This window comes from Myotis myotis, unplaced genomic scaffold (genome assembly GCF_014108235.1).
Source record: "Myotis myotis isolate mMyoMyo1 unplaced genomic scaffold, mMyoMyo1.p scaffold_m19_p_15, whole genome shotgun sequence".
Lineage (NCBI taxonomy): Eukaryota > Metazoa > Chordata > Mammalia > Chiroptera > Vespertilionidae > Myotis > Myotis myotis.
Window position 1 is genome coordinate 41,089,851 of NW_023416319.1, and position 140,448 is coordinate 41,230,298.

At 53.2% G+C, this 140,448-nt stretch overlaps 3 protein-coding genes across 10 annotated transcripts in view; 1 reads left to right on the forward strand and 2 right to left on the reverse strand.

Moving 5' to 3' along the window:
- NODAL (nodal growth differentiation factor) overlaps window positions 1-5,375 on the reverse strand; it is a 7,459-nt gene extending 2,084 nt beyond the window's left edge. The window contains exons 1-2 of the mRNA XM_036336980.1: window positions 5,183-5,375; window positions 380-1,077 (exon numbers count right to left, since the gene is read on the reverse strand). Coding sequence (XP_036192873.1) covers window positions 380-1,077; window positions 5,183-5,375 — 891 coding nt within the window. The remainder of the gene's footprint in view (window positions 1-379; window positions 1,078-5,182) is intronic.
- A 27,536-nt stretch (window positions 5,376-32,911) lies between these two features.
- PALD1 (phosphatase domain containing paladin 1) lies at window positions 32,912-104,211 on the forward strand. 8 transcript variants are annotated; one of them, XM_036336981.1, is made up of 20 exons: window positions 32,912-33,058; window positions 73,111-73,323; window positions 76,038-76,140; window positions 77,347-77,526; window positions 78,907-79,071; window positions 79,819-79,979; window positions 80,152-80,227; window positions 81,685-81,836; window positions 82,133-82,232; window positions 82,435-82,539; window positions 84,526-84,621; window positions 85,036-85,164; window positions 85,559-85,675; window positions 85,762-85,917; window positions 86,248-86,430; window positions 87,570-87,710; window positions 87,943-88,014; window positions 91,820-91,960; window positions 100,340-100,495; window positions 102,422-104,211. In XM_036336981.1, the coding sequence occupies exons 2-20, from the start codon at window positions 73,139-73,141 to the stop codon at window positions 102,572-102,574; spliced, it is 2,571 nt and encodes an 856-aa protein (XP_036192874.1). In that variant the 5' UTR covers window positions 32,912-33,058; window positions 73,111-73,138; the 3' UTR covers window positions 102,575-104,211. The 8 variants fall into 8 exon arrangements, with proteins under 8 accessions (XP_036192874.1, XP_036192880.1, XP_036192879.1 ...); XM_036336982.1 differs by lacking the exon at window positions 32,912-33,058 and adding an exon at window positions 33,179-33,440; XM_036336985.1 differs by lacking the exon at window positions 32,912-33,058 and adding an exon at window positions 55,194-55,214.
- An 11,491-nt stretch (window positions 104,212-115,702) lies between these two features.
- On the reverse strand, window positions 115,703-120,321 carry PRF1 (perforin 1). The gene is made up of 3 exons (XM_036336990.1): window positions 120,213-120,321; window positions 118,269-118,811; window positions 115,703-117,361 (listed from the first exon to the last, which is right to left on the reverse strand). The coding sequence occupies exons 1-3, from the start codon at window positions 120,224-120,226 to the stop codon at window positions 116,233-116,235; spliced, it is 1,686 nt and encodes a 561-aa protein (XP_036192883.1). The 5' UTR covers window positions 120,227-120,321; the 3' UTR covers window positions 115,703-116,232.
- Window positions 120,322-140,448: the final 20,127 nt, after the last annotated feature.

Genomic DNA, 140,448 nt, shown 5'->3' on the forward strand with positions numbered 1-140,448 from the left:
AGAGCAAGAGAACCCTCCGCTCTTTCGGCTCCGCGGGCCGGATAGAACAGCCGAACGGGCCGGATCCGGCCCGTGGGCCGTAGTTTGCCCACGGCTGCTCTAGTGTGTACCCTCCAACCCTAATTTTATGAAAGACAAGGGAAAAGTCCTAGGGAAAGCAATGACTCCACCCATGTAGGCTTTCTGAGGATGTTGAGCGTGGTCATCTCCATATCCTTAGGACCTGGCACAGGGTAGGTGCTTGAATAACTGTGCAGGGACGAATAAACACAGCGCTATGAAATAATAGCAGCGCTGGAGTCTTGTGCCCCGGATCTGGCAGTACGGCCACTTCCCCACAGACTGCCTGCCCTCCACCCCCCATGCCCTGGCATCACACCTGGATGTATGCGTGGTTGGTGGGATGGAACTCCTCCCCCACAGGGTTGGGACACTCGCCCTCACAGCGATAGGCATTGTACTGCTTGGGGTAGATGATCCAGGCGCCCCATCCAATCAGGTTGAAGTCCACCTGGAACTTGACCTTCCGACACAGTTGGCTTCTGTCCGGCAAGTGATGTCTCGGGTGCCTCTTGCCCTTTTCCTGGAAGAGCTGTCCCTCCTGGGCCCGCCAGGAGCTCTCAGCTTCCCACAGCAAGGTGGAGCCACCCAGCCTCCTCTGCTCAGGAGGGAGGTTGGAGTAGAGCAGGAGGAGCACATTGGCGACAGGCGGTGTGGGAGGCCGCGGCCAGCATTCTCTGGCCAAACTGGACATCTGCTCCCCCAGCTTCCCAGGGTGCTTCAGCCACTTGGAGAGTGGCCTGGTCACCTCCAGGACCATGCTGCCAGAAGAAAAGGTAACCTGGGACAGAGAAACAGTCAACAGTTCCAGCCGAAGACGTTCTGGGCAGCGGGCTGGGTCCCGATCGGCCTCCGGCTTTGGCTGGTGAAAAATCTCGATGGAGAGTGGGACGCCAGGGGGAAGGTCCACTGGGCTGGCCAGCTGCAGCCGGAGCTCGGCCCACTCCAGGTCCTCCTTTTGGCTCAGGAAGGAGAAGTCAAAAGCAAAGGTCCAGTTCTGCCCATCCACCTCCACATCTGAATGGGGAAAAACAGGAAGGAGGCAGTGTCAGTGGGGACCTCCCGCAGTGTAACAGCCATAGCTCAAGTCTGAGCTCTCACCTCATATGCATCACTTCTCTTAATCCTCACCTTGACCCTGTGAGATGGACATGTTGTTGAACCCATTTTAGAGATGAGGAAAATTGAGACTCAGAGAAGTTAAATTATCTGCCCAAGGTGTCATTCGTGGAAAGTGGCAGAGCCAAGAATAAACCTGGGTTTGCCTCACTGAAAAGCCCAAACTCCAAATCACTGTTCTGCCACTCCCCCTGAAGACACTCCAAAGTCAGAGAACTGGTAACAATGCGATGTTACCAATGGGTTTCCACCCCCTTCGAGAGAGAGAGAGAGAGAGAGAGAGAGAGAGAGAGGGAGAGAATCTAAGGCTGAGCTTTAGATCGAAACCCTGAGCTTTCTGACCGAAACCCTGGGCTTCCAACTTGCCCAGTGACCCTGGAGCAATTCACTTCCCAGGCCCTGTTTTCTCGCTGGGAAGGGCGGTCTGTCGCACAGGCCCCGTGAAGTTGGTAAGCATATCACAGAAAGGCTCGGAGCTCTCGGGGAGGCACAGGCAACAGAAACCAAAGGCTGGCTGCCCCCTTCCTGGCCAGTTCCTCCAGATGGAGGCAGAGATTTCAGGAGGTTTTGGCAACCTTACAAATAGGCTTCTCAAGGCATTCTAAGCCTTGCACTGACCTTGCACTTTCCACCCAGCGGCTTCTCCTCTCTACCTGCAGGACACTCACTCTCTCCTGCCCCAGTTCATCCACAGGCCCAGGGCAGACACGGCCAGCACACACAGCCCTGTCCCACCCACCCAAGACAACTAAGCCCAAAGCGGATGAGAAGGAACGGGAAGCACATTCCATTTATTTTGGTCCTGAACTAATTTGGTCTGATGTCTCAGAATGCACGGGTTTATAAATTTCCAGCCCAGTTGCTTCTTTGTAATAGGAATGCCTTACCCACCTCTGCATCCTCAGACCCAGGAAAATTAAGACATTTGAGGGTTTATTGCTAAATAAGAGTCAAAGGTTATTATTCATTAGAAGTAAAAACTTTTTTGTGCATAGATCCGGGAGGTAGTGATGATCCCATTTATGTCCTTCTGGGCAGACCACATAACAGTTTATTTATTAATATATTTTTATTGATTTCAGAGAGGCAGGGAGAGGGAGAGAGAGCTAGAAACATCAACGATGAGAGAGAATCATTGATCGGCTGCCCCCTGCACACCCCCAACTGGGGATCGGCCCACAACCTAGGCAAGTGCCCTTGACCAGAACTGAACCAGTGACCCTTTAGTCCACAGGCCAACACTCTATCCACTGAGCCAAACCAGCTAGGGCAACAGTTGGTTTTTTTATTGTCTCACAGAGTACGCTGAGGCAGACAGTAAGTGAATTTCTCTGGGAAATCCAGCCTGCGGTAAGGGACAGTTCCGAGGCTCGCCCTCAGGCAGCTCTCCCAGCCCATCCCTAGTCGCTCCGTTTCACTTTATTCCCACTTCCCTCCTCATTAGCACCCGCAGGGGGCAATAACCGGCCCTGGACTGGCAACTCTCCTCAGAGCTGTGGGGAGGAGGCTGACCTTACCCACTGCCCATTGGAGCACCTCCTGGCCACCTGGGGACTAGGTGGGGCATGTAGCAACTCCAGGCCACAAGCTCCACTATGATCTCAAGTATCTACAAATGGCCTTTTAGGGGAAGGCATTCCAGCTCAGTGGTTAAGAGCAGGGGCCCTGCTTTCTCCAGTGATGGTTCCAATTCTGCCATTTGCTGTTTAACGTTGGGCAGGTTACTATTGGAGGCCTTCTGGGGTCTCAGTTCCCCTCTTCGTAAAAGGGAAGTGGTGACAGTACCCACCGGGATGTTGCGATGACTGAGATCATGTAAAGTCTTTATCTAGCACAACCACCCAAGTGCAACATAGACACTGGCTGTCATCAGCCGCCTTTGCCCAGGTCCACAGTTACAATGAAGGTAGAGAGGGATCTGGACCGGGGACGAAGTCGTCTGTCACCGGGATGGGCGGTGTGTACGGTGTGTACGGAGGGAAGGCAGGAAATTACTCCTTCCTGCTAGAGGAGCCTGAGACTCCACAACCCCACAGCCAGCCAAGAGCTCCCTTAGATCTGGCTCTGGTTCATCTTAGAATAGGGGTGTCTAATCCTTTGGGGGTCATGGATGCCTGATGAAAGCTCAGTGGGTAGAGTGCCAGGCTGTGGACTGAAGGGTTTGATGGCAGTCAAGGGCATGTGCCTCGGTTGCAGGCTCAATCCTGGCCCTGATTGGGGCGCATGTGGAGGTAACCAATTGATGTGTCTCTCTCACATTGATGTTCTCTCTCTAAAAATCGGGAGGAAAATATCCTGGGGTGACGATTAACAATAAATAAACAAACAAACAAACAAACAAACAAATAAAATGTAAAGAAAAAAAAGTTAAGAATGCTTTTCTCAGAAAAAAAACCTGAATCTCCCACTTATGTAATAAGTGAGATTTGGGCTGCCCGCATGCCAAGTGTTTTATAAACACTGTCTCCTTTAACTCAGTGACACACAGATGCACAGCCTATTTGGTAAGACTGCACCGGACACCCATTTCAGCCATCCCGGTGTAGCTGACAAAGAAACCCAGACAACCTTCTCCTCAGTCTCCCTCCAGACCGGCTGTCCTCACAGCTTTAAAAAATGAAGCGATTCACAACAATGTGCATGTGCTTAACGCCACTGTACACTTAAAAGCGGGTAAGACGGCCCGTTTTTGTTATGTATATTTACCATACACACACAAATGAGGCGGAAGGAAAGCCAGCTCCCCGCTTTACAAAAAGGAAACTGGAGAAATCAACTAAAGCGCCAGGGACACCTTGGGAATCGGGAAGCAGGGTTTGAGGGGCAAAAACTCAGTTCTCCAGACGCCCAGACTAACAAATTTCCAAACTTCGGGGGAAAGGGGACTGGAAAAGCGCAGCCCGCCCCACCCCAAACCCCCCAGTTTCCCGGCGGAGGAGCCGAGCACTCCAGTAACTTTCAAATTGTCCTGCTCCCCGGGTGTCCCTCGTCTGGCTGGTCCCCAGATGACCCCTCCGGAGAGGGTCACCAGCTGTCTGACCCGAGACTGGGCAGGCCAGGGACCGCAAGGGGCCAGCGGGTGGCCAGTCAGATCAGATTGTCGGATGTGGATTTCGCGGCGGCCCCGGGAGGGCCGTCTAGCCCCGGCCGGCGGCGGGAGGGCCGGTGGCGGGAGGCGCGGGCGGCGAGAGTCCCGCACACTCCAGGCGCCAAGATGTGGATTGCGCGGGGTGAGGGGACTCGCGGGAAGGGCTCCCTCTGCTCAACACCCACCTGCCCCCCTCCGCCCCCGCCCCCCCGCGCCCAGTCCTGGAGGGAGAAACTCCCAGGTCACCATGGTCACCGACTCCCCCCTGCCCCCTCCCCCCTCCCAGTCTCCGCTCTGAACCCGTGTTACCCGGGATGCTGACACCTCCCCAGCCTGGCCTCGAGTGCCCAAACCTGTCTCCCTCCTCGACTTGGGGTGTCCCATCTCTAACCCCAAATCTCTGGGTCCTGATGCCCGTTGCTACATGTTGGAGACCCGTGTCGAAGCCTGCTCCCATCCGGAGACTCTCAGCGCCGGGCCGGTACCTACTCACCCTCGCTCTCGAAAAGAAAAAAGTCCGACAAAACGACCACTTACTGCTTTCCCTGGTTCTGTGCTAAGGGTTTCTGCGCGCTGTCACCCAGCCCTCCCCACGCACTTGCCGGGGAAGTGCTCCAAGCCCCCTCGACAGGTGCGCAAACGGGGGCGCCAGAGACTGTATTTCACAAAACAGATGAGAAGTGCACAGTCGGGCTCCCCCTTACGGTGCCGCGCTTGACCCACATAGATCAAGACCCGGAACCCAGAGGTGACTGTGGGGGACCCACCCCGAGCGCCACAATCCCGCCACCCACCAGCCCTGCGCCCTGGCCAGTGCAGACGTCCAGACACCCCCAGGCCCAGACCCACGCCTCGGGTCGGTCCCCAACCGCGGCAGCCCCCCTTAATCCCCTCCCCGGAGGTGGGGCAGCCTACCTTGCGCCTGCAGGCTGCGGATGATGTCCGCCTGCGGCGGGTCGCGGTAGAGGCTCAGCATGTACGCCAGAGGGGACGGCGACGAGGGCTGCCCGCGCGAATGCAGGGGCACCGAGGCTACCGTGGCGGCGCCGGCCAGGAGCAGGGCCCTCCAGACGTGCAGGAGGAGGGAGGGGAGCCGGGGGGCGTACATGGTGGGCTGGCCGGGCGGGAAGCGGAGCCTGGCCCTTATATCCTGGGTCTTCCTAGCCGCCCAGCCCCGCCCTACCTCCCTGGGCGAAGCTTTAAGATCTTATACACGCCCCCCACACACACCCTGGGGGGTGTCCCCCAGAGAGATCCCCTACTCGGGAGGGCGGGGCCTGAGCCTGGTAGGGAGGAGGCCCACCAAGCCCCCCCCCCCCCCCCAGGAACCTAAAGGTCCATGGACCATCTAGTTTGCCAGGTCTGGGCACCCTGGCATTCTAAGTGTTACTTCCTAGACAGAGCAGGCTTGTCGCCTGCAAACTCCCAGGTCAGAATTGTGGTTTCCCTGCTCTACTCACCTGGGATCCCTGCCCTTTCCTGTCGCTCCAGCCTCCAGATGTTATGTCTGGCTCAACAAGGAGCAGGTAGGGAATGGCGGTGGACCCTGATCCACTAAAGGATGTGGACCCACAGGGGTCTGTGATGTTCAGCCCAGCCTGGTCCACGCAGCCTTCCCGGACGCTGTCCAGATGGCCTCTGGGAGCACCCCTGGCCTTATCTAGCAGGGCCCATCCGGAGGGTCAGCCTGGGATAAACTACTGGGTCCTCAGAGTTGCTGGAACAAAGAAGGTGAGCTCCAGACCAAGACCCACGGGGTCCTGCTTCGAATTTGTAAGTGCTCTCCTGGGAAAGGCAGAGGGCAGGAGCCACCAGCATGAAGACCGACTTCTCCATCGGAAAAAGGAATGTGTTCAGCTGAAGCTGGACCCGAGCCCAGCTGACGGGTGATCCTGGCCCCTCCGTGCCTGTGGTGGCATCCGGTTCTCCCCTTCACAGGCACACATCGCCGGGTGACCTCAGGGAACGGTGATGGCCAGGCCTGCCGTCGCTGTCTGCCCTGGCAGATCCCTCAAGAGACCTGGGTTTTAGCTCGGCACCTCTCACTTCTGGCTCTCGGGGCCCTGCTTTCCTCATCAGCTCAAGTGAGATCCTTGCCTGGCTCCCCTCCAGGTGCTAAATCAGATCCCGGCTGGAACTGCCTTTAAAGAAATGTAAATCCCTACCCCAGGTCAGGTTTGAACTGCCTTCCTCCACCCAGGAGGGGCCCCCTCCCCCATGTCCTTTTCTAGCCAACAAGCACATTAGCAGTTGGTTAGCATTTACTGAAACACTGTGTGCCACACACACCTTGGTGTCTCTCACAGGTTGCCTCCAGCTCCCTAGAACCACAGGCTCAGCCCCGCGCAAGTGTTAGACAGTGGAAGGGGGCCCAGCAGGCTCCAGCCCTGTGTGGGGCGGAAGCCAGTCCCACCCAGCAGGAAGGGACCTGGCCTAGGGCAGACCTGGGTGGCAGACCTGCGCAGACCTGGACCCGGACAATCTGCTCAGCCAGCCGACAGCTAGCTCCTTAAGGCTGGGGACTGGCGTGTTCATGTGCTCTCCCCACAGTGCGGACCCCAGCTGGTACCCAATAAACCTTTGCTACGGAAACAAGTCAATGAATCGCACTGTGTCTGGACTTGCCTGAAGACAAGTCTCACCGGGAGTGTTTGTCAAACTATCGATTCCTGAAGCCCAGTCCAGAGCTTGAGAATTATAATTGGAAGAGGGGGCTTTTTCTACATTTTAGCAAGCACTCCCGTAATAATTTTTTAAAAAAATACATTTTATTGATTTTAGAGAGGAAGAGGGAGGGATAGAGAGATAGAAACATCCATGATGAGAGAGAATCATGGATCAGGTGCCTCCTGCACACCCCCCAAGGCATGTGCCCTCATGGGGAATCAAACCTCCTGTTTCAAAGGTCAACCCTCAACCACTGAGCCACACTGGCCAGGCACCCCTTTGATTCTTATCAGACAACTTTGAGAATCTGGGTGAGCTGGGGTTCTAGTTGTGGTTTGGAAACCACCTCTCCCTGTTCAGTCTCCTCGCGTGTAAAGCATGATTGGGGATACCTCCTTTCTTGGAGAATAAATGAAACAAGTCCTAAAATGCTTTGCAGGCTCCAAAACCTGGTGTATTTGTAAAGCTTTATGCATTTGGATATTAGTGTGGTTGTCACCCAACTTCTCCAGCCTGGAGGCTTGCTGGCTGGGTGCTGTCAGCCCCAGTCCTCTACATCAGACCCTTCCTCAGAGGCAGAAGGCAACCTAACCCAGGTTATGAATATACCAATAAAAAAGAATGATGGATTGTGGTTAGTGCTGTGGGAGCCCCTGACAAGGACATGGGAACCAAGAATGACAACACAGGGGAGGGGCGCATAGCAAGACAGAGGTATGCCTCCCAAGAACCCAGATCTCCCAAATCCCCTCATGTCCTAGAATCCAGGTGGTCCCTGTTTAAATAGGGACATCAGCACAGAGCAGTTTACCCACCAAGATTGGGGAAGGAAGGAAAAGGATAATATATCTACTTCCCATGCTCGACCAGAAGATTCTTGAAATTAAGGCTAAAGCTGTGTTCATCCTGTGTCCTTTGCACTATGTAGCACATAGTAGATGCTCAATAAATGTTTTGGTTAAAATAAATGCTAATCACAAAAGTTATTACCTTACTGAGAGAAAATATTTTAATATACAAATAAATAAAGCAAACATATTAGAATATATATAGAATCCCTAAACACACATTGGACTTCCATTTTCAACTCTGTAAGAGCTTGTAAATTATCACTCTTATCGTCACAAGAAAAAGCTGGACAATCTGAAAATCAACAATTTTTTTGACCCATCAGAGAACAAGAGTTAATATTTATTGAGCCCCTAATGCAATAGATACTTCACTAATCGTTGCATTGATTTTATCATTGTCCCCACTTCAGAGATGAGTAAACAGAGGTTCAGAGGGAACCAGGGTACCTTGTTCAAGGTCACAAACTTACAACAGGAAACAGAAGGGAAGGACCACTTGTTAACCAAACCTGTGCTTTTAGCCCTATCCCTTCCCCACAGATGGAAGGAAGACATGTGCCTTGTACTAGGGCTTAAAGAAACAACTCTCAAATAACAGTCCCGCCTTCCCCAGGGTCCAGGAGCCGCAGACAGAGCTCACTCTGATGTGTATTGGCCCAGAGCCACGCTGAGGCCTGGAATTACTCTTTGACCAGCAAGAGTAACTCTGTCGAAGCTCATCTGTCTCTGAACTTTCTCCTGGAAGAACCGGAGTCTCTGTCGCCTCCTCAGGACAGAGGCGAACAGTCATCCTTCTAATTTTTTTTTAACGCGTTTACTCATCCAGAATGTGTTTCCTACAAGCAGGACCAGAAGTGCCTTCTTCCCAGGAAGAGAATGATGCCTTCTCACTTCCCTGCCCCAGACAGACTGACCCACAGACTCCCTGACCTGGGAGATAACCCTGAGGGCCATCCCAGCTGGCTGGAGGGAGGGGGGCAAAGTCCCTCAGACTTCTCAAATGCTTTCCACCAGGCCATCCGGACCCTCTCTTGACATGAGCAACAATATGTGACCTGTTTAAGTGCTGGGGCTCTGAGGTCAGGCCGCCAGGAAGCAGAACCTGGAACCTCCTCTATTGCTACCTGGGCATATGAGACCAGTCTCTTAGCATCCTGCAGCCTCTGCTTCCCCCACTGTGAAACGGAGATAAAGAATAGTATCTAGTTGACGGGCATGCTGGAAGTAAAAAGTGTGTGTATTCCTTCATTGAATGAACCTGCTTGTCTATTGCGTCTATGACAGGTTAACTCCAAGAGCTAAATTATCAGAGAGTCAAGAAGCCATTTCAGTCCTGCAAATATTTAATGAGCATTTCCTATTTACCAGTGTGACCCCAGCTGTTTTCACAAATATGTTAGCCACGTGATCCTCTTCACCCTCAATAAAGTTCTGTGAGGCACGTAAAGCATTTCAGAGATGGGGAAACTGAGGTGCAGAGAAATTAAATAGCATAAGCTTTGTGAGGGCAGAGAGTCTCTGCTTTATTGAGCCCTCCAGTGCCTAGCACAGCCCCTGGCACACAGAAGCTCAAGTGTTTGTCGAGTGAGTGAATGAACTCCATATTCCTGACGCAGGTTCCCAACACACCTGTGCATTTCACAGGCTTATTCTTCTGCACACAGCCTCCTGCCGGTTCCACTTTATCCCTCTGGGAAACTCCTACTCACCTATCAAGACACAGCTTAAAAGTCATCTCTTCCACAAACCTGTCACTAGCTCCCCAGCAATTTGGTAGAGCCCTCTTTTAAATAAAGCCTGGTAGAGTATTTGCCCAAACTGTCTTCAGTGGCCATCATCAGACTGTAGCTCCCCAGAGGCAGGGAGTACTCCTGACTTGTTCCTCTCCAACGCCCAAGCCCCTGGTTCATACCTGACCATCGCTTGCTGTGAGTCATGGAGGCTGACACCCAGAGCTAAGAGGTACTGGCTAGGCTGGGCACACACTCTCTGTGATCTACAACCTCCCCTCACAATCCCGCTGTACCCCAAGTGCACTCTAGCCCCATGGGAACACCTACCCTTCCCCAAAGTTCAAAGCTGTTCTTCCTTTGCCCAGAATGATTTTCCTCCCTCTTCATTCACACAATCCAGCTCAAGGGTCTCCTCTTCCATGAAGCTTCCTCACGTGGCCTCCCTCCTCCTTCTCCCCTCCCCATTCAGGCTCTGGTCCCTGCCATTCTTTGTTAATCGGTGGAGGTCCTTGAGCCCCTAGGAGTTTTCCACCAGCAGGCCTGCTGCTGGGCTCCAGTGCTGGCCTTGGTGAATGGAGGTTGCAAAACCGTGCCCCCAGCAGTAGTTTGAAAAGTTTTTATGTAAGTTGCCAATACTGAAAATGCTTAAGATTTTGCATAAAATCGTTCCCTGCTTATCATTTGAGAAACGGAGAGGTCTAGGCCCTCATTTCAACATGGCCAACGGTCCCTATGGCTGAGCAGTAGCTGCTTCCTTTAGGCAGGGTCTGTTCTCTAAAGTGTGCCACAGTCCCCACCACTCCTTAACTTGTGCTCCTTTGCCTGGCCCTAAAGACACATGAGTGGGAGACCCTGCTACATGTGAGAGAAAGATACTCTGGACTGTTTGGAAACCCAGACTGGGGAGAGTTTGGGTTGGGTCCACCCTGTTGTCCTTCTCCACAGGGACTAACCCCATGGCTTGTGGGTACCTGGCCCAGGCTGGACGAGATAGAAATAATCTATTACTTAATAAGTGCTTACCATAATGTGCTTGCTTTATCTAATGTACCCATCCTACCTATCCTCTGCAGCAGATTGTATATTTACTCCCATTTTACAGGTGAGGAAACTGAGGCTCAGAGGGGTTAACCAGCTTGCCAAGATGGAACACCTAGCAAGTGGCAAAACTGTGCTGGACCCTAAGTCATTCCGCCTTTGGAACCCAGACTGATACTCCCATGTCCCAACACAGTCATCTATCACCTCCCTGCACAGAGGTGCCTTTCCCCACGTCCCCAGCTACATTGATCCCTGCACTCGGTCACATCACCCTGCTCGTTTCTTCCACGGCACTTCCACAGTCAGATGTTAACTTGTTTTGTTTAGTATATTTGGGGGTTTTTTTTGCCTGTCCCCCTTCCCCAGCACCGGGCTATAAGCCAGATTCTCTGTCTGTTCATTCACCACTGAACCCCGGGTGCTTGGCACAGTTTTTGATACACGTGCGCAGTACATATTTGTTGAATGAATGAATACATTTAACCCTGTTCCTGAACTAGGGGGTCCTGGGGCAGGGGGGCGGGGCCACAGAGGTAAGAAGGCAAGGACAGAGGAAGTGCTTCTTGTTTCAGTGGCCACCAAAGGGATGTAGACCCTGCAAGTCACCAGCTTCCTGCATTTTCAAGTTCTCCACTTCACTCTTCTGAGCACATGGGTACATAGTAGGCGCTTCATAAATGCTCAGTACACCTGGTTTGGCATGCTGATGTCGTGACATAAACAGAGAATGTTTTCCAAGTGCTCCTGGCTACATACGAACACGATTCATGTTATTGAGTCTCCTATGCACTTTGCTTATGCCACCCTGTCACCTCCCTTCTCTCTCCTGATCCTTGCAGGGGCTGTGTGACCTGCGCAGGGCCGGTATCACCTTGGAGAGAGTGACTGGCCTGAGATGGTAAGCTGGTAGGGCCCCGTCTGACTGAATCTCATGCTCTCTCCAGCTCCTGTGGCCAGACTGCCCTGCCCGGCCCCTCCCGGGTGGAGCCCAGGCCCGTCGTGCGCTTCCCACAGGGTCAGGAGGTGAAAGCCCAGCCTGGCCTGGGAAACAAACAAAGAGACCACCGGGAGGATGCCCTCTCCTCCCACCCCAGAAGCTTCTCAGAGATTCCCACAGCCCAGCCAGCCACCCTGTCCCCCACCTCTTGCCTCCCATCGTTCTCCACCGAGAGTCACCGAGGCTGAAATTGAGCTGGAGTTTGATGACCCAACTGAGCCTGGGACAGTTGTTGTGTGTCAACTGTACCTTATACCTTACTCAAGTTGTAAAAATGCATGTAAACAGAATAAACTTATCAAGATGTAAAAATTATTCAAAATTCATAAAACTAATAAGCATTCAAGAAATTTAGATAATTAAACTTTGATGTTCTTTGTAAGTTCGTAGCATTTATTCTTGTGAATAGAAGCAACTCGATAGAATATACCGCTACTTAAAAGCGCACTAAGGCCCTGACTGGTTTGGCTCAGTGGATAGAGCGTCGGCCTGCGGACTGAAGGGTCTCAGGTTCAATTCCGGTCAAGGGCATGTACCTTGGTTGTGGGCATGTCCCCAGTAGGGGGTGTGCAGGAGGCAGCTGATCGATGTTTCTAACTCTCTATCCCTCTCCCTTCCTCTCTGTAAAAAATCAATAAATATATATTTTTAAAAAGCGCACTAAGACCTTTGGGACACGAAAGTCTTAGAGTCTATAGATTCGGGGGGCTAGGGGGGGACCCAAAAGTCCCTGCCCTTCCAGGGCGTCTTTTCTCTTTTATTCTCTCTCTCTCTGGCTTTCCACAAGCCCACGAGGTAGGTGCTTCTGTTGGCTTCTAGGATGAGATGTCTGAGACTCCGAGAGGCTGGTGACTTGCTCAGGGTCATGCAGTCAGTTAACAGCAATGCTGAGATTTGGGCCCAGGGAGTCTGACTCCAAAGCCTGCCCTTGGGGTGACTCAGGCAGGGTGGGTGGGGCTTATATCTCCAAACTCCTCAAGCCCTGTGCCCTGTTAGCCACTGACTGGTAGGGTTGGCAGGAGCCCAGACTGGTTCACCCCCCCACTCACATCAAAGGGCCCCAGACTTCAAAGGCAGCTTGGGGGGTTGGTGGGGAGGAGATGCACAGACCTGGTGGGTATGCAGGAAGCCCTGCAGAGTTAATATGATTAACCAGAGACCCAGTGGGGCCGGAGGAGTCTTCAGGGAGCAGATCATTCAATGGGAGCTGCTTGAATACATTCCCACCCAACACCTACCCTCAGAGCCTTTCATTCTATGGCTGCTAAGAAAACCTATGGACACATGGGAAGTAGGGGTGAGGTAGGGGCTGTGCCAAATGTGTGTCCATTTCATAGATGGAGAAACATGCTGGAGGCCAGCTGATACCAATTTTACGCCCGGCATAATGCCGAGTGCTTCGGACACCTGCCCATGCACAATTCCAAGGGGCTCCTTTCACATCGTGTTCTATACATATAATTGTTCCCATTTTACTGACGAGAAAACTGAGGCTTGAACTGCATAAATACTTGCCCAAGGTCAAGTCGGCATTAAGCAGCTGAGCTAGAATTGGAGCCCAGGTCTCTTGGGACTCTAACCCTCATTCTCCACCCCATCATTCAGGAAGGGACAAACAGAGAAGAAGACCCCAGGTAATGTGGTCTTCTCTTCAGACTTTGGTATGAGGGCAACCTCCAGGTTCAGGAAGTAGCACTGTACCTGCTTCCCACTTACCATGCTCACATCTTTGGGGAACAGGGACTGGGGAATCCAATGCTGAGATAATGTCCTCATGATTCGAGACGCTATAAAATCACAAGTCATCTCCCCACCCCCACTGCCCCCATATCCTATGGCTTTCACTTCCATCCCCCATATACCAATCAATCTTTTTAAAAGTATTTTATTTTGGAAAAGATGTTTTTATTGATTGGGGCGGTGGCGGGGGGGGGGGGGGTTAATCCTCACCCAAGGATATTTTTTCCATTGATTTTTAGGGCGAGTAGAAGAGAGAGGAAAAGACAGAGAGAAACATCGATGTGAGAGAAATACATCAATTGGTTGCCTCCTGCACGAGCCCTGACCAGGCCTGGGCCGAAAGGAGCCTGCAACTAAGGTACATGCCCTTGACTGGAATCGAACCCTGAGCCCTTTGGTTTGCAGGCTGACTCTCTATCCACTGAGCAAAATCGGCTAGAGCTGTTTTTATTGATTTGAGAGAGAGAGAGAGAAAAAAAAAAACGGCAGATGAAGAGAGAGAGAGAGAGAGAGAGAGAGAGAGAGAGAGAGAGAGAGAGAGAGAGAAACATGGATGAGAGAGATATACGGATTGGCTGTCCACATGCTCCCCACTGGGGATCAAGCCAGCAAGTCAAGCCCACAGCCAGCGGGGATATGAGCCCTGACCAAGAATTAGGCCCGAGACCTCTCCATGCAGAGGCTTACGCTCAACCAACTGAGCCACACCGGCCAGGGCACACATCAATCATCCTTCCCCTGTCTCTTGCCCCAATCACTTCCCCCTGACAACTGACACCCCTCTGACAACCCCAACCCCGTCTGCTGTTTTGGAGCCAGGGGACAAGGGCTATGAGGTCTGAAGGAGGCTCTGCACCTCCAGCTTCAGTCTTTTTTTTTTTTTTTTTTTAAATATATTTTATCGATTTTTTACAGAGAGGAAGGGAGAGGGATAGAGAGTTAGAAACATCGATGAGAGAGAAACATCGGTCAGCTGCCTCCTGCACACCCCCCACTGGGGATGTGCCCACAACCCAGGTACATGCCTTGACCGGAATCGAACCTGGGACCCCTCGGTCCAAAGGCCGACGCTCTATCCACCAAGCCAAACGGGCCAGGGCTCCAGCTTCAGTCTTGACCACATTAACTTCCCTCTCAGGGGAGACCCCAGCCCAGCTCCCTTCCCAGCCTACTTCTGGCTGCCAGCACCCTTGCCTTCCCCACTCCCACCCCCGCCCTCAGCTCCCCTTTTCTGTCCTCCCTGTGGACTGCATCCCTCAGAACCCTGTTCCTATCCCACGGGTCAGATCTGAGATCACATGACCCTTTTTCTTCCTGGACCTGCCTCAGGTCCTGAGCGGCCCTGGGAAGACCTGGAGGGACTCGGGACAGATTTAGGGGGGAGCTCGGTTGGGGAGCCCGGCAGAGGAAACTCCCCCAGGGCAGAGAGGGCAGGGTGTTGGTTTAAGTTAGTACCAGTTAGGCCTGTGGGTGCGGGGTGGGCAGGAAGCCAGCCTGGATTTCTCCAGCCCAATCGGCCGTTCTCACAGGGCTCTTACATCTCGCCCCGATCACCCACCTCCCCCAAGACCATGCGCTTCGGGGGCCGAAGTCTCCTCTGGACCTGCGCGCAGGCCCGGGTACAACAGGTGCTAACAATGGGGCCGAAAGGGTGCTTTTCTGATCACAGAGCTGGCTTGCCTCGGGAAGGCTGGCGGTCCCCTCGCAGGGGGCCGAGGCAAAGGAAGGGAGTACTGGGCCCGGAGTCAACGTCGTGCCCTTCAGCCTGCCCCTGGCTTTGCTTCCTCGTCTGCGGAGAAGGATCCTAACTGGATGTGGGGGGAGAGGGGGCCGGGGCAGTCCCGCCTGCCACCGGCGCTTCGCGGCACAGCATGGGAGGCTTGCAGAATGGCGGGAGGACGCCGGCTGGGAGGTGAGCTCGCCTGGCAGTTGCGCAGGGCCCTGGCCAGGCCCAGGCTCCCGCCCCCGTGGGAAAGCGCGGCCCGCGGCCAGGCGACTCCGCCAGCCACAGAGCAGACGCGGCGGGAGGACCGGGCGGAGAGGACCAAAGCAGAGAGGACGGGCGGCGAGAGGCGGTGAGTGTCTCCGGCCGGGGCGCGGGGCGTGGTCCCAGACCCCAGCGCGGCGGGTCGCCCTTCCCAGGCCCGCTGAGCGCCCCGTGGGGGTGTCCACGTGTCTGCCGCGCACACCCCTGGGCGCAGCCTCGCGGGCAGCTCCCTGGCCCAGCGGTCCCGTCACTGGTCCCGGGCGTGAACCCCGGCACAACAAGGGGTGAGCCCCCGCCTGGGTCGGGTGGTCAGGGCTCTGGGGTCAGCTGGATGTGCCCCCTCCTTCCTATCCCGGCTCCTCTGGGCGTCTCTCTGTCCAAGAGCCTAATTTCCTGCTGTCGGTGGGGAGGGGTGGACTGTGTGGTCTGTGGGGGATGGAGGATGAAGTTATAGCTCAGGGCCATCTACCCCACCCCACCCCACCCCACCCCACTCCACCCCCACCCCCACTCCATCTCCACTCCACCCCCACCCCCACTCCACCCCCACCCCACCCCCACCCACCCCACTCCACCCCCACCCACCCCACTCCACCCCCACCCCCACCCCACTCCACCCCCACCCCCACTCCACTCCCACCCCCCTTGGTGCCCGGCTGGCTCTGGGGTGGGCCACACCCCCCACTGCAGCCTTTTTGTCCTCAAAGGTGCTTTGCATACCCAGGGCCCTGGGCTCAGGGAGAGCAGAGTTCCTTTCCCTCCACCCCAGGGGAGCCGGGTCTACAATGACCGGCCAGTGTGTCAGAGCTCACCCGGGACAGGGGCCACACACACTTTGCAGTTATCTCACATACTGCAGGCAGCTCCACAGGTGGGTACGGGTGATGCCGTGACAACCACAGCTGGAGTTACCTGCGGCTAATGAAGCATCGGTTCCGTTCAGACACTTCCAAGGCCCCGGCCAAATTCCTATTTGTATTTTTGTATTCTTTCCTTTAAAAGCCCTGTCCCGCCCTGGCCGGTTTTGCTGGGTGGATAGAGCGTTGGCCTGCCGACCGACGGGTCCCAGGTTGGATTCCGGTCAAGGGCACACGCCCAAGCTTCAGGCTCGATCCCCAGTGGGGAGCGTGCAGGAGGCAGCAGATCAATGATTCTCTCTCATCATAGATGTTTCTCTCTCTCTCCCTCTTCCTTCCTCTCTGAAATCAATGAGATCAATGCAAATACATTTTAAAAAATAAAAGCCCTGTCCCCCACTGAGGCTCAGGTCCCATAATAAGCTATCTCCTGAGGACCTGGCCTGCCTGCTGGGCCCCACCACAGCCTGGGTGGGTGCAGGTGGGGGAACGCAGGGGGCCGGGCTGGGTAGGCCTGGCAGGGAGAGAAGGGCATCCAGACCAGGTCAAGGGGCCCAATGACCTCAGCAGGATTCTCGGCTTCCGGAGGCTCCAGACCGCCTGGCACGCCCCAGACAGCCTGGCACGCCCCGCCCTTTGCCTGCCGTGGAAGGAGGCAGCTTGGGCCGAGCTCTTGTGTGACCCCCGCTCCTCTCTGGGGCTGTTTCCCTCCTGAGAGTGTTGTTACTGGGCTGACGGCAGAAACCGGGGTGAAAGTGGAAGGAACAGAAGAAACAGGCTCTGGAAAGCTGACAGGTCCTGGAGCCCTGCCCGTGTTTCCCATCCCTCCCCATGTCCCTGTCCCCATCAAGGCTCACTGTTATGCCCAGATTTCAAGATCCCCAAGAAACCACGCCAGGGAGCCAGTCCGATGCAAACGCAGAGGGTCTCTTATACAAGCTCGCTTGCCCCCCCCCCCCCTTGCCTCCATTACTGGGTGCAAGAGAGAGCCCCGAATCCCAAGAGAACAAAGAATTTATAGGGCTTGGGGTCGGGGGCAGGGTGCAGCTAGGGTCTGGTTACACAAAGACAGGGGGGGTGGCCAGCGTACTTTTGGCCTTGGGCTAGTTTCCCCCGCTCCCCCATTGGCTGAGATAAGGGCAGGCTGAGTAACTGATACACCCTGCGGCTTTTTCTTGGAAGAGGGGTTAAGGACACAGCCATCAGTCCTGCTCTGTCCTTTCACTCACCACTGTGCCCTGATACCTGTCCATACAGCCACCCCCCACCCCCTTCTAGTGCAGCATCTTCTCACAGCCAGATTGCCACGGCGATGCCTCCCCACACTCCCTGACTCCCAGCCACTCTTCCCGCCGTGAACCTGCCCCAGCTTGGGCTGTGGGACACTCCGAGTTGCCAAATTGGTTCTAGCCCTAATTGACCTCCCAGCAGCCTTTGGCACAGTTTTAACGCTCTCCTACCTCTTGGCTTCTGAGCTACCAAGCTTTCCTCCCACCTCCCTGGCAGCTCCTGCTCCGAGCTCTGTTCTCTCAGCCTCCTCCCCGCTCCCCTGTGCCCCACCCCTGCTCCGTCATCTCTCCTTCCCTCCCCGCTCCCACTGAGAGCTTCTCCTGGAAGGTCTCACCCCGATGAGGCTTCAAAATGGTGCCTGCCTTTCTCTACCCAAGACCATTCCTCTGAGCCGGGGCCCCCTAATCAACCGCCCCCTGTGCATCTCCCTTGTGCTCCCTCTGGGGCATCTTGAGCTCCTCCCACCCCAGACTGAGCTCTGTATGTGTTCCTTGCCCAGCGCTCCCACTTCACGCAGGCTGCTCCCTCTGCCCAGTTACGCCAACCTGACATCCTGATTTCTTCTTCCCCACAACACCCCAACATCCAATCCAGTACTCGCCCTGTGGATTCTGCTTCCAAAGTTGTTCTCTGGAACGCATCTGCTCCTCTCCATCTGCTGGCCTCCCAGCCACCATTGTTTCACCTGGACAACTACGTGGTCTCCCTGCTGGTCTTCCTGCCTCCACCCTGCTCCCCTCCCATGTCCGCTCCCACCCACAGGAGCTGCTGCCCTCGATGGTCCTGCAGCACGTCCCCCGGTAAAGCCCTCAGAGCCGCCATTGCCATTAGGGTTGAGTACAGGCTCCAGGAGCCCTGGCCTGGCCTCGGTGCCGCCCAGGTACAGCAGCCTTCTTTCTGTTCCTGAGACGTGGTGAGCTTGTTTCCACTCATGGCCTTTGTCCCCACCATCCCCTCTGTCTGGAATGCCCTTTCTCCCACTCTGCCTCGCACACCCCTGTTCAGCCTTTAATCTTCACTTAAGTCTGACCTCCTTGGAGAGGAGTCTCCCGCACCGCCCCCTCTAAAGATGACCTGTTTGCACACACCCTCAGAGCACCCTGTATTTTTCCTTCAGAGCACTTATCCTCAGCCAGTTACATCTTTACCTGTGAGCTATTGGTTCATGCCTGCCTCCTCCACCAGGCTGTCAGTGCAACGGGCGTGCCGGGTTTAGCATTTACCTCCTGTGTTGCTCTGCATCCCTGCCCTGAGCACAGAGCGGGCACCCGAGAAATACCTGCTGTGGGAAGAGGCTGTCCTCCTACATCTGTCCAGCAGGTGGACCCCGAGGGCAGAACTTCATCAATCCTCAGATACCAGGACAGCTCCCACCTCCATCCCAGAGCCCCAGTTGGAGGTCCAAAGGGCAGGGCGGAGCCAGGCTGGCCTCTTTGCCTCCCTGTCCCACAGGACCAACGTACTTCTCTCCGTTGAAACGTGTGGTTCCGCATCATGGTTATTTTTACCAGCATTGCCTGCAGGGGCTAGTGGCCACTTGAAACCATTCCTGCGTGAAATGGGATCTAATCCATTTCTTTTTCCTTGGTGCCTGTTCAGAGTTCAGAACCAAATCACTCGTGGGAAAATGAAGTGACTCCCTTCTGGTGGTTGGTGTTGAGGTCTGGAGCCCCATCGCTCAGGTTCTAATCCTGGCTCTATTGCTTACTAGTTGTGAGGCTTTGGGCAAGTGACTTAACCACCTGTGCCTCCTTTATCTCCTCTGTAAAGGCGAGAGCAGGGCCTGCCTACTAGGGTTATGAGACTGGAATGAGGAAATACATGAAAAGTATTTAGAATGGTACCTGGCGTGTAGTAAAGGGTCAGTGAATGACAGCTTTTATTATTGAACAATTCTTAACCCTCTGGAACCCTGAGCCCCAGATGTGGGAGAGACACCCACTGTTGCCCTGGCTTGAGCCTGGTGTGCACATGCACACCCAGAGGAAAACGGCAGGAACAGCACACAGCTCACTCAGCTGCAGCTCAGGCAGGCAAGGTGCCTCCCTCACCAGGACAGGAGAGTCTGGCACAGGCCCTGTCACCTTCCTGGCGCTGCGTTTCCTGCCCTCAGTGCCACTGGCTTGGCAGGACAGGTTTCCATGGCAGCAGGTGACCAGGCCTGCAGGCAGGAACAGTGGTTGCTCTTGGCTGAGCTCTCTGGCTTTTTAGAAGGGGTGGCTTCCTGCCCAGGCCCAGGGCCTTCTGCTGCCCAGACATTCAGCTGGCTTGGGGTTATGGCCACACCCAGAGCCAAATGCAGTCTCCCTGCCCTAGGAACTGGGAGGCTGTGCCAGCCGCTCACTTCTGGGTGTTCCCCTGGCTCTGGGCACATGCCCCTTTTGCCTATTCCTCACATTCTACTAGAAAAATCTGGCATGAGCCTTTCTCCTCTGCCCACAGTGAACCTCTCAAGGTTGTGCTTAGCACATAGTAGGCCTTGCATGTTTATAAGGTGAATGAATAAATAAAAGGGATTTCCCTCTCACCACCTTTAAGAGAGTAAAGTTTCCTGACATAATCTCATCTGCTCTGCTCTAGAGATGGCTTATTCATCCACAAACATTTTATTTGCTACCTACTGTATGTCAGCCATAGCTCTAGGTGCAGCCAAGATTTCAACCCAGATAGACACATTCCTGCTTTCACGAGCTGACATCCAAGTAGGGGAGAAAGACAAGAAACAGACAAGCAAACAGAGCAAGGACAACATCAGATAATGATGAGTACTGTGCTGAGAATTATAACAGGGTGATGCAATAGCGAGAGAAGGGCTGGCTGTGTCATATGGGGGTGGCCAGGAAGGCCTCTCTAAAGAGGTGACATTTGAGCAAAAACCTCAAAGGAAGGAAGATGTGGAGGAAGAGCATTTTAGGAAGAGGGACAAGCAAGAGCAAGGACGCTGAGGAGGGACCCCAGTTGGCCAGTTTGAAGAACTGAAAGGAGTTAGGCTGGAACATAGTGGGTGAAGGGGATGCTGATACATACAATAAAGTGCACTAATCTTAAGGTCACGACTTGATGAATTCTCACAGGTATCTATGTCCGAGTAACTCTACCCAGATCAAGAGATAGACCATCCCCAGCACCCCAGAAGGTTCCCTCACCCAGGGGTGACCACTCCTGTGACCTTGATCATCACAGGCCTAGGACTTCATCCAAATGATGGAATCTTATCCTATGTTCTGACTTGCATCTGGCTTTTCCCACTGATCAGTCTGTGATATTTATCCATGGCCTTGCCTATATGGGTAGTTCACTCATTTTAGTTGCTGGGACGTGTTCCGTTGTGGCACCAAACCACAGTTTCTTTGTCCACTCTTCTCTTGGTGGACATTTGAGTTATCTCCAAGTTTTTGGCTGTTCTGAATCATGCAGCTAAGAACATCCTTGCCCATGGCCTCTATCCTGCCTCACGAAGTACATATGCACTTCTATGTTATATGTGCTGGTGGAGAGTCAGCTAGCTCTATCCTTTCATTTATCCGGTGGGGAAACAGGCCCAGAGAAGGGAATGGACGGACCCCCCAGTTACCCAGGCCACCAGGGACTGAGGGGGCACACTGTGTGAGGCAGAGGAAAAGGAGAGAGAACACTCTTTGAGAACCTACTGCATTTCAGGCCCTCCATGGGTACTTTGTCATTTGCTATAATCCTCAAAAGAATCCCACAAATTAGCTATTATTATGGCCCTTTTACAGGTGAGAGGCCTCGTCTAAGAAACATATTTATGGAGGTGGAGTCAGGACTCAGACAGGCCTGTCTGATTCTAAAGCCCGACCCCACCATGCCATGCTGCCCCAGGGACGGGTGAAGCCTCCACGTGCCAGGGCTGCAAAGGGCAGAACCTGTGGGGAATGAGACATTTGAGGGGCCCCCGGCAGGATAGGAGGCAGCAGGGAGGAACAGTGGTTTCGAACCCCTGCCACGCCCCCGCCAACTGGCCTATTTCTCCTCTGGCGCAGTTCAGGGTTGGGCCAGTTCCCTGTGCCTGAAGCCCCAGCTTCGTGGTTAACTGGCTCTGTGACCTTGGGCCAGACGCTGCCTCTCTGTGCTTCTGGTACCTTCTAGCTCTGAAGGGGTTCGAACTGGGGGTCTCCTGGCCTCTTTTGGGGTTTCTGCCTTCCACACACTGGTCTTGTAATCAGAACTGGACCTTGGCCCACCTGGGGCTTCTTGGGGCGGCTTGTGTGTGTGTGTGTGTGTATGTGTGTGCGTGTGTGTGTGTGTGGGGGGGGGGGCAATTATTTTCTCAATTCTGTGGGTTGTCTTATTTTTTTAATTGTGGTAAAATACACATAACATAAAACTGACCATTTTAACCACTTTTCAATTTACAGTCAGCGGCATTGAGCACATTCACATTGTTGTGCAATCCTTACCACCATCCATCTCCAATTCTTCATCTTTCCCAGATGAAACTCAGAAAACACTCACTGTGGAGGCTTTTTGAATAGTGGTGTGGGGAGGGGCATGTGGGGCAGCCTCCCTGAGGGACCTGGGGGAGCTGTGGGAGGAGGTGAGAGCATGTGGAACAGCGTGAGAAAAGGAGAAGCTGCTCCCGGTGAGGGGACCTGGCCTTGGGCCGGCCGGCTGTGTGTGGGTTCTTGACTTGGTGCAGGAGAACTTCCACAACACGAGTCCAGGTGACTACAAGGGATCGGGAACGTTGATTAAAGCTGGGGACAGTGGGACAAGAGGGCTTAGCGTAGAAGAAGCCACAGGAGAGCCTAGGCTGGGCTGCCCTAGCTCTCGGGGAAGACAGACAAAAGGGGGCCTTGGGGACACTGCCCTTGCTCCCCTGGTTGCAAGTCTCGTGAGGTCCTTTAGGGTTTAGGAGACGCAGGCCTGAGGGGGAAGAAGAGAGGAAAGGGAATGGCAGGGCCTGCTCCCCAGAGAGAAGGCACTCGCTGGCCCCTTGTCTTGAGGCTTTATCTCTTTCTCACAGGCAGGCATCTTAGGGGAGGCCCAGGGGAGGGTTTCAGCAGAACATTCATCCGTTTCCAGGTGTGCTCCTCCAGGGCTTTGGTCTCCCCAATTGGCTGGTGCCAGGCCGGGCTTTCTTAGTCGCTGCAGCTGGTCCTGGCGTCGCCCACCTGGTTTTGCGCCCACCTGGTTTTGCGGCTGTTCTGGGCCTGGAGCTGGAATGCCACTGAGGCCTAGATATTATCTAGGAAGGCGACCTTCTGTGTCTGCTGTAAATTGCTCTGTCAGTTTGGTCAGCTGCCTGCCTCGGTTTCCCTGTTCCACTTGTCCTGGCCTGTCTCAGAACCAGGGCCCCTGAGCAGGAGAATTAGCATGCTCACCTCCAAGACCCTTCGGGCCTTTCTGATCCCCTGCACAGGGGTAGGCTTCCTTCCTGACACCCCCACCCTGGCCTCTCCTTGTCTCCCTACAAAACAGTGGGCATCTTCAATGCTTCACTGTCTCCTGTCAGCACCAGCTTGCTGCACCCCCTTCAGAGATTTGAAGTAGAGGAGGTGACAGGTTTGGAGGTGAGTGGTGGGGGGGGGGGGGGCGGGCGGTGGGAGGCCAGGTCCTAGGAGACTTATCTACAGCTTTCTAATTGTCAAATGTCAGCTAGGTGTGAAGTCAGAGCCAAGGGACCAGCTTCCTGGGGGGTAGGCAGGGTGCTGAGTGAGGAGAGAAAAAAGGCCTTCATTCTCTTCTTGACCCCCTTGGGAAAAGGACCCCCGGGGTGTCTGCTGGCAGAATAATAGTGAAGGCCTCTGTTGGTCCTGGAGGTTCCCACAGTCCTTGAAAGCCCTGGGGATATTGAGTTGGAGAGGCCTGGGGGTGGGGTATGAGATGGCACTTCCCAAATATTTGAAAGGGAGCACACATGCATACATGTGCCCTGGTGGTCCCATGGCTGGGGGAGCAGGGCCAGCTGGGGACTGAGGAGAGTGACTGGGAAGTGGGTGTCAGGGCCACGTCAGGAGGAGTAAGGACATCCTAACACCCAGCAGTTCTGCAGGGAAGTCTCCCTTGGGAGTGAGCTCCTGTCCCTGGGCGGATTGGAATATGCCATCAATGCCAGGGTAACAAATCCCACTGTGCAGAGGATAGTGAGTGGGAAGCAAGCCGGCTTCCCTCCCCCCCATCCCCTTCCCAGTGTCTTCCATGGCCTTCTAGAGACTGGCCATGTGCAAGTTAATTACTAAAAAAATAGATCACACATCCACCGGGAACAAATTCGCATGCCCAAGAAGGGACACTGTGAAAAGTTTCCCTCTGCCTGAGCCCCAGCCACCCGCTCCCTGGAGACAACTAAGGTTCCTGGTTTCTTACCTGTCCTTTAGAGACAGTCACTGTGGTGTGTGTGTAAAATACATAGATACTCCCTTTTCACAGCTCCTAAAGCGCTAGAAGTTTAGAGACTCTGTGCTGCCATCTCCTCTCTTGGCTCCTCCCTGCTTTCCTCAGCTGCAGAGCTGAGTAAATAATGTTCCTTAGTCCATAGCACATCCTTATCATCATTATCACCGATACATGAGAGGCCTTTCTCTAGGGTTTTTCTCTTTGTTTTATTTTGCTTCATCTCACTTTTTTCTTATAGACACCATGGCGTGTGTTTGATAAATGCTTGTACATACTGTACATATCCTCAGTTTAAAAAGCGATGCCACTTTTTTGTGCATAGTGTTGCTGCTGGACATCGGTGCTATTATATGGCGAATCTAGCTCTATGGATGACTTTTATCCCAGGACACTGTGTTTCCACGCTCCCTCCGTTTCTCTGTGCACCTCTCGATTGTTGGGTGTCACTGGACAAGAGTCCATCACTAATCCATTTCCCTAGAGACCAGTGGATGGCGCTGCCCTGACAGTCCTTGTCCCTGTCCAGCTCTCCAGTTCATTTTCCATCAGCCCACTCACCTCTGCCTCGTGTTGTAAGATAGCCGCATGGTATTTCCAGTTTCTGGGTGTTTCATAGCTTATCTGGCCAACCATCTCTCCACTGACAGATCTTCCAGTTGTTTCCAATTGAAAATGGTTCCCGCCCTCATGCACTGTTAGTGGGAATGCAGATTGGTGCAGCTACTAAGGAAAACAGTATGGAGGTTCCTCAAAAAACTAAAAATGGAACTGCCTTATGACCCAGCGATGCCACTTCTGGATATTTACCCAAAGAAACCCAAAACACTAATTCAAAAGGATATATGCACCCCTATGTCCATTGCAGCATTATTTACAACAGCCAAGATATGGAAGCAACCCAACTGCCCATCAGTAGACAAATGGATAAAAAGAGCTGCCATATATATAAAATGGAACATTATTTGGCCATAAAAAGAATGAAACCTTACCATTTGTGACAGCATGGATGGACCTAGAGGGTATTAAGCTCATTGAAATAAGTCAGTCAGAGAAAGACAAATACCGTATGATTTCAGTTATATGTGGAATCTAAAGAACAAAATAAACGAACAAACAAAATTGAAACAGACTCATAGACCCACAGATCCGACTGGTGATTGCCAGAGGGAAGGGAGATTGGGGATTGGGTAAAAGAGGGGAAGGGATTAAGACGTACAAATTGGCGGCTACACAATAGTCATGGGGACGTAAAGTACAGTGTAGGGAATAGGGCCAGTAATATTGTAGTAAGTTTGTGTGGCAGCAGGTGGTACTGGGAATATCCGGGAACACTTTTTAAAGTATATGATTGTCTAGCCACTATTCTGTACACCTGAAACCAGTACAAAATAATATTGAATGTAAACTGTAATTGAAAAAAAAAAGGAAAAAGAAAACGAGTTCCCAGTCCCAGTTCCAGCCTGTGTGTGGAGACTTCCTCACACCAATGAACAAGTCTCAATACCAGGAGGGTGTCCGAAAACTCAACTCCATGTAGACGCACCACTACCACCTCCCAGAGACAGTCAGATTCCACAGGCACAGGGCTCAGTCCCTCAAGACCACCCCCCACTTTACATGCCAGTCGCAAGCCTGGCTTGTTGCCTGTGCTTCTGACTGGCCGGCCAGCTACAAATCAGAGGTTCGATGAATTTGCTAGAACAGAAGTCAGGAAAACCCATTTGCTCTGGATTACCGAGATTGATACAGGAACCCACAGGCAGACGGAGAGACCCGCAGGGCGAGGTCCAGCCTGCAGGAGCTCGTCTTCTTGGAGCTTGGGGCCGGCTTGGTGGAAGCTTTCTGCTTCCCCAGCATAGAAGCTCTGAAATCTGCTGTTGTTTTGGGGCTTATGGAAGCTTCCTTACCTACTCATGATTAAGTCAATCATTGGCTACTGATTCAACCTCCAGCCCCGCTCCCCTCCCTGGAAATCAGGGGGTGGGACTGAACATTCCAATCCTCTCACCACTGGGCTGGCTCCTCTCAGCAAGGATCCCCACTCAAATGTCACTTCATTAACATAGCAAAAGGCACCACTTGAAATTCTTGCTGCTCTCAGCACCTTGAAATTCCTAGGGGTTTGGGAGCCCTGAGCCTGGAACTGTGGATCTGATAAGTCGCACTATTGAGCCAATCTCTCACCAATGGAAACCAGGAATAATCTGGTGCATTTGTCCATTTGTGCCTGGGCAAGTATGTGTCTAGGCTTCTTTCCTAGAGACGGGATTGCTGAGGCCAACAGTCTGTGCGTGTGCCACTTGGATGGAAACTGTCAGAGTGCCCGGGTGTCCCTCTCCTCACCGAGGCTATCTGCTAGCACCGACGTTCTTTGAAGTTCAGCGAGGGTGGGTGACTTGGCTGGGACAAAACGACCCCTGGGCCAGTGAGTCTGGCTGAGCCTGGGCCAGCAATCTTTCCAAGTCACTTGGCTGGCTCCTGTGTGTTCCAAGCTTCATGAAGTCTGGGACTTCTCTGTAAGCCAAGCTCCACCCCCCACCTCTCTTGGAATGTTTCTGGTAATAAAGCACCGCCCCCCTGCCCACCGGTCCGGTGCAGGGTCGGCCTCGAGCGCTGGTCCCGGGGACCAGGAGCTTGCCACAGGAAGGCCTCTGCAGCTCCCTCGACCCCTGCCCCGCCCCCACCTCCCCTGCAGCATCTGCATAAAAGGCTCTGTCACAGTGAGACATCCTTGGGAGCCTGAGTGGTGTTGCTTGGAGACAACTGGGCAACAGATCTACGTTATTTAAAGGAGACAGGGTGGGAGGGAGAGGGGTGACAGCCTGTTTATGCAGCGATGGATGGTCTCCCTGCTGCAGGGTTTGGCAGACCCCCTCTCACCTCCCCCCTCCCTCCGCCTCATTATTCCCAATGTCCAGGCCTGGGATTCTGCAGTGAGACCCAGCGGAAGGCCACTTGAGCTCCTTTCTGATAGCAGTGGGGGCAGGGGATTCTCTGCTGCTCTAAGGAGGAGCCGTGCAAGTGCTGGCCAGGGGCGGGAGGGGCGAGAGGAGGGGAAGGCCAGGGACAAAGCCTCAGAGGGCTCTTCCCATGACGGCAGAAGCCACACTACTATTACGTATTGAGCTAACTGTCCAACAGCTATTGGTTAAGGGTTCATTTAATCTCAAAAGTCTGTCAAGGTAGGTATGACTATCCCCACTTTATAGATGTGGAAACAGGCTCAGAGACTTGCCCTCGGTCACACAGATACCAGTGGCAGAGCTGAATTAAAACTCACGTCTGTCTGGTGCCAAAGCGGGAACGTGTCACTGTGATTGCTAGAGTCGGCGGGTCCCCCACAGGACATCCACTTGCCCCCTGAGCCCACCTGGAAGGTCAGGCTGAGTGCGCCCCCACCCTCCCAACCCCAGCGAACTCCCCTAGTACCCTGGTCTCACTTCCTACCGCTCCCCTCCCCCAGGAAACACATCACTCTAAAACAGTTCACTTATCTGCCTCTCCCACAGGACTGTGAGCACCTAGGGCAGGTGGGTTCTTGCTCATCTTGGCCCTGAGCTCAGGGTCAGGCACATAGTCGGTGCTTAAAGAATGTCCCTTGGAGCTCGGACACTTAAGCAGCTCTCCCTGAAACAGGGGTACTCACTCTCTCCCTGACAGCCCTGTGAGACCGGAAGACAGTGTCCTGCCCTGGAGACTTCTGGGCTCCAGCTGGACAGACCCGGGCGTCTCAGCCTTTCCCTGGGGCTGGGCTCCAGAGCTCTAGCCCCTTGCTGTCTGGCTGGAATTCAGCACCCATGTTCCTGGGCAGGCATGGTCTCATCAACTGGGGGGTGGGGGGTGTTCACCATGGCCTGGCTGGGGTGCTGAAGGCTGCTGGGTGTGGAGGCATCTGTCTCTGGGTGGTCTAGGACACCCCACTAGAAGGAGGACATCCCTTTAGTGCCCTGGCTTTTAAAGAAAGGACAGCTCAAACTGGGCTGGGCGAATTGTGGGGTGGAGTGGGAATAGGGAGTTGGGGGCCGGACTGGGAGGGACAAGCCAGGAGAATGGGCACGGGGACAAGTCATACGTGCGTGGGTCCTGGGTTCGTCATGTCGGCAGCGTTGTCCCCTCACCCTCTTCTGAGCCCCAATGCAATCTTATGCTTTGTGGGACTTATCTCGGCCTATCTCCAATGGTACTTATTTATCTAATAACGATGACAATAAAGGGTGGTGCTGCGTTTTGAACCCATTGCCCCATGTAAGCCCCATAGCCACATGCTCCAGTAAATGCCATTGTTGCCCTTTTATAGATGGGGTAGCTGCGGCTCAGCGACCTCCATCATTTCTAAAGTAGCCCCACCAGTACACTATTCTAGATCATCCTGTTGTATTATCTTCTTCATAGCATGAATCACTCAGAAATTATGTTTTTGTTTACCTGTTTATTATATCCCTCACCCACACCCAATTAAATGTCAGCTCTATGAAAGCCGGACCTCATCTGCCTGTTCACCACGCAGGGCCTAGAACAGGGCTCTGTTAATGTTTGTTGACTGACTGACTGATGCATGAATTAACTATTTGTTGAATGAAGAATGAGTCAGGATTCCTTCTCCCCTTAAAAAAATATTTATTTTTATTTTTATTGATTCCAGAGAGGAAGGGAGAGGGAGAGAGAGGTAGACACATCAATGATGAGAGAGAATCATTGATTTGCTGCCTCCTGCACGCCTCACACCGTTATGCCAGTGAGCTCACACTGGGGATCGAGTCTGAAACCCAGGTATGTGTCCTGACCGGCAATTGAACTGTGATCTCCTGGTTCATAGGTCGATGCTCAACCACTGAGCCATGCCAGCCAGGGCCTTCTCCCTTTTTTCTCTTCTTCTGATGAAGCATTCTCCTGGGCACTCTTGAGTCAGGGACTGAGTGGTGCTGGGGATGGGAGGGTGGTCCCCCTGCTCTCGGGCACCTCATCATTCGTGGAGCATTTTCAAACTGCAGGTCACAGGTGAAATCAGTTTTGTGCAACGCAATCAGCAAGAACAAAAAGAAATAGGATAGGACAGAATCAGGACGCATCACACAGTAAGGCTAAGCATGTGTGTGTGTGTGTGTGTGTGTGTGTGTGTGTGTGTAAAACACACACACATTTTTTTCTCTGTGGACCTGGTGGTCCAATGTAAAATGTATTGTTTACTTTGACTCTTGGTCAAAAATATTTGAAAGCAATGTGTGACTTTGGGAGGTGGCAGATGTCATCCTTGGGCCTGAGGGCACAACCGATGATAAAAGGAATAATCTTGCTTTTAATTATAATACCAATTACTGAACAGACTCTGTGCCCGGCAGGGGTGCTCAGGTCCCAGACCCCTGCTCAGAGGTAATGGGGGAAGGAGTCCAGGCGCAGACAGACCCTGTGAGCCAGGAAAACTACCCAGCGGAGGTGGAACCTGAACTCAGCCTCAAAGAACCCTCTGCCCTGGCAGGTTCAGGGCTGGGTCAGAGTGTGAGTTCAGGTGGCAACAACAGTAACAATAGCAAGAGCTTTGTGCCAGTGAGCTCTGGCTGAGTGCCAGGCCCCTTTAGTCCCCCAGACATTCCCAGGAGGCAGGATCTGCTCGTCACACAATTTTACAAATGAAAATAATGAGACTTGGAGAAATGTAATGTTTTTAGGGGTGGGGGTCACATAGTGGTTAAGTTGCTGAGGCGAGATCACGGGCAGCCCTGCCCTCCTCCAAGCCCGTGTCTTCAAGCAGCTGGACTGCACACAGAAGGGGCCTGAATAAACGAGGGGTGCTGGGTCCCGGGGACTGGGCAGCGGGCCTGGAAGGACCCCTGGAAGGACAGCCACAGCAGGACCCGAGGCAGCCAGGGCAGGTGGAGGTGGTCTCGGTGGGGACTTGGGCAGCAGGCTTGCACACCTGAGGCTCAGAGATCATCTGCCTCAGGGGAAGCCTGCAGGCTCCAAGACACCCACCTGGAGGGCCTATGTGGGCCCCAGTTCTTGGCAATACCGTGGCTGTGGGCAGCAAGGCTAGGTTGGCTCCCTGCCCTGACACTGTCCATTCCTCGGACCCAGTGTCCCCAGCTGGGGCGGGCTTGGTGGGGAACAAGGAGCGGAAGAGAGCAGTAGGGTCTGTTTCTCGTCTTTTGTCAAGTCTCATCTTTGCTGGTTTGAACCCAGCTCCTCTGCCTTCCAGCGAGTCATTTGTGCCTGTCAGGAAATACTTCTTGGCTTGAGCATTGCCACGAGGGAACCGGGGGTTCCCTACAGCTTATTTTCCTGTGCAGGGACCAAACTTGGGAGCTCTCCCCCAGGAGCACCAGCACCTTGCTTGCTGGGGCAGAGGGGGCTGTGGACGGCCACAGCAGTTCTTCTGGAAGCATGAGTAATGGGCTTATTCACTCTTCCTTGCAGCAGCAGCCTGGCTTTGGACTGTAGTACGTTGGTTTCTGTGTGTGAGGCACATCATCACATATACACACATGCTCATTTGTACGTCCACTTTCACATCTATTGGACACTTGCACAAACATGCACTCCCTTATTCACATCTTTGCAAACGTGAGTTCACACATGAGCACCGCAAGCACATATGTGTGCACACATAAGCAGGCTTTTATACACAGGACCCTGGCATTCAGTGGACAATAAGGTGGTCTCTTAGGTGCTTGTGCATGTGGGGTGTGGGGTGGTGGTTAAGCTGGTAGGGTGCTGGCTGAGTGGATGGAGGTCCTATTCTGGGACCATGGCTCCTCTCTCAGGGACTTTGGGCTTCTGCTCTGAGTGTCTGGGCCTCAGTGAGCTTCTGTGACAGTTTGGGTGAGAGAATTGGCCCAGCTGTTCTTCCCTCTGCCTGGGGCTGGGGAGAAGGCCTTCTCTTGGGTATACCTAGGGCTGCTCTGTGACCCTCTTTCTTCTCTCCCTCAATATGCAGCTCCCTCCCCCTCCCAGGACATGGTGGGGCAAATCTGGTCCTGAAGGCTTTCTTATTGTTGGGGGCACCCCCAGCTCCACGGCCAGCAGGCAGCCAGGGACACAGGACTTGGCAGAGCCTCAGGACTGGGGGTGAGCTGATGAGGCTGGACACTGTGGTCTGGATGCAGTCCGTGGTTTGTCTCTGAGACACCTCAAAGACCCCAGGCCTCTACTTTTCCCTTCCCTCCCTTCCTCTCTTCCTCCCTCCCTCCTTCCCTCCCTCATTCCCTCCCTCCCTCCCTTCTTTCCTTCCTTAATCCTCCCTCCTCCGCCTCCATCTCCCTCCTCCTCCTCCTCCTGATTCAGAAGAAGAGTTTTACTAAAAACAAGATGGAGGGAACGGAGAGAGGGAGGGAGCTTGATACATCACGGAGCACACACTAATGAAGAGTATGGCTCCCTGAACTGCTGCGGAGGTGCTGCTTATTACAGAGTTCTGCACACAGGCACAGAGCTGATTGCTTTCCAGGTTCCACCGTGGCCCAGCCCTCTACTTCTGGGGCCTACCAGCTGAGCCCGAAGGTTGTCTGTTGGAGCCAGAAGGGCTGTGATTGTTGGCTCTCCTGGGGACATCTCTGCCCCGGGCTTTTCTGCCTGATTCAACAAGAACACCTGCTGTTGCATGGTGGATACAAACGAGTGAATGATGATGTGCTAGGCACTGTTATGGGGACCAGGGATGGAGTTTTGTCCTCCAGGAGCTCAGTCTAGAGAGATAGCCAGCCATGTACTCCAGCATCTGCTAGACAGTGGGCTGGGGGGAGCTGTGAGTGTGTGTATGTATATGTGTGCATGTGCACGCATGTATGTGCATGCACATGCTAGTGCGTATGTGCAGCCCTATCTCAGTCCTGGCTGAGTTATGCAGAACACAGCATCCTCATGATGGCGGGTCATAAGCTGGGGAGTCGGATGCGGGAGGGGTGGGTTATGGGGTTGTGGCCTGAGGAAGAAGGGAGGGGACCGTGACCAAGGATGGAGCCTACAGTGTGACACACAGTAGGCCAGGGCATCACCCCCTGCTTCCTGGCTCGTCAACCTCTCTTTGAGGGAGGACAGGCCATCTTTTGGATGAAGAACTTGGAGAACAAAGAGCTTATGCCACTTTTTCCAGACCATACGGCCGGTAAACCATGAGCCAGTTTGAGCCTAGATCTGCAGGTCAGATCTGCTTCCCAAGAGCGCTCCTGGGCGCTCTCTGCTCTTCTCCTCCTGGCGCACCTTAGGTAGGGAGGGAGGCCTGGAGCCAGGGCAAGCCTTCCCGGCCGTGTCCTCATCCATATAACAGGGGTAGTGAAAGCACTTCACTCCTAAAATCACCCGGGTGGAGCAGGTGAGACCGAGGTGCTGGGGACCGGGTACGCACCTCAAATGACAGCCACTTCTCTCGTCTGTGTATTCCCAGGGCTCAGGGGGACTGTGGGCCTGAGGGCCTCTCTCCCAGCTGGGCGCTTTCTGGCCCGACTTTGGACAGAGGTGAGGCCCGAGCTGCCTTCATTATGGGGAACCTGGGCTCCATCCGCTCCTGCTCTAGTCCAGACTGGGAGCGAGGCAGGTAGTGACAGGTGAGGAATAAGGATTTCCCGAGCACGGAGCGGAAAGAGGAAGTGACTCACCAACCACAACAAAGCCTGACTCGGGAGAGGAAGCTGCGGTGGAGAGTGAACGCACGTGGATGCCCACGGGAGCGCGTGCGAGGGGAGGGCGAGCGTGCCTGCTGGGCCCAGGTGGGCCTGGCGCGCTGTGACAACCCCGCTCCCCTGGGGGTAGGGATTGCGCGTGCCACGCCCGGGAGCCCAGGGGTGGGGAAAGGGGGACCCCCTTCCCTTCCAAGTTTCTTGCCAGATCTCCCCTTTTCGCCTCCGGGGGCTGAGGGGCGCGTTTCACTGGGTTTCCTGGGCTAGGAGGACTCGCCCCTAGATGCACGGAGTGGCCGAGGCCCAGAGAAGGCAACCGCCTCGATCGGGCTGCACAGCGCAGTAAGCCCTCCTGGCTTTACAGGGCTGAGAGGGGCGAGGGAAGCCAGGCCGGGGGGCTGGGTCCGGGGGGGGGGTGTGGCGCCCACCGCACTGGCCTCTTTCCCCAGCCCGGAGGCGGGTTTGGGTATCTTCCAGAACGAACCGAATTCACGACCAGAGAAGAGGAACTGGCTTCCCAGGCAGCCTCCCCCGCCCCAAACTTTTCCTCCCGAGCTGGGTGGGAGGGCGGAAGGAGGAAGCGGGGCCGGGAAGGTGGGGCCAGCCGTCCCCTCCCGGCCTGGAGCCGTGCTCTGGGCGCCGATCCGGACGCGGCTCGGGTGAGTGTGTCTTTAAATCCGAGCCCCCCGCCCCCTGTCGGCCGGGGCCGGGGCTCGGGCTGGTCGGGGGGCGGAGGTGGAGGGGTGGCGGGAGCGGTGATTGGCGGCCTAGTCAGGCCGCCCCTCTGCGTTGTGGCGCGGGGCGCGGGGACCCCAGCGAAGCGCAGGGTTGGGTCGCGCTGCTGCCACCGCGGCGAGCGCGGGCTCCAGCTCTGGTGACCGCCCCGCGTCGCGCCCGGCCCGCCCGCCTCCGGAGCCGCCGCTGCCCGCGGATGGGCTGGGGAGGAGCGAGCCGGAGCCAGAGCCCGCGCCGGGCTCGCCCCGCCGCTGCCCGACTCGGCGCCCGCAGTCCCGGCGCAGCGCGCCCACCGCAGGCTGGCAGGTACCCACGCGGGCGCGGGTAGGGCAGATCCGGGACCCCCTTCCCCCGCCGCACCCCCAGGCTGCTCCGACCACCCACTCGGCATCCCCAGGAGCTCGGCCTCTCTGGGTTCTCGGGAAGGAGGGGAGATGGGCCCCCACCCAGACTCGCACGGGATTGGTGCCCGGGAGGGAGCGGACGGCACGCACTAAACTGTGAGCGGGTCCCGGGTCGTTTTGTTTGTCGCGCTCTGGGCTAACCTCTCTCCCGGGGTTTTCCTTGCTCCCGGTTAGACGTGGGCTGGCAACACCTCCACCTTCACCGCTAGAGCTGGGGGTGGCCCCTGCGCTGGGCTTCCCGCGTCGTGGCGGGGAGGGAGGGAAGCTGCCTCCCGATCCACACTTGGGGTTCCCCGGGCTCATACGTTGGGGCCTTGAGGCCTGTGGAAGGGGGAGAGCCCAGAGGTACCAGTGGGCACAAGCTTTGATTCGGAGCCACTCTGGCCCTCGCCCTCTGCCAGCCCGGGGCTCCCAGGAGAGCCACCCCCACCTGCCAGGAAGCAGAGGATGGTGTGGGGCAGACCTGCTGCCTCGCGGAAAGTGGCCGGGGTGGCTGGAACGTGGTCTCTCTCACGGGGAGGCAGAGGTGGAAGAAGGAAGACATCTCCCTGCTTTCATCAAGCTTCCGGGGTTCTTTACCTTCCCAACCAGCGGCCCAGCGACGAACCCCCTGGCTTTTCTGCAGAGCAACCTGACCCAGAGACCAAGTGCCCCTTACATGCCAGGCACGGGGCTCTGCCTGGGAGGATGGCAGTGTGGGAGGAGGTGGAGGGTTGTGTCCTCTGGTGGCTCAGCCCCATTGGGGAAGATAAGGCAGAAACCAGTGTGCTGATATGGGGCTTCCATACCAGCCCCGGGCTAGTAATGATAGTGTAAATGCCAAGAGGCCACACGATTCATTGCTAAATGAGTGACATAGGCTGCTTTAGGGGGGAGATGGGGGCTGGGATCCAGTTCTCTTGCAATCATGCAAGTTATGCTTAAAACATTCTGGCCCCATACCCATCCTTCCTACTTACCTGCTAGTAATGAGGCCCTCCCCGCCCCTCACAGGGACAGGGGCAGCAGGAGGGCTCAGGCATCCCCTTCATATGCTTATGTTCCTCCAGCCCCCTCCCACGTGTTTTTTTCCTGCTGGTAGATTTCTGAAGAAACTCTTCGGACTTCTGGGGTCAGGCTGAGCCCCGGACTCTCCCAGCTGTCCTGGGACCTTTGAGGTTTGGGGTCTAGATCCAGCCTTATTGGAGGTTCAGAGGCCAGCCGGGAGGAAGTCCTCACTTCCTTTCTTAAGAGCCTCTATTGCTGGGGGCTGGGGATGAGGTTGGAGGAGGCCCTGAACCAGACACTGTTTCCTGTGAGTGCAGACAGGCACTCTCCATTCACTGGCCATGGGTGTTGGGGTTGGGGTGTTGGAGGTGGGTGGGTTGGGCAGGGCAGGGCTGGCTTGAGGTGGGAGGTACCCAGGGCAGCGCTGACCTCACGTCTGAGGTTCTGTTGTGTCTGGGGCTCTGCCCTCCCCCAACATCCCTGGCACGTTTCTGCTTTTCTGGAACACTTGCGGAGGTGGCAGTGTGCTTGTGCCCGCAGCCTTGGGCGCTGTTGTAGGAGTGGGAGTTGCTGAGCTCACCCCGCAGCCTTGGCCAGCACGGTGAGCACTGGGGTGAACATGCCCACCCACTCCGAACAGGTGGCACACGCAGGGTCACTCGGGCACAGGTGGGGAATGCTGTGTGAGCAGAGATGTATGTGTACGCAGGTTTGTAGTGCGTGGGCAGACAGACACTGGATAGAGACATGACGACAGACAGGAAGACGATGGAGGTGGGCAAGATGTGTATAGGAGCAGACAGTGTGAACACAGAAACATGGGCCACAGATACTACGTAGACAGATCTGCTCCTTCACTGGGATTTGCCCCCCCCTCCCTACACACATGGGAGGCACATGTGTAAGTGTGCAGACATTTGGGCTGCCAACATGGATGTGAGCTGACATTCATGGGCACAGACATGGCTGAAGCCACATAGAAGTGGCTTGAGTACCTGGGCAGACATGGAGGTGGCTATGGGCTCCCCGGGGAGACAGACACCTGTACCCGCTGAGTCACCTGACAGCAGAGGCCAGGACCCCACAGAGGTGGGTACTGAGATGCAGTCTGAGGTGGGTACCGCTCAGTTGTCCTGTGACCCCATGTGGCAGCAATGCTCGGAACTGGTCCTGCTTGGGGTGATGGTGCAGGTACTTTGTGGGGTGGCTTCATCTCTAGACCTCCACTCTGGTTTGAAACCCCAGAGGGCTCAGTATTCCCTGTCTGGCTCTGAGAATCATTTGACCTCCTCACTCCCTAGTAACAGGGCTGGGTGCATACCTTAGCATGAGCAGGGCTCCCTGAACCTTTGAGTCTCATCTTTCCTGAGTCTCCAGAAGAGAGGCTGTGTCCGGGGTGGTGGGGTGGGAGGAGAATCTGGCTGGGGACTCTCCTTCTGAGCCCAAGCTGAGGGTGTCTGGCATGGAAGGGACCATCCTGGTAGGGAGAGAGTGTAGCCATGCTGTGGGGTCCTTGATGAAACCGTTGTTCTCCCGTGTGGACTGCACCTCCCTGGGCTTGGGCAGGGAAGGGGGCCTCCTACCTCTGGCTACCATCTGTCCACCCTGGAGACTGGGAGTCAGCCCAGAGTCCAGATACAGCTTGACATGAACTCGCTGTATGACCCTGGGCAAATTACTGAATGTCTTAAATAACTCACTTAAAATGAAACTCGTTTTTAAAAAGTGAGGCCAGTGACCCAGCCCTTGGGGGGTGCTGTGAGGGTTAAATGGCAGACAACCTGGGGAACGCATGTGGTCCAAGGTCTGGCACCGAGTCTCTGTCAGTGGAGCTTTGATGGTGAGCCTGGGCCAGGACTGCAGAGCTGCCCCAGCAGCCAGGTGCCAGCCCTGGGAAGGCTGGGCATGCAGGCGCTGCTTGTTGGAAAGCTGGAGGGCTTTGTCCTCACCCCGGCCCACCAGCCACTCCTGAGCTCTGCGGGACCTCCACGCAGGGTCGGGAAATGGCAGACAGGGCCTGCTGCCTTCTGGGCCGCTGGGAGGGGAGCCAGTGGTTTGCTAAGAATATCCCCAAATCATGGCTCTGCCTCCCAGTGGGCAGCCGCGCACCTCCCTGGTCCGGGGCCAAGGAACTTGCAGATGGGCCTTTTATGTTTCCTGTAACTGGCACTCAGAATGGGGATGGGCCTGGAAGCGGCAGGCTCGGTTCGGAGGGAGGCGGGAGGCACTGCTGCTCTTGCCAGGGCTTTGGCTGGAACTGAGGAGAGAAGGTTCCTCTTCCACTAAGAACTTGTCCTGACAACGACTCCTCACCCCCCGAGCATCTTGCTATCTCCCCAAATGTCTGCTGTTTCCCTCACTAGCTGTGTGCTCCTGGGCAGCTCACGTAACCTCTCTGTGCCTGATTCTCTTGTGTAACAGGATTAATAATAATAACTGTTATAAAGGTCTCAGGATGAAAGGAGGTGGTGCATGGAGCGCACAGGTGGTAGCATGTGGCTCGGGGTAAATGCTCAGTAAACTAGGTGCTTCTGTTGTCACTCAGCGGAGGGAGAGAACTGTGAGGCCAGAGAGGCCAGGGTGCTTGCATGGTGCCTCCTGGTGGGAAGGCACCAGGATGCCTCTTGATTGGGGTTTCTGGCTCGGGGTTCAGTATGTGGTGAGGGGAGCAGAGGTGAGTGAGAGCCGGCCCCTGCCCGGTAAGAGAGGCACGTGTGTACATTATGCTGTACCCGCCGGGTACCGTCACAGGGTCTGTGCTGGCTGTGCGTGGAGCTGGAAGCAGGGAATGGCTTGCGTGGGGGCAGGGTGACGCTTCAGATGGGCTTTGAAGGATGGCCAAAAGCTTGCAAGTGTGAGGGAAGGCTTCCCAAGCAGAGAGCAGCCCCTGCAAAGGTGTGGCAACCTTGGTGTGTATAGGGTACATGAACAGATCCGTGGATCTGGTGAGGGTTCTACCCCCAGGACCCCTGGCCTGGGAGGAAAGACCCTGCATGTTGGGCCTTCTGTCCCTCCCGCTCTGGGCTCTGAGGCAGCCCTGGTTTCCCTGTTAGGACAAGGGCTGGAGGTCCATCAGAATTCTTCTCCCTTCCCTTTTAGGAATCGCATTCTCCGTCTCCCCTTCTCCAGAGACTCCCCTAACTCCTTATAAATGCTGCCAGCCCTCCCGGGGGCCCCTCATTTTTGAGCTGGGGCCTCAGACTGCTCCTGCCCCAAGATCAACATGCCTATTTTTTTTTTTTTAAATATATTTTATTGATTTTTTACAGAGAGGAAGGGAGAGAGATAGAGAGTTAGAAACATCGATGAGAGAGAAACATCGATCAGCTGCCTCCTGCACATCTCCCACTGGGGATGTGCCCGCAACCCAGGTACATGCCCTTGACCGGAATCGAACCTGGGACCTTTCAGTCCGCAGGCCGACGCTCTATCCACCGAGCCAAACCGGTTTCGGCAGCATGCCTATTTTTGCTCTTAGTCCAGACACCCGTGGGTTAATAAGTCCTCCTCCCCTACCTTTCAATAAACTGAAGCCTTTGAAAACTCCTTAGCCTTTCCTAAGGAGCTTCTGGACTTCAGAAATGGCTTTTATGTATTTCCCGTAGCCATTACAGCCACGAGGGGCTACCCCTGTTTGGTCTGGGGTACTCGATGAGAGAGACATGGGTCATCTGGGGTTACCTGCACGTGCATGGCAGGCAGTGGGGAGCATCTGGGAATTGGGTGTGTCGCTGATGACCCTGCGGGTTCCCAGGGAGCTAGGGCTTTCGGAAATTCCGGGAGGAGGGAGGGTGTGGTGCTGGGAGGAGGGCTGTGGGCCCACTGCTGGGCTTCCTGCCCTCGCCCATGAGAAGCCCATGAGGCTGGGCCAACGTGAGGGGAGAGAGGTGGGTGCCCTCAGATGACCTTGGACCGTGCCAGTCTCTGTGGCTGCCGAGCCCAGGGCCTGCCTATCTGCAGGTGGTTTTGAAGAATCCGGTTAGAAAGCACAGAGGGAATTTCTCCTCCCCTTTTCCTCTTCCTGGAATTGTAGACCCCATGAAAGAGTTAACCCCTCTCCTGCTGGTCACAGAGGGGCTGGTGGCTGTGTCCCCTTCCACTGCTGCCCAGTGGTTAACGAGGCCTTCCTCCTGGGTCCCGGGGTTGTACTGACCTCTTCATTCTCCGGGAGCAGCTCCGTTAGCACCCAGGGCCCTGTTGGCAGGGCCTCGAAGACCTCGCTCCGCCTGGATCTGATGGGGCCCCCTCCACACACGCGTCCTTGCCCTGTGGTGTTTTAGCCTTAGTTTGACCACCTTCTTAGGGATGGTCTCTTCCTGCTCTCCATGCAGCCTGTCTGTTGATGGAGCTCATGAACGTGGGGGCCTCCTGCAGGTGCCGCTCTGCTGGCGCCCTCCAGGACCTGTGGGGAATGCCCCCGAGAGAGGGGCCCTCCCTGGAGATGGGCCCTGGGGTTGAGAGCCCTTGGGGGAGGTGCCCGGCAGGACTCTACTGAGCTCTAAAGCCCTGGGCTGGCAGTGGACTGCTTCCTCTGAGCCCAGTGTTCTCATCTGCAAAATGGGTGTAATAAGTTTTTACTTGTTTACCTTTAAAAATATCTCAAATTGAAGTGACATTCACGTGCTATAAAAGTAACCATTTTCCAGTGTGCAATTCAGTGGCATCGAGTACCTTTTACAATGCCATGTGACTGCTGCTTATCAATTTCTGAAACAGCTTCCTTACGCGAAGGAAAACCCATACCTGTTAAGCAGTTACTCCCCATCCCTCCTCTACCTTACTTAACATTTTTTATTGATGTAAATATACCATAACGTTTTCCCATTCTAAGCACCCAGCTGGGTGAGTGTTGGTGAATGTCATGGGCGTGTAGCCACCACCTCAGTCAGTTCTGAGGACACTTCCATCACCCAGAAGGTTCCTTGTGGTCCGTTGCAGTCAGTCACCACCCCCACCCCTGATCTCAGGCCCAATTACCTCCTTTCTGTCACTGTGGCTTTGTTTTTCCCTGGATTTTCACATCAGTGGACTCATATAATAGGTAGTCTTTTATGTCTGGCTTCTTTTTAAAATTTTTTTTATTGATTTCAGAGAGGAAGGGAGAGGGAGAGAGAGATAGAAACATCAACGATGAGAGAGAATCATTGACCAGCTGCCTCCTGCAAGTGTGAGGGGACCGAGGTCACAACCCTGGCATGTGCCCTTGACCGGAATCGAACCTGGGACCCTTCAGTCCGCAGGCTGACGCTCTATCCACTGAGCCAAACCGGCCAGGGCATGTCTGGCCTCTGTACTCAACGTGATTTCTTGAGATGTGTTCACTGTGCTGCATGTTTTGGGAGTGAGTTCCTTTTTCACAGCTGAGCAGTGTTCCTGAGGATGGAGGCAGCTTGCTGATCAAGTTTCCAGTTGATGGACACCCACCCTGCTCTTGAATATGTTTTCAACAATTAAACAATAATATGAAGCAATGATCTTTATGAAAGATTCAAGAGCAACTTCATGGAGAGTACAATGTAAAAAGCCCCCTTCCCCTTCCCTTCTCTCTTCACCAGAGGTTAACACTGTCAGCACTCGCTGACTGTCCCTGTCTTTTTCCTGTGCCTCTATGTGACTGTGTATAGTTTCTGATGGGGGCATATGAACGGGATCACACTTGGTCCACGGCCCTGGGACCCACCTATCGCGTAGCCGTCAGTCCCCGGAACCTGAGCACATTTCCTGGGAACCTTCCCCCTGAGCTGAGGGCTGGGAGATGGGGGTGTCCACCTCCCCCCGGGCCCTGAGCTGGGGATCAGTGAGACAGAATGAAAGCTTCCTGGGGTGGTCATTCAGAGCAGGCTTCTGGAGGAGGGAGGTGTTGGAATAAGAGGGGCCATTCTCTCGTGGGTGCAGACAAGTTGGTGTCAGGGGGACGTGCCTTCCACCCCTGCCTCCCATCCAGCGGCTGCAGCAGGGGCCTCTGCCAAGTGTCTCTGGAAGGAGTAGGCCCAAGGAGAGAGCGATCTGTTGAGTTGCCAGAGGACAGACCCTGAGGCCTCCCTGCTTGCTGCAGTGGGGCTGCCCCTTGGGGAGGCAGACTCTTCTAGGAAACTGCTTGGGGTCCCACTGATGCGATGCTCTCTTGAGTGGCAGGCTTTGCCCCGTGTGTGTGCACATGTGGGGGGTGGGGATGTCTCCAGCCTCCTGAGGAAGGGGGTGCCTGTGCTCAGATTTGCATGCTCCTGGCTCAGCCCTGGCCCCAGCCAGCTGGGTCACGGGTGGGCATCTGTATTGTCCTGCTCCTTTCCTTGACACTGCCATCGTGTGACGACGACTCACATTCCTGCATACTTCCTAACACTGGTGGTTTTCATCATTTTAAGATTTTCCTAGTTTAATAATTCAAAGTCGTGTCTTCTACTGTTGTGTGAAGTGAGTTCCAGGAGGCAGGCATCCTGTGTGGTGTGCAGGGCAGCCCGCTGCTCACCCAAGATGGCCTTGGCTGGTGACTCAGGGTTTCACCTTCACCTCCTTCTCCGGGCCCTGGAGGATGGTCTATGGGGAGGGAGAGACGGGTGGGCCTGGGAGAGAAGCTATTAGTAGGTGGGCTGGTTTTCGGTGATTTCTCCAGCTTAGTGCTGCTCATTCCTGGGTAGTAGGTCGACCTTCTCCCTTTCAAAAATAGCTTTATTGAGATCTAATTCGCATGCCATACAATCCACCCATTTAAAGCATACAATTCAGTGGCTTTTAGTATATTTGGAGTTGTGCACCTGACACTGTGGTCTAATATTACAGCGTTGTCACCAACCCAGAAGACACCCTGTGCCTTAAGCTGTCACTCCCCACCCCCAGCCCAGAATCTACTTTCTGTCTCCATAGATTTGCTTCTTCTGGACATTTCACATAAATGGAATCATACAGTATGTTGTGTGTGTGTGTGTGTGTGTGTGTGTGTGTGTGTGTGTGTATTCCCTTTTAAAGGAAAAAAAGCGCCTTACTTATTTAACTTTTCTTATTGGAATACTAGAGGCCCCATGCACGCAATTCGTGCACTTGGGGGTGGGGGTGGGGGGTGGGGGGAGGTCCCTCAGTCCATCCTGCACCCTCTCACAGTCCAGGAGCCCTTGGGGGATGTCCGACTGCTGGAAGTCAGACATCCTTAGCGCTGCCAGGGAGGTGGGAGCACACTGACCACCAGGGGGAAGCTCCTGCATTGAGCATCTGCCCCCTGGTGGTCAGTGTGCATCATAGCGACTGGTCGTTCTGCCATTTGATTGATTTGCATATTAGCCTTTTATTATATAGGATAAGTTAAATGTGTACAAATATAAAACCAGATAAAGTGCCTTATATTTACATAGTTTTTACATATCTATAAAGTAAACATGAAATACTAATAAAACCAGAAAGCCAACCCATTTCAAATGGAAAGATGTAAATAGCAACTCCATTTCCAGTGTTGGGTTGATAGTAGGGAGCTGTGCTCCAGACTTCTTCTGTCTCCCTGTCCCTGTCACCTGAGCCTGCTAGACAGAGTGACATTAATAGTGTTGGGCTGGTTGTATAGTTTGGGGTAATTCTGGTTATCTACATTTGAACCCGAGTGTTTGTTTCCATAGTGCATTGCTTGGTACCGGGAAAGCTGGCTTGTGTGATTGAAGATGCGGGTGGAATAGAGGCGTTATTGAATCTGTACATAGTCGACCTTAAACCCACTTCTTGTGGGAATCAGGAATTTGGCACAGGCAGAGATGGGCTTTCCCAGTTCACACAGATGGTCTCAACGTGAACATGGTCCCGACTGCTAAGAGGCTGGGCCTTTGAATTGGGGACATCCAGGCTGCAGGGGCTATAAGTGGCTCAGTTCCCCACCCCACCCCCTCTTCTGTTGAACCACAACCTTTGTTTGTGCTGTGTGCGATGATGCCATTTGGCCTTCACGGAGAGGAACTGGACTGTAAACGGGACTGGAGCCCAAGTTGCATGGCAGCGCGGTATGCAGATGGCCCAGGGGTGGCTCTCGTTACCTTTTTCTTTTCTTTTTTTTTTTTTTTTAAATATATTTTACTGATTTTTTACAGAGAGGAAGGGAGAGAGATAGAGAGTTAGAAACATCGATGGGAGAGAAACATCAATCAGCCGCCTCCTGCACATCTCCTACTGGGGATGTGCCCGCAACCCAGGTACATGCCCTTGACCGGAATCGAACCTGGGACCTTTCAGTCCGCAGACCGACGCTCTATCCACTGAGCCAAACCGGTTTCGGCTAGTTACCTTTTTCTTAAAATTGAGGTGAGATCCCATAGTGTAAACAGTAACTATTTTAAAATGTGCAATTCATGGGTATTTAGTACATTTACAATACTGGACAACCAACCATCACCTCTATTTAATTCCCAAACATTTAACATTTTTTATTTTATTGAGATCTACCTCCCTCACACATTTTTGAAGTGTGCAATCCGGGACTGTTGCCTGCACGGACAGTGTTGCTCAGCGGATCTCTAGAACTTACTCTTCTTGTTTAACTGGAACTTTATGTCTGGTGATTAGCAACTCCCCATCGCCCAGCCCCTGGCAACCACCACTCCATTCTTGGCGTCTATATGAATTTGACTACTTTAGATTCCTCATCTACGTGGAATCTTGCAGTCTTTGTTGTTCTGTGACTGGTGGCTTTATTTCACTTAGTATAATGTGCTTAAGCTTCATCCATGTTGTATCATATTGCAGAATCTCCTTTCTTAAGACTGAATAATATTCCAGTGTGTGTGTGTGTGTGTGTGTGTGTAAAGCAAATGTTGTGTGTATATATACATGGGATGGTCAAAAGTAGGCTTACAGTTGTAATACAAATAATAATACAACTGTGAACCTATATTTGCATATATATACACATATATGTGTGTATATATAAACACACACACCTATATATAAACACATGTGTATATACACACAGACACACATACATTAGGGTTGCCTCCATCTCTTGGCCATTGTGAGCAGTGCTGCCTGGGTGACCAGTATCTCTTTGAGATCCTGATTTCAAAGTGGGGTGAATACCCAGAAGTGGAATGATTGCTGGATCATAGGGTAGCTCTACTATAAATTTTTGAGGACCCCTCATGCTACTTTCCATAGTGGCTGCACCATTTTACATTCTTGCCAGCAGTGCATAACTGTTCCAGTTGCTCTACATCCTTGCCAACACTTATCTTTTTTAAAATAATAGCCGTGACAGGCATGAGGTAATATCACTTTGTAGTTTTGATGTGCATTTCCCTGTTAGTGATGTTGAACATCCAAAACATTCTCATCACCTCAAAAGGAAACTATGTCGATTAAGTGGTCACTCCAGATCCCCCACCCCCACCCCCACCCCCACCCCCACCCCCACCCCCACCCCGCTTCCCAGCTCTGGTAACCACTAATCTCTGTTCTGGTCTCCATGGATTTAACTGTTCTGGACATTTCATATGAATGAAGTTACACAATATGTGACCTTTTGTATCTGGCTTCTTTCACTTAGAATAATGTTATCAAGGTTCATCTACACTGTAGCATGTAGCTGTGCTTCGTTTCTTTTTATAGCTGAAGAGTGAATATATGTGTGTGTGTGTGTGTGTGTGTGCGTGTGTATTCACACACCAAATTTTGTTTATCCGTTTATCAGTTGATGGACATTTGGATTTTTTCTGTCTGTGGCTATTGGGACTGGTACTGCTGTGAACTTGGTTTGTTTGGATACCTGGTTTTCATTCTCTTGGGTAAATACCTAGAAGCGGAATTGCTGGGCCATATGGTAATTCTGTGCTTAACTTTTTGGGCTTGATATTCTGGAATTAGAGGCAATGGTCGCACAGCATTGTGGATGTACAAAATACCACTGAGTTGTATACTTTAAAAGTGTAATTTTATGATATGTGAATTAAATTCCAGTTTTAAAAAAAGATCTCATGGATACCAAAGCCGACATCCATGGAGTCTGGACTGAGTCATGTTCTTGGCTCCGGAAAACCCAGGGCCCTGCATCTCCTCTTGGGGTCCTGCAGATGTGCTGGGTGTTGGGGACACTGGGCCCCAGCTTCATGGTCCTTGTTTGGGGTGGTAGGTGGGAGCTGTAGGAACTAAATGGGCTGGCTGGGTGCCTTCCCACCCACCCCCTTAGCTCATCCTGGCCCGTTCTGGTTTCTAAGTGGTACTCACTGTAGGACTCAGTTTCCCCACCTGTGACGCAGGCCCGTGAGCAGCAGCCTTGACCGTGACCTGGGCCCTGGGGACAGCAAAGCTTGTAGCAAGACAAGTGTCCCACGCTGACTTCCCCTCTGATCCACTCTTCCCTTCCTGTGTTTCGTATTGTCTTCCCCAGTGGCCCCCACGGGCCTCAGGAGCAGTTCCTTGTTTGTTGTAGGTCTCGAGGGCCTGCTGCTTCCTTCCGAGATTACCGCCAGGGTGAGGCCGTGGCTGTCTGTCTGTGTGTCTGTTCAGCCCGCTCCTCACACTTCCCCCTCAGTCTGTCCTATCTCCGTTAGTGGCATCCTCATTCCTCCAGTTAGTTGCTCGGGCCCAATACCTAAGATGCCCCTGGTTCCTCTGTGTCTCTCAATCTTCAGAAATGACAGGACAGCATGTCCTGTTGGCTTCAGCTTCACGGTGGATGGATCCAGATGAGCCCTTCTTCCTTGTCTTCCCCGTTTTGCCGCCCCAGGCCCTGCAGCACTTGCAGGTCTGTCAGCGTCCCCCCTGTTCCCACCCGGCCTCTTCGCAGCAGCAGCCTAGGGCGACCTTGTTAGAATGTAAAAGTCTGATCCAGGTACTTCTCTGCCTCCCCATTAACTCACGGTGACACCCCTGTGGCCTCCAGGACACCCCCATCTAATACCAACCCCCGTGAGTTCCTTGTCCACCCAAACTGGCTACCTCATGGTTCCAGTTGGCTGGGTGCCTTCTCTGCCCCACCCCCTTAGGACACACTGGGAACATCCCACCCCAGGGCCTTTGCACAGGCTGTTCCCTCAACCTGGATGCTTTTCCTCCAGAGGCCATGTCGCTTGCCATGTCACATCCTTCAGGTGTTTACTCAAATGTGAAGCCTCCCTGGGAATCCTAGCATTTCATGCCTCATCTCCATAACTCTCTTCTTTCTTATCATGTATCATCTCCTGACATCCTTGACTAATTTATATAGTTTATTTCTGTTTCTCCAGCTAGCATGTACGAGGCAGGAATTTTTGTTCTGTTTGTCAGCCCCTAAAATGAGACCTCGCACACAGTAGGTGCCCCAGCAGTGTTTGTAGAACGGCTGCTTGAAGCGGGAATGAATTAGCCCATGTTATAGACGAGGAAAGCGAATCTCAGAAAGTGTGACTTGAATCTGATCTCTTGATTCCCAGCAACGTGCTCTCATGCTGAGCCAGTGTTTCCCACCCCTCCTCCCTGTTATCCGGTCCATGGACAGCCACGCTGCACCTGTGAGGGTGAGCCTTTAGCGCTCCCCTTGGGGAGTTCCCCTGGTTAGTCTAGTAATGATGGAACTAGTTACCTAGTAATGATGGAACTAGTTACCTAGTAATGATGGAACTAGTTAACCTCCTGGCACCCGTTCAAAAATGGCGGTAAAGCCTGCTCCCATTTGCTGAGCGTTCACTGCGTGCTGGGCGCAGGGCTCAGCAGGTTGGATGGATTTAGTCCTTACGCGAACCTCACAGTGTCCCGAGGAGGAGGGCCTGCCGTTTACTCCACTCTACAGACAGGCGGTGGCGAGACTGCACATGGGCGAGATGAAAAAGATTGATAACTTCTTGGTCCCACGAGGCTGTTGGGAAACGGGCCTCTGAAGCAATTCTGTTTTCTGTGTGAAATGCTAAAACCTTTGGAAGAGTAATGTGGCCGTATCTACCAGAGTGTCTAAAAGGCACATGCCTTCTTATCCACGCAGTCCACACGTTGGTGGCCCATCCTACAAACCTAGGCTGTCGGGCTGTGCGCGCAAGGGTTGCAGGGTTGTGCAACGGAGACCGCACGTCTCCTCTCGGTTCCGCGTTCCTCCCCACCTCGGCCTGTGCACGTGTCCCCCTCTGCCCGGCCTGCTGTTCCACGCGGCCGAAACCTTCCTGTCCTTTGATGTCAGCACAGGGCTGCTGTGATTGTCATACCTAAAATATGTCCTTTCAACTGCCTTGCTCATTTTTTATCTCAGCATCGCAGCCTCTTGCAGCCCACATCACAATGTAGAAAATGTGTCTCTGTTGTATTTCTTATTGACCCCCCCCCCCCCCCCCCCCCCGCCTTGTTGGAATGTCTTTTCCTTCCATGAAAGGCTAGGGCTGTGCCTGTCTGGTGTACACAATGGATACTTGTATTTATTTGTTGAACGAGGAGCGATACAATGAAATGGCATGCCTCCATTAAACAGACAGGGTTGGAGTTATATGTATCAATTGGGAGGGGGCTTGGAGGGTAGGGCATTTTTCTTTATTCATCTTTGACTTGTGAAGGTCAGTACAAATTACTTTTGTAATAAAAAATCTTAATCAGCAACCACAAAAAGTCAAAACTGAAAAAAATGTGTCCAGTCAGAGGGAGAGCATCAGGATCTGAACCCTGGTCCTTCTGACTCCCAGCCCACGTACCAGACCCTTTTTGTGGCTTTTCTGCACACACCTGTCGGTATCACCTCGCTGCATTCCTCAGAGGAAGGCAGAGTTATTAGCTGTTAGTATTTTGTTTTGAAAATTGAGAAATAATTTACACAGTAAGTCAGAACAGAGTTTGATGAACTGTTACAGATGAATTACCTGTGTGACCCCGACCCAGATAGAGATATAGGACATCCCAGTGGCCTGGAGTGTTCCCTGGGGCCCCTTCCCTGCCAGTTACCTGATCTTCCCACACTTTGAAGTGGCTGTGGAGTGACTTCCCGAGGATGAGTCTTGCTTATTCCTGAACTCTATGTGAATGGAACCACAAGTATAAGCTGTCTTTAATCTGGCTTCTTCTGGCTTCTACCTCCCAACATAAACTCTGTAAGATTCATCAGCAGGTCCCCCCTTTTCATTGCTGTCTACTATTCCATTGTGTGGGAGTACCACAATGTGCCCCCCCCACCCCCCGCCCCTGTAGGTGGGCTTTTGCCTCGTTACCGGTCCTGATGATTATGAAAGAGCTGCTGAACGCTTTGAACACTTGCTTGCCCTTTGGTGAGCGCACTTACTTCTCCAGGCTGTATCCCCAGGAGTGCTTGGTGGGTGAGGGGAGAGAACCCTCGTTTTACCAAGAAGGAAACTAAGGAGGCTTCAGAAGATCCAGAAAGGGAGGGACTTGCCCAAGGTCAAACCGTGACCCGTGGTGGAATCTACGCCATCCCCCAGGCATTCTCACCTCTGATTTCACCCACCTCCCACCCCCAAGCTTCGGCCCGCTGCCCCCCACCCCAGCCTGTAGGGAGGTGGTCGGGCTGGGCTCAGGGGGCCTCTGGGTTCTTTTTTTCTGTCTCCTCTTGGCCGCCCCCTTCTTCCCCATCCCTGGCCCCGGAGAAGTGGGCCCGTCACAGTTTCCTTCGTTGGCTGTGGGGATGAGGAGGGATGAGGAGGCATTGTTATTTATTGGATGTTGGCTTCTGGGCTGGCCAGGCAGGGGCCAGGGTTGGCACGTGGGGGCTGCACCGGCGTCTTTGGCCTGGGACAGTGTGTGGGGTGTGCGAGGTGTGAGCGGGGCCCTGCACACCGCACACTCTGTGCTGGTGGTGCTGTCTGGCTCAGCCCCGCCTGGTGCTGGCAGGAGCCTGCGGAGCGGCTCCGGCTGGGGCTGGGGCAGCCCGGCTCGGGGCCACCTCCTCGCGCAGCCCCGCCAGGCCCCGGACGCAGCAGGTGTCTCTTTCCCCAGCTCCCGCCGCTGGGATCTCTGATGGGACCAGCTCCCTGGGAGGTGCAGCCTTGGGCTCTTCCCGTGCCAGCCTCGCCTCTCCACTCGGACCTCTCCACGCGGAGGAAGAGAAACGGAGGCGGGCATCTAAAGACTCTTGTGAATCGGCCCTTAATTTTGTTTATTGAGGTGAATATACCTACCATAGAATTTACCATTTTAACCATTTTTAATTGCACAGTTCAGTGGCATTCAGTACATTCCCATGGCTGTGCGACTGCCACCCCCTCCCGAGCTTTTTAATCTTCTGAAACTGAAGCTCTGTGCCCGTTAAACACGAACTCCCCATCTCCCTCCCTCCCCCACCCCACCCCCTGCCCCTGGCAGCCCCCCTGCTACGTTGTGTCTCTGAAGTTGGTAACGCACCTCCTAGAAGTGGAATCGTACAGTGTTTGACCTTTTGCGTCTGGCTTATTTAAACACTTAGCATAACGTCTTCAAGGCTCATCCATGTTGTGGCATGTGTCAGGTTTCATGCCTCTTTAAGGCTGTAGTTGTTCTTTGGAGCACATTTTAAAGGCACCTCAGACCTTCAGGACTGAGTAAGGGGGTCGGCCAGCTTGATGGTGGGAGTGGGAATAAATGATGTTTATTTACACGTACTAGGTGCCAGCCCGTCCCCTCTGTGGTCTGTTGTGAGCCTCACCCCATCCTTATGGGGAAGTTCCACTGTTATCCTCCTTTTACAGATACAGGAACGAGGCTCAGAGAATTTCAGTCACTTGGCCAAGGTCACACAGCAAGTCATCAGTCAGCCAGGATTGGATGCCACGTCTGCCTCACGGCACAGCCCATGCTCTGCGTTCCCACGCCCAGCACAGTGCCCTGGCCAGGCTCAGAGGCATTTCCTCAAGTCCTTCTGGTCACCTCTGCAGCTGATCGGCCCTGAGAGCGGAGCTGACCGGTGCCACCTGGCACTGAGGCGACGCTGGCAGCAGCGCCACCTCCCTGGCTTGGGTCCTCCTTCCGGGGCCCCGGCTTCTGCTGAAAGCTCCTTTATGAAGCAGCTTTCCCGGGCCAGGCCGGGGTCTGTGGGGGCGGTGGGCCCCCGTGCCCCTGGCATGAGGCCGGTAGGGGCTTCCTGGCCCATGGCAGGATGTCACTCTTGGCAGAACTCTCCCTGAACAAACAGGAGCTTGGGATCGAGAGCATAGATAAACAGGAAGAGGGGAAAACATGAAAATATTTTCCTTCCCCTCCTGGGCCCTGGTGTTTTCTTGCTGCCCGTCCCTCTGCCCCTGGAGGTTTGAGGTGGCGGAGCTCTGCCCCCGCCAGAAACCACCGGAGGCCTGAGAGCTCCCCGGCCGGGTTTTAGGCGTTAGGTTTTAGGTTTTGTTTTGCCTGATGGGCTGGGATAAGCCTGGACATTGGGGCCAGGTAGGCCCGAGTTTGAATCTTGGTTCTACGCTTTCTTGGCCAGAATGCCTTTCTTGTCGGTCCAAGGTTGCTCATCCTCAGGCACAGAGAATTGGCCGCCTCTTCCAGGAAGCCTTTCCTGAGTTCCCCTGAGTTCCTGAGTCTTCCTCTGTGCACCTTGGTGTAGTGGGAAAGTCCTGGGTCCCTTCCCCGTGGCCAGCCTCTCCGAGCCTCCGTTTCCTTATCTGTGGATCAGGAATAGTAGGAGTGGGGAGAGGAGCGAGCCTGATTCTCGTGCTCTGGCCTGGTGGCCTTCTCAGGGTTAACTCCCTCCCATGCCAGGGACGGAAGCCAGGAGGACAGAGTGTGAAATGAAGTCACTTCCCCGCCCGGGGGTCTGCCATGTGCCTGGCCTTCCTCAGTAAATCCGGTTTCCTGCTTGGCCTCTGCATGCCTACCTACTCCTGGCTCCCATGACCCCGAAGGTCACCAGCAGCTGGGGCTCCTGATGGAATGCTGGCCTGTCACTCATCCTGTGAGGTCACTTCCTGTCAGGACCAGCCATCCACCTTTCCTGCCACAGCCTTCACAGGGCGGTTGCATGGGAATGATGGGTGTGGGGCTTGAGGGAGGCTACCGGAGGTCAAGTTCAGTGCCTCGCCTGCTCTTTACCCGGGGGCACTGAGGCCAGGGAGGGCAGGGCACTTCCTGAGGTCAGGACCAGCAGGCAGGCCTCTGGACCACACTCAGTTGTGGGGGCTCTGTGGGTGTCCCCCGAGCCCCAGGCTAGTGGTTGGGGGATGTTGCCTAGTCTCCCTGGGCCCCCGTTTCTTCTGTGGAACCTGGGGGAGCCTGGGTGCGAGAACTTACCTGAGCAGTCAGATCTGGGCTTCCATGCTCTGGTTTGACCCTCAGTCCACTTAGGGAACCGAGACTGGGAGAGAGCTCAGGACCAGCCTGGGCCTCTGACGGGGGACAGCGCTGTGGGTGCCCAGGTCCTTCTGGCTCCAGTATCCTGGCTCCTTCCTGGGAAGGTGTTCGCTCCCCATCAGCGGCCCCTGGGGAGCATCCTCGGGGCTCTGACCGTTCCCTGTGGGCCAGCGGCGCTTTGGCCTGTAAGGTTGACACAGAACCTTACAGGTATCAGAGGCCACACTGTGTAAGGCCTTTCTTCTGCTTTTCTGTACGTGCTATCGCTTCATTTCATTTTATTTTATTTTTAAAATATATTTTTTATTGATTAAGATATTACATATGTGTCCTTATCCCCATGTTCCCCCTACCGCGCCCCCCCCCTCCCCCCCCGCTCATGCCCTCACCCCCCCGTTGTCCGTGTCCATTGGTTAGGCCTATATGCTTGCATGTAAGTCCTTTGGTTGATCTTTCCTCCTTACCCCCACCCTCTCCTACCTTCCCTCCAAGGCCCGCCAGTCCAATCAATGCCTCTCCGTCTCTGGATCAGTCCTTGTTCATCAGTTTATGTTGTTCATTATATTCCACAAATGAGTGAGATCATGTGGTATTTATCCGCTCTCCAGTTCCATCCATGCTGTGGCAAATGGTAAGAGTTCCTTTTTCTTCTTCCTCTTCTTAAAGAATACCTTTCAGCATTTCATATAATGCTGGTTTGGTGGTAATGAACTCCTTTAGCTTTTTCTTATCTGTGAAGCTCTTTATCTGACCTTCTATTCTGAATGATAGCTTTGCTGGATAAAGTAATCTTGGTTGTAGGTTCTTGCTATTCATCACTTTGAATATTTCTTGCCACTCTCTTCTGGCCTGCATGGTTTCTGTTGAGAAATCAGCTGACAGTCGTATGGGTACTCCCTTGTTGGTAACTGACTGTCTTTCTCTTGCTGCTTTTAAGATTCTCTCTTTGTCTTTTGCTCTTGGCATTTTAATTATGATGTGTCTTGGTGTGGTCCTCTTTGGATTCCTTTTGTTTGGGGTTCTCTGCGCTTCCTGGATTTGTAAGTCTATTTCTTTCACCAGGTAGGGGAAGTTTTCTGTCATTATTTCTTCAAATAGGTTTTCAATATCTTGCCTTCTCTCTTCTTCTGGTATCCCTATAATTCTGATGTTGGTACGCTTGAAGTTGTCCCAGAGGCTCCTTACACTATCTTCATATTTTTGGAATCTTTTTTCTTTTTCGGTTGGGTATTTTTTGTTTCTTTGTATTTCAAATCTTTTACTTGATTCTTGGGATCCTCTTGTCTGCTGTTGGATCTCTGTATATTATTCTTTATTTCAGTCAGTGTATGCTTAATTTCTAGTTGGTCCTTTTTCATATCCTTGAGGGTCTCACTAGATTTCTTGAGGGTCTCACTAAATTTATCGGCGGTTTCCATAAAATTCTTGAAAAACCTTATAAACGTGGCTTTGAACTCTATATCCAGTCGTTTGCTTTCCTCCATTTCTGTCATTTGTGACCTGTTTCTTTGTCTCCACATTTTTTTATGCTTCCCTGTGTTGGTAGAGTGGTTTTGTGTGCTAGGTGTCCTGTAGGGCCCAGTGGCTCAGCCTCCCCCATTACCTGAGGTGGACACTCTTGGTGCACCCCTTTGTGGGCTTTGTGCATAGTCTTGTTGTAGTTATGCCTTGATTGTTGTAGGATCACTGGGAGGAATTGACCTCCAGGCCAACTGGCAGTGAGAATCGGCTGTGTCTGCAGTGGGAGAACTTCTGTGCTGAAGACACCCTTCTGGGGCAAGACTTGCTTCAGTGGGGCTTTGGTGCTCACTGAGTCTGCCCCCTGAGTGTGTCCCTTATGGATCTGAGGAGTTGTAATCCGGATGGTCCCCCTCTGACCATTGGGTACACTGGCTCTTGGAGGTTACCCAGCAGGAGCTATGAAGAGAACTGCAGATTCCCCTTCCTTTTTTGGAGTTTGGAGGTGCCCTGATGAGGCCCAGCTGTGAAGCAATGCAAGCTGCTGTGGGGCCTTGGGCCTTCTCTTGGAAGGTCTGGGTCTGTGGCCCAGCTGCAGTTTGTTAGGTAATTTTCAGGTTGCAAAGGGCCAGGGCATTCATATGCAAAAGCCTCTGCCGCAGCCTGGGTGGGGGCGCGGTCTCAGGGAATCAAAGGGTGGAGCAAGGAACTATGGCAGATTCTCAGCCCTGCCCTAAGGGACCTCGCGCGTCTCAGTGTCCTCATAATTTAATTGCTGCAAGCACCTCTGAGGGAAAGCCGCCCTCGAGTTCCGAGTTCTGCCTGCTGCCAGACAGTCCAGTTTCTCCCCGTATGAGTCCTGGGTCCCCAGAGACTTCCCGGAACCGGATTTCAGAGCAGTAGGGAGCTTGTGACTCCCTCCCGATTCAAAAAGACAGCCGCGTCCTCAGGTACCAGCCCCTTTCCGCACACTCTCGAGCCTCCGTACCTCTGCACTTTACTTCCACAGCTCCTGACCCTCAATGTGCTTTTCTCCTTCCTTCTAGCTGTAGAATTTCCACTCCGCCAGCCTTCCTGTAAGTTCTGGATGATGTCCGTTTTGTCTTTTTATTGTGTTTTGAAGTTGTTGTAGGAGGCAGCAATTTCGGTGTTTCCCTATGCCGCCATCTTAGTTTCCCCCTATAGTTTCATTTTAGAAAATCAGAGAAAATGCAGGAAGATTAGAAAAGTCATATGTTCCCAAATTGCAGCAATACCAAAGGTCACCATTAATGTTTAGAGATTTAGCCTTCCAGACATTTTCCCCGTGTGTGTGTGTGTGTGTGTGTGTTTGTGTGTGTGTGTTTGTGTGTGTGTGTGTGTGTGTGTGTGTGTGTGTGTGTGTGAGAGAGAGAGAGAGATCCCTCTCTCCTTCTTAATTGGTCAAAACTCTGAAGTAGTGTTTGTTGTCTTTTTTAAAAAAACTACATACAGGCCCTGGCTGGCGTGGCTCAGTTGATTCAGCATTGTCCCATGCACGGAGAGGCCATGGGTTCGATTCCCAGTCAGGGCACATTTGGGAGCAACTAATCAATGTTTCTCTCATATCGATATTTCTCTCTCTCTTTCTCTGTTCCTCTATCTAATAGAAATAATAATAAAGAAAACTGCACACAGTTCGTATTTTTCTGTCAGTAAACACACTGCTACTTCTTTCTTTTGAAACTTTTGAATTGAGGTTCCACATGCACAAAAGGGATCCACCTTACAAGTACCCCGCTTACTGACTTCACAGAGTGAGCACAGCCTCTACAGCCTCCCGGACCAAGGAACAGCCTTCCCCCAGAACCTGGCTCCTGTACCCTCCCCGTTTCCCTCCCTCCCACCCCGCGCCCTCCTGCTCCAGACATGACTTCTTGTCTGACTTTTAACACCATAAACTATTTGGCCTGTTTTCCAGTTTTAGGCCAATGAACTCACAGCGTTTGTTTATGTTGACTTCTTTCCCTGCACATTCTATTAGTGATGCTCATGTGACGTTCCATGCGCTTCAATGACCGCATGGTGACACCGATGGCACATTTGGCTCAGCCACTGTTGAGTGAAAGATGTTTCCAGTCTTTCACAATATAAACAAAGCTGAAACGAACACCTTTCTGGCCAGATCTTTTTTTTTATTTTTATAAATATATTTTATTGATTTTTTACAGAGAAGAAGGGAGAGGGATAGAGAGCCAGAAACATCGATGAGAGAGATCGATCAGCTGCCTCCTGCACGCCCCCCAGTGGTTATGTGCCCGCAACCAAGGTACATGCCCTTGACCGGAATCGAACCTGGGACCCCTGAGTCCGCAGGCCAACGCTCTATCCACTGAGCCAAACCGGTTCGGCTAGGCCAGATCGTTGATTATTTCCTTTGAAATCAATTGATAGAAGAATTTAAAGGTATTTTATAATTATTGCCCGATTGGTCTCCAGGGAGCTGTGCCGGTTCCATGGCAACAGGTGCTTGGGAAGGAGCCGACCCTTGGCGCCCACATCAACATGGCTTTTTGTCCTGCTGTTCGTGTGATAACATGATAGGCAATGCTCGGCGTCCCATCATGCCCAGTGTTTAACTTTCAAATCAGGGGGACCATTTTTCTCATGTTTATTGGCCATTGTATTTCTTCTATGTTGTTTTTTTTGGTCCGTTTTACTTTCAAGATGTACTTATTTTCTCATGTGTTTGAACAAAAGACTATATTGAATATGATAAATAAAAATAGGCTGACTATATTTTTACCCAGTTTGCCTTTGTGGTTTTTCTGTGTTGGTTAGAGCTGACCATTTTGTGTAGTCTTATCTATTGGTAGTTAACTGTATATCTTTAGTATTTTGCATAGAAATTTCTTTTATACCCCAAGATTATGCCAATATTTCCTTACATTCTCTTCTTTCACTTGCATGGTTTCCTTTGTAACGTTATCGTTCATCTTTCTGTACTTCCTTTAGGACCCTAATATGATGGATTGCTTGTAGGATCTGAGCATGTGCTCAGAAGCTCCCAGCCGCCTGGGTAAGTTACCCAGACTCTCTGTGCTGACTCAGTGTTGGTACCTGCAAAATGGGAATAATGCTGGCGCACAAAACCAAAGGGCTACTGTGGAGATTAAATCACAGCTATGTGCAAACTTTTATTCTCAGGGTTCCTTCCTTTACACTCTTAAATATTGGAGGCCCTGAAGAGCTTTTGTTTATGTGGGTTATATCCATAAACTGATATTTACCATATTAAAAATTAAAACTGAGTATATTTAAAAACATATAATTATACTTTCCTTTAAAAAATGACAATAGCAAACTCATTATATGTTAATATAAATAAAATATTTTTCTGAAAAAATAACTATTTTTCCAAAACACAAAACATTGTTTTGCAGTTTTGCCAATCTCTTTGATATCTTGTTTAATAGAAGACATATACTCACATCTGGTCCAGCTTTCAATCTGCTCTGATATGTTGTTTTTGATTAAAGTATATGAAGAGCCCTAGCTGGTTTAGCTTAATGGATAGAGCGTCAGCCTGTGGACTGAAGGGTCCCAGGTTTGATTCTGGTCAAGGGCACATGCCCGGGTTGTGGGCTCGGTCCCCAGTAGGGGGCGTGCAGAAGGCAGCCAATCAATGGTTCTCTCTCATCATTGATGTTTCTCTCTCTCTCTCTCCCTCTCCTTTCCTCTCTGAAATCAATAAAAATATACTAAAAAAAAATCTATGGAGAAAATCCAGCTTCACACAGATAAGTGTTTGGAAAAGGGAGAAGTTGCTCTGCAGGCGTGGCTCAGTGGTTGAGTGTCGACCTATGAATCAGGAGGTCACGGTTCAATTCCTGGTCAGGGCACATGCCTGGGTTGCGGGTTTAATCCCCTGTGTGGGGCGTGTGGGAGGCAGCCAATCAATGACTCTCATCATTGATGTTCCTATCTCTCCCTCTCCCTTCCTTTCTGAAATCAACAAAAATATAGTTTAAAAAAAAGCAAAAGAGAGAAGTAGTTTGTTAGCCTATAGATATTTCCTGTGATACTACATACACACTTGGCAGGTGATAATTTCTTAAAGTTTAGTTGAAATATAGAATCTGTAAAACACATTGATGAACTTTGCATATTTTGTTACATTGAAATCCATTGGACTGTCTTGCGCTATGAATGGATCTTTGACCCAGGCATGATTTTGAAACATCAAATATTTGGTCATTGGGGAAATATTGCCTCATTGAGTGATACAGATGTTCCAAATGTGGGCACATTTCATTTCATCATCTCCGAAAATTACGTACAAGGAGGGGCAAAAGTAGGTTTACAATTGTTCTTATGGAAAATAATACAACAATCTATGTATATAAAAGCCCAGCGACTGGAATGGCGGAACAACCAGAATGACCGGAACAACCAGTGGCTATGATGCGCACTGTAGCAGCCAACCGGCCTGATCCGGGCCCCCATTGGCCCGCCCCCAGCTGGCCCGGCCCCCGATTAGCCCCCAACATCCCGAGTGGGGGAAAGGCTGGCTGGTCAACTGCCTGTGGCCCCTCCCCCCTGCCAGCCCGGCCTAATGGACCCCCATCAGGTGGGCCGGCTGGACCCCACCCGTGCACGAATTCGTGCACTGGGCCTCTAGTTAATCCTATATAATAAAAGAAACATGTAAATTGACCATCCCTTCGCTACGCTCACCAGCCAATCAGGGTGAATATGCAAATCAACCCGACAACAATGGTGGGTTAATTTGCATACACAGGCGCCGGGCAGAGATCAGAGCAGGAGAGCTGGAGGCTTGGGGCTGTGGCTCCCTTGGTTGCTCCCAGCGTGGGGAGCACCAGGAATTCTGGGAATAGTAGTTCTGGTGGCAGCCCCAGGACGGGAAGTGGAAGCCCAGAGCACGGGGAGCACCAGGAATGCTGGGAATCGTAGTTCTGGAGGCAGACAGATCTCCTAGACCAGGGGTGGGCAAACTTTTTGACTCGAGGGCCACAATGGGTTCTTAAACTGGACCGGAGGGCCGGATGGAGTGTTTGTGTGAACTAATATAAGTTCAAAGTAAACATCATTACATAAAAGGGTACGGTCTTTTTTTTTTTAGTTTTATTCGTTTCAAACAGGCCAGATCCGGCCCGCGGGTCGTAGTTTGCCCACGGGTGTCCTAGACACTAGAGCAAAGTGAGCCTGGAGCAAGTTACTGTTGTAGTTGGGGATGGAGGGAAAGCAAAGGTGAGAGACATAAGTAAAATCAGAGTGTCTAGGAAAAATTAAAGGGAAGATATCCTAAAACTTCCAGGAAATCTCCACCAATGAAGCAAAGAAAAAAAAAGCCTCTATTATTCTGTGAGCAACAAACCAAACTGGATTGGGGGTCTCAGACAATCCGTTCATATGACTGCAAAGACAGACAGAAGCTCCTGGATTGGAGAGGGCTCCTAGATTGGAGAAGATGAAGCTTGGGCTGAAGGACACCCCCCCCCCCCCCCTGCCCCATGCACGAATCTTCGTGCACCGGGCCCCTAGTAAATAATAATACAAGAATAAATTCTGTGTTTCACAGCTGTAAACCTACAGGGTGTTGGGGACCCTGTATGTGAACATCACTCACCTGGCAAAATCTTTATGTGTTGGGCTGCCATCAAACTCACAGTGGGTGGTGCAAGCTTTCCAAAATTCTGATTTTCCCCTTGGAAAGCTTACACTTTGCCATTGGCAACCAATGCTGTCAGCTGTTTTCTGTGAGGCGGCAGGCTCACCTTGCTCAGCTTTGAGGCAATGCTTCCCAGTCCCCAGTTCTGAACAACCACCTTTTGTCTGCCGGCGTTCTTCCCAGTACAGTGGTGCTCCGTGGACAGAGGGCTAGCCTGGCCTCCACTCAGACCCCTGTTGTACTCCAGCGACCAGCCCAAGTGCACGTCCGTGTCATCACACAGAATGTTAAAAAGACATGCGCTCAGGCTGAGATTTGGTGAAATGAATCAGTTTTACTGCTTCCTCAGGGACATTCTAAGTGATGCTGGCACACTGTCGCTGTGAGTGATGGCCAGCCCCGTTCAGGGTCAGCGCCTGCTGAGCCTCTAGCAGTTCACCCTCGTGGCTTTTGCTCCACCAGCTGCTCTCACGGTGAGAGAGGCAGGGGGTTTATTACTGACCTGAGGATAGTTTTGACCCTGCAGAGCCCTGGAAGGTATTGGGGCCCCTGGGGCCCCGAGGAGCGTGCTGTTGGAACTTTGGGTTGGATGACAGGTAGATGGACTTCGTGCAGTGCTGGGCCCCTCTCCGGGTCCGGGGCAGTGTGCCTGCTGCCATTCTTTTCCTCTCCCCCTAACCTGAGGGACAACGTGGGGAGTGGAGAGGTAAGCCATTTGGGGTGAAACATTCATCATTTGTGATTGCAAATCCTACTCAAGGCGAATGTGCTTGGTCCTCAGGAGTAAGTGAAGCGTCCAGGGGACTTCATAGGCATACCATTTTTCTTGCCTCCCCTGGGAGACAGGGGCCTCAGCCAGGCAACTCTCCTGAATGGGTGGGGTCTACTTCCCAGATAGGGACCCCCTCAGAGTCACCCTCCCTGCTTCCTGGCCCCAAAGGGGCATCCCTGTCCCTTATTCATTAACCTTCTCTGCTGTGTGGGACCCGGCGGCCCCCCCCCCCCCCCGGCGTTTTTCTAAGCAATTGAACGGGCTGCGTTTATGGGTTGCCTGTTGCATTCTGGGCCCTGGGCTACAACCCCATCTGCATTGTCTCATTTGTGCTCAGAACACAGGCACCCGTAGAGTTGATCTTTTTGTTGCTGTTCTTTAAAAATCTTTCCAGTTTTGTTCATTCAAGTGGCTCCTTTGTGCCAAGCACCGGGATGCCATTGCAGGCCAGCCTCAGCCCCGGCCTGGGGGGCCTCATGGGGCCACCTTGATGGTGGGATGTGGCTGGGGAGGCTAAGGAAGGCTTCCTGTGCAGGGAGGGAGTGAGCTAGGCCGAGGGAGCGGGGCAGGAAGGGGTGGAATGAAGGCACGTTCGGCTGGGGTGTGGGCCTCAAACTGTGTCTGCTGCTCGGCAGACGAGGCAGTGGCATCTGTCCCGTCGCTGGAGGAAGACTGGCTCGGTCGGACCAGCAGAGCGATGGCCAGGCCTTGTCCTTTATGGGCTATTTAAGGGATTTCCAAAGGCTCACTTTCTGCCCTACAGAGACTGGAACACCTGCCCCCAGGCCCCTGGCCTGGTAAGGTGCACCTCTGCTTTATTATCATTTTTGTTACTGTTAGTTATTTGCAAAGGCGTGTGGAGATGTTGTCTGCTGCAGGGATAGTGGGAAGTTCACTTTGGTTGGAGCTCAGAGCACAAAGGTGGGAGTTGGGGAGCAATAGGCCGGAGAGGGAGGCTGGGCCTGAAGGTCATGGTTGCCATGCGGTTCCTCTTTGAGTCTAAGTGAAGTCTCTTATGAGATCTGTCTCCTCTGCTCAGCGTGCTTCATTCTCTGGAGCAGGAGAGCGCTTCTTGGTCAGGGTCTTCCCTGGCCCTGGGTGGACACGCCTAGCGAAGCAGATAAGCGGGCCGTGCAGGGGAAAGGGGGAGGAGACCCCTGTCCTCCCGTGTCCGTGTCTCCGTGACGGTGGGCAGGTCTCTGTTTCCTTGTCTGTAAAACGAGAGGAACGGACTAGGGTCTGGAAGGGGCCTCTGATTTTAAGATACACGTTGGGGCCCAAGGGGGATTTACACTCCGTACTGTGTGTGTGTGTGTGTGTGTGTGTGTGTGTGCACGCGCGCGTGCGCTGGGAGTTGGGGGACAAGGCCCAGGGCAGATGGTGGGCTGGTCCGAGCCCCTGCCCAGGGGACAGACCTGAAAGCGTTATGACACCTCACCCTCCAGCCCTCCGCTGACCCTCAGTGGGGGAGCCCTGCAGCAGTGACTTCCTCCGTGTTTGTTCGAAGCTGAGGCAGATGTTTCCTGCAGCTGGTCACTCAGCCTCCTGCCCTATTTTTAGCTCCATTGTTACCCACCCTGGGCATCTGGCTGCCAGGGGTGTGTGAGAGGCTGTGGTCCTGGGAGGGGCCCTCTTCTCTTGGTCCAGCTTGTTCTGTTCCTGCTACTAGGCCCCTGCTTGGAGCTTCCCAGTGTCGTTTGGGAAAGTGAGGGTGTCTTCAGGGGAAATGGGAGAGGGATGGCCGGATGATGCAGTAGGAAGAGCCCCGGCAGTGAAACCAGAGGCCTGGTTCTCTCGCTGTGTCCTACAGTGAGCTCTCTGAGCCTCAGTTTTTTTGTGTTTTTTTGTTATTATTTTTAATATGTTTTTTATTAATTTTTTTAGAGAAGGAAGAAAGGAGAGAGAAAAACATTGATTGGTTGCCTCCCGTATGCCCCCTGACTGAGGACCGAATCTCCAACCTGGTAGGTACCCTGACTGGGAATCGAACCTGCAACCTTTTGGTGCATGGGATGACACTCAACCAACTGAGCCACACAGGTCCGCGCCGAGCCAGTTTTTCACCTGCTAAATGGCACAACAGCCTGTGCTTTTGCCCTTCTCATAGGGTTGTTCTGAAGCTGAAAGGAGATAGTGAGTGTGGAATTCATTTCACAAAAGGAGCCTACAACTCTTGGGGTTCAGCCTTTGGGGGCCCTGGGGGAGCATCGGATTCAGAGTCGGGAGATGAGGCATGTACTTACCAACACCAGGTGTGGACTCGAGGCCGGGGTGTGTGGGGTACGGGCTGTGTGCTGGGCCGCTTGGGAGGGGAGGGGGCATTTCCACTGGACGTTAACGGCTGGGGTGAAAGGGCGAGGGCGGGAGTGGCATCCCTGGCTGTGGGACCAGGGTGGCAGAGGCATGGAGGCAGGGAAGGGCTGGATTGCCCTGGGACCTCCAAGCAGGAAGGGCCTTGAACATTCTGCACAGCGTCTCTGGATGGAGCAGTTCCTCCCTAAGCCTCAGGGTGGGTTTGGGGGCAGGAGGCTCTACAACCCCCTTTTTCTGACCCATGAGTCAGCACAGCAGCTCTGCTTCTGGCTCTTTGACACATGGAACTTTCATAAAAGATTGAGGGGCATGGGGGTGGGAAAGGGGGTCTTGAATGCCAGGTAAGGGAGCCTAGACTGGAGGCCATTGGGGTGGAGGCGGTGGGAACACACCCCCATCATAGTTCTTCTCAGCTCCTTGAAATGATGGTTCAGGTCCCTGCGACATTGCTGGAGGTAGGAAGTGGGGTTTAAGCATAAGTTCCCACTGGCCCTTTTGGGTACAGTCCCTGGAAGCAGCCAGGAGTGTGTGGGCGGGGCCAGAGCCCTAAATGGGGTCTCAGAAGACTCTAGGTTTCTCCTGACCTTGAAGTGTCCAAATGCACAACTTCCTGGAGCGGAGCAGGTGAGCATGTCAGGTACTCTTACCCCGTCCTCCCCAGGGTCCTCCCCTCAGCGTTCTGCCCTCCCCCACCCAACCTGCTGCCTGGAGCCTGGCGATGGGCAGGAGCGTCAGGCTTTCTCAGGAGCAGAATGGCTGCCCTTCCCTGGGATTTTTCCCTCCCCTCCCCCTGCTCCTCCGAGAAAGAGCCCAGCTGGCAGGATCCCTCCCATCCAATGCTCTTTTCTGGTTTTGCAGGGAGTTCCCCTGCTCAGAAAGGCTCTGAGAGGGACAGGGAGAGTGGGGAGACTCTCGTAGTCTCTGCCTGCCTTTTTGGAGCAATGGGGGCCAAGCCTCTAGTCTACAACGTGAAGCAAACATTTAGCTGCTTAGAACTTTCTAAGTTTCTGCATGTGACTCAGGGAGAGCTGCTGCACCCCACGGTCCAGCCATCAATGGTCACTAACCCGTGTGCATCCCCATGGGCCCTGGTGGCCGGGGACGCTGTCTTCTGTATCCTGTGACCCCCACAAGCCCCAGCATGGAACCGCCAGCCCGCGGTGCAGTCTGACCTTCGCCGCAGGGAAGCGTGACATTCTCCTGCAGGCGGGGAAAGAAGCCGGTCCCGTCCTGTTGCATGTGGCGTGTGGTCACCGAGGGTCAGACCTAAAAATAACGAGTGCGTTAGTCAGGGTTAGATTTGGCTACGAGGTAGGAAAATCCAGATGACAGTGGTTTACACAAGATGGAAGTTTGTTTCTGTGTCATTTCCAAGCCCAGAGCTCTGTGGTCCCTGGATGCCTCAGGGAACTTGATCTTCGCCATTCCCCGCGCCTGGCCTCACGTGCTCAGTCACCACATCTGGGCTCCAGGCAGCAGGATGGAGGAAGGGAGGAAAGGGAAGGAAGGATTCTGGAACATGCCTCGTGGCGCTCCCCATCTGTTTCATTAGCTAGATCAGTCCCAAGGCCCCAGGTGGCTGCAAGGGAGATGGAGCGTAGTCTTGGCTTTGGGCAGGTAGCTGCCCCTCACTGGGGTGGTACAGACGGCAGGGAGGGAGGGGGGATGAAGGCATCATGGGATTTTATTTTTGAAATCTGTATCATTATGTACAGTATTGATCTAATTTGTTTCTTTCCATTGCTGTATAGTATTCCTGCGCTTAAATATATACCCGTTTACTTTAGTCATCCTTCTTTTGATGGACATTTAAGGTTTGTGGGCTTTTGGATCAAACCTGAGAGCGGGGTCAGCCCTTCAGGGGCTGCAGGCCGCCCAGGTGGGAGGTCAGTCTTGGCCTTGGGACCAGAAAGCCACATGCCCCAGGCCAGCAACGGGAGCAGAAGGCTTCTGAGGGGTTAGGCGTCAGCCCAGTGGCCGTGGTCAGAATAAGGGAGGCGGGTGCAGAGCAGGTGGCCTGTGTCTGGGCGGCTGGGGTCTGAGGGAGAAAACAAGCTCATTCACAGGACAGTGGCCAGGAGGCCGGGGGGCTCGAAGGCTTGGTAAATGAAGAGCTGTGGGTGCTGTGACACAGAAGGACAGGACGCCTCAGGACAAGGGTTGGACCCCCAGAGGCCGGGGGAGGGCCCAGGGGGACTATGGGGACCCTCCAGGAACTCGGACACTTGGTTTTTAAGTCCTGGTGGCTAATTGGGGTGGAAAAGAACGAAACCGCAAGGCTCAAGCCACTTGCACACGTGACCTTTTTGGCCCGTGGATTATGGACTTCTTCCCTCCCGATGAGATGCGTTCTCCGTCTCCAAGGGGGAGAGCCGGGGGATGTGTAGGAAACTAGCTGCTCATAAGACAGCTTAGATTAAAAAAAATTTTTTTGTTATTGAAAACTATTTTTGGCCCCAGCACTTTATTTAGAAAACGTTCAGGCCTACAGAGAAGTTGAAAGAAGGGCACAGTGAACGCATGTCCGTCCTCACCAGTTGCTAAATTTACTCCGTTTGTGTTTCTCTCTCAACCATCTGAAGATTACAGACGTCAAGATGTTTCACCTCTAAACACTTCAGCCTTTGTCTCCTTCCAGCAAGAACATTCTCCCGAGTCCACAGTTATCATCACATCCAAGGAAGTTAACTTGTTTATCCAACGCACAGTTCATATTCAGATGTTCCCCCTTGTCCTCAGAGTGTTCACTATAGCCCCCTCCCCAACCCAGGACCCCATATGGACAGACCTTTCTGCCAGGCAGGCCACCCCCATGTGGAGCTGCAGAGGCAGGGGGCTCCCCAGGCCAGGAGGCAGGCAACAAGCTGCTAGAAAGGGCCCTTTTCCTTCCCGAGGGCCCCAAACTCCATGAGCCTCCAGGCCCGTGTGTGACGGGTCTTTGCTGGCCTTGGAGCAGGCAGGAGCCCCTGCTCTGCCTCCACCTGTCAGGGGAGCGAAGAGAGAGGCTTGTCACCCCGACCGAAGGCAGGGTTGGCCGCTCCTGCAGCCCCTCCCAGCTCAGGGGTCCATCTGCCCTATGCCCTCCCCCACTGTTGCCATGTACCTGCTCCCAGTTGCTGTGGCTCCTCAGCTGGCCGTCAGTGACTCTGCTCTCTGCTCGTCTTCGTCCATTCCAGGCTCCAAGCCCACCTTGAGGTGTCATTTCAATGTGTGACAATGATGACACATTCCTGCCAGGACTTGGACCTTCAAAGGCCGCGGCCCAAGCTCGAGGCCACCCCACCCCCATCGTGGCAGCCCCCCTGCTGAACACTTGGCAGTATTTCCAAACATTCCTCCACCTTCTGTTTTTAACTCTTAGGCTTTTTCTTTCAGTTTAGAAAAAATAAAACATTTCAGAAACATTTAATTTTAGTAGGTGAAGGTCTCCTGCAATCCCAGACCCCAGATGGCTCTACTTTGCTTCTTATATATTTATTTATTATTTTTTAAAATGTATTTTGTTTTATTGTTGTTGACAGTATTACAGATGTCCCTCATTTTCCTCCTTTTTGCCACCCTCCACCCAAGCCCTGCCCCACCCCAGGCCTTCTCCACACGATTGCCTGTGTCCATGGGTTATGTGTATATGGATATATGTTCTCTGGTTAATCTCTTCCTGTCCCTTTCAACCCCCTCCCCACTGAGATCTGTTATTCCTTGTATATATCCACACCTCTGGACCTGTTCTGTTCGTCAGTTTAATTGTTCATTAGATTCCACATGTGAGATCATGTGATATTTGTCCTTCTCTGACTGGCTTATTTGCTTAGCACAATAGTCTCCAGGTCCATCCATGCTGTCTCAAAGGGTAAGAGATCCTCCTTTTTCACAGCCACATAGTATTCCATGTACCACAGCTTTTTAATCCACTCTCCTACTGGTGGCCACTTGGGCTGTTTCCAGATCTTACCTATTGTAAATAATGCTGCTGTGAACATAGGGGTGCATATATTCTTGTTCATTGGGGTTTTTAGGATATATTCCCAGAAGTGGGATCGCTGGGTCAAATGGCAGTTCCATTTTTAACGTTTTGAGGACACTCCATACTGTTTTCCACAGTGCCTGCACCAGTCTGCATTCTCACCAGCAGTGCACGAGGGTTCCCTTTTCTCCACATCCTTGCCAGCACTTATCATTTGTTAATTTGTTGATGGTAGCCATTCTGGAAGGTGTAAGGTGATGCCTCATTGTTGTTTTAATTTGCGTCTCACTGATGATTAGTGAAGTTGAGTATTTTTTTCATATGTCTCTTGGCCATCTGTATGCCCACTTTGGAGAATTATCTATTCAGGTCCTTTGCCCATTTTTTAATTGGATTGTTTGTCTTCCTGGTGTTGAATTGTATGAGTTCTTTGTGGTTTTGGAAATTAATCCCTTATCGGATGTTCTCCTATACTGTAGGTTCCCTTTTCATTTTGTTGGTGGTTTCTTTTGCTGTGCAGAAGCTTTTTATTTTGATGTAGCCCCATTTGTTTATTTTTTCCTTTGTTTCCCTGGCCCTAGGAGAGGTACTGCTGAAAATACTGCTATGTGAGATGTCTGAGATTTTACTGCCTATGTTTTCTTCTAAGATTTTTATGGTTTTGGGACTTATATTTAAGTCTTTTGTCCATTTTGAGTTTATTCTTGTGCATGGTGTAAGTTGGTGGTCTAGTTTCATTTTTGTGCATGTATCTGTCCAATTTTCCCAGCACCATTTAGAGGACTGTGGGAGTGAGGTGGGCAGACCACATTGCCAGTGTCTCAAAGAGGCCTCTCTGAAGAGGGACATTTGAGCAAAGGTGCCAGGCAGGGGCAGCCATGTGAACAAGAGGGTGGTGGTGTGAAGCCTTTGTGAGGAGTGGCCGGGGTGTTGGAAGGAGGAGGAGGACAGTGGCTGGAGCACCATGGCAAGGGGAGGGCATGGGGCAGAGCGTGGGGGCCTGTGTGCCAGTGTGAGGGGGAGATGGCATGCCCTCTGCCCGAGTCCCCTCTGCTGCCTGCTGCCCGTGTTCCCATGGCAATCATTCCATTTATACAGCGGGTGGATTTTGGGTGTCTTTGTGGTTTTTCTGTCTTTGCTACTGACAGCAGCCCTCAAGGAGGGCGAGGCAGGGCTGTGCCCCCCACTTTTTAGAAGAGGAAACAGCCAAGCAGGGCCAACGGTGTGGTGTAGGGTTTTAAAAGGTCCTTCTGGCTGCGCCATGGAGGCAGGTGGTGCGGGCACAGGAAGGAAGGAGAGAGACCCCCAGAGGCTGGTGCAGTCCGTCCAGTCAGGGGCCAGTGGCTGGTGGGCAGAGTGTTGGACCGATAGGGGTGCAGACTCATTCTTCTCTGTTGGGTTGTGGACAGAGGACTTGCCCATTCCTGGCTCTTGATGAAGGCCAGGAGCAGACAGAAACCTCCCACAGTGCTCACTGGACAGAGCAAAGCAGGGAGAGTCCTAATGGCGTGTGACCGGAGCGGGGCAGCTGCTGTGGCTCAGCCCCACTCTGCCCTGCCATTTGCCTGGGATGGCAGCCAGGGGACAGCCCACTGGTCCCTCCCGAGACCATTCCTTTTGTAGGCGGTGCCTGGGCGAGGCCCTGGCCTGGCCATGGCGGTTCAGATCTGGTACCAGCCCACCGATGTGGGAAGGGGCTGTGGGCAGGGGCAGGAGAGAAGTGAAGGAAGGCTTTGGCCGGGGCTGATCTGAAGGGCAGGGATGGGTTGGGCCCTCGCTGTGTGTCAGGTCGGGGAGGGGGTGGGGTGTTGCTTTACACACACATTCCCTTATTTCATTCTCATACAGTCCTATTAGGGAGGTACACTCATGGTCCCCAGTTAATAGTTGGGGACCCTGAGGCTCAGGGAGGTTAAGCCATGTGCCCACAGTCACACACTGCTGTGTGGGGGACATGGGACCCAGCCAGTGTGCAGCCCAGGTCCCTGCCCCACAGAGTCGAAGTGACAGCGTTCCCAGTCAGGTGCAAGGGCGTTGGAGAGCCGCTGTGCCCACTTTCCTGTCTGTTAGGTGGGGATGCTAGCCTTGCCCTCAGGGTTTCCTCCTGCCGTGAACAGATAGTTCAGTGTTTTGTGTTTAAATATATTTCTACTCATTTCAGAGAGGAAGGGAGCGGGAGAGACAGAAACATCAATGATGAGAGAGAATCATTGATTGGCGGCCTCCTGCCTCCTACACGCCCCACATTGGAAATCGAGCCTGCAACCCGAGCATGTGCCCTGACTGGGAATCGAACTGTGACTTTCTGGTTCATAGGTTGACACTCAACCACTGAGCCATGCCAGTCGGGCAAGATAGTTAAATTCTTTTTTTTTTTTTTTTTTAAATATATTTCTTTATTGATTTCAGAGAGGAAGGGAGAAGGAGCGAGAGATAGAAACATCAATGATGAGAGAGAATCACTGATTGGCTGCCTCCTGCACATCCCCCACTGGGGATCGAGCCCATAACCCAGGGATGTGCCCTTGGCCAGAACCGAACCTAGACCCCTCAGTCCTCAGGCTGACGCTCTAGCCACTGAGCCAAGCCAGCTAGGGCAATAGTTAAATTCTTACCTGCAGCAGGTGGTGGGCTCAATGCTGAGGACCACAAGCTGACCGAAGGGTGTCCTTGGGGACCGTGGAGGACTTGAGACTCAGCAATGCTGTTTAGTAGAAATGTAATGTGAGCCATAGGTGTCATTTTATTTTATTTTATTTTTTAAAATGTATTTTTATTGATTTCAGAGAGGAAAGGAGAGGGAAAGAGAGATAGACATGAATGATGAGAGAAAATCATTGACCGGTTGCCTCCTGCACACCCCCTACTGGGGATCAAGTCTGCAACCCAGGCATGTGCCCTTGATGGGAATCAAACCTGAGACCCTTCAGTCCACAGGCCAAAGCTCTATTCACTGAGCCACACTGGCTAGGGCTGAAACCTTTAAATATGCTTATTTGGCATTCAGATGTTACCTTCACATCTTTGCCCATTTTAAAATTACTTTTCTTTCTTAACTTGCTATTGAGTTGTAAGAGTTGGCACCCCTTTTTTGGTCAGGATTAAATGAGAGTGATTCTTCCTGGGGAAACAAGGTCACCGACCTGCCACGGATTCCATCGGGCCGTTTCTTTCTCGTGGGACTGACTGCTCTGTGTTTTCCCAGAGGCAGGAGGGTAGTGTGGTTGTGGGTGGGACTTGCTTAAATGCCATTGTAGCTACAGCCCTGATGAGTCTGTGGCTTCTTAGCTGGTCACCAAGGGTGAAATGGAGTCTGGAGTTCCTGGTCCCTCCATGGAACCTATGTCTCTCTGCTTTGCTAGGTCTGGGGTGTTCCGGCAGGGGGTGGAGTGGTGAGGGTCCCCACGGACCCTGAGTGGGGGCTGTACTGATCCCAGGGGGAAGGGAGAGTGTGGGGGTGCTCTTGCTGCCAGGATCAGCGTGAAGAGGCAAGAAGGCAAACTGACGAGGAGTGGTTATCATCCGAAAATGGACAAAGTAAGGCCTCAACCTGACCATAGGATGGAGAGCTCCCTGTGTGGTTCCTGGTGCTTAGTAGGCGCTTTGAAATGTTAATAAGTAGAAGCCAAGGAAAAGATGGAGGAGGGCCTGTGTTTGGTGGGTAATATTCTTTCCTTAAAGTGGGAGCCCCTCTTTTTTTTTTTTTTTTTTTTTTGCCAAGAGCCTAACAATCTGGTAGAAGTTCGTGGACCTCTTCTCAGAATATTTTTATTTATTGATTTTATTATTTTTTATTTTTAAAATACATTGTCATTGATTTTAGAGAGGAAGGGAGAGGGAGAGGGAGAGAGATAGAGAAACATCAGTGATGGGAGAGAATCATTGATTGGCTGCCTCCTGCACACCCCACACTGGGGATCGAGCCCACAGCCCTGGCATGTGCTCTGGCCGGGAATGGAACCGAGACCTCCTGGTTCATAGGTTGACGCTGAGCCATGCCCGCTGGGCTTCTCAGAATATTTTGAAATGCACAAAATAAAATACATGGGATATGAAGGAGGAAGTAAATTTTATTGAGAGAGAGCTACCAAAATATTACAAAACAAATTGGTGAGCTAGCAGGACGCCCTTGGTTATTACTGCATTAATAAGACAATCAATTAGGTGAATTAAGGTTTATTTTATTTTATTTTATTTTTTTTAATATATTTTATTGATTTTTTACAGAGAGGAAAGGAGAGAGTTAGTTAGAAACATCGATGAGAGAGGAACATCGACCAGCTGCCTCCTGCACATCTACTGGGGATGTGCCTGCAACCCAGGCACATGCCCTTAACCGGAATCGAACCTGGGACCTCTCAGTCCGCAAGCCGATGCTCCATCCACTGAGCCAAACCAGCTTCGGCTGAATTAAGGTTTATTTTTGTTTTTTGAAGACACATCAGTGACAAGGCTCTTGTTGCTCAGCTTCGAGGGGGACATTAAGCTGAGACATGGCTTTGACGGGCACATGCCCAGCATGAAGGACCCCAGGCGATTGTGATTGTTTTGATGATCCCCAAGTGCTGAGAACCCCTCTTTGCAAGTGGAACAGCAGCTTCTTTGTGGCTGGCTTCGTAAGGTGAGGAGGCTTCTCTCCAGGGTCATCAGAATTCTTCACGCTTTTTGGATTAAACTCAGCTGTGGGAACCTGGGATCCCACCGTGGGGGGCCAAGACTATTCGGTGCAATTACCCCAAGTTGGTCTGTGGGCAGGGGACCCGGGTCTGATGATTACTGTGGCTTGGAAGGCATGATGAGTGCAAGCCACGCTCCCGATACCCGCACAGCTGAGGTGGGATGTGAACCCCTGTGAGCGCTATGGTGATCATGTCCTGGATCTGAGATGTGAGGGGGCCGCGTTCACTGTGCTGGAAGGAAATGCTTGCTTTCAGTTAGAAGTTAGGCGAATAAAGGCATACTTGCTTGGAAACTATCCAGACCCATGCGACTCATTAGCCTGGTCTCATCCAAATCCACCCTCCCCATTCTCCCCCCAGGAGAGGTTTGAGCACGAGGGACCCCAACACCCCCTTGCTGACCACTGCCCCGGGAGTGGACGGCAGTGCTGGGACCACTAGGACTGCCCTTCTCAGGAGCCAGGCCCATTTGAAACTGGAAAGGGCTTTCAGACCATCCCGCCCCTCATCGTCTCTTTATGGCTGCGGACACTAAGGCCCAGAGAGTGGAAGGACGTTGCCCAAGGCCCTACAGCCTTTGGCCAGCGGGTGGAGGCCGGGTGCTGGCCAGGCTGACGCGGGGCAGGGTCGAGGGAGGTTTCAAGGGAGAGTTGCAGAGCGGGAAGGCTGGAGGTCCCAGGGTTTCACCCTCCTCTGGACATTTTGGAGGCAGGTCAATACTGTTCTTCCCCCACCCTGCGGATGGCAGCCGTGCACATCTGTGTCGTCTCATGGCTGCCTTCATGGGCACTGGCTGGGGCCTGTCATTGCCTGTGGAGCTGGTGAGAGAGGAGGGTGGCTGGCGCTGGAGTTGGCAGGAGGCGAGGGGGAGGAGCGATGGAGGTGTCAGGCCCAGCACAGACCAATGGGAGCGGGGCCTGCCTTGGCCTGGCAGCCGTAGCCAGCTGTTGCCAGCTGTTGCCGCTGTTCGTCATGCCCTCCTTGGGGACAGCCACCCGTGTTCTTGGAGGAGGCTGCTCCCATCCGTGCCTCCTTGGCCCAGACTGCTGAGGGGGGTCTGGGAAAGTTTGGTGAACGGTGATGGGAGCTGCCTTGGCAGGCAAAGTGGGGAGAACTGGAGAGAGGTTCCCGGTTCCACTCTCTGCTGTCGGCCTGCTGGGGGTCCACTGTGGAGCTCCTCACTCTCTCTGAGCCGCCTGTGTTTCTGTTTAGAAACAGAGCCTCATTCCCTCCATGTCTGAGAGAGAGAGAGAGAGAGAGAGAGAGAGAGAGAGAGAGAGAGAGAGAGAGAGATTGAAACTGGACTGGGTGTGGAGAGTTACGATGGGCTCATATAAACACCAGGTGTGCGTATTAACAAAGCTGTCAGGCAGCTGCTGGGAGTTGTCAAGTGTGACAGGCTGGGCAGGGACCCCTTTCCAAGCTGCAGAGGGAGAGAAGCAGGTGGTGGTTTGGGAAGGTTCTGGGAGGGACAGCATGAGGCTGGTCATTCTGTCCAGGTGGCTCTGGGGAGGGAGCATGAGTACAGCCCCGGGGGAGGCTTGGGGAGCACGCGCCTTGGGACCAGGAACTTTGACGCAGGGTCTGGGAGAGAGGGCAGTGAGTGCAGCCTTCAGACTGAGCTGCTGAGCCCCTATTCCATCCGCTTCCTGGGGTGCTGCGCTGGTGTTGAGGGCTGGGGCTGGGCTGTGGCGGCCTGGGGAGTGGGTGGCTGGAGCAGATTGTCGCCACTGACTTGGAGCAGCTCATGCCCAGCTGAAGGTAGAGGGGAGGGGTTGTGTTCTAAGGACTGTCTTGTCCCTGTGCTTCTGCAGGGTGGACCCATGTCAGGGTGCAGATGGGGCTGGGTGGGCAGGGCAGGTAGGTCCCTTCTTCTCCTGATCCTGCGCCATTAATGCCACGAGGGGCCAGCAGCTGCTGGGCTCTCAGAAAGTTCTGTCTCCCATGTCTGCACCCTGGAATAAATCCTCCCACACCCTCTTGCAGCTCTTAACAGGTCTCCCAGCCTATCCCCAGCCATCGTCTTATTTATTAAATAAACGTTAACTTTATTACCCAATGTTTACAGGAGAACAATCAGAAAATGCAGAAAAGCAAAAAGGAGAAAGTGAAAAATCACCTATAACCTCATCACTTGATGATAACTCACGCCAGCGTCTTGGTGTGTGTCCTTCCAGACTTTCCTCCTGATACGCTTTCATGATTTAAGTTAGGATCGCAGCTTGAACTTGCAACCTGCTCCTTCCCTTCCTGTCTGTGAGATGTCTTTCCGTATCAGGCAATATGAAATGGCCATTTAACATTCAACCGAGAGATGTCCCATAATTTATTCAACAAATCCCTGTTGTTGGCCGGAGGTTGTTTCCAGGGTTTTGTTATATAAGCAACACCACCCTTGTAGCCCATGGGTTGCATGCATCCTTAGGGCTTCCCTGGGAGAGAGCTCTCCACGCAGATGCCTCATGGGGTCAGAAGCTCTGCCTGTTGGTGATGTTGAGGTTGGGGGTGGTGATACTGAGGTTGAAGTTGGTGATGTTGGTGATATTGAGGTTGGGGCTGATGGTGTTGGTGATGTTGAGGTTGGGGGTGGTGATACTGAGGTTGAAGTTGGTGATGTTGGTGATGTTGAGGTTGGGGCTGATGGTGTTGGTGATGTTGAGGTTGGGGGTGGTGATGTTGAGGTTGAGGTTGGTGATGTTGGTGATACTGAGGTTGGGGCTGATGGTGTTGGTGATGTTGAGGTTGGGGGTGGTGATACTGAGGTTGAGGTTGGTGATGTTGGTGATGTTGAAGTTGGGGCTGATGGTGTTGGTGATGTTGAGGTTGGGGCTGATGGTGTTGGTGATGTTGAGGTTGGGGCTGATGGTGTTGGTGAGGTTGAGGTTGGGGGTGGTGATACTGAGGTTGAGGTTGGTGATGTTGGTGATGTTGAAGTTGGGGCTGATGGTGTTGATGATGAGGTTGATGTGGGTGATGCTGACGTTGAGTTCAGGGGTGTGGTGCCTTCATTGGACCCTTGCTCTACTGAGAGCTCACCTCGTCTGGACTTCCCTGGTCTTGTTTTGTGACACTCATGGCTGGAATGCCTTTCTGCATCCTGTTCCCATCCAGATCCTTTACATCCAAGCCTGATGTGCCTCAGCATGTGCCCCTGCTTCTCCCTCAGGCCTCCTACTTCCCCTAGCCTGGAAGGCCTGGCTTCCATGGGGCCTGGTCCAGTCACCTAGAGCCCTCAGTCCCCACCTGGTGTGGAAGATTAACCCCTTCCTCTCTTATTTTCCCCAGAGGAGTGTAAACTCTAATGGGTCAGGGGCTTCATCCTTATATCTCTCTATGCCCACAACCCCCAAAGCCCAGCAGTGGGCCAGGCACATGGTGGACACTCAGTGGCAGGTGGTAGGCAGCACACCTGCCCTCCATCTCCAGCTGCAGGGGGATGGCCCTCTCTGGGCCTCAGTGTGATCTGTGCTTATGGTGGAGGTGAGGGTGGGCTAGGTCTCTGCCTGCCCTGGCTTTCCCCACTCCTCCTTGACCACACACCCTCTCACCCCACAGGCCTTGGGTCTGAGATTGCCGGCTGACTATGGGTACAACGGCCAGCACAGCCCAGCAGACGGTCTCAGCCAATGCCCCCTTCGAGGGCCTCCAGGGCAGCAGCACGATGGACGGGCGGCACTCGCTCAGCGCCCACTCCTTCCAGACCACGAGCTTGCACAACAGCAAGGCCAAGTCCATCATCCCCAACAAGGTGGCCCCCGTCGTAATCACGTGAGTGGCGGGGGGGATGTGATCATGTCCCTGGAAGACATGGCTCTGGAAGCTGCCTGGGGGGGGGGGGGGCGGTAGTGGTGGTGGTGGTGGTGGCATATCGTACATAATATCTAGATGAAGACACAGGCCCAGAGAGGTTAGGCCGTTTACCTGGAGTCACACAGTAAGCAGGTGGCAGAGTCTCAGTCGTGGGTCTTTAGCTTATGTGACTTACAGTGTCCACAGGACTAGGGAATGTGGAGAGGGAGGACTGGCTGGGGCACACTCTTTTTTTTTTTTTTTTGAGAGTAGGTAATCGGGGAAGGGGAGAAGGGCGAGGGGGAGGTGGGGGGAGAGGTAGAGGGTGCTGGGAGGGGAGTAGAGGTAGAGGAGAGGATAAGGTGGAGGGGAGGGGAGGGATGGGAGGAAAGGGGAGGGGAATGGGGGCACACTCTTGAAAATAATTTTTGGCTGAACAATTTTCAAAAGAAGTTTATATACTTAGATGCATAAAACTTAGATTTTTTCCCCCCGCCACAACCAGTAATTATGGTTGGAAACTGAGGTTAACACCAGGCCATTAAAGGGCCTTGGGCTGGAAAAGCTGGAAGCTGTTGGTCCACTGTCCTCATTAGGTCCTTCAGGGACATTCCTGGAAGCGGCTGAAGGTTTGTTCAGTTGCCATATTTTGAGAGAGGCTTGGGTATCCAGAGGAAGGGGATCAGGAAGGGGCCCTGAAACCCTACCTGCCCCACGGGCGCATGAAGGAGCGGGTGCGGGAGCCCCGAGACCAGGTAGACGGAAGGGGCATCGGATCCGTCTCCTGGGGAGTCGGAACGCCTTGTCTTGCATTGAATCTGCCCACGGTGCTCCCCGGCCTCTGGGCCCCTCCAGGACGCAGGAAGTAGGACGGGATGATCTAGGAATGAAATATATTCCACACATAGCAGTTTGTCAGGGACCTAGCAGATGGGTCTTCCGTGTAAGGAAACCTGAGGGTGGGAATGATACATCTGGCCTGCTGGCTTTGGGGCCTGACATAAAAATTGTAATCATAATACATTACTGTGTCCATGATGAGGGGACGAAAGGAGATGTTACATAAGAGGGACTTGACATATAGCCTCCTACTGGAGATGACAAAACTAGGTCTGGGCCCTGAGGGCAGTGTTGGAGACTTGTCCAGTCTTGCTCTGTGACCCTGGGCCTCTGTTTCCTTATCAGGATCTGTGGGGATGACGTTCAAAATACTTAACCCAGGGCGTGGCTCAGAACAGTCACCTGCCTGCTGTAAAAATCTATGTGTGCCTCCTGGCGCAGCCGTGAGCCCAGTACTCCTCAGATTGACAGTGTTTGAGGTGGAGGGGACCTTAGAGGTCATCTAACACAGGGGTCGGCAAACTGTATCTTTCGGGCTAAATCTAGCCCAGCATCTGTTTTTGTCAATAACGTTTTATTGAAGCACTGCCATTCTCGTTCATGCACATATTATCTGTGGATGCTTAACACTTCAACTGCAGAGGTGAGTAGTTGTAACAGAGACGTTGTATGGCCCATTAAGTCTACAGTATTTACTATCTGATCCTTGATAGGAAAGGTTTGCTGACTCCTGATCTAATAATACCCTTTAGAGCAGATGTGAAAACTGACTTAGATACACAAACTGAGTTTCGAGGAGGTAGAGAGATTGGCCCACCCCAGGCTCTGCGGTGAGATGGAGGCAGAGCGAGCAGCCGGAACCGCGTCTCTTGCGTCCTCTTCTGGTGCTCCCTCCCACGCACCCCACCGCCTGCCTTTGTAAAGAGGCATTTCCTAGAGGCATTTCCTTTGTAAAGAGGATCAGACACCAGGTCACCAGCTTTGGGAGGCTGTGTCTTCTTTGCTGTTAGAATCAGCACACCAGCTTTTTGCGTCTTGGGTTTTGTTTGGAATGGCCCTGTGTGGAGGTAGAACTACCACTAGTAATAATAATTTTATTAATAAGCCCTTACTGTGCCCCAGGCACCGGGCTAAGCACTTACATTCTTTAATGCATTGATTTCTCACAGCAGCCCTAGGAGGTGGGAATCACTGGAAATGTAGCTACAGAGAGTGGGTGACTCCGGAGTCACAGAGTTACAAAGCAGTGGAGGTGGATTCGTGCCCCAAGCCTGTGTCCTGAACCACCTCACTGTGCTGTGGGATCACCAGTGTGGAGGTTGTTTCCAGAGACACTTTGATGGAGGGGACCATCCAGGACCAAAGTAACTCCGAAATAGAAGGCCTTATTCAAGACAGAAGCTTCCCTCGCACAAAAGTCTAGGAGATGCCCCAGGTTGCATGATCAGCCAGGCTCCTCCTCTCTTGATACCCTGCCATCATCAATACCTGATTCCTGCTACCACTTCTGGATGCGAGCCAGGGAGGAGGAGAGAAATGTAGAAGGTTCACACCTTCCCTTAAAGAATCCCATTGGACAGAACATCCCATTGGACAGAACATAATCACATGACCATACTAGCTGCAAGGGAGGCTGGGAATGTAGTCTTTACATGGACGGCCCAGTTCCCATTCCAGGGTTGTATTGCTCACAAAAGGGAGCGTGGATATTGTGGTACAATGGGCTGTCTCTGCCACGAATGGGTAACCACTTCAGTGGGAGTGGGGTGGTCCTGCTGTGGGGTCAGGTGAGGATGGAGTGGACTCTGGCTGCGGAGGTTGCCTAACTTGGTCTCCATCTGTAACCCTGGCAGGTACAACTGCAAGGAGGAGTTCCAGATCCATGATGAGTTGCTCAAGGCCCATTACACGCTGGGCCGGCTCTCGGATGCTACCCCTGAGCACTACCTGGTGCAGGTGAGGTCAGGCCCTACCCTTTCCTCCCCCTTCCGGCTTCTCTCCGCCCCTCCTGTCCTTTAGGTTCTCTCCCTAATCTCTTCTGCCTCCCCACTATCCCCTTCTCTGTTTCACTGCCTCATTCCACCTTCCAGGATCCCAATCCCACTTCCTCTGACCCATTTGTTTTCTGGGGCCCATTCGTCCTGCCCTGTGGAGCCCCTGCTCTTCTCTCTCCATCCATCCCCTGCCTGGCCCCAGCATGCCCACAGCCCCTCCGTTGGAGCACCAGGGAGAATATAGACAGGACAAAGGTCCCTAGGCCAGGACTGCTGCCCCTAGGGTGGCCATCTCCCTCCCCTTCTCTTTCGAAGTTTCCGACCTTCTCTGGCTTAGCTGTTTTTGTTTTTTTGCCTTAAATATCCCCTAGAAAGTAAAGCCCACAAGGACAGATGACTGTTCATCTCCTTGTTCACTGCTGTAGCCCCAGCCTCAGAACAATGGAGGTCCTCAGGGAAGGGTCAGTGAATGGAGGACGGAATGAAAAATCGTGACAACTGTTGGCTGACGGAGTAGCTGAGGGTTTCTGGCACTGGAAGAACTGGTCCCACCTGTCAGTCAGCAGGTGTGGGGCACGGGGGTAGATGTGGTGACCTCGGTGCTCCCTTTTGCCCAGGAATGAGCTCTTCTAGTTCCCGCTGCTCTCCCCGATGTCCAGTACCCTTTTCCTCTCTTCTCTGTAGTCACGGCGTTCATTCATTCACTCCAGGTGGGGAGGGGAGAGACCTGCCCTTCCTCAGAACTGCCGGGCCCTAGGAAAGGGCCAGGACAGCCTTCCTCTAGGTGATTCCCGTGGACTCCCCACTCTGGCCTCCCAGGGAGTTGTGGGTCCACCCTAGAGCCAGCTCTAGTTTCCTGCTCCGGCAGTGCCTCTTCATGCTCTCCTTCTCTAAGGCTGGCTCAGATGCCAACACCTGCACGAAACCTTTTCAGATTCCCACTCAAGAGGAGCTGTATTTTCTTTCCTCTGACCCTGTGACCCCTTCCTGGGATCACAGATGGTCACGTATCTCATCTGTTTTTTTCTGTGAGCCTGCAGACAGCTTGAGGACCGTGTCCCTTCCCCATCTCCCTGATCCCCACCTCCTGGGGCCTGGGACAGAGCCCTGCCCGTAGAAGATGCCCCTGGGTCATCTCAGTGTCCCCCTCTGACTCTTCCACTGCCAGGGACGCTACTTCCTGGTGCGGGATGTTGCTGAGAAGATGGACCTGCTGGGCACCCTGCGGAGCTGTGGGGCCCCCAACTTCCGGCAAGTGCGGGGCGGGCTCACCGTGTTTGGCATGGGACAGCCCAGCCTCTCGGGGTTCAGGCAGGTCCTCCAGAAACTCCAGAAGGATGGACACAAGGTAAGCATTGTCCTTTTTCAGGCAGGGGCTAGCCCCCCAAATCTGGGGAAAGGGGCTCCTGGGAGAGGCAACTTCAGAGGCTTTGGAGGGTCCTGGCCACATGATGGGGAGGGCGCTGGCGACCTGGACCAGGCCCTACCAGGCCTTGAGCACCATGACGGTCTTTGTGGTCAGCATGGCTGGAAATTCTGAGCAAATGTTTACTGCATGGTCCTGGATGGACATTGGAGCCTCGAGGTCAGAAGCCCCTGTACACCCCACTCTGAGAGCCTCAGAGGAAGTGAGGAGGGTGACGGGATGACAAGAGAGAGTCACAGGATGATAATCACGGCTAACACTTATAGCCTCATGTCAACCCAAAAGGGCAGGGAAGTTATTCTCCCATTTATAGAGGGGAAAACTGAGATTCAGAGAGGATAAGTGACACAGCTCCTGAATGGTGTCTCAGGACCCAAACCCAGACATAGCTGGAATTCTAAGAGCCTACTTTTTTATTTTTTGTTAATCCTCACCCAAGGATTCCATTGATATTTTAGAGAGAGTGGAAGGAGGGAGGGAGAGAGAGAGAGAGAGAAAAACATGACATGAGAGAGACACACCAATTGGTTGCTTCTGAACTCGCCCCGACCAGGGCCAGGAATCGAACCTGCAACCCGGGTATGTGCCCTTGACCAGGAATCAAACCGCAACCCTTTGGTGTGTGGGCTGATGCTCTAACCGCCGACCAGGGCTCTCCTGCCTGCAGTTGAGGTGGGGTTTTGTCTCCAGAACAGAGGCTGAGGGTCCACAGTGATTTCAGGCTCTTCGACATGGGGTGTCTGGTTTGACCTGGGGTGTTGATGGAGAGTTTTTGAGTGAACCAGAGTGGGATGGGGTGTTAGTGGTGGTCAGATCCCATCTTCCCATCTTGACCGCCGGTTCCTCGGGGTGGGGTCTCCCCACTATCTCCCTCCGTCTGTACGATGCACAGGGAATGAATGATTGCATTGTGGGTGAGGGCATTCATTTCTTCAACTGATGCTATCAAGCCCTTGATTGATCCGGGGCTCTGTGCTAGGAGTTGCAGAGACCAGGATGTGATTCCTGTGAGGAACCTGTAATCCACTAAAGGAGAAAAGATGTGTTCGTTGATAATGTTACTACAAAGGGGGTTAACATTACGAAGTTCAGATGGAGGACTACTGGCCCTGAGAGGAGGGAGGGTCGGGAGCGGGTGGCGTTTGGTCTGAGCTTTGCTTCCTGGGCAGGATTCAGGTCTCAGGGACACAGTGGGGTGAAGAGCCCTTGAGGAGGGGAACGGCCTGCTCAAAGGCCTGGCGGGGGGCAGTGGAGCAGAGTCCCTGCCCGACTGGGGCGACCTCCTTCCTGGGCTCCCGGCAGGAGTGCATCGTCTTCTGTGTGCGGGAGGAGCCGGTGCTGTTCCTGCGAGCGGAGGAGGACTTTGTGCCCTACACACCTCGCGACAAGCGGAACCTCCACGAGAACCTCCAGGGCCTGGGGCCCGGCGTCCAGGCGGAGAGCTTGGAGCTGGCCATCCGGAAAGAGGTGAGGGCCGCTGGTGTGGGCGGGGCCTCTCCTGCTAGGCCTTGGGCAGCTGAGATGACCCCAGACCACAGCTCAGCGCTGCTCTCACTGGCTCGTCCTTGCCCATCTTCCTGCCCTGCTTGGGCCAGTGGCTGGCTACAGGGCCGGCTCACGGGCAGCCAGAGGAAGGACCTATTCCCAGCGCTGTTTGCCCTGCCTCTTTCCCACACTCAGCATCCTTATTAGAAAAAGGTCTGACGGTGCGAAAGCGCTCGGCTAGGAGCCTGAGGCTGAGTTCAGCCCGTGAGCTCTGAGCCCTGGGGTGGGCCACTTCTCTTGTGGGACTGTTGGTTTCTGAGGTTCCGCTGTCCACCCTCTACAGGTTTGTCAAGGCCTCAGAGGCTGTCGACAGACCACAGAGGTGTGCCAATAGAGTATGGGGGTCACAGTTCCCCCCAAGACTTCCACAGGCAGAAACCTAGTCCGGAGAGGCCACTGGTGGCCTCCCATCTCCCTTTCAGGCCTCCTCTCCAGTCCCAGGTGACCAAGCCTGGCCCTGTCCTTCAGTCTGGTGGCTTAGCTAACTCCTGCTGCCTGCTGGGCAGAGCCCTCCCCCTGACCCCAGGGCCTGGGCAGCTGCCCGTAGGACACGCCAGTCACAGAGAGCACCCTGACATGGAGTCCCCTCTGGGGGACAGGCAGCCTGTCGAGGCCTCTGGGTGGCCTGAAGGTCCGTCATGGCCCTCTGGCCCCCACTCCTCCATGCAGATTCACGACTTTGCCCAGCTGAGCGAGAACACGTACCACGTGTACCACAACATCGAGGACCTGCGGGGGGAGCCCCACGCTGTGGCCATCCGGGGTGAGGATGATGTGCACGTGACCGAGGGGGTGTACAAGCGGCCCTTATTCCTGCAGCCCACCTACAGGTACCGAGGGCCAGCCCTGCAGGGCCCTGGGGTGCTGGGCACGCTGACCTGGGGCTGCTCTCCAGCTGGGCCTCAGCCTCACCAGCTGCAGGTGGGGCTGAATGGAATGCAGGGGTGGGGGATGCCCGGGGTGTGTGGTCTGCCTGATGGGCTCCTCCCCCTCCCCTGGCAGGTACCACCGCCTGCCCCTGCCAGAGCAAGGGGCTCCCCTGGAAACCCAGTTTGATGCCTTTGTCAGTATCATCCGGGTAAGTGGGGTGGAGGGGTGTGGGGAGCACGGAGTTGGGGGGCAAGGGCCTGGAGAGTGGGTCTGTGTAGAGGCCCTGTCTCCATGGAGATGCTCAGGGTAGGTGTGGCCTCTGAGTTGTGGGTGGTGTCGAGTATGATGGGTATGTGTGCATGTGTGTGGGGGTTGTGTGTGTACACGTCTGTGTGTGGGGGCTGTGTGCATCCGTGTGTCTGTGTGGGTGTATATAGGTACATGCTCGGGTGGCAGGGCCCAGCTGGGTGTCTGGAGGACCGGCTTTGCTGTGACGAGGCTGCTGACTCGCTGTGTGACCTTGGACAAATCTGCTAACCTCTCTAGACCTCAAGTTCCTCATTTCTTTACTGAAGCTAAACAGTCTCACCCTCTAGACCAGAGGTTCTCAACCTTCTGGCTCTTTAAATACAGGTCCTCATGTTGTGACCCAACCATAAAATTATTTTCGTTGCTACTTCATAACTGTAATGTTGCTACTGTTATGAATCGTAATGTAAATATCTGATATTCTGTCCTGATCAGTTTGGCTCAGTGGATTGAGCGTCAGCCTGCAGACTCAAGGGTCCCAGGTTCGATTCCAGTCACGGGCATGTGCCTTGGTTGCGGGCACATCCCCAGTAGGGAGTGTACAGAAGGCAGCTGGTCGATGTTTCTCTCTCATTGATGTTTCTAGCTCTCTATTCCTCTCCCTTCCTCTCTGTAAAAAAATCAGTGGAGCCGAAACCGGTTTGTCTCAGTGGATAGAGCGTCGGCCTGCGGACCTAGAGGTCCCAGGTTCGATTCCGGTCAAGGGCATGTGCCTGGGTTGTGGGCACATCCCCAGTAGGAGATGTGCAGGAGGCAGCTGATCAATGTTTCTCTCTCATCGATGTTTCTAACTCTCTATCTCTCTCCCTTCCTCTCTGTAAAAAATCAATAAAATATATATAAAAATAAAAATCAGTGGAATATATTTTAAAAATAAATAAATAAATAAATAAATAAATATCTGATATTCAGGATGGTCTTAGGTGACCCCTGTGAAAGGGTCGTTCGACCGCCAAAGGGGTCGCGACCCACAGGTTGAGAACCGCTGCAACTAGACTCTTCTGGTACTTCCTGAGTCCTGGTGGTTCTCTCTCAACGCCTTCAGGGGTCCCCTTACTTAATCTGCATCTCACAGGGGTGTGAGGTGCGGCCCTGTCCCCCCAGTGGGGCTCAGTTCCAGAGCCAGGCCTTGGTCTCCCCCCGGGTCTGGGAAGGAGCAGAGCCTGGGCTCCCAGGGCAGGTGGAGCAGATCGGGCCTTGGGGTTTGGCTAAACGGGCTGAGCTTCCTGTCTGCCCGCCATTTGCTGCAGACTGGGGTGGGGGTGGGCCTGTGTCACGACCCCTTACCCCCACCAGCTCCTCAGCCGAGGGGTGTCTGGGTCGTGCTGTGATATGCTCTCCACGGTCCTTCCCCAGGAGACCCCCAGCCTGCTGCTGCTCCGAGATGCCCACGGGCCTCCCCCTGCCCTCCTCTTCAGCTGCCAGACAGGTGTGGGCAGGACCAACCTGGGCATGGTCCTGGGGACCCTCGTGCTGTTTCACCAGAGTGGGACTGCCTCCGGGCCTGAGTGAGTGGGGAGGGCAGGGCCCCAGGGACGCTTCGGGGGCTTGGAGCCAGAGCTGGAAACGGGTCGCTGGGGTTCATGTCCGGGTTTGCCGCAGACTTGCAGGGTGGCCTGGAGAAAGTCACTTGACTTTTCTGGGCCTCAGTTTCCCCAGTGGGGAAAATGCCCCTTGCTCCCCGCCCCCTACCCCCCCAACTTGAAAGGAGGACTTGGAGCCTGGAGCCTCTCAGCGGGATACAAATGGGAGGTCACAGCAGGGCCATCCTGTGGCTGAGGATGCTCCCGCCCCTTCCTGCCAGGGCTGTCCCTGCGAAGACCAAGCCTCTGCCCATGGAGCAGCTCCAGGTGATCCAGAGCTTCCTCCACGCGGTGCCCCAGGGCAGGAAGATGGTGGAGGAGGTGAGCAAGGAGGCTGGGCAGGGGCAGCGCAGGGAGCACTCACACCCTCACGGTGGGGTCCCTTCCTCCCCTGGGACCCCCTGCTCTCATTCACGGCTAATCATTCTCTTTACCCCCTTCTCTTCTGTCTGCCACCCTCTTCCCTTGGCCCTGCGCCCTCCCTGCCGCTGTCCCCTTGCCCCTGCCCTGGTCCTGGCACCAGGTGGACAGAGCCATCACTGCCTGTGCTGAGCTGCACGACCTGAAGGAAGTAGTGTTAAAACACCAGAGGAAGCTGGACCGTGTCCGGCCCGAGAGCCCGGCCCAGGTGAGGCGTGGAGGACGGAGAGCAGCCGCGTTTGCATGAACCCGCAGCCTCATGTGTCAGGCCTGTGCGCTGGCTTCTTTCATCCTGACGGGTCCCGGCGCTGCCTCTCCCAGGAGGAGAGCGGTTGGCCGAGGAAGGGGCGAGGGGGGCGGGATGCAGGAAGGACAGAAGGAAGAGGGAAGTTTACTTTCCCTGACCAGGTCCCCTCGCTGCAGAATAAACAGGATGGACGAAGGGGCTGCCGGCGGGGTGCTGGGCCTCTGGACCCAGATACTTCCCAGAATGCTCGTGGCTCTCCCCCAGATAAAACCTTGGCCCTTCTTCAGGACGTCCGGGGCTGGGTCCAGCCTGCCCCCTCCGGGAGCGGGATGGCTCTGGGCTGTCTCAGCAGGCCTGTCCCCACTCTCTGGGGAGAGGACGCTGGGCAGTGTTTGCAAACGGTGCTTGGAAAGAATCTGAAGCGGCAGAGCCTTTTTCTTCTTTAACACTTTAAAAGCACCTTTAAAAAGCAGCGTTAGATTATGGAAAATTGAGGAATCAGAGAAGGAAACGCTAATAATCCCAGCAGAGCCGCCGCGAGCACTCTGGGCCGGGCTCTTTCATCTTTCATGTTCTTGTGTAGGTTGCCCCAGCACGCGTTGTGCATCCAGCGTGTTTTGTTGGTCTTTCCCCTGCTCATGCCTGCCCGTGGTCACTGAGAGTGTTCTGGGTCGTGTAGCTTAAGCTCATGGCGTGGTTCAGCATCGTTGGGCCGACAGGTTAAGAGCATGCTGGCCCGGGTCCGGTCCTGGCTCTTCCACGTGCAGGCGTGTGGCTGTGGGCGCGGGGCCACGGATGGTAACGACCCACAGGGCTGTTGGGAAGAGCAGGTCAGATCAGACCCATCGAGCACTTAGCCGGGACCTGAAACCGGCCGTGTTCCCACAGGTCACCGGCCATGGTTTATGACAGGCCCCTTCTCGTTGCACAGTCGAGTCACTCTCATTCCCTATCCTTGTCCACACTGTTGTGTCTGTGACAGCGGGCTTTCACGCAGGTGGGATTTTTCTCCCTTAGTCTGGAGTAGGTGCTGGGACACGGCGGCCCCGGGCCCGACACAGCCCACCGCCTGCTTTGGTGAATGCGTTTGCCTGGGGCTGGTCTCGCCCCCTCGCTCTGCGCTGTCTCTGGCTCTTCCGCTGCAGCGGCGGCGCTGAACAGAGACCGGCAGCCTGCAAACCTGGAGTCCTTACTGCTCGGCCTTTTATAGACGTAGTCGTTTGTTGACCTCTATCCTGGTTCTCAGAGATGGAATTAAACTTCACCCAAGGGTCTGGCCTTTCTCTCGGGCCTGTAGCCATCTCCCTTGCCCTCCTGAGGCCAGTGCTGACCCAGCAGGGGAACCTGATGGCTGAAGGTGAGAGAAGGACCCTGGGGAGTCATGCCCCGCTGACAGCCCCACCCAGAGTGCTGGGCTGGGGTTAGGACCCTGGTTTGGGGACCCAGCTCTGTGACTTTGAGCAAGACCCTCATTTCTCTGACCCTCAGTTTCCCCTTTCTAAGTAGGGGTAGCGCTGTCATGAGGGCCTTTTTGTTTTCTTGTAGGGAGGGTCCCAGGCAAAGGGAGGTGAGGGCCTCTGGCTCAGGGGAGATGCTGATACACGTGCTGCTTCAGCACAGAGGGGGTGCTGCCCTTGTGGAGGTGCTGGAGCCGTCGGGGAGCCCCAGCCTGTCTCTGGGCTCAGAGCCTGTGGGGGAGGCAGACCCCGCATGGGGAACTGTAGTGCCTGCCAAAGCCACCGCAGCTCTCCCTGCACCTGGGTTACCTGCTGCAGGGGGCAGGTGAGATGCTTGGAAGGACTCCCAGCTGGCAGAACTGTGTGAAGGGAGAGGTAGACTGTCTTCTGGGATTTCTGAGGCTTAACTCCTGCCCTTCCTGGGTGGGTTGTGGGGCCAGAGCAGCCCCATCTTTACCTCCCCAACCTCCCTCCTGTCCCCCCCTCTCAGGGAAGCAGCAGCCAGCAGGGTGTCCGGCAAAGGGCCCTGCAGAGCCTGGAGCGATACTTCTACCTGATCCTGTTTAACTACTATCTGCATGAGCAGGTGGGGCCCGGGTGAGAGGCCCCTGCCCTTCTCCAGGCCCCTCCAGCCTCCCACAGTGACAGGCATGGGGTCAGCGAGGGCCCCTGTGGGATTAGGGAGCAGAGTTGGGGACACGTATGTTGGTTTCACAGGAAGGCAGGTGTGGGGGATGCAAGGGGAGACCCAGGTAGGGGGTGGTCCCTGAGCAAAGGGAGGACCCACCTCTCGCCCCTGGGCCCCGTCTTGGTACCCTTAGCCAGGGCTTTGGGGCCCAGAAAGATCTTTGGACGGCCTGGTCCTTGCTCCCCACCCTCTCCTCCATGCCCTGGGCCATCATGGGTGTTTCCTGGGACTCCCCCACCCTGGGGCAGGTAGGGAGAGCTCAGGGTGGCCCTGCGCCCCTGAACTCCCATCTCTCTTTGCCTTGGGCTGCAGTACCTGCTGGCTTTTGCCCTCAGTTTCAGCCGCTGGCTGTGTGCCCACCCTGAGCTGTACCGCCTGCCTGTGACACTGAGCTCAGTGGGGTCCATGGCCCCTGGGGACCTCATCGCCAAGGGCTCCCTGGTGAGTGTGGCTGTCTGCCTGGGGAAGTGGGAATGTGTGGGGCCTGGCCTTTGATTCCTGCGGGGTTCAGGGAAGCATCACCCTCATAGAGGCAAAGGGGTGACAGCCAGTGGGTGTGGAATCTTCTTGTGAGTGTCATGGGGTCATTCTCCTCCGTCTCACACCGAGGGGTCTGGGCAGGGCGTCAGGAGACCTCGTTCTAGAGTCTTTGCCACCAGCCTCTCCCCTGTGCACCTCGGCGTCCTCATCTGGAGAGCGGGCCCTGCCGGTCTCCTTGCCGGGGCAGCGACGAAGCTCTGAGTGTGAAGTGCTGTCCCCCCTTCCGCTGCCCCTGGGGCTGGTTCCAAGCCTCTCAGTGCTGCTGTGAGTACCAGGCTTGCTGCTCTCCCTACAGAGGGCGGACGATCTCGTCTCCCCAGACGCACTCAGCACCATCAAAGAGATGGACGTGGCCAACTTCCGGCGGGTGTCCCGAATGCCCATCTACGGCACAGCCCAGCCCAGCGCCAAGGTGACCCCCCCAGCCGGCCTGGGACCATTTGTGGGGTGGGGAGGGGAGGGGGAGCCCTTCTGCTGACCTCCCTCCTGTCCCTGCAGGCCCTGGGGAGTATCCTGGCCTACCTGACCGATGCCAAGAGGAAGCTGCGGCAGGTCGTTTGGGTCAACCTGAGGGAGGAGGCTGTGCTGGAGTGTGACGGGCACACCCACAGCCTGCGGTGGCCTGGGCCCCCCATGGCCACTGAGCAATTGGAGGTGAGGCCCTTCTGCCTTCTACACACCTCTAGCTTGGAGGCCTTCTGGGGAGTTGGCCTGGGAGGGTCCGTAGAAGGTCCTATTGTACAGGTGGAGAAACTGAGGCCCCCAAGGGTCAGGGAGTGGCTGATTCAGGATTCCTGCCATGGCTACCTGCCTGGCTCTGGGTCTGGTTTATGATCCCTGAGGCTCAGGAAGGGCAGGCATGGGTCCGGGCAGCCATGGGTCCGGAAGCCAGGCCTGGTCCTGGCCCTAGCAGACTCTGGTCTTTCAGGTCTGGCCTGGAGGCTGCTTCAGTGGCCTGTGTGCCCTCTGTCCCACCCTCCCTAGAACCTGGAGACCCAGCTGAAGGCCCACCTGAGCGTGCCTCCCGCAGGCGCGGAGGGCCCGCGGACCCACAGGTTCCAGTCGTGCCTCACCATGCAGGAAGTCTTCAGCCAGCACCGCGGGGCCTGCCCCGGCCTCACCTACCACCGCATCCCCGTGCCAGACTTCTGTGCCCCCCGCGAGGAGGTGAGGGGCCAGGCAGGCAAGGCTGCTTCCCCTCTGGCCTGGGCCTTGGCTATGGCCAGGCTCTGCTGAGGGACTGGGAGCTTGTGCCACAAGGTTTTAGATTCGGCTCAGGTGGTTTATTCACATCCCTTCCCAGCTTGGCATTTGCATGCCCGTGTGTGTGTACATGTGTGTTTATTCTATGTTGTAGGTGTGTATGAGGGTGAGCATGTCCATGGTGTTGGTGGTATATGTGTGTTGGGGGACTGGAGTGGGTGTCATGTGGAGTGGGTATGTGTGTGTGGTGTGTGTAACTTAATGGTGTCTGTGATGGATGTCTTACCTTTCCTGGGGGACAAGTGTGGAGAGTGTGTCTTTTGGGGAAATATGTGGCGTGGTGTGTGTCTGGGCTTGGTGGAGGAGGGTGTTGTGGGATGCTGTGTGTCACTAAGGGGGTTTGTGTGCATGTGGCTTCTGTAGGTTTGTGACGTATGTGTCTTTGTGGATGTCTGTGTAGTGTGTCTTTTAGGTGCGTGGATATGTCTGTGTGGTGTGTGTGTCCAGCGTGTATTGTGTGCGGGTCGCTGTGTGCCTGTGATGCCTCGGTTGTTTGGGTGCCGTGTCTGTGTGGGTCTCTGCAGTGTGCGGAGGGGGGCCGGATAGGAGGCGATGGGGCTTGGGTTTCCTGTCTCACTTTGTTCTGTGGGTCTGGTTGTCTGTAGTTTGTCGCCCCCTGGTGGCCGTGCGCTGCAATGATCCGCTGCGGTTGGGAGCTGGGTTGTTGGGGGCACCTCAGATGTGGGCAGCAGAGCAGGGGGTCCATGCGTGGCCTGGGGCGCAGCACATCGGAGTGCGTGCACATGTGCGCATGTGCGTGTTCTGCCTGGTGAACGGCAGGCAACAGAAGCCCAGATTTGTGCATGCGTCTGTGTGCTCAAATGTCCGTCCCAGTCCTGGGGTGGGGATTATGCTGCACACGGGGCTGTTGACGTGCACGTGGTCTTGTGTGTCCTGCAGTGAGTTGAGTGTGTGTATACAGGTTGTGAGCCTGACACACAGCCTGGCATCGGGTGAGCACTCCCTTTTGCGGGGGTGCGCCACCCCGGGAGTCTGTGCAGCCAGGAGCACCCACTGACTCAGACCTTGGTCTCCCCACGCAGGATTTTGACCGGCTGTTTGAGGTCCTGCGGGCCGCCCTCACCAAGGACTCGGGCTCCGGCTTCGTGTTCAGCTGCCTCAGCGGCCAGGGCCGGACCACGACGGCCATGGTGGTGGCTGTGCTCGCCTTCTGGCACGTCCGAGTATGTGAGGCCAGCGTGAGGGCAGCGGTCCGCCCAGGCAGCATGGGCACTGGGTGCCTGGGGACGCTGGCGGTGCCAGGAGGGTGTAGGGGCAGAGCTGATGCCTGGCGTGTCCACCCATCCTGGGCAGAGGGCAGTGGGGCTGGCAGACCCCTGGCAAGGGGATCGTGGCATGAGGGAGAAGGGCAGCCTGGGAAGGAGTGCGCCCATCCCAGCAGCTGTCCTCCCTCAGGGCTTCCCCGAGGTGGTGGAGGAGGAACTCGTGAGTGTGCCTGATGCCAAACTCACCAAGGGGGAGTTTGAGGTGAGCACGCCCGATACGGTCCCCGGGGGTCACCTGGGGGAGGGAGAAGGCACGTCTTGCTGGCAGGTCGGGAGGAATTTTCAGAGCTCTTAACGCTGTTTCCTTCTTCCACCTCATCACATCAGTGCTTCTCTGTTCCCATTTCACAGATGAGCAAACCAAGGCATGGGGCAGCTTGGCTCTGGGGCCCTGGCAGATGACCACTGGGGATGAGGGGCCTGGACCCCCCTCATCCTGCCTAACCCTATTGCTGGGCGACTGTATGCCTTGAGGGAGTCCACTGGCCACCTTCTTGTCTGGGTAGCATTGGCAACCCCCTCATAGGCACCTGGGACCCAGCTGTGGTTGGCGACTTTGGTGCGGGGCTCTAGCCTGCCCAACCCCAACCCCCTTTCAGTTCAGGACACTGGATGGACGGCCACTGACATTCCCCATGTATTGTACACCTACCGCAAACATGTCGTCTTCCTAGACACCTCCAAGTAGGTGGCCATGTCTCCCTCTTACAGGTGGGGAATGTGGAGTTCAGAGTTGGCACGTGGCTGCCTGGTGTCAGCGTTGTGGTTGGCTCCTGCCTACCTGGTCAGCCTAGCCACGCGCCCTCCCTGCTGGCCTGCCACCCTGGCTTCCATGCGGGTCCTCACACTCCAAGCTCTCTCAGCTTCCGGGCCTTTGCATATGCTGTTCCCTCATCCTGGCCCTCTCTTCTCTTTATTTTCACGGATGCGCTTCTTTTTATGTTTTTTATTGTGGTAAAATATACATAGCATAAAATTTACCATTTTAACCATTTTTAAGTGCACAATTCTGTGGCATTAAGTATGTTCTCCTTGTTGCACTACTATCACCACCATCCAGAACTTTTTCATCATCCCAAACTGACTAACCATTCAACAGTCACTCCCCATTCCTCCCTCCCCCCAGTCCCTGGTAACCACTGTTCTATTTTCTATCTCTGAATTTGATTATTCCACGTGCTGCATATGAGTAGAATCATTTATAATACAGCACTTAATAGTAAGTATTTGCCATTTTGTGTCGGTGTATTCCACCTAGGATAATGCCTTCAAGTTCATTTATGTTGCGCATGTATTGAATTTCCTTCCTTTGAAAGGCTGACAAATACTCCATCGGATGCCTATGCCACATTTTGTTTATCCATCCACGTTTGGCTGCTGTGGATAATGCTTCCGTGAGCATGGGTGTACCAATATCTGTTTGAGTCTGCTGTCAATTCCACAAGTGGAATTGCTGGGCCATATGGTAGCTGTACGTTTAACTTTTGAGCACCTGCCATACTGTTTTCCACAGTAGCTACACCATTTTACGTTCCCACCTGCAGGACGCAAGGGTTCCAGTTTCTCCACACCCTTGCTAACACTCCGTTTTCTATTTTATTTTAATGACATCCATCCTAGCGAGCCTGGAATGGTATTGCATTGTGGTTTTGATTAGCATTTCTCTAAGAATTATGATGTTGAGGGCTTTCATGTGCTGTTTGGCCATTTGTATATCTCCGTGGGGAAATGTCTGTCATGTGCTTTGCCTGTTTTTGATTTGAGCTGTTTCGTGGTTGAGATGTAGGAATTCTTTTTCCGTTCTGGATATCAATCCCTCATCAGCTATGTGACTTGTGTTTTCTTCCATTCTGTGGGTTGCCTTTTTACACTGTTGATAGTGTCCTTTTTTTGCAAAACTTTTAAAATTTAATGTTCAGTTTGTCTATCTTTTCTTTTGTTGCCTCATGTTTATGTTGTCACGTTCAGGGGGTCGCTGTCAAATGCAGTGTCATGAAGATTTTCCTCTGATGTCTCCTAAGAGTTTTATAGTTTTAGCTCCTTGATCCATTTTGAGTTAATTTTTGTATGTGGTGAAGATAGGGGTTCAAGTTCATTCCTTGGCATGTGGACACTCAGTTTTCCCAGCACCATTTGTTGAAAAGAATGCCCTTTCCCCACGGAGTGGCCTTGCCTCCTGGTCACAAGTCACTTGATTGTATCTGTGAGAGTTTATTTCTAAGTTGAATCCTTCCTCTTCATGTCAGTCAAATGTGGTCTCTTTTTACTCACTCCCAGCGTTTTGCTAGGAGCTGTGTGGACTCTCTTCTTCACCCTTTACAGCCCCAAGAGTTAGTGCCCTTGCTACTCCCAGTTGACAGGTGAGAAAACTGAGGCACAGGGAGCTAAGCTCATCACCCTAGCCCAGTGGTCGGCAAACTCATTTGTCAACAGAGCCAAATATCCACAGTACAACGATTGAAATTTCTTTTGAGAGCCAAATTTTTTAAACTTAAACTATATAGGTAGGTACATTGTTATTAACTTAATTAGGGTACTCCTAAGGCTTAGGAAGAGCCACACTCAAGGGACCAAAGAGCCGCATGTGGCTCTCGAGCCGCAGTTTGCCGACCACGGCCTTAGGCCCTATCGGAGAGGTGATGGGGCTGGGGCACAAGCCAGGGAGTGGACCGCAGAGCCTGTGTTCCAAAGTTATTTGACCTGAAGATGCCCCTAATCCCCGTCCTCACCCATCCCAAGACATTCCCCTGTCTAGACCAGCTTTCTTTGCAATTAGTTTGGGCCTATCGAGCCCACAGTCTGGCAGGGAGCATCAAATATAATGTGAAGAGGGCTGGAATAGGCATGGGTTCTGAGGGCCGAGGGCACAACCTGGGGAGCCCAGGAGGGCTTCATGGAGGAGGTGACATTAGAGTACATTTTAGAAAGATGAGTTCGTGGGTGAGGAGGATTAGTATGCAGAGGAGATCAAGTGTGCAAAAGAGGGAGTCTGGAAAGGACAGGAGCTGTGTAAGGCTGTGATTTGCAAGAATGAAGGAACTGGGGCTGAGGTGGGAGGACCTAGATTGTGAGGACTCTGAAGGGCTACACTCAGTGTTTGACCTTGACCTTGAGGCTAGCAGGGAGGCAGAGGAGGTCGTGATCATTGGGTGTGGGTGGGGTTAGTTGTGTGGAGGAGGGAGTGGAGAGGAGAGGCGGGCCTGAGTGAGGAAGGGCTGTGGGACCAGCAGGAGAAGCTCAGTTCTCCTTGGTAGGTCTTGGCAAGGAAGGCACCCAGGATGAGCTTGGGTTTCTGGCTGGTGGTGGTGACAGCCAAGGAGATGAAGGGTCCCTGGGGAGGAGCGATTTAGGGGAGAGGCCCTTCATTGAAAAAACTGCAGCTTTCTCCCACTTACGTTCTCACAGGCCCTCTCTGGCTCCCAGAGAGGAGGCGGGCTGCCACTGTGGGATGAGAGGTGATGGAGACCTGGGTTGGTGCTGGCGGTGGGGTTGCCTGATCGATAGATTTGCCGGGGGGATGACCTGGCGGAAGAGCCCTGCCCTACAGAGGGGCCCTCACAAGCCTCAGTTTCCCAGGAGTGAAGGGGGGCTTACATCAGATGAGGGGGATCCAGGCTGGGTTCCCCGTAGCTGGGTGTCCCCGAAATGCCTGTGGCCCCTGCAGGGTGAGAGCAGAGCCCGCTGGGCCCCAACATAGGCTCATCGCATGCATCGCCTGCCCTACCCACCCCACCAGCCTGCGCACACAGCTTTCTGTTTTGTAGATAAGAGTCCGGAGAAGGTTTTTTTGAAGCAAGGTTTCTACCGCTTAGGAAAGCAAGCACCTTGGGAGCCCTGGCCTCAGAGGTGTCCAGGAGCCCTTGTCCCCAGCCCCACCGGAGAACTGGGGTCAGGGCCTGGGCCTCGAGCCAAGTGGCCCTGGTGTGGGGTGAGCCCGTTGTTGAGGGTGAGCCCCCCCCCCCGGCACCTTGGTCTTGTCTCTGCTCAGCCCCCCTCCTCTGGCGCAGGTGGTGATGAAGGTGGTGCAGCTGCTGCCGGACGGGCACCGTGTGAAGAAGGAGGTGGACGCAGCGCTGGACATAGTCAGCGAGACCATGACGCCCATGCACTACCACCTGCGGGAAATCATCATCTGCACCTACCGCCAGGTGAGCCCGCCTTAGCCAGTGCACGGCCCCGGATGTGGCCGCTGTGGGCGTGAGGTGGTGAGGTGTCCCTGGGGACCCTCGTGGCTCTCTCGGTCATACCACCGCCGGCTGGAAGCAGAGGCGACCCCTGAAATGGAAACACGCCCGGCCCCAACAACCCCCAGCTTGATTCTGGAACAGCTGGCGGAGTGTGTGCAGGGCAGCGGGTCCGAGGCTCCACAGCTGCCCCTTCCTGGCCCAGCAGCCAACCAAACTGATGGGACCAGAGGAGCACAGAATGAGGCCGCTCCCAAGGCCCCAGCGAGATTGTGTCTCTTGTTTCTTTTGGGTCTTCATAGTGGGATGGTATGTTGCCACTGGGTGGCAGCCATGTGCTAAGAGACAGCTCCTCTGGCTTTCAAAGGATATGGAGAAGGCAGAGCACGGAAGCTTCCAGTTCCCTCTGTAGCTGGAAGCTCAGGGGGTTGAAAGGGATGCCTGGCCGTGCTTCAAGCATCACCCCCACACACCCACTTCCTTAGGCATTCTAGGTATCTCACCCTCCCTCACCTCCAAAGCTGACCACCCTTCCCTCCTCTGAGCTCTGCAGCCATGGGTGTCCATTGCGAGGCGCAGAGGGTGGAGCAGGGAACACTGAGGGGAGAGAGGAGAGGTCCCACAGAGCTGACCTGGTACAATCCCAGCGTAGTGAGGGCTGGGGGAGGCACTTCTGGCCGGAGGGGCTGCATGGGCAGAAGCCAGGAGGCTGAACGGCGCAAAGTACACGCAGAGGCAGTGGAGGTGCCGTGGTGCCGATGAACACAGTTGTGTTGGAAGCTCTCAGAGACGATGCTGGACGGGTAAGGTGGCTCTAACGCTGGTGGCCATAGAGAGGGAAGGGTGCCGTGGTTGGGGCTGTGTTTAGCAGTGGATGCCCCTGCTGCCTTTGGACTGTGGAGTGTTTCAGTCTGGAGGCAGGAGGAGGAGCCGGTGGAGGGCCCTCCCCCCTCCCACCACGCCCACCAGCCCCCTATTCCAAAGGGGGATGATGCTGACCTTCGCTGCGGGAGGCTGGTGGTGGTAGTGGCTGCGGGTGGTGGTACCCAAGCAAGATGTAGAGTGATTGCTCAGTGTGGCCACCAGGTGGCCCCGGCGAGCTGAATGTGGACCAAACATTCAAGGGGCTGAAGAAAGCAGGGGCCTCGGACACCTAACGCAGTCCTCACCTGGCTGCGTAATGATGCACCTGGGAGCTCTAAGAACTACCCATCACTGATCTCCATCCCCAGCGAGTCTGATTCAGTTGGTCTGCTTGGGGCCAGAGGATGGATCTTTTACACAAACTTTCCCTTGGTGAGTCCAGTATACCGGCAAGGTTGAGGACACCAGACCCTCTAAGCAGGGGTCCGCTGCCCCAGTGAACGCCAGGGTCTCCTGGAGGCGCGTTAAGATGCGTGTTGCTGTACCCCACCTGGTCTCTGGTTCTGTGGGGCTGGGTGTCCAGCAGGTTCCCAGACGATGCTGGTGCTCCCGGTCAGGCACGGTCCTTGTCCATCTCGGGGGGAAGCAGCTGGGATTTTTGCTGCGTTGAATGTGTAAATCAGTTTGGGGAGTGTTGCCATCTGAACAACAGTCACTTTTCTGATTCATGAACGGAGATTTCTTCCATTTATTTAGGTCTTCTTTAATGGCCTACATGTTTTATAGCTCCCAGAGTGTAAATTTTACACTTCTTTTGTTAAATTTATTCCTGCTTTATTGTACTTATGCTTGTGGGGAGTCGGCACGGCCATGGCATACTCAGCCCCAGGATGCCTTGCCATGCCAGCTCAGCCTGGTTCAGTGACCCTGAGTGGGGGGGTGAAAGGATTGAGAAAAGACAGACAAGATAATGAAAGCTGGGTCTCGGTGGGACGCTGCTCCCTGATGAGACAGCGCCAGCGCCCACAAGCCATGTCTTTATTTTATCGCAGATGCCACGAGGCAAAGTAGGGGCATGATCACGTTTACAGCATTCTTGTGAGTTTCAACCCTACTCAACTACATGCACCTGAACTCTAGCACAAGGCACGTGGGGCCACGTGTTCAGACCATAGGTTCAAGCTCACAACCACAGCCGTTGGCTATAATTGTGCTGGGAGGGCCCTGCCCTCCAGCTGGGACTTGCACGTGGCAATGAGAGGACCCTGTCCTTTCATTAGTCCGAGGCTTGAACCTGGCCAAAACACTGCAGCCATGCCCCACATATGCTATTGTAAATAGAATTGGTTTCCTTATTTCATGTGTTAGTATGTTCATTGCTATGGTATAGAAATAGAATTGATAAATTTGTATATTGATCAATCTTGCAACCTTGCTAAACGTGTTTATTAGTTCTCATACTTGTTTGTCTTAGTGAATTTCTTAGAATTTTCTATATACAAGATCATGTCATCTACAAATGTAGTTTTACTACTTTCTTTCCAATATGGGTGCCATTTGTTTGTTTATTTATAAATATGTTTTTCTTGATGTTAGAGAGAGAGGAAGGGAGAGGGAGAGAGAGAGGGGAAAACATCAATGTGAGAGAAAAACATCTGTTGACTGCCTCCTTTACAACCCCTACTGGGGATCAAGCCCACAACCCAGGCACGTGCCCTGACTGGGAATCCAACCTGTGACCTGTTGGTGCATGGGACGATGCTCAATTAACCGAGCCACAGTGGCCAGGCTGGGTGCCTTTTACTTAATCTTCTTGTCTAACTGCCCTGGCAAGATCTTCCAGTACAGTGTTGAGCAGAAGTGGCGAGAGCAGACATCCTCGTTTTGTTCCTGATCTTTGGGAGAAAGCTTTTAGGCTCTCACGATTAAGTAGGATGCTAACTGTGGGTTTCTCTTAGACACCCATTCTTAGTTTGAGTGTTTTTGTCTTTTTAATCCTCACCAGAGGATATGTTTCATTGATTTTTAGAGAGAGAGGGGGAGAGGGAAACATCGATGTGAGAGAAACATCAGTTGACTGCCTCTCGTATGCTCCCTGACCCGGAGTTGAACCCACAACCTTTTGGTGCGTGGATGGTGCTCCAACCAACTGAGCCACCTGGCCAGGCCTTGAGTGTTTTTTCGCGAGTAGATGTAAAATATTTTTAAAATACTTTTCTATGTCTCTCGAGATGATTATATGGTTTTTGCTCTTTGTTCTATTGCTATAGTGTTTTATGTTAGTTGATTTTTGGATTTTAAACCAACTTAGCATTCCTGGGATAAATCCTACCTGGTCATGGCAAGTGATCTTTATATATTTTCTGCATTTGGTTTGTTGCGGAGTTTTTGCGTTGGACTCATAAGAGATACTGACCTGTAGTTGTTGTTTTTTTATGATGTCTTTGTTTGGTTGGTATTAGGATGGTACTGGCCTCATAGCTTGCTACCCTCTCACTTTCCCAGGACGGGGGACTGAAGCATAGAGAGGGTGTGAGGTCATCACAAGCATATAGTTAGCTTGGGCTGGCATAACAAAGGACCACAGACGGCATGGCCGAAACAACAGAATTCTACTTTCTCACAGTTCAGGAGGCTGGAAAGTCCAAGATCAAGGTCCTGGCTGACTCAGTTTCTAGTGAGGACTCCCCCTGGCTTGAGTACCGCTGCCTCCTCTGTGTCCTCATGTGGCCTTTCCTAGGTGCGTGCGTGGGGACAGAGAGAGGCGAAGGGGAGGGGGTGGGGCTCTCTGGGATCTCTTCCTTTATGTTTTAAAATATATTTTTATTGATTTCAGAGAGGAAGGGAGAGGGAGAGAGAGAGAGAAACATCAATGAGAGAGAACCTTTGATCGGCTGCCTCCTGTACACACACAACTGGGGATGGAGCCTAAAACCCGGGAATCAAACCCGTGATCTCTGTGTTCATGGGTTGACGCTCAACCATTGAGCCACACTGGCCAGGCCTGTTCTCTCCATTTTTGCATTTGAGGAAGGGAGACCCTTGGGCATGCCAAGAACACACAGCTAGTGGGAGACAGGAGGAGAGTGAGCCGCCAGACCCCGGCCCCCAGACGAGGCCCTCTTCACCTGCCACACTGCCCCTCAGAGAGCAGATTAGAATCTGATGATCAGATCTGGATGGAACGTGCTCACCCAGCGTGCAGTATGTAGTGGGCCCTGGACGCGTCGGGCCCACGTGGGTGCCGGGCAGACTGCAGGTTGGAGAGGCCGGAATGCCAGTGCCCTGGCCACCATTCCCGGGCCCCTTCTATTTCAGGGCTCAATCTCAGTGGACAAGGAGGTCTTGCCCGCTGCACCACAGCTAATGACAGCCTGGCCTGCCAGGCCATTTAAAAACAGCTCCACTATTTTTACCGGCAGGAGGTGGCTGGCCTGTCCTCCTCCCCGGGCAGTGCCAACACGGGTGATTGTCAGGAAGCCAGGGCCTCGATGGGAAGACGGGTCATTCCTCAAATCACAGATTTCGATGGGGCAGGATGTGCCCACGGAACCTTCCGGGGAGTGTCAGGCGCCACCTACAGCCCGGGGTCTGAATTTAGAGATAATTCTACCCTGCCTTGCCAGTGGGCTCAGCAGGAATCGCTCGGCCTCTCCACCATGACTACCGTGCAGACCCGACCCTCCGTGGGGTCTCGGCCGCAGGCGCGTCCCCGTGGGAGCGGGGGCGCCGAGAGGACGGCTGGTGTGGCCTGTCCGGGAGCCAGGCCGGAGCTGAGGACATTTCTTCTCAGCTGTTGCATTGGAAGGAGTTTACAGTGGCTTTCCTGGTGGGACCACTGGTGATTTCCTTTCCTTCTAAGGAAATGGTTTAAAGGGGCCCCAGGCCTCTGGATGGAGTTTGGGAAGCAGCTGAGGGATGGGGTGAGGCCCCGTGCGTGCAGCCTGTGTACCCGTCCATAGCTGAGCAGAGCTGCACTGTGCTGGCCGCAGCTTGTATTTAGGTCAAATCCTTTTATTTTCTGTCCACTGCCTAATTCTAAACAAAGTTGGTGGAGTGTTTAAAGCAGCGGTTCTCAACCTGTGGGTCGCGACCCCTTTGGGGGTCAAACGGCCCTTTCACAGGGGTCGCCTAAATACATCCTGCATATCAGATATTTACATTACGGTTCATAACAGTAGCAAAGTTACAGTTATGAAGTAGCAACGGAAATAATTTTATGGTTGGGTCACAACATGAGGAACTATTTTAAAGGGTCGCGGCATTAGGAAGGTTGAGAACCACTGGTTTAAAGCAATAAGCATCCTGATCTGTCTCCCAACCCCACCCAGCAGCAGCCCTGGGGCCATTCCCAACGTCAGATTCGCCAGAAGCCTTCACTACCCCTTTGTCTGAGGGTCCGGCTCAGCCTGGCCCCTGGGTGCGGCTTCCATCCTCCCCCTCCCCCGCTGCTATGAGCTCCTCCCTCTGTCTGCCTGGAGAGACCTCCCTCTTTAACACCTTTCCTCCCCCTCACGGGGCACCTTTCTGCCCCCTTTCTCCTAACCCACCTCAAGCATCACTTCCTCTTCGATACCCTCCCCAGTCCAGCTGCCTGCCCTGCCTTGATCCCATGATCTGGCCTTCTGGGTGCTTTGTATCTGTCTCCTGGTCCCCCTACCCCCTCACCCCAACCACTACCACCCGCGTCTCTGTGGGCAGGGCCTGTGCCTGTGTGCCATTGCCCTGCCTCCTGTTCCATGAACGAGTGGGCCTGTGGGGTTCTCCATGGTTCCAGGTGCTTCCTCGTACCTTACTTGCCTGAGCAACCCCACCTCCTGGGGGCGCTGAGAGTTTAAAGGGCAGAACCAGGCCCAGAACCAGCTCATGTCTCCTAGGGAGGCAGAGCCCTGGCTGTCCTGGGCCCTGTCCCTGCCCACCTTCCACCCTTGGCCCATCCCCGAGGCCTGTGGATAGGGGGTCAGTCACCGTCCACTCCTGCAGCCCGGGAGCTAAGGTGGCAGAGGCACGAAGGCTGAGCTCTCTAAGGCAGAAGTGGGAGGTGGGGGCCACAGGCCCCCAAAGCAGGCCCCCTGTAGCTCCTGGTTTGTAGGACTGTGGCTGACTCATGTCTGGGGGCGGGGGCACCTGGGAACCTTCCTGCAGCAGCTGGAGGCTGACCCAGAGGCTGCAGTGTGTGTGTGTGTGTGAGTGTGTGTGTGTGTGTGTGTGTGTGCAAGGAAAGGCTCCTGGCTGTGGCCAGTGGGTGGGGGACCATCTTTCCTGGTCCCGGAGGCCTGGGCTGGCTGTGCCCTCCCAGGAGCCCGATGTGCCAGGAGCCCAAGGGAACAGCCCCTGTGCCTCATCCTCTCCCTGGAGCAGAGACAGCTGCTGTGGGCCCTGGGTGGAGACTGGGGGCCGGTGTAGAGAGGTGTGGTGGTGTCTTCAGGGTGGGCAGCAGCCTGTGGTGGGGGGAGGACACCGGCAGGAGGGGGCAGAGACCTGCAGGGAGAGCGGGGATGGCCCTGGCCTGCCGCTGACCCCTGCACAGAGAGGAACCTTGAGGGGCCCCTGCCTCCTGCATTCACCCCCAGGCGTCTTCTGTTAACAGGTCCCACCAAACCTTCATGCGCCCAGAGCTAGGGCCACGGTGCTCCCTCTGAGCAGCTGAGGGAGGGGAGGGGTCCAGGCTGTGTCCGCAGTCAGGGCCGCGAGAGCTTCACCTTGCTGACCACTGTCCGGGCCACTGATCAGAGACCTGATGAGGGAAGGGCCTGAACGGAGCGTTCCCATGGCAGCCTGTCCTTGTCTGGTTGCCCTCAGAACAGTGGTTATACTTTCAGTGAGGAAGTGGGGGTGCAGGGAGGCCAGGTGACCTGTCCTCACCTCCCCGGTAGGAAGTGGGTTTCGGACGCCCTGGGCCTTGCTGTCTGAATCCCTTCCTCCCAGCTCCACCCGGTGCTGCGGGCAGTTGAGGATGTGAATGTGTGTGTGTGTGTGTGTGTGTGTGCACGTGCGTGTGCGCGCGTGCTCAGGGGGTTTGTGTGGTATAGGAGTATCTGTCTGTATGGTGTGAGTGTACACGGTGTGTGTGAGAGCGCATGAGTGGCTGTGTGGGGGTGTATGTGGTATGTGTGTATGTGTGTATCTGCGTGGTGTGTGTGTGGTATGGTATGTGTGGGGTGTGAGTGTGTTGGTGCATGTGGGGTGTGTATGTGTGTGGTATGTGTGTGTGAGGTGTGTATGTGATATTAGTGAGTGTGTATGTGTGTGGGGGTGTGGGCTGTGTATGTGAATGGTGTGAGTGAGTGTGTGGTATGTATGTGTGTGGTGTGAGTGAGTCGTGTGTGTGGGGTGAGTAAGTGGTGTGAGTGTATGTGTGTGGTAAGTGTGGGCTGTGTGTGGTGTGAGTGTGTGGTGAGTGTATATGTGTGGTGTGGGTGTGTGTGTATGTGTGGTGTGAGTGTGTGGTGTGAATGTGTGGTGTGAGTGGTGTGATGTGAGTGTGTGGTGTGAGTGGTGTGGGTGTGTGGTGTGTGTGGGTGTGAGTGTGGTGTGAGTGAGTGTGTGGCATGAGTGTGTAGTGTGTGTGGTGTGTGTGAGTGTGGTGTGTGTGAGTGTGGTGTGTGGGGGTGTGTGTGTGGTGTGAGTGTGGTATGAGTGGTGTGAGTGTGTGGTGTGAGTGTGTGGGGTGTGGGGTGTGTGTGGTGTGAGTGGTGTGTGGTGTGAATGTGTGGTGTGAGTGGTGTGATGTGAGTGTGGTGTGTGTGGTGAGTGTGTGGTGCGTGTGTGTGTGGTGTGAGTGGTGTGGGTGTGTGGTGTGTGTGGGTGTGAGTGTAGTGTGAGTGGTGTGGCGTGAGTGTGTAGTGTGAGTGTGTGGTGTGTGTGTGGTGTGTGTGAGTGTGGTGTGAGTAAGTGGTGTGAGTGAGTGGTGTGAGTGTGTGGTGTGTGTGGTGTAAGTGGTGTGAGTGAGTGGTGTGAGTGTGTGGTGTGTGTGGTGTGAGTATGTGGTGTGTGTGAGTGTGGTGTGTGTGTGTGGTGTGTGTGTGTGGTGTGAGTGTGTGGTGTGAGTGGTGTGAGTATGTGGTGTGAGTATGTGGTGTGTGTGAGTGTGTGGTGTGAGTGTGTGGGGTGTGGGGTGTGTGGGTGTGTGTGGTGTGAGTATGTGAGTGTGTGGTGTGAGTGTGGTGTGAGTGTGTGGTGTGAGTATGTGGTGTGAGTGTGTGGTGTGTGGGGTGTGTGTGGTGTGAGTGTGTGGTGTGAGTGTGTGGGGTATGTGTGGGGTGTGTGGGGTGTGGTGTGAGTGGTGTGAGTGAGTGGTGTGAGTGTGTGGTGTGAGTATGTGGTGTGTGTGAGTGTGGTGTGAGTGTGTGGTGTGTGGGGGGTGTGTGGGGTGTGTGTGGTGTGAGTGTGGTGTGAGTGTGTGGTGTGAGTGAGTGTGGGGGCACATATGTTGAGTGGGGAGGACCCCTGCTGACTCCCGCCCGGCGCCCTCTGCAGGTGAAGGCAGCCAAATCAGAGCAGGAGGCCCGGAGGCTGCAGCTGCGGAGCCTGCAGTACCTGGAGCGCTATGTCTACCTGGTGCTCTTCAACGCTTATCTCCACCTGGAGAAGGCGGACTCCTGGCCGAGGCCATTCAGCACTTGGATGCGGGAGGTAAGAGAGGCGGGAGGCGAGGCTACCTGGAGAGTTCCCTGTGGACAGGAAGCCTTCTCACCTCTCACTCTTCTCTTTGGCTGAGATTTTGTCTCGTTTGACCTGGGGTCGCCAGCATGGTGTCTGTGCTTGGCAGGCAGTCAGTAAGTTTGACGAGTGGATGAATGGATGGCTGAATGCGTGAGGCGGTGGGAGGGGACCGGGCGTGTGGGTCAGGCAGGCCCCTGCTCTGCGTGTCCCCAAGGCCAGCCTTGCCCGGCCTCTTCATGCCCATTAGGTGCTCAGCCCTCACCCACTCTGCAAAGGGCAAGATGCATGGTGGCCCAGCCCCTGCCTCCTTCCAGTGTGGCCCTGGGCAAGTTAATTAGCCCCGTTAAAGTGCTGCCTTCAACATGAACATGGACATACATTGCTACTGTTGGCACCACCTCAGAAGGGGGTGGTGAGGGCTCCGTGAGATACACAGTTCCCTCTGCCAGGCGCTGTGCGAGCAGGTGACTTACAAGGTGACTGTTGCCCTCCCGTCTGCAAGGAGGGGCTGAGCACAGACAGGCTAGGACCTGGGTCACAGTCAGCATTGGAGCCAGCCTTTGGCCCAGGACACCGCCCTCCAGGCCCACTCTCCGCTTGGCCTCCAGCCCTTCCTGGTTCCTCCTCGGGCTCAGCTGTGCTGGAGGCAGAGCTGCCACCTCGTTACCTCTAGGTCAGGGGGCCTCCTCCCTCCTCGGCAGTGCGGCCTGTAATTGCCCCTCCACCGGGGCACTGGCCCTCCTGACCTCCCCGCCTGTCCTGGCGGTTCTGATCTGGATCGAGTCTGCACTAGCCCCGGAGGGCAGGCAGGTGGGGCAGCAGGAGGCTGGGACGCCAGTCAGAGTGGACATCGGCAGGGCACGGGCTGGGGTCAGAGCTGTGAGGGATCGGGGGCAGGGCGGCCACGCAGTGCCCGTGGCAGGAATGGTGGTTGCTGGGCCGTGTGCTGAAGGAAAAGCCTTGGGTGTGGCCCTCGTGTGTTGAGTCAGGAGACCTGATGGGTGTGCGTCACTCCAAGGCCATGTTGGGCCCCCTCTGAGCGGACCCGGGATCAGCTTCCTCTCTGAGCCCCTGGGTAGGTGGAGGTGGTGGGGGACCCAGGACACTTCCGCTTGGGTTTTGCTTGGAGATTGAGGGGAGTTGGGGGCTGGGAGGAGCTTCATCCCCCCACCCCTGCTGAGCCTGGTGTTGGGTGATGGGGGAGGTCAGGGAAGGAGAGAACTGTGGGTCCAGTTAGGAGTGTGGGGTTCTAGCCTCAGGGTCCCTGTCTCCTGGGGATGAAGGGCAGGTGGGGGTGAGGGTTACTTGGGGACCTTCGTTCTGTGTGGACCTTGCTCTTCCCCACCCCCAGGATGATGGGTGAGACGGAGGCTCCTTGTGAGAGGGTTTGGGTCTAGTGTCAGGGCCTGGGCCACTGGGCAGCAGAGGGTGGAGCGTGTCCAGGGAGGCCCACAGCCGGAACTCACAGCCAGAGGCTCTTGCTGGCTCCGGGGTTCACGCCGCCTTCCTCAGCGCCCCCTGCAGGCCCACCTGAGTGCTCGCTGCCTCGCTCCTGACGGTCCCTGTGGGAGCAGCAGGCGTGGTCTCCTGTGCTGCTCTGACTGCCTGGCTGCCTGCCGAGCGCTTGCGGTGCTTATGGCGCTCCCGGCAGGTAGAGCCTCCTCTCCCCACTGTGAGGAAAGTGAAGCTCAGAGCGATTAATGGTCAAAACGCAAACTTGTGCAGTTCGCTGGGGCCCCAGCCAGAGTGCTGAGCTGGTAGGAGGCAGCCCTGGGCCACAGGCTCGGCCGTGTGCTCCGGAGCCCAGAGCGGGAAGGAAGTCACGAAGGGGACAGGGGACCCGAATGACACCCTCCCTCCCCTGGGATGCAGCCCCATCTCTTCTGTCCTCTCCAGGTGGCGTCGAAGGCTGGGGTCTACGAGATCCTCAATCAGCTGGGCTTCCCCGAGCTCCAGGGCACGGAGGACCAGCCCTTCTCCAGGCTGCGCTGCCGGTGGCAGGAGCAGAGCCACAGCCTGGAGCCCTTCGCCGCCGGGGACTTCCTGTAGGACGGTTCCCCTGCCCCGTCCCCCTGCAGGGCCCCACGAAGGCTGGAGGTGCCCTCACTGAAGTGGCCCTGCGCTGACAGTTCCCCAGCTTCCCAGAGAGCCTGGGGCTGGGTTGGGACCCCTTTTTTGAAAGGGCTTTTTATAGGACAGTGAGCACGCAGTCAGACCTGTGAATGACAGCGTGAGAGCAGCCCTCAGGAGGGCCCAGTGCGGGCCTTGCAGCCCTCCAAGCAGCTCACTCCCCAAGTTGCCAAACAAAGCTACTGCCCACGGCCACTGCCATCCTCTCCCCTCCCCTCCCAGCAGGTCTGGCGGCCCCTGTGCAGAGCAGCCGGCCAGTGCGGGTTTCCTCTCTTTCCTTCATTGCTCTCCCTATTGGCTTCTCCCCTTTAGCCTCCTGGCACTGCCCTCGGGGCCCCTGGCTCCCTGGGAGGTGGACAGCACTCTGGGTGGCTTTGTGACTTTAAAGGCAGCTTTAGTTTTCTTGCCTCTCGTGCCCGTCTCCAACCTGGAGACTTCAAGAAGTACAACCCCATGGCGTGGTGGGTGCCGCAGAGGCCGAGGCCTCTCCTGCCACCCCACCCCCCTCCCCCGGGGGGCTGGCAGGACTGTGGAGTTTTCTAAGGAGCCGGAAACACCAGGGAGTCCCTCTCAGGGGAAGAAAGAGCTTCCAGGAGGTGGAGCAGCCCCATGGCAGAAGCCAGCTCCATTTGCCTGGGAGCCCGGGTGGGCGGTGCTGAGTAAGCCAAGCACCCAGCCTGGGTCCCTCTGCACCTCCTCCCGCCCCGCAGGCCCCAGCCGGCCCATGCCCCGCCTGCTGCAGCAGGGACCCTCGGGTGCGGCGACTTGAGCGAGCAGTGGAGCGTGAGCGTGGGCTAAGGGTGGCCTGAGGGGTCCCCTGGATTGCAGACCATTCTTGCCGAGGACCCCTGAGCTGCCTTCCAGTGGGAGCAGACGGGGCCAGGCACTGCTGACGTAGAGGGTCTGCTGTGTGCAGACAGCGGGAAGCTGCTCGGAAGAGGCGGGGAGGCAGGGGTGCTGAGCTGAGCCTTGCAGCTCTTCCTCTGGGGCCGGGGCCTGTGGATACCCAGGGGCTGCCCAGTGGGGAGGCTGGGCACCTGGCCTGCTCGCTGTGGCCAGCGGGGCCTCTCTGTGGTTGCGTGCATGCACTTCTATGGGAGAACAGGTGGTCGTGTCCCTGGTCGAGGTATTTGAGACGGGGAGAAGAGGCTGAAGTGGCTCATATCTACCTAGTATTGGAAACTGTTTGACCATCTTGGCTGATTCCTTTTTGCAGAACTACTGTATGTCTGTTCACTACCTTTCCAGATGGGTTGTTTTTGTCTTTATTAATTTTGCATGTATTAAAATGTTTTAGTTTCTTTGCAGACAAGGTCTAGGTGAGGGGTCAGAGATCAGGACTGAACTGGGCGGGAGCCTCTGTGTCCTCATGGCTGGCCCTGACTTTCAGCTGTGCTGGGACCACTTGCCGGTCACGTCACCGCTCTGCCTCAGTCTCCCCATCTGCAAATGGGAGAAGAATACTTGCCTACCTACCTCACAGGGGTGTTGTGAGGATTCATTTGTGACTTTTTTTTGTACAGAGCTTTTGAGCATTAAAAACAGCTAAATGTGAAGTGCGCCTGGCTGCTGGTTTGTGTTAGTGTGGAGCAGGGGTTCGAGAACTGATGCCCGCCGGGGTCCCCGCTCCTCCAGAGCAAGGGCAAGTGGGTGGGGTGAGGGAGAGCATCTACCCTGATGGGTCCCCAATCTCAGAAAAGGTGGCTTTCTTCCTAGACATCCCTTTCCTTCTTTCGCATTTCCAGTTGTGCCTTCCCATGTCACTCAGGGTGCCCAGAGCTGTCATGCTGAGCCCTTCCTTGAAGAAAGCATCATCACAGGCGAATTCACACTAAAGTGCGAAGGACTGCTCTATCCAGGGAAATGAGACAAGGTGGACTTTCAGGGGCTATGAAGGAGGGTGGACCTCAGCCTCCATTTCCTCCCCCTACCAGGTTCTGCTGGGCCCCTTCAGGGGCCTGGATGCGTGAACATTTGCATTGGAAATGGGTGTGTAAAGAGGCAGTGGGGGGAGTGAGGCAGAAAGCTCTGACCCTGGCCTCTACCCAGACTCTTCCAGGACCAGGGGAACAAGGCCCTGTGGGATGTGGTTCTGAGGTCAGCTGGGGAGGTCAGAATGGAACTCAGAGCCCCCATGGAGCTGGCGTTGGTCATCTTTCCAGGCTCGGGGGGGAGGCCTCTGGGGCTTATTTCATAGCATGTCGTTATTTCCTATGATGCTTCGTGTGGTTTCTGAATGCGAGTGTAGAGGGTGAGCACCAGTGTGCGTGTGTGTGCGTGTGTGTGCGCGTGTGTGTGCATGTGCGTGTGTGGCAGTTCTCACTTCTCTGCCCGGAATCAGGGGGTCTTGGTGGGGATGCACAGGAGTGGGTGGTGCGTCCCCCAAGCTCCCAGCCTGCGGAGGGCATGTAGCAGTGACAGGGACAGCACTGGCTCCCATTTCAGTGGCTCCTCTGGTCAGTGGCATCCACAGCCTCTGACACAGGAGTGACTAAGGACAGCGCCTGACCCACCGCGAGCACCTAGTCGGTCTCTCTGCCCTTGCTCAGCGGTCGTCCCCCACAGCTCACCCACACGTCTTGTCTAAAAACCACACACATCCTAACAAATGCGTGTACTTGTGTAACCCAAACCCCTCTCAAGATCTGCAGCCTTACCTGTGGGTCATGTTTCATGTCAAGATTTATAAAGAACGCCTCAAAGGACATCGTCCAGCACACATCTTTGTGTAGGTCTGGTTAGAACTCCTGGGACTGCATGTCACTGAAAGTGGCCCCACCACCTTACGCAAATAAAGGGGTTTTAAAGATGGTCAGTGGGAGGATCTCACAGGATCCCTTGGGAGGGAGGCCACAGGGGCTGGGGCGACCAGAATCGGGAACTGGCCTGGAAGCCTCAGTGGCATCCACGAGTGTGCACCACTCTGACCCCTAGTGCACCGCCCTGACCCCGCGTGCACCGCCCCGACCCCCGCGCGCACCGCCCCGACCCCGCGCGCACCGCCCCGACCCCGCGCGCACCCCGCTACAGAGAACGATTGACACAAGCACCAGCTGCTGCACCTTGGGATCTCAGACCGCGCTCCCCTCCAGCGCTCTCTCCCCTCAGTCACCCCTTCAGACAGGGACTGAGCTCAGTGATTTCTGCCCATCCCTGAGCTCCTCCATCCGGCAGCTCCTGCGGGGCCTCCCGTGGGTCTGCCTCGAGGTCCCGAGAGCCACGGGCAGTGTGGGGCTCTTCCGAAGGCCCTTCTGCCACCGTCTGCTCCCTCCTTTACCCTCCCCAGAAGGCTCCCCAAATGCATCTCCTGCACATCGAATCCCACCTTGGTGTCTGCTGCTCTGAGGACCTGAACAACACACCCTCACTCTTGCCTGGCCCTCCCTGGGCGGCTGCCGGGCCCTTGCTGAGGAAGGGCAGCTGCCTCTCACTGCTTGGGGAAAATGACCGCCCTGGTTTCCAGTTTCATACGTGACCGCCCTCCCCAGATGAAGTCATCTTTCCCCCTCTCGCCCTGTCCCCCATCTCAAGTGTGGGGCCGCCCATCCTGTGGACTGTGACCCTGTGGTGGAGGTGGGGAGGAGAGGACGGAGGGGGTTGTAGTGAGCTGAGTCGATACCCCCACACCTGCCTATGGCGGTGCCAGCCTGGTCAATTCCTGTAAAGGGCTCGCCCCTTGAAAGGTTTTTGAGATGCACCTTTATTTGTCCTGAAATGCCTGTTCAAATAGCAGCTACTGAGCGCGCTGCTTTCCAGCGCCTGCCCGCACTGCCTCTTACATTTTAAAAAAGTTCTTGCCAGTTTTGTGGTTCAGAATAGAATCTCATACTTCTTTAATTTTATATTTCTTTTCAATGAGTAGTGGTGCTGAACTTTTTCCGTGTTTATTGGCCATTGATGTTTTTCTCTTCTAGGCTGTCTGTGTCCTTTGCTGACTTTTTTAAATTGACTTGTAAAAAGATGGGGACACTTTATTTCTCATCTACGTTGAATTATCAGCTTTAAAATATCACCAGACACGTGCTCAGCCTGTCCCCCCCCCCCCCCCCCCCCCCCCCCCCCCAGCCTCCGTGCCTCAGTGTGTCCCGCAGCGGCCCTGCTGCCAGACCAGTAATAACCTTTGCTTGTTTTCCTACGTTCTCTAGGGGAGCACTAGCCTTGTCAGACACTCATCCTCCCGTTCAGCATGCCCGCAACAGCACAGGTAAGCACCATGATCCCCATTTGCAGGCGGGGATACTGAGGCCCAGCGAGTGTCTGATTGCAAGCTGTGGCTCATTCCAGAGGTGGATGTCGGAGCCAGCTCTGGGAGCTGGAATCCTCTCCAACAGTTCCCATGACGGGGGACAGAAATGTCTGTTTTGGGAAGAGTGTCCTTGCTGTGACGGGCTGGAGGGGGAGGGGGGGCGAGGGGAAAGCATGACGGTTTTGAAAACCCTCCCTCAAGGTCTTGTGGTTCTCGGACTCGATGCTGTTCAAACCCCTGTGTGCTTTCAAGAGGTTGCCCTCAACACCCACAAGAAATGCCGTTTCCTCTGAGTCACATGGGTAGATTATCTATGACATCGGCCTTTTAAGTTTCACTTTGTACTTCTTCTTGGCTTATTCTTTCCTTTTCCTACCATCCACCCACCTCACCCATCAACAAACCCTGCGTGACAAACCCTGCGCAGCCCCAAAGCAATTTTCATTCTTCCTTTGAACTAAATGAGGCCATCTTCTGGGCTGAACGAAACAGCAATAGTTTATGAAAATACCCATTCCCCCATTCCCACCCTGATGTTTGAGGTCACCAGTCTTTTTAATTTTTGCCAATCTGATAAAAAAAAATCATCTTTTATTTTTAACTTAATATGACTTTCCCAATTACTAATGAAATGGGACAGCTTTTCGTATTTTTATTGGCCACTTGGATCTTATCTCTATGTACTTGCTTGTTTTTCTACTGGGTTGCCTTTTTAAATTAATAGGCATACATTTTTAGTACAGTTTGTTTCATCTGTAGGTATACAGCCAAGTCTTTCTACCAGTTTGGCTTGTAACTTTTTTGTTGTTAATCCTCACGCAAGGATATTTTTCCATTGATTTTTAGAGAATGGAAGGGAGAGAGAGAGACACACACACACACACAGAGAAACATTGATGTGAGAGAGACACATCATTTGGTTGATTCCCATATGTGCCCCAACCAGGACCTGGGATCAAGCCAGCTAGGGCTGTCTTGTAACGCTTTTAGAGTGCACGTTGTCAGAGAGAGGTTAAGTTATTTTGCAGTCAAATTAATGCATTTTGTGTCTTACGTCTTGTGTAAGCAGACCTTCCCTCCCCGAGGTTAGATATCCATTTCCTGTTTTCTTTGACTACTTGCACAGTGCTGTCTTGTATGTGTAGCGCTTTAATTCATCTGGGATAAATTTTTATGTGTGAATGACATGAGGCGGAGAATACAACTTTTTCCAAATGTGTATCCAGTTCGCCCACATTATTTATTGAACTCCTTGAACGACAGCCTCATCATTAGATCCCCACGCACACGTGGGTCCGTAGAGTAGACATGTGGTTCTCATTGCCCCAGTGTCAACTCCATTCCGGTGACCGTATCTGACTTTCCATCACCAGGAAGCACAGGGCTCCCCGAAAGGCACCTCCTGCATGGCCCTGTGTGGTTCTGGGGGACCCCTGGGTGGCGGTTTCCACCCGGGCAGGTGCCAGAGGATGTTCCATGGGCTTTCGAGATGGGGATGAACACAGGTGTGTTGATGTGCCTCACGAGGGGAGGTTCCGTCCTTGTCAGGTGGGCTAAGTGTCTCCCAAGGGTTTTGGGAGAGAATCTAAAGAATGCAGGCTCTGAGCGGTCAAAGCCGCCTGCTGCCTCCTCCTCCCTCGGCAGGGAAGCCCTGGGTGGCCAGGCGAGATGACCCACTCCCTCAGGTTGCCTGGGTCTCTCCATCTCTCCCTTCTGCGCTCGGCTGGTCCATTCTGACGGGCCCTTGTCCCACCTGCCGCCGATCCCCATCAGTGCACTCAGCACCGTCTCTGTGGGTGTTTCTTGAATGAACAGATACTACTAAACATTAATTTGTGCCTGACGGATTGCTTCCTTCCTCCAGCCTCCGTTTCTTCGTAAAGTGGAGTGTATAGTGCTCTCCCGCCCTGGACACCGTGGAGCATGCACAGGCCTCCCCAGCTGTCTCTGGGATCAGAGGCAGGACAGGTGTCCCCCCAATGAACAGGCCCCTTTTATTTTTTAAAAAAATATATTTTATTGATTTTTTTATTTTATTTTTAAAAAAAATATAATTTTATTGATTTTTCACAGAGAGGAAGGGAGAGGGATAGAGAGTTAGAAACATCGATGAGAGAAACATTGATCAACTGCCTCCTGCACACCCCCTACTGGGGATGTGCCCGCAACCAAGGTACATGCCCTTGACCGGAATCGAACCTGGGACCCTTCAGTCCGCAGGCCGACACTCTATCCACTGGGCCAAACCGGTTAGGGCAGGGCCCCTTTTCAATGCTGCTGTGCCTTCCTCTTTGTGGCATTTCCACATTAGATCCTCTCCCACACCTGGGCGCACGTGTGATCCGAACCCCTGACTTAGCTGTTAGTGCACCTAGGCGACGCTTGAGGAATTGGGGACTCACGGGAAGCCTTAGCCAGGAAGGTCACTTAGCAAGCGAGGGTGTGGCCCACCTCACACATCTGGTCTGGGAAGGCCTTGGAAGTGTGCGCGATCCAGATGGTACCAATCAGGGCTCTTTTGCCCAGTGTCGTTGATGCAACAAAGACAAGAAACAAACAAATGCTTTTTGGGGGACATAATTAGGGAAGAAATGACCAGGACTTCTAAGTCATTGAACCTTCTAAAGGAAAACCCTAGTATTATTTTTCATACGCACTACAGATGATGGCCAAGAATAAGCTACCGTACCACCCCGCTGGGGTCCCTGCGGCACCTGCTGAAAGCAGCAGATAAGAATCACAAGGGATCGCGTACGGTTTATAAGCTAATTTGCACGGTTTGCTTAACAAGCGCATCTGCACGGTTTAATGGTTTCCGAAGGACTTGCGAGCAGACTGGGTTCTTCACAGAGTTATAGGATCCCCGCCACCTCATTTTCCCTGTGAGTTGGTGCAGCAAACCATGGTTTAGTTTTGCTTATGAAATCACAAACAGATGTTTATGTTTAGACTGTGGCTCCAGCTTAAACACAGGCCTTTCTATTTCTCTTCTGCCCAGCTCGCTGTTTAAGGGGCCGGAGGGCCCCTCCCCTGAGCTGCCTCCAGCATCGGCTGCTCCCTCAGCCTGGGCTTCCAGGGAGGGAGGGCCCTGGGAACGGAAGGGAGTGGGGCCCTTGATAAGGAGGGCCTTCTGGGCCGGTCTGCGTGGCCTTGAGAAAGCCCCTCTCCTGTCCTGCCTGTGGGGGTGTACCTGCCAGCTGAGGTGTTGGAGAGGCAGAGAGGAGAGTCAGCATGCCAGCTCGGTGCTCACACCGCGTGCTGCTCTGTGCACTCATGCTCCTACTTTCCCCTCAGGCTCCCCACCCTCTGTTGGCCCACTGGCCGCAGAGCCCCTGGAGTGAACCTCACCTTCCTAGCAACATTATTGACAATAGCCCACATGTGGAATCCACCCAAGTGTCCATCAATCCACCCAAGGTGAGCGGACAGGCAAAATGATATATCCATACAATGGAATATTACACACCCAGGAAAAGGAAGGAAGGCCTGACACATGCTCCCCCACGGATGGACTTGGAAACATTGTGCTAAGTGAATGAAACCAGACTCGGAAGACAGATGCAGGGTGGGGCAAAAGGAGGTTTACAGTTGTACTAAATTGTCTGGAAAACAATACAGCAACTAATAAGCAGCAATACAAGAATAAACTCTGTGTTGGGCATACGCATAACTGTACCCTACTTTCGCCCCCTCTTGTACTGTCTGATTCCACCTATAGGAGGTGCCTGTAATAGGCAAATCCATAGGATGAGAAGCAGAATAGAGCTCAGCAGAGGCTGGTGGGGGTGTGTCAGTACTTGTTCAATGGCTGGAGATGATGAGAAAGTGTGAGGAGTACACAGGAGTGACACTGACACAGCACTGCGAGTGTCTTTATGAACTCACGCTTACAAATGGGTACAATGACAAATCCTGCGCTATGTGTATTTTATCACATTTTAAAGAAGCGAGTGGCAGGGTGGCACAGGGAGGCTGCGCCTCTTGAGAGCATCCCCTAAAACGGGTCCCTGTCAGCCAGGCGAAGGCCTTGTGCTGAAGGTGGTGGTGAGGACGATGGAGGAGAGATGGGGCGCAGTACACTCCCCGTGTTCAGGAGCCAGCACGGTCTGGTGGAGAAGGTGCAGACGAAGGGGAGGGGAAGGTGCTCAGCTTTCTGTACATCTCAGGTCCACGACGGCCCGAGTCCCTCCTCGCGCAGGCTCGTTGGGAGGATTAAATGACCGGATACACGTGCAGTCCCTAAAACACTACCTTAACCGCTGAAGAAATGTTATTTCTTTTTTTCTTCTTTTGTAAAAGTGTTTTTATTCATTTTTAGAGAGAGAGGAGGGGGGAGGAAGAAGAAAGAGAGAGAAACATCGATTGGTTGCCTTCTGCATGCCCCCTCTCCCCCACAGGGGATGGGGCCAGCACCCTGGGCATGTGCCCCGACTGGGAATCGAACCGGGGACCTCTTGGTGCATAGGACGATGCTCAACCACTGAGCATCACCGCCGGGCAAGAGACCTGATGTCTTAGTATTTCATTTGTGGTGTCAGTGAGAGAGAAATAATGGAAGTGAAGAGGCAGGCAAGGGCGTGAGGTCCCTCTCAATGACTCCCACTTGGGAAAACGCTTTACAAAATAAAAACCCTCGAAGTGCCACGTTACCACGGAGAGGGAGAGGCCTGGGTGGTACCGATGTCCTCCCTTAATGACCACCTCCGGAGGTGGAGGGCCTCGGCGGAAGTCCCAGTGCGAACGGTGATGCTGCCGGTGAGTGGAGAGGACGGGAGACCCAGATGTTTGCCTGGAGGCCACTTCCCTGCAGGCAGGTGAGTGCTGAAGGGAATTCGGGTCTCCCAGGGGAAAAGCCATTGTCCTGCGGGGAACTGACATCACTGCCTTTTAAAGATGAAACCAGGAACCAGCTGTTGTGGAGATTAACTGTGAGCCCAGATGTGCACTTGGAGCCCCACAGTAAACAAATTCTGCTGATACCTGCCAAACAACAACAGCTGTGCTGGTTCTGGCCCAGGGCTGTGTATCCGGGCCTTTGAGAAGAGAAAGGCAAATGGAGCGGGGCTTCTTCAAGCATCAGGACAGCGGTGCCCCGGGGCCTGCCTGCTGAGCAGATTCACAGAGACAGGCCAGGCGCTGTGGGTCCATTCAGCCATGGCTGCTAAGGGCCAGGATTAGATGCATATAGAATCAGGGCCTCGGCCCTCCAAGCGGGACAGTGGTGCAGAAGTCTCTGTTCTAGCCCCTTGTTTTACAGCCGGGGTCTGCAGGGGATGTTTTATGTGATTGCAATGTGCTAAGAGAATGGATGGTGTTGGGGCTCAGTCTCCGGTCAAAATCCAGGCTCACATGAAGCTCTCTATGGCCAGTGTGGGGTGCGTGTGTGACCAGGGCCATGTCATCTGTGGGCTGGGTTTCAGTATTTGGCTGCTCATGAGGGTCCTGTCTGTGAGGGGGTGGATCTTTCTATGTGACACTAACCCTGACCACCTGTGAGAATCTCACCTGTGCCCCTGGCCTCGGCTGCACCAGACCTACCCCCATCCTGAGCAGTGGAAAGCCAAGCAGACAGTCTGCCCCGGCCGGTGTGTGTGGCCACGTGGGCCGTGGAGGTCTTGGCTGGAAAGGACCTCACCGGGCAGCAGGGGCGGGAGGGGGAGCAGCATCCACGAGCAGGTGAAGGTGGTGGGCCTGGCCCTGCTGGGTCACAACCTTCCCAGGCCAAGTGAGCCCCAGCTGTGGCCAGAGAAACAGCTGCCTGGCCTGAACTGAGTCCACAGAGAAATGAGAGGTCGGTGGGTAACACCGAAGAGGCTTCCCTCAGCCCCGCGAGAGGTTCTCATTTCTGTGGTCAGTGATGGAGAGCAGGGCCGGCCCAGCCCCACGCCACCTCTACCCAGGCAGTGTGTGTCCCCTCTGTGGCAGCCTGCACTGGAGTCAGCCCAGTGGTTCTTCTGCCCAACCAAGTCTGAGGTGGGGCCAGAGATTTATATACACGGAATCCCTCACCACGACCAGGGCTGCATGTCACAAGGAGGCAGTGTAACACGATGGCTCATTTCCTCCACAGCTCTCTGACTCTGGGAGAGTTTGAGCAGTGGCTAGAAGGTTCCTTGGTGGCTTTCTTTCTTTCTTTCTTTCTTTCTTTCTTTCTTTCTTTCTTTCTTTCTTTCTTTCTTTCTCCCTTCTAATCATCCACCCAATATTTTCCAAGTATCAAACCTATGCCAGATGCTAGTCTAATTGAATAAGATAGAAGTGGCCTTTGGCCCTGGGGAAAGAATGGGAACTATAGGAGCAGAGTGGTAGGGGCTGTGACCTAGACCTGGCAGTCAGAGGAGGCTTCCTGGAGGAAGCCACATTTGAAGCCTGAAGGCTGAGGAGGACTTAGGACAGAGGAGACAAGTTCCAGAAAGAGGAGGCAGCATGTATGAAGGGCCAGAGAGCGCATGGCCCACAGAGGAACCCATACGCTTAGGGAGGCGGGGCTTAGCGAGGGGAGAACAGAGTGGAGAGTGGGGTCGGCATGTGTGTCACATAGGAGGTTTGAGTTTCATCCCAAGGGCCACAAGGAACCAATGAAGGGCTTAAGCCAGGCAGTGGTGTGGTAAGATGTGCTGCTTAGCTGTGTTCCCCAGGGGCAGACCCTGAGACAGGGATGGGGTAGTTTATGTGGGAGGCGATTCCAGGAAATACCAGTAGGGGAGTGGGGAACTGAAACGGGGAAGGGAGTCAGCCAAGAGAGCGTGTGGCCAAGCAAATCATCTCTGTGGTTACTGGAGCTTAATCCTGCTGGGAACTCTGGGAGCCAGCACAGACTCTTCCTTCAGAGTTATTCCCCTTCAGGAGAGGGAGCTGGGGTACATATAGGCCACCTCCGTGGCCACTGAGCACTGTTCTGGGCCGGGCAGGGCATGGGCACTTCCCCAAAGCCGTGGTCTTCCAATGGGGCAGACAGAGTGGGCTGCAGTATGCGCCTTCAGAGAGAGATGCAGGGGCTGGCTTAGAGGGGAGCTCCAGGGGACACGGGCAGTGTGTGGGCACCTCTGTGGCTATGGGGTGGTGAGGCAGGCAGGGCAGACAGGAGCCTGGAGATCAGTGAAGAGGCCACAGGAAGAGATGGCGGTAGCCTGGGCTGGGGAAGCGGTGGTGATGGGCAGAAGGGGACAATGTCAGGATGCAGAGATGGCTGACCTTGGTGACAGATGTGGGGGAACAAAGAACACTGGAGAGGACTCTCAAAGCCACAAGGGGCCCCTGCACCTCCCCAAGGCTCTCCCTCGTCTCCTCCTGCAGGCCCTCCCCTGCCTTGGTCCTCTCCTGGCGTTCCCCCACCAGCCAGCCTCTCTGGGCCCTGTCATCCTCTCCAAATCTGTGCTGGACGGAGTGCCAGGACACGAAGACACCTGGCCACGATGTCGGTACCCACAGCTACGTCCCTTCTCCTCCTGGCCTCACTCTCCCTCCAGGTAAACCAGGAGGGTTAACCAGATAACCGCTCAGGGGCCCTTTCAGAGCACTGACCTTCTAGAAAGACTCACGATGCCCTGCGAAGGGAATAAAACAAAGATCGTCCTTTTGGGGAAACCAAGGCCCAGGGAGCAGAGGGGCTTGTCGGAGGTCACCGACCACGTGGGTACTTGACCAAGACCCCCATCGCTCATCGGGGCCGCTCCCTCAGCCTGCCCTGGCCCTGCTTCCCCACCGTGTTTATTTTCAGGTAGTGCAGCAGCCAGCGTGAAGTTTCAAGATTTCTCTCCTGCTCTTGTTTGTGTGCGTGGCTGTGAACGGAAACGTGTTAAGAACGGTGGTTTTAAACTGGCTTGTAGCGCTCACCCGTCCCTCCTGTCCCACTTGAGGATCCAGGCTTGGCGTACTATCGTCCTCTCACTTTGGGACTTTTGAGCCTAGGGGTCCATACAAGCCTCCAGGGGCTTAATTTACAGGGGGTTTCAGAGAGAACCAGGAGGCCTGTGCCGGCAGCTCCGAGCCCCGACCACAGCCCTGCACAGCCTGCGGGCCTGTTCCTAGGGTCCCAGGCGCAGGAAACCCAGACCTTTCATTTTATATCAGACCCCAGGGCTCTGCGTTTCCTGCACGCTGACCAGGTAGCCCTCCCACACCACCTGCTTGGAGCCCTGGGCCCCTCCTCTGAGACTGTGGGACAGGGGAGAGCTGTGCAGCCTGCAGTGGGTCCTGAGGAAGTCCGAGTTTCCAAACCGACTGCTCCAGCTCAGTGATGGCCCTCATCCTTGTTCTCGTTGGCTGGTCCCATGTTTTCCCACATCAGTTTTTGGTTTTTTTTTATAAGGTGAAATGAATTGTCAGCAATTAGAAGTCAAATTGGGATTTCTGGTTACTTTAAGGATCTAGAAGACCTGGCAGCACTGGGCTCACATTCCTGCCTGCGAATATCTGCCAGGTCTTATCTGGGGGTGGGGACGCTGCAGCTGGATGGGGAGGCTTCACCCAGCTGCAGCCTCCCCACCCCCAGATAAGACCTGTGCCCTTCAGTTCACCATAGCCCCCCTGCCCCCCCCCCCCCCACACTCCCTATTGCCTCACAGCTGGGAGCTGCGTGTCCGTTGCCATGTGTCACCAAGTTTATGCTGCTGTTTCTCAAATCAGAGAGTTATGAGGAAAGTAAAATATGATATGTTGGGTCCCCACATTTCTAACAAAAGTGGAAAGCAAGTTCTTCTCTATTCCCTGCCTGCCGCTGGGTGAGTCACCTGTCCCGTCGTTAGGGTTGCTAGAGCAGCAGTTTACCTCCAGGGCTGTGTTTGTCCCCATCCCCTCCTCTGGCACAGCCACCACCGTTACAGGTGTCGTCATGTCGCATTTATTGGTTCTTTGGCGGGTTGTGTACAATGAGACAGGTCAAGAGAGCCCCTGGTCTGTCTGAGAGGCAAAGTTTGGTGGGCAAAGAAGACAGAAAACCGAGCCGCTGGGAGAGAAGGGCGAGATCTAAAATGATGAAAAATCACCATGTTAGAAAGGGAAGCTTTTAGGTGACTCCAAGCAGCCTGGTGGGAGTGGCCTCCTGGCCCTCTGCCCAGCTCCCTGCCCAGCGCGGCCTGTGTAGCGACTGGCGGCCATGGCGCCCAGCAGCAGCTCATTCCCTGGGCTCCAGAATATTGGAGAGCCAAGGCAGTTTGGACGGGGAGACTCAGGGCTGCCTATAAATCCAGCCACCTCACTGAGAAAAAGGTGGGGGGGAGGGGAAAGCCCATTTTCTCTCTGTCTAATGGGGATATGAAGACAGATAGGCCCTGGCTCCCTCTGTGAGAACCCCTTCAGTCCGGGCAACAGGCCTCTCAGGCCCCCGTGGTCACCACACTGCTCCGCTTCGGTTTCCCGGAGGCTCCCCCAGAAGCCCCTGGGGGGCGTACTGCAGGCAAGATCCCCCTGTCAGGTGAGGCAAGCATGTGGCGCTGTAGAAGAACTCCAGGTGACCGTGATTCAGGTTACACGTCACCTTCTGTGGGCCGGACTGCGGAGTCCGGTCACAGGTGCCAAGGAGATCATCGTCCCAGCCATTGTCCTGGTCCCAGACCTGCACCCTCAGGGGCCCCCCTGAGACCAGGACCACGTCCCCAAAGTCCAGCCGTGTCATCCACTTGGGGTTGTTATCGTTCCACACCGTGCCTGTCCTCAGCTCCTGGCCCCCAAAGAAGACCTTCAGGTAGGCGTCCGTGGAGGTAAATGTGTCTCCCCACAGACCTGTCGCCTTGAAGTTCATCACCTCTAAGTGGGCCAGGCCCCTCTGCCGGGGACAGCAGTCCTGGTTGGTGACCCCTGAGCTGTGGCACACGCACCGGCAGGGGTCATGGGGGCTCTTCTGCTGGCCCAGGGGGCAGGGCCGGCTGCAGTCCTTCCAGCGTGCACGGTCCATCACATACTTGCTCACAGCCTGCCTCAGCGCCTCCTGCCGTGGGTCCGACTTCTTCAGAAGCATGTGCAGCGGCTCCAGCTTGTAGTCCACCAGGCCGGGTCTGTCCACCAGGGACTTCACCCAGGCTGAGAACTGCTCGGGCGCTGCGTGTTTCCCGAACAGCAGGTCAGCCATGGCGGAGTGGTGGCCGCCTACCACTTTGGAATAGCGTTCCTGGTAGGCCTCGTGGAAGGAGGCTGTCATCTTGTGCTGCTTCTTCTTCTCCTCACAGGCCTTGAATTCCGATGAGGAGCTGGCGCAGCTGCCTATGCTGACCTCGGCCTCCACGGCCAGGCATTCCCCCACCTCGTCGGCCGTGAGCCCTCCCAGGGCCAGCTCGCAGGTGCGCAGGGCGGTGAGGGCAAAGATCTTGCCGCCCAGCTCCATGGAGCGGATGAAGTGGGTACCGTAGTTGGAGATGAGCCTTCTGTAGTAGGGCTCGGTGGAGGCATTGAAGTGGGGGGGCAGGTCCCTGACGGCCCTCTTGAACTCGGGGTGGAGTGGCGGAGAGTGCACCAGGTGAACACTGGGGCGGGGTGGGGGGGGGGAGGGAAAGACATCAGGTGGGCCCAGCCGTGGGTAGTCTGTCCTGGATTCCGTAACTCCCTCAGATGCCCAGGGTCACCTATAAATGGCAGAACTGGGACCCGAACCCAGGAAACCCACTCTGTCTATGCCTCCTCAATGGCCCTGCTACTTTGTCGAGGCATTTTCACTTTTCCTTTTCAAAATAAAGTTTTTCTTTCCTTTTTATTTTCTAAGGATACAAGTGATGATACTGCAGGGAGGGTATTCCTCTAGCTTTGGACCCTAGTCCTGTGGCCCTTGTCTGTCCGGTGGTTTGGGCCCGTGTGCCTGGGCTGCTGATGACTCTAGCCATGTAGGCGGGGGGTGCCCTGACTCACTGTGGGGAAAGGTGGCCTTCCAGTGTGAGGGATCAGGGCACGTGACTTGGGGCTGCCCATTGAGATCATGCGTTTCTCAGGTGTGGGACCTACATCCCGGAGGGCTGGTGCTCCGCTCTTGCTCAGCGCCGTAGCCCTAATTCCCAGCACGGAGCGTGGCAAAGCGGGCACGAGTAGTGTCTGAATGGATGAAGGAGGCTTAGTGACGGGAGGGACCCAGCCAGGTCTCCTGCCCGCAGAAGGCTGGCAATGCCCAGGAAAGAGGGGTTGGGCACTCAGTAGGCCTGAAGGCACTCTGTTGGGGCTCTCAGCCCAGCCTTGCCTGCTTCCTCTCCACTGTCCCCTCCCTGGGCTCTTCCAGGTCAGGGCCACCAGGCGCTGGACCAGCTGGTGAGTGAGGACCTGGGCTGTGGCTTCCTCCTGGTGGCAGCAGCCTTCAGTCCCCACTGTGCCATGCCAGGGCTCCCAGACCACCCAGAATCCCCCAGAACTTTTTCAAGCCCCTCTGTCATCACCCCCAGCACTCACCTATAGAAGCGACACTTCATTGTGTCGGTGCTGAAGCTGTACTGGTCCTGGTGGGTTTTCTCAGCCGCAAAATTGGCCTCTTTGGAGTGCGAGCCGGCCACAGTCACACGAGCACTGGTGCTGGGCTTGGGGTTTACGTCCAGCCCCACCCGCCAGTCATTGCGGATGTTGGAAGCGGCATCCTTGGCCACGGTCTCTGTGGAGCTGGCCTTGGCCCTGACCAGATGGCGCTGGCAGCCTGTGCCCTGGGCCCGCCAGTAGGTGAGCGCCAGGGGCAGGCGCTGGCGGGCACCCCCTTTTAGGGTGTTGCGGCAGAGGGTGCAGGTGCCATCGGGCCGTAGGAAGCTCTCTGTATCCACCGGGAAGGAGCCTGAGCGCTTGAGACTGGTCACATCCACGCCCTCCCCCGCCAGCTCTGAGCCAGGCACCACCTTGAGAACACTCTGGCACTCGGATCTCGCAGCAGTGTAGCAGGGGGCAGGGGCAGGCGTGGGCAGCAGCAGGAGCAAGATGCCCAAGAGGAGCACATGGGTGGCCATGGAGCTGTGGAGACAGAGGTTGTCTGAACTCGGGGAAGCTAGGGGCAGAGGTAAGGAGAATGGCTGACCCCCTCCCTCAGCCGGATGATCAGGGCACATGGAATGGGGAGGGAATGAGGTATCTCTCAAGTCATCGAATGTCAGAGCCGGAATGGCCTTTACAAACCTGGTCACCACATGGTACAGATGGGCCTAGCGCGGAGAAGGGACTTGCCCAGGTCCACAGCCAGAGGAGCCCCTTGCTAGGATTCCCACTATTTAAGGCCTTTGGGATCCAGATGGATGGCTCTGTCCTCGCGGTGGCTGCTGGTGGGGAGGGGCTCTGTGTGCACAGGAGGGGACAGAGCGGAGCTGTAGCAGATTTGGGAAGGGACCTGGGGACTCTGGAAAAGACGATTCTGGAGAAGTGCCATGCGTTCCCCATTCCGCCTCTCTCATTCTCTCTGTTCCCCACTAAGCCTTTCATGGAAATGGAAAAGAAATGAGGTTGTGCATCAGCGTTATTCCTCATTCCCCCTTTGGGGCCCTCTCCCTGAACCTCATGGAAGAACATCAGCCTACATTCTAGAATAAAAGCTCTCCGTGAGCGTAGGCCCTTAGATGCTGGGCGGGAGGGGCTGCTCGTCTGCCCTCCAGGCTCCCTGACACTCAGGCTTGTGCACCCCCACCACGCTCCGTGGAGTTCTACGAGCCACCTTTTGCCCATGATCCGACAGCGATAAGCTAGAAGGCTCTTCCTCATTTGGAGGTGGCCCTGGAGTCTCACCTGGGCCTGCTTATGATCTGGAATCTCTCTCTACCTCTATGCAGATGAACTCCTGGGGGGCCGCTCCCCTCCAGCACCTGCAGGTGGGGGTGGGGGTGGGGGGTGGGGGCAGTCTCTCTGAGTCACCGGGACTGTGGAGAGCAGGGCTTCCCCTGCATTCCCTCTGTGCCTGGCCCAGAGGAGTGACTTGCATGGTGGGGGTCCAGGCAACACGGCAGCCCCCAGGGTAGTAACAGAACAAGGGGAGCCTCTCAAAGGCCCGAGGGTTATCCCATTCCGGAGGCCAGCGCAGTTCATCCCCTCCACCCAAGTAGCTCAGCTCCCTCTTGGCCCCCATCCTATTGTCTCCCAGGAAGCTTGTTTCCAGCTTTCTTAGAAGCTTTCGCTGTCCACATGTGAAGGGGTCTCAGAGCTACGTACTCCCACCTCTTAATGTTATAGATGAGGAAACTGCGGGCCTGCGTCAGCGCGAGGCTGCCCAGGGGGCCCATGACCAGCACCGTCTGGGACCCAAGTCTCTTGTCGTACAAGTCACAGCACTTCCTGCCACATCAGGCTCTTCCTCCAAAGGAGCAGCCCCACTCCAGGCCCCCGACCCCAACCCGGCCTCCCAGCCTCCTGGCGCGGCTCCCTCCGTACCTGGAGTCCTGCATTGAGATGCTCCCACACAGACACCCTCTCCCGTCAGGGGAAGCTCCTGAGTGGTGTCAGCCCTCCCGGCAGGCTCACCCTACAGCTCATCACCAGGCCACCTTTCACATCACTTCTGCTTCCTGCCCGCCCGCCCCCCCAACTGTGGTCACACCTCTCCCTCGCTCCACCCCCCGCCCCCCAGCACCCACCCTGTCCTCACCTCCTCATCCGGCCCCGCTGACAGCCCTCAGGAAGCAAACTGTGAAGGCCAGAGGCTCAGTCTCCAAGCAGAGCAGCCTGGGGCGTGGGGCCTGGGGCCACAGCGAGGCCTCTGTGGAGTGAACACAGGGGCCTGAGGACGTCCACGTTCCGCTCTGGTGTTAGTGAACGGCCGCAGGGGACTCCCCTGCCTCTCCCCACAGCAGCGCAGGGGTGAGCCCTGGGGGGCGCTACAGAGCAGGCACTCCCAGCCTGGGGAGCCCCCTGTGTCCTAGCTGTGTGGCCTGGCAAGTTCCTTTAGCTTCTGTGGCTCTGTTTCCTCCACTAAAAGTGAGAATAACAACAGTGTAGACGGCAGAGGTTGTACAAGTTTGGGGAGTTACTGCATGTGAAGTGCTTAGGACAGTGCCTGGCCCTCAGCCAGTGTTCATGTGTGACCACCCCGTCCTCCCTGAGTGGCGTGTGTGTGTGTCTGTGTCTGTGTGTGTGTGTCTGTGTGTATGTCTGTGTGTGTGTGTGTGTGTGTGTGTGTCTTGTGTGTGTGTGTGTCTGTGTGTGTGTGTCTGTGTGTGTGTCTGTGTGTGTCTGTGTGTGTCTGTGTGTGTCTGTGTGTATGGGGGGAATAAACATTGTTCAAACCTCCTCGCCCACTTCCTGCCCACACCTATCTCCCAGCACAGCCCAGACTCTGAGCCCCAAACACATACCTGAGGACAGGGTCTCCTCCCTGTGAGGATCACTGTGAGAATCAGCGGCCACAGTGTCCCAGCCTCCTTCTCAGCCCTGGCCCGTGGCTGCAGCCACAGGGCTCTGGGACCCCGCTGGGCAGAGACATTTGGGTGGGACCGAGGCCCAGGGGTCTTCTTCAGTTTTCATCTTCCTTGAGGTCACGATGGGTAAAGTTTCCACGGGTTGATTGACTCACAGGGCGACTTCTGGGGGCAAAATCACACTGATCTGAAATGGGGACAGCTGGGTAAGTGGGAAACTGTTCTCTTCACTTCACCCTCCAACCGCGTCGGTGATGGGGACAGATAGCCGCAGACCCAGACCACGTGTGACACCATGCAGTGGCTCATACCTTGAGTTCATGTCTTCCCTTGCGTCCCCCTGCTCTTACGGGAAGAGGGGCTCACATTGCCTTCTCGGACTTGACCCATCTCCTCCCTGAGCTGTCCCCTTCCCTCTCCCAGAAATTTCAGCCTCCTGACCCTTCCAGCTCCTGCCCCAGCCTGACTTGGATGCCCAGGCTGTGAGGAGTGTAGTTCTGACTGTGCTCAGAAGATCAGGCTGAGGGGCCTGGAAACCCTGTAGGAAGTGAAGGTGAGGTAGCGGGAACAGGCCTGGTCTCGGCTGTGCTGAGAACTTGCTGAATGTCTCCAGTGAGTTCTAAGCCCTTTCTAAGCAAGTTTCCTCATCTATGATAACCGAAGGGAGGGCTTCAGGATTTCTAAGAATCCTTAGATTCTCAATGCTGAGAAGTGAGTGCACTTGGTGGGTTCGAGCGCTGTGTGAAGTAGCTCAGGCCAGGAAATTCCGGTGGGGCAGTCCAGGAAAGAGCAGTGGTCACACTGGGGCTGACAGCTACTGGCTTGGGCCTGTGTAACAGTTGAAACTTAGCACTTGAAATGTGCTTTAAGCACAGTTTTTGCTCAGAGACGCAAGTTCAATTGCCAGCTACTATCTCGATGGTTTATTAGTAACAATTGTGCACCCGCCACTACAACACATTTTAGAACATTTTCATCACTCACTGAAGAAGCCCCGTACCCATGAGCCGTCGCTGCCCATTTCCCCCGACACTCAGCTACCTTCTGTCTCCATGGGTTGCCTGTTTTGGACATTTGATGGTAATCGAATCATATGAGATGTGAACTTCTGTGTCCGGCTTACTTGACATAATATTCCCAAGGTTTATCCACGCTGTAGCATTTTTCAGTATTCTATTCCTTTTCATGACTGAATAACATTCGGTTGTGTGAATGTACCACTTTGTTTATTCTCTTATCAGTTCTGCCATTTTCATGGCTACTAAAAACAGTGCTGCTATGAACATGTGTGTGCAAGTTTTGGGTGGACATATATTTTCATTTCTCTTAGGTATAACATAGGAGTGGAATTGCTGGGTCACAGGGTCACTTTTTTAGGAACTGCTTTAGTATGTGGCTGTTCCATTTTAAGTTCGTACCAGCAGTGTGTGAGGGATCCAATTTCCCCCACATCCTTGACATTATCTCGCTTCTGGATTATTGCCTTTCGGGTGTACCGGAAATGGTTTTGATTTGGAGTTCCTCAACAGCTAATGATGTTGAGCATCTTTTCATTTGTTTATTGGTCATTTGTCTATATTCTTTGGAGAAATGTCTACTCAAGTCCTTTGCCCGTTTTTGAATTGGGTTGTCTTTTAATTGTTGATTTGTAATAATTCTTTATATATTTTAGATTCTAGGGTCTAGGCCCTTATCAGACATAGGTTTGCAAGCATTTTTTTCCTATTCTGTGAGTTATTTTGACTCTCTTGATGGTATCCTTTGAAGTACAAAAGTTTTTAATTTTGGTAAAGTCCAATTTATCTATTTTTTATTTTGATTTTGTTGCTTTTACTTTTAATAGCATATCCAAGAAGTCTTTACCTAATCCTAGGTCATGAAGATTTACTCCTGTAATTTCTTCAAAGAGTTTTATAGTTTTACCTCTTACATTTAGGTCTATGATCCACTTGAACTTTATTTTTGTGTCTGGAAAGGGGTCCAGCTTAATTATTTTGCGTGAGAATATGGTAAATGTATATACATTTTAAGATTACAAAATATTTACTCTTGACAGAAAAGCTCTGTGGTTATCCTACACAGAATGCGTGAGGAAGATATTGATCATGGTTGCATCTACTTACACTCTCCATACCTACTACGTAAACAACAGACGTGAACTGTAATCAGCAAGGTCCTGCAACAAAACAAGTGTTTACATGTAGTTATTGTGCATATTTTAGGATCCCAAAGGCAGCCACAGGTGGTGTTCCCTTCATCCTGCGATCATTCTTCGTTCCCTCTTCTTCACAGATTTGTGAAACTTTGGGGTCCTTCTTCCTCACCCTTCAAATGTCTTACCCAGAGTTATGCTTGAATTTTCACCGTTAGTCTCATAAAATGAGTGGAAGAGTTTTCCTCTTTTTCCATTTTGTGGCAGAGTTTTTAGAGGGTTTTGTAGTTGAGTAGATTTTTAACTACTGAGTTCATGTCTTTAGTAGTTACAGATCTATTTGGATTTTCTGTTTTTGTTTTTATCTGGTACTAGTTTTTGGCAAATTACATTTTTCTAGGAGCTCGTCCTAGAGTTTCACACATGTGGGTGTGAAATTTGCAACAGTTCTCTTTAAAAAAAAAAAAATCTTTCTGAGGTTGTAGTGATATCCCCTTTTTAATTACCGATATTTAAAATTATGGCTTTTCTCTTTTGTCTAGATGTGTTACTAAAGATTTTTGTATATTTTATTAATTTTCTTGAAGTACATGCTCTTGGCTTTATTGATCCTCCCTACTGTATCATTTTCTATTTTACTTATTTTTTTATTTAAAAAATTATTTGACTACACTCGACATTCAATATTTATTAATTTCAGGTGTACAGCATTGTGGTTAAGCATTTATAGGACTTACAGAGTGATCCCCAATCACTCTAGTACCCACCTGGAGCCATATAGTTGTTATATTTTCCATTTTATTAATCTCATTCTTAGGTTTTTATTTCCTCCTTTTCCCTATATTCTTTGAGCTTCCTCTATTGTTCTTTGTCTAACTTCTTGAGTTGAATCTTTAGCTCATTAATTTTCAGTCTTTTTTTAAATTGATCTATGATTAACACAGAACATTAGTTTGTGTACGACATAATAACTTCATATTTGTTTATATTGTGAAATGATCATTATCATAAGTCTAGTTAACATCTATCATCATACAAAGTTACAAAATCTTTTGTTTCTTGTGATGAGAACTTTTAAGATTTACTCTCTTAGAACTTTCAAATATACAATACAGTATTATTAACCTTAGACACCATGCTGTATATTACACCCCGTGACTTATTTATTTTATAGCTGGATGTTTGCACCTTCACCCATTTCACCCACTCCCTGCCCCAATCTGTTTTTACATCTATGAGCTTGTTTGTTTTCTTTTTAAGATTCCACATGTGTTTGTCTTTATCTGACTTATCTCACTTAGTACAATGCCCTCAAGGTCCATCCATGTTTTCACAAAGGGCAAGATTTTCTTTTTGAATGGCTGAATAATATTCCATTGTGTAATATTCCAGTGTGTGTGTGTGTGTGTGTGTGTGTGTGTGTGTGTGTGTGTGTTTATCACATTTTCTTTATTCATTCACCCATTGAGGGACACTTAGGTTGTTTTGATATCTCAGTTATCTATAATAATAAAAGCATAATATGCTAATTAGACCAGACGTCCTTCTGGACGAAGCCGGGGCTGGGAGGGAAGCCTGGTTCCTGGGTGCCGGAGGGAAGCTGGTGCCGGCAGCCAGGGGAAGGAAGGCTTACTCTTGCACGAATTTCGTGCATCCAGCCTCTAGTTACAAATAATGTTGCAATTAACATGGGGGTGATTATCTTTTCAAGTTTGTATTTTTGTTTTCTTTGTATAGATACCCAGAAGTGGAAATCATAAATTTCCTTATGATTTTTCATTGACTTGTGAGTTTTTTTTAAGTATGTTTTTTGTATTTCTACAAAAATGGAGTTTTAAATACTTTTGGGTATTGATTTTTAACATAGTTACATTGTAGTCAGAACATATTGTCTATATGACAACCATTCTTTGATGTATGTTGACATTTTCTCTATGGTCTACTAAATATTCAGTTTTGTAAGTGTTCCTGTGTACCTGAGCAGAAAAATTTTATTCTATAATTTAAAATATTCTTTTATTTTGTAATTTGCTAAATTTTGGGCACAGGGTTCAATGCTCAAATCTATGGTCTTTTGATATATTAATTACTGAGAGAATCATGTTGAAATCTCTTACTGTGAGGATAGATTGTTTAAGATCTATACATTTTTCCCTACAGCTAGAGTTCTGTCAACTTTTACTTTATGTTTTGAGGCTATTTTATTAAACAAGTTTAACATTGTTTCCCGGGTGAATTGAACTCTTTATGTAGTAACCCCTTTAATCCCAAATAGTGCAATTTTGTCCATATTTATAGAGCTATCCCAACTTTCTCTGTCTTATTGTATTTTTAACTGTGATAAAATACACATAGCATAAAATTTACCATCTTAATAATTTTTAAGTGTACCAACTAGTATTCATCTTGGAGATCTTCTATCTTACTTTCAAACTCCCTGTGTTTTTATGTTTTAGGTGGGCCTCTGTTAAACATAATTAGTTAGATTTTGTTCTGTCACCCAATCTGCCTATATAACTGTGCATTAAGTCCATTCACATTTATTGTGATCACTGCTCTATTAGAGTTTATTTCTACTGAACTTTTAAGAAATTACTTTTTTTTCTCTCTCTCTCTCTCTAATGGTTTAGGTCTTAAAATCTTTCTGATTCTTTAGTGATTATCCATAAAAATGCTAACATTCCTTCTTTGCAAGGTCTAAAGTTGTTCAGTATTGTTCTCTTTTCCAGGGATACTTAGAATGCTATTAACTAACATCACCCTTTCTCCTTCTGAGGTTATTTTTATCCAGTATTTTAGTTCTATCTTTCTTTTCCTCTACTAAATTAGTCATTGGGTACTATGATTTCATATTTACCCATGTGCTTCCCAATTTCTTTGCTCATTATCCTTTCATCTGAGTTCCTTTTGGGGATAATTTCCTTTTTTTCTTCTTCTTAAAGTACACCCATTAGAAGTACTTTCAATGGGTGTTTCTGGGAGCAGTTTCTGTTTGCCTGGAATGTCTTTACGTCACCCTTGTTTTCGAACCATAATTTTAGCTGGTTGACACTCTGGCCTTATTGCTGGTTGACACCTCTTAAAATAACTTTGAAGTTAGCTCTCTGTTTCTAGCTTCTATTGTGGTCATTCCTTTATAGAGAATTTGTCTTCTTTTGAGGGGAGGGACTGTTAAGATCTTTTCATTTTTGATTTTCCGAAAATGTCCTACAAACTATGAAGACAGAAATGAATTGCTTCTTTTAAGCTTTTATTTATTTGCTAAAAACTATGATAGATTCAACCACAACTGAAATGAAATGACCCAAATAAAGTACTTCAGTGTCAACTGTTCCATTGAACCAATATTTTCCCATGCACACAGCACTTGCTAGTCTTGGTATTAGTATTGTTTGAAGGCTACCCCCCTAAGCCGTCAATTGTTTGCACAATCAGTGATGATTTTCTCCATTCCCAATGGAACTACCTTCCTGAATTTCCAGTGTTATGTTTTCCCACAGACTATTCCCAGATTGTGTGACCTGACTCTGCTGCAGTGGTGAAGTTTTGGCCATGGTTTGTCTTAAAAGCTTAAGTATATAACTTTATATCATAACTTAGAGCAAAAACATATTTTAACACGCAGGTAGCAAAACTTATTTGCATACTTTTAAAAACAAGTGGACGGAGTTTCATTGAGATGTAGGATTTGGAAGAGCCAGCTTGGGCTTGCACTGGTGTGGAGGTGTCAGCATTTTTGAGTTCCTCTAAGATGTCTGGGCCACCGTAATAGTCTTCTTTGTTCAGAGCAATGACTCCTAATCTTAGGTCTGTGACACTCCGGGTGTCTCCGGATGTCTCTGGAGGTCATGTTGCTTTTCATTTATCCTGTTTGGGATTTGTTCTTCCTGAATCTGAGGATACGCATTTTTCACCACCATGGAAAACAGGTTGGCCCTTAGCCCTTCATGTATCCTGTCTCCCTCATTCTCTCTCTTGGCCTTCTGGAATGTGAATGAGAAATATTTGCTGCTTTTTGTCTCTGTACTGAGTTCCCATTATTTTATCCAGTTCTTTGTTGTAATTCACTAATTCTTGCTTTAGCTGTGTTTAGTCTACTATTTAATCCACCCACTAAATTTTTCAATTAGGCAATATATTGACCAGGATACAAAAATCAAAACAATATAAGAAGATATACAGTGAATCTTCTTGCTCCTGCCCCATTCCCCATCTGCCCCCCACCAACTTACCACCACAGGTGCCCCCTTTCTCCTTTTTGGATTCTTTGGTGTCTTCTCAGAGGTATTTTCGCACAAACATTAGCAAATACTAGTATAACTGTTTGCTTATTTTCTCCCTTTTTCACACAAAAGTAATCATGTTATACATCTTGCTTTGTATTTTGTTTTTGTTATTAAAAAGTATAATTGGGAGACATTTCCATATCAGCACATAGAAAGTTTCCTCATTCTTTTATTATTTTAAATGGTTGCATGGCACTTCATTATATGGGTGAAATATAATTTATTTGACCAGCCTCTTATTTATGGACATTTGAGTTATTTAAAATTTTTTTTGCTCTCACAATGTTGCAATCAACCTAGTACATAACTCATTTGTTAGATCAGAATTTTATGCATGCTCCCTTTTGTTAAAAATTACATATACACACACATAACACATGTGTACATACATTACAGATATACATATATAGAATGTACATATGTACATGCTAATATGTGTGTATGTGTATATACATGCCACCCATAGGGGTGGCATCAGTTTCCACTTTTACCATGAGTGCGTGAGTGGGCCTATTTTCCCTGTCTTACCTACAGAGTGTGGGTCTTCCAGATTTTTGTTAAGTTAATTTTTACTTTTAGTGATTTATTTTTTATTTATGTGCTCTGTTTCCTATTGTTTCAAATTTCATAATTATGTTTTCTATTCCTTAAAGATTTTTTTAAAACATTCAAACATACTCTTGTAAAATTTCACATCTAGCTAATCTCTGAAGCTTTGGCACATCTAATTCTTTATCTTGTGATATCAGCTTGCATCCTTGCTGCTTTGCTTGTAAGTTGAGACTGTGAGCTCCTGCTTAGGTGCTCGTTGCCTGTGGGACTCCTGCGAAGCCTGGCTTGAGAATACTTCTCCGAAGCAGGTTTGCATTTGCTTTTGTGCGGCATCTCCCAGTTTTACCCACCGTCTATTTTTGTTTCTATGTTGGCTTGGCATATTCTGGCCCACAGCAGCAGCGTACATTTGAACCTCAAACGTCGGGAAGGTCAGTCTGTGGTTACGATGTTTTAGAAGACACTCAGTCCTTCCACTCAGATTTGAGACTGAGACAAACAAGTGTCGTACTTCACTCCCCTTCCCAGTAAATAGATCCTCTTTCTAGCCTTCCCTTTCATTGATATTATTAGCCCTCTGAGAATTTATTTAGGTTTTATGTGGGATGATCTCAGCTTCAATTCCCCTACCTCTGCCCCCACCCAAGACATCATTGCTTTTTACCCCTGTGGTTATTGTAACTTAGGCTGTAGAGGCACATGCCCTCAGGTCACCCAAGGCGGGTCTGTCTGCTTTTCTCTCTCATTCTTACCTCTTTGGTTTTTGGCACCTTGGAATGTCTCTTACTTATTTTCAATTTCATCTGTGCTTCTTGATGCAGGCTCTCTAGGTATTTTGCAGCAGGGGGAAATTTAAGGATAATTATTCTATAATATTTGACTTCATAAATATTATTCATTCAGTAAATATTTATTCAGTAAATATTGAATGAAATATTTATTTATTGCCTAGCAGACTAGACTATCCTATTCTTTCTATTTTAGTCCAAAAGATTCAAAAGACTCTGATAAGTATAGTAACCACCAGTTAATTCACACACCATTAGATGAAGGGGAAATTTTTTTCCAGTTTTAATAAAGAGGTCTAAGCCATGGTAGATGATAGTGATGAACAAGGTTATGGTAGTTACAAATCCACACTGACAATATTTTTATATGGGATCCACCCAACTAAGGTAGCATTAAGAGGACATTTGTAACACCCTTTAAAATTGTTTAGAATTTTTTTTATTAATTTTCACCCAAGGATATTTTTCCATTGATTTTTAAAGAGAGGGGAAGAGAGAGAGAGAGAGAGAGAGAGAGAGAGAGAGTCCCACATGCACCCAGACCAGGGCCCGGGATTGAGCCTGCAACTGAGGTACATGCCCTTGACAGAAATCGAGCCTGGGACCCTTCAGTCCACGTTCTATCCACTGAGCCAAACCTGCTAGGGCTAACACCTTGATTTGGGTTTACCCTACAGTAATCTCTATTGATTAATAAAATAGGAATCTAGATTGCTAATATGCCTATCATAGAAATGAGTAGTAGCAGTAGAATCTCTTGCTTTTTTATCATTTAAAATACTGAGGGTTGCTATATGAATAGCTTACAGTGGGACTCCCCCGGAATGCTGGTATTTATAGGGACCAGAAGGACATCGGGCTCCTCACTCTCTCCTGTCCTTTCTGTATTTCTCTTTCTGACGTCACAGTCTTTCATTGCCTCTTCGTTCTCGGCCCCATTCTTCACTTTCACCAGGCTGCCTTCATGGCTCACTCATCTGCTCCAATGTCCCATCATTGCTGTTGAAAACTGGCAGCCCAACCTTCCCCATGGACTACCGTGGCTCACCCTCTTGATATTATATAGCATAGACTTTACTTTTACAAAGATCTTTACACACATTATTTCATCTATGCCTAACAACATTGTGATAAAACCAGAATTATTTTTTAAATTATGTTTTTAATGATAAAACAAAGAGACCCGGCAAGAAGTTCTTGCCCAACATTACACAGCTAACAAGTGGCGGAGCAGGGACTAACCCTAGGTTTTCTGGCTGGAGGCCAGCATTTTCTTAGAAGCCCAGCTCACATACAGCTGCCTAGTGAGTGAATTTACATCCAAGCAAAATTCCAACATCTGGAAAAATTGTATTTCTAACTCATCAGTGCGTTTTTAATTTTTGGATATTTCTATTAAAGGATAGTAGGTCTGGGCGTTCTCTGTGAGAGCGGTGGCCTCAGATTATAGAGTTTAAAAAACTGGTGTGGGTTTTGTGAGTGTCCTGAGGGCCCTGCTTGGTCACGTCCAGGAGTTTTTGATGGGTTACTAGTGGCCAAGGACGTGTGAAAACATGTCTCACTGAGCTCAAACATGAACGGAAACAAAAAGAAGTTCTGAGTAAGAGTCTGACTAATGACTCTGTGGAAGAAATTGAGCAGCGTCTGAAACCCGAACACCTGCCTTTCAGCTAGAATAGCGTCTCCCCCAAACCCCACAGCCCCGTGCCCTTGACCAGCACAATGCACTGGGCACACTCACCCATTATGGGACTCATCGGTGAAGTCTTTACTGAACACCTGTTATGTGCCAGGTGCTGCTAGGTCTTGATCATTACAGAGAGGGTGACAAAAGCACACAAGACAGGATTCTATCCTTCAAGGGACTACGATCCACAGACGTTTTAGCTCTATGACGACGTTTACAGCCTTGGAAGCCAGGCTGAAATCCCAGCTCCATCACAACTAACAATTAACCTTGGATAAGTATCTGACCTCTTTAAGCCTCAGTCTTCTCATCTATAAAACAAGGCCAATAATTGTATACAGCCAACCACTCCAATAACTCCAAGTATTTATGTGGAGATTAAATGAGGTAATGTGTGTGAAGGGTGTGACCCAGACGAAAAGATCTAAATAAAAGTTAGGTTATTGGCAAACAATCTTACAGGAGGTTGGGATGCACGGCTTAGCAATGTGGAGCCACAGCAGTCCAGAGTGGTGGTTTGGGGTTTCGTTAACCTACTGATGTCACCAGAATAGGATGCCCTCGAAGGATTGGCAGGTGGCCGAGGTTGTGCAGAGAGAGGAACAGCAGGAGCAAAGACATGGAGGCAAAAAGGAGGGACCCACACCAAGGAAATAGCTTGTGGTTATGGGTAGGATTAGTATATAGGGTACAAATAGGTAGGTATTGATTAATTATAATTATTATACATATCTCATATTTAACATTCACTATCTGCTAGACACCTTGGGAAGTGCTTTATAATTATGATGCAAATTAATCTTCCTAATAGCACATGAAATTGAAATCTCTGCATGCACTGTTGAAACTTACCAGCCAAATATCCCTTCTAGAACAAAACCTCAAAGGAGAAATGAGAAGATCCAGCTACACGTTGGGGAGGGTAACCGAGGAAACAGACTCCTCCAAGCCACACTCTAAAGACACTTTTGTTAGGACAACAGAAGAGGGAGCCCTAGAGTCATGAATCTTGGCCAAGAAATCCTTGCTCATTCTCCCCATGGAGGAGAACAACGCAAACGTCCACTGACAATAGACAGGTGAATAAGTGGTGGTATATTCGTGCAATGGGAGCTGCACAGCAACAAAAATTGGTGAACAACCAATGCAGAAAACATGGATGGATCTCACACATAAATTTGAATGAAGAAAACCAGACATAAGAGAATACAAACTATGATTCTTCATACCTGAAGTTCAAAATAGGGAAAACCCGTCTATGGCGACTGAGGTCAGAATAGTGGTTATTTTATGAAGAAGGATTAGGGATGGGGTAATGCTGGCAGCCTGAGCCCAGGGCGAGCCAGGCAATGAGCACCAGGGGCAGGCGCTGGGGGCGCCCTGCTGCAGGGTGTTGTGGCAGAGGGTGCAGGTGCCGTGGGCTGAAGGAAGCTATGTGTCCACGGAGAAGGAGCCCAAGTGCAGGAGGCTGGTCACTTCCTCGCCCTCCTCTGCCAGCTACTAGCTGGGCATGAAGGGACAGATATGCTACTAGCTGGGCATGAAGGGACAGATATGCTACTAGCTGGGCATGAAGGGACAGATATGCTACTAGCTGGGCATGAAGGGACAGATATGCTACTAGCTGGGCATGAAGGGACAGATATGCTATGCTACTAGCTGGCATGAAGGGACAGATATGCTACTAGCTGGGCATGAAGGGACAGATATGCTACTAGCTGGGCATGAAGGGACAGATATGCTACTAGCTGGGCATGAAGGGACAGATATGCTACTAGCTGGGCATGAAGGGACAGATATGCTTTCAGTGGGAGCATGGCTGTGTGGCTGGGGACCACGGTGGGCAGGGACGGCAGATAGAGTAGGATGTCAGGGAGGAGCGGGCAGGTGGCCACGGAGTTGCAGAGATGGGGCACTAGCTCATGTGGAGCTCAGCCTGAGCAGGGAGTGTAAGAGACAAGTCGCAGGGGTTCTCAACCTTCCGGCCCTTTAAATACAGGTCCTCATGTTGTGACCCAACCCTAAAATTATTTTCGTTGCTACTTCATAACTGTCATGTTGCTACTGTGATGAATCGTCATGTAAATATCTGATATGCAGGATGGCCTTAGGCGACCCCCGTGAAAGGGTCGTTCGACCGCCAAAGGGGTCGCGACCCACAGGTTGAGAACCGCTGCTTTACAGCATCTCACCTCCTTCTCTGCCCAGCACCTCTCCACATGCTACTGTGGATTCAAGCCACCCCCGGCCCCCTCTCTAGCACCTCCACCTTCTGCACAGGCAGGTCTCTTAGCAACAGTGGCGCTAGTGTGGGGTGAAGAGAAGGAGCTAAGACTGGCTCACCTGAGGGTACTCTGGAGTCCCCTGGAAGGAATTAAGCCCCATTCGGGAGCCAATGGGCTTGGACATGGCACATGACCAACAATCCCAGTTTTCCCAGGACAGGGACTTTTCATGCTAAAACCGGAAAAGTCAGGGCAAACCTTGGGTGAACTGGTCACCCTAGTCATGCGCCCAGCCAATGCTTAATGTCATCTGTGAGAAGCAGGACAGAGGCCCTCTAGATGCTGCAGGCCACCTGGCTCTGGCCCCGCTGTGGCCCCTACATCTCTGGGACCTTGGGTGCTCTGCTGAATGGGTTCCGGTTTTGGCTCTGTGGCCCTGGGCCAGAGCCTCCGCTTCTGTTTCCATCTACCAGCAGGAGAGTTAATACCCACCTTCCCGGCAAATCACACAGGGGCACTGTGAATGTGAAAGGGCCTAGTGGGGGCCTTTGACAGGTGGCTGCTGGCTTCATGGTCACCTTCACCCTGGTCTCACTCTTGGGGGCGGGGAGCTTAGAAAGCTGAGCCCAGCATATGGTCACCGTGCCGTACTTTGCTGCAGCTCTATTGACGTGCTCTGCTTCCAAGCCTTTCCTGTAGGAGCACGTTTGTGGCCATTTAATCATGGTCTGCATCACCTTTCTCACCTGCATAGCTTTGTAGGGTTTACAAAGGGCTTTCATAGCCACCCATGATATCATTGGATGACTTCTCAATTTCTCATTTACAGAGCACAGACTCTACCAAAGCCCCCAGACCTGGATGTCTGAGTGATTTGTAATCCTCATTTGGAGCAATACGACTAGACACAGCCAGAATAACAGCTGGCGTTTGTTGTCCTGGAAGAGCCCAATCTTTCCCTGGCCTCCTTCTCCTCCTGGAGCCCAGGTGCCTGGCTCCCCCACCAGCCCTCATCTGCACTGCCTCGAATTCTGCTTCCAGATGCTTTATTGCAAGTCAGGGCTCAGCCAAGGGAAGAAGAGGATGTAGCTCACTGCCCCCCTCGTGCTTAGGAAGACAGGAGGCTCTCCCCACTCCGCTCACAGGCCGCGTGGCTCCCACCGTGTGTGCTGGGAGACGATTCCTGTGGGCCTCCGTATACCTCCTTACAGCTTCTGTTCTGGACTATGTCTCCTGGGATTTTGCATAGTAACTGGCCCTGGGAGATAAAGATCTTCATCAGTCTCCAGGATAGAGGGCAGGTTTGCTTGCTGTCTCCCCACTGCAATGACTGGGCAGGCCTGCTAGCAGCCCCCTTGTAAGACTGCAATTTCCTAAACTCAGGGTTCCTCAGCTGTGACACAAACCCACTGTGGGCACAGCATCCACCCAGGCCTGCCTCTGACTTGGCTCCAAGGGACTTGGGGGGAGGGGGTCAATGAAAGGTGAAGGTCATGCTGCCTGCTGTGCCACGAGTAACCCGGCCTTGGTCTCTGACCCAAAGCTTTGTGTCTTCTGCCAGGAAACTGGAATAGCCTAGAAGTAGGGTAACATCTCAGGCCCATCAAAACAATTGAGTTGTGTGACGAGGATGGGTGCTGAGGGAGACACAGCTTTCTGGAAGAGGAAGAAACAGCCCAATGGGGGCCCTGGTGGGGATATAAGGAGCTCCCGTGGATGTGGTAACAAATGCGCCCACCCAAGTGGTGGGGGAGGGTGGGGAATAAGGGTCCCTTCGTGTCAGTGATGCTGTGGGGCCGGAGGGAGGAGGGAAACCAGCTGCTTGGTTGTCACTTTGGCTGTTGTTCCTGAGTTCCTGCGGCCACCTGGCTGGGGCTCTGCTGCAGACCCACCAGGAGGAAGGGCCAAGGAGTCCCCAAAGCTGAGAGCAGCTCTGGGTGGGTCCACTCTGAGCCCCGGCTGCCGAGGGCTCCTTGAAGCCCAAAGCACAGAATAGACCCCAGCCACTGACATTTCTTCAGGCGACTCATAAGCCCACACGGCCCTGGACATCAATCTGTCGTGTGTTTTGCTGACATTTGCCCTTCGATGGGGGTGCACCTTTCAAAAGCCACAACCCAGGGAGAGATGGAGGGTTTTGCCTCCCCGCCTCCCCAGGGCGCTCAGACCTCAGAAAGGCATTAGGTCACTGGGTGTGGCGTCCGCCCTTGGCTCCTCGCAGCTGCTCTCAGCCCGCGGTGCTGCCGGGGTGTACGGGCCTATTTTGAACCTTAGGTGGAGGTCAGTCACTTCCGAGTGGGAGGACGCTTCCGTGGCCAGCTGGAGTGGACTCAGGGGAGCGCCTCGCTCAGGAGCTCTGGTTTGCAGCTTGCAACGTGCAATCTAGAGTCCTGTTTTAGCTCATTCCGGATTTAGGACTTCGCACTGTACTTTGCTCGCTTCATGACCTTGCATTCCTGCGGCTCCCTGTGCCCCCCCCCCCCCCCGACAAGGCTCGGCTCCACTGGCCCAAAGAGCCATTTGGTGACTGAGTCAGGGGCTCTGGGAGAGATTTCTGATCCGGTTCCCACCCCACAAACCTCCTAGCGTCCCAGCGCTGACTTGGCTAATTTGGAGGTCTTGCCAACAAGTATATCTTGGAGGCCAGTGTAGCTTAAATGTGGGGCAGCTCCAGGGCCCTGTGGTGGACAGGTGGCTAATGGTGACCACTGGGGGTGTTGCCATCAGCTGTTGGGTGAGATGATGGGTATCGGGTCTCATTCAGTTCCCAAGGCCTGAGTACCCCTGCAGGCTGATATCCTTTCTCTCCTTGGAGTTGGGGCTGCAGGGACCATCTCTATGCAGAGCACAGGGCACAGGACTTAATCAGCAACTTGCAGTCTCCTGAGAGCTGGCTGTGGGTCCAGCCCAGTTCCAGGCACCCTGGGGAGCCATGCCCTATGAGGAGCCATTACGAAGCTAACCATTTGGTGAGAAATAACGTGCTTACAGACCCTACGGCAGCATGGAGTGCGTAGATTTTGGGGTCTGAAGAGCTGACTCCAAGTCCCAACTCTGCCACTTTCTAGCTGTGTGACCTTGGGCTGGTTACCAGCTTCTCTGAACCTCAGTTTAAATCTCATCTATAAATGGGGACAACACCTACCCCTAAGAGTTAGATAAATAAAGAAGTAAAGTCAATTTTAACCTGACACTGGGTCCTCAGGGAAGAAGAAGTTATCCCTCAGAACGCCCAGACCCCCTGGCTGAAAGCTATGCTGACCGAGCCCAGCCCTTACTAGCAGCCTGCAGCACCCACATTTTGTTCCGCAAACATGTCACATTATGCTGGAGGGAAGGTTCTTTCCATTCCAAGGGGACTTTTTGACCTAGACCCATAAACCATGATGGCGGTGATCCTCTTGGGCACACTCTCAGAGCCAGCAGGTTCTTGGCAAGCATCGCCCTGCGGACTGGAGCTTGGCCAGCAGCCTCTGGTCTGGTGCCAGGACAGATATTTCTCACCTAATCTAATCCCTAATCCACAGTCTTCATAACAATGGGTTCAAAGTCTTAGAGGAACCATTTAGCCCCTGGAGAGTGCTGCTTGCCAATGTGGAGGGCTGCAGGGAGGGGACCTCAGTGATGCTCATTGAGCACCTCCTGGGTGCCAAGTCCGGTGACACAAAGCCTGGGCAGAGAATGGTCCCTGCCCTTAACAAATTGATAAGAAATGTGTCAGCAAGTAGTATGCATCTTTCCCCAGACCATAATAGCAATCTGCTAATACTGCACCAGGCTTGAGAAAACACAAGTAACTAATTCATGCCTTCTTTTGTTGACTCATCAAACTTTTTTCTTAGTGTGGTTTCTGTTTCTAATTGTTGACAGTATTAAGATGTCCCCCGTTTCCTCCCTCATCAAACACTTACTATGCTCCAGGCTGTGTGCTAGACAGTAGCGGAAGGTGAAATGACACCTGTATTCACAGTCAGTAAACCAGTGAATAATTTCAGCACAGGTTGTCCCACAGACTTCCTTCCAAGGTACAGATGTGGAGCAGAAGAGGGAGTGATTGACCGATTTGCTGGTGGGAGAGTGGGGGTAGTTCTACGTCTGGGAGTGTTTCATGAAGGAGGTAACCACTGAAAAGGAATTCGAAGGAAGGCTGATAGCTTGCCAGGTGGACGCGTGGTGGAAAGACACTCCAGGCTGAGAAAACAGCCGTGCAGAGGCCTGGGGGCTGAGTCATGGACAGTCAGGGTCAGAGGCCCCCCAGAAGTGATGTCATCTACCTACTCATGGTACCGAGGATGGAAGGGACTGCCTACCTAGCTGGTTAGCAGCAGAGTTTTGACGGGAACCCTGTGTTTCTAACTTCCCGGCTGAGGTTTTGCTCTTGCCGGGCAAATGCTACGACACATCACCTTCGCCACTTGAATCACACACCGGTATCCATTTGGGTCATCCGAACTGGGTTCTAAGTTTGAAAATGGAGAGCAGAGCTGGAGGGCTGACGCTCGCTGGGGCCTGCACAGTGCTTCCCACACTGCCGGCTCCATAGCTGGTGGTCAGTAGAGGTTTGCAGCCTTCTCCATGGCTGGGTGGGGAAGGCCTCTCCCTCGTTTGGAGGGCACACGGGTGACAATGTCCAATGACTATTTGAAGCTGGGACTTTTATTAAATATATTTTATTGATATTTTTACAGAGAGGAAGGGAGAGGGATAGAGAATTAGAAACATCGATGAGAGAGAAACATCGATCGGCTGCCTCCTGCACACCCCCTACTGGGGATGTGCCCACAACCAAGGTACATGCCCTTGACCGGAATCGAACCCGGGACCCCTCAGTCCGCAGGCCGACGCTCTATCCACTGAGCCAAACCAGTCAGGGCATGAAGCTGGGACTTTTGAAAGCACCTACACACATCCCAGCAGGTCGCCCAGGAATGCCTGACCTCTTGTTTGTGACCCTCACTACATGATGAGAGCATAGAAACTAGTCTGCCACGGCCACCTCTGACGCTGGGTGTCCCACACAGGCTGGGAGAGGAGCCGCGCCACGGCTTGTTAGATGTTGACCACGAGCTGGGAGATGGAGTAGGGAGAACCTCTGTCCTGGGTTCGAGGGGGCTCCTGACTGGTTAGAGCCAGCAGAGGGAACCGTGACAAGCTCCAGCATTTAGATGACCCCTATTGGAAGGTTGGAGTCGTCTTTGGTTTCCCACCTAGCAACCATTCACTCCCCTCCCTCCTTCTGATGGAAACCCCATTTGGTTCATTTCTTACGAGCAGCCATGAGCTTCCGAGGAGGGCCTCTGCCCTTGTCAGGAGCTGAGGGACAGGCTGCGGGCATTCTGGGCACTGAGACCTGAAGGCATATTGCTGCAGGGGCCTCTGGAGACCTCTACCTTGTTCTTCAAAAGGGGCACAAGAACATGCGGAATTCTATAGGGCAAATGTCCTGGTGTCTCAACCAAAAACAGGGAGAGGAGGAAAGAGAGGGGGGAATTGTTCCTGTTAAGGATCGGCAAACCTTTTCTGTAAAAACCCAGTCATAAATATTTTAGTCTGACTGGCTCTGTAGAGATTTCTTCACTCTACCTGTGTAGCACAAAAGAACCAACGGTTGTGTAAACAGGTGGAGGTGCTGGGTGTATTGACAAGCAGACCTCGGGCTGGACTCGGCCCTGGGTCTAGTTGGCCCAGATGAGAAGAGTCTCCAGAGATGCATCAGCCAGTGCAGTGTGTGCTCTTTGTTTGGACCCTGATTTGAACAACCCAAGTCTTAAAAAAACAAAACACATATTTTTGGGAGAGGTGGGGAAGTTTGAACAACGATTGGATATAACTTTAGGGATTTATGGTTAATTTTGTGAGCTGTGACAAAGAATCATGGTTTTCGTTGTTGATGTTGCTTTGTTTTACCGAAGACAGTCTTTACCTATTAGTTTCTGATACTAAATGGGAAATGATGTCTGAGATTTGCCTTAAAATAACCCAGGGTGTGGAGGGGAGGTGGTAAACGGGAACAAGACCGCCATGTGCTGAGATTGATTGAAGCTGGTTTATGGGAAAATGGGGGTCTTCATTCTATTCTGTCTTCTTTTGTGTATGTTTGGAAATTGGCATAAAATCTTCAAAAAGAGGGGTCAAGAAAGAGCTCCCTCCTCCATTGCCTCTGGTCACTGTTGTGTCTGGTGAACATATGTTCCCGGGTAGTTAATGCAGCTCTTTTGTGTCTAAGAAAGGACAAGCCCGAGGACGAGACTAACCACCACACATGGCAGAGTGGAAAGAGAACGAAACTGGGGTTCTGGAGGATTCTGTTGAGCTGCCACATTAACCAGGCCGGAACAGGCCTGCTTCCGTATTCCATATTCTGTGGGGTGATACAGGAAGCCATATTTAATTAAAAAAATTTTGTTTGTTTGTTACATGTAACCCAACTGGTCTAGAGAAAGGAAAAGAACGGAGGCCTGGCCCCTCCCTGCTGCAGGATGCCACCCCTGGCTTCTAGGAGGACACCAGGCTTAGAAGAAAGGCTTGTGAGATACGGGCCCTTGACAGGTCCCTCTGAGTCCTATCACACCCGCGGGGCTCCAGGAAACGGGAGAGGCCTCCGCTGCTGCCTACCTCTGTGGACCCCAAAGGGTCAATGTCAGGGGCTGCACTGGACTCTGGTTAGAAGGGTGCTGATGCTGCAACCATAGGCCTCCAGTTTCAGAGGAGGAAATGGCAGAGACAGAGTTCCCGAAGGACAGCTGGCCTTTTTGGCATCCCTCCTTATGAGGACAGGGAGACCTCCTCTCCCTGAGCCCTTCCACCCGCAGTAACCACAGCCACACAGCGTCTAACACACAGGGCACAAACAGCATTGTTTCTAACTGATCTCATGCTTCAGCTGGTCTCAGGGGTATCAGCTGTTCCGTAATGCATGACAAATCACAGTGGTTCACTTAACCCGTCCGAGTCTCCTAGATACGGTCATTAGACACTTGCCAGAAAATGTGCAGAGGGAATGCTGGGGGCAGGGGAGGGGAAGGGTGATGTGGAGGAGGCCGCAGGCATGGTCTCTGGTTCCTCTGGATGCTCCTGGAGCTCTGCCCAGCCCCAGAGTTCAGATGCAACTCCAGCCCAGACTTAGCAGACCGGATGGGAGGTGAGGGTGGCATCCTTTATTTCAGAGCAGGTCACGGTCCTCAGTGAGTTTCTTCTCAGTCCTAATTTGGCCCCAATTTTCAAGGCTTTGTTCAGAACAATGACTCTTAAATTTGAAGATGCAGCAGAATCCCCCAGAGGGTTTAAAGCACAGATTGCTGGGTCCCAGCCCCTGCGATTCTGATTGTGTAGGCCTGGGGCCCGAGAATTTGCAAATTTAACAAACAACCAGGGATGCTGATTCTGCTGGTCTGGTGGACCCTGATTTGAGAACTCCTGCCCTAGAACTTCTTGGCAGGACTATGGCTCTCAGGTTGCAGGAGGAAGAGATCAACTTGTCTTCCTCCTTGGACTGTGGTGGGAACCAATGCTTGAAGGGGCCCACGGTTCTTGGATCGGAGGGACCAAGAGTGGGGAGGCTCC

Bases quoted from the DNA above. Each gene is read 5' to 3' on its own strand.
- PALD1 (XM_036336981.1), top strand. From the start codon at position 73,139: ATGGGTACAACGGCCAGCACAGCCCAGCAGACGGTCTCAGCCAATGCC. The intron at 79,980-80,151 runs GTACCGAGGGCC...CTCCCCTGGCAG, and splicing joins TTCCTGCAGCCCACCTACAG to GTACCACCGCCTGCCCCTGC. The intron at 82,233-82,434 runs GTGAGCAAGGAG...TCCTGGCACCAG, and splicing joins GCAGGAAGATGGTGGAGGAG to GTGGACAGAGCCATCACTGC.
- PRF1 (XM_036336990.1), bottom strand. The intron at 117,362-118,268 runs GTGAGTGCTGGG...ACCCCGCCCCAG, and splicing joins ATGAAGTGTCGCTTCTATAG to TGTTCACCTGGTGCACTCTC.